The 140450-nt window shown below is 38.1% G+C and overlaps 2 protein-coding genes across 2 annotated transcripts in view; one reads left to right on the plus strand and one right to left on the minus strand.

Moving 5' to 3' along the window:
* Nucleotides 1–45686: 45686 nt before the first annotated feature.
* Nucleotides 45687–113966, minus strand: LOC117435270 (SNF-related serine/threonine-protein kinase-like). Its single transcript, XM_034058313.3, has 6 exons — nt 113671–113966; nt 95700–96412; nt 58703–58844; nt 53209–53421; nt 52345–52479; nt 45687–49993 (listed from the first exon to the last, which is right to left on the minus strand). Exons 2-6 carry the CDS (start codon nt 96286–96288, stop codon nt 48640–48642), a joined length of 2433 nt encoding a protein of 810 aa, XP_033914204.1. The 5' UTR covers nt 96289–96412; nt 113671–113966; the 3' UTR covers nt 45687–48639.
* Nucleotides 113967–132865: 18899 nt separating this feature from the next.
* LOC117394291 (protein O-linked-mannose beta-1,4-N-acetylglucosaminyltransferase 2-like) overlaps nt 132866–140450 on the plus strand; it is a 25999-nt gene continuing 18414 nt past the window's right edge. The window contains exon 1 of the mRNA XM_059012773.1: nt 132866–133201. The gene's annotated coding sequence lies outside the window, so the exon portion shown is untranslated. The remainder of the gene's footprint in view (nt 133202–140450) is intronic.

Below are 140450 nucleotides of genomic sequence, written 5' to 3' on the forward strand. Positions count from 1 at the left end.
GTTAGGGCTCTGGACTCTTGACCGGAGGGTCATGGGTTCAATCCCAGGTGGGGACACTGCTGCTGTACCCTTGAGCAAGGTACTTTACCTAGATTGCGCCAGTAAAAACCCAACTGTATAAATGGGTGATTGTATGTCAAAATAATGTGATAACTTGTAACAATTGTAAGCTTCCCTGGATAAGGGTGTCTGCTAAGAAATAAATAATAAAATGTTTTTAATGGTACAGGAAGGCAAGAGTGGCATGTGCTATTTTCAAAAGCAGCAACTGTGGGTTAATCTAGTTTAAATCCACAGACTTTGCTACCTCTGTCAGCCAGTGTTTTGCACCAGATACAGGACTCCCAGTAGGGCACCTTAATTGTTTGAGAGGAGAATAATTAAACTGGAGACTGCCAAAGTTTATTGTATGTGAATTAGACTAACTTAAATTAATATCTTGAAGAAATGTAATTAGTGCCTATGGGAGGTAAATTGATACTGGCATTTATTTTTTTATTTTTTATATATAGTTATCGGTCATAATCATTAATAAATAAAATAGATCGATAGTCAATATTTATGAGTATGCTTTAAGCAATGCTTCTTTTGTATTTAATTTCGTAACTGGCTGTGCCTTTACTTGCAGTTCCCACTCAGGACTGCCTCTCAGTGCTTATTAATAGTGTTATGGATGACTCAGCACCATGAAAACTGCCTGCTCTCCATTCAGGCATCTACTTCAGTCTGTACATATGGACGAGACAGGAGGCCAAGAGCTTTGGCCAGCACCACTGAAGAGCTTTCATTTTTGTTTTAATTAATGTGGTTAACGTATTTTAGACCATGCTTGACTGAGTTGTTACCTTTTCTCATTGGATTACATGATACATGATGACACGATTAGATTGGAAATTGCATTATGCAGAGCTGCAGAGATTGGTTTCCAAGCAACAAGGCAGTAACTAAGACTGAAGAAAGTTTCTAGGTTATATTGCCACTTGATGGCGTTCAGCCCTGGAACGCTATCCTCATTTTTATGTATTTATTTATTTATCTATTTTTAGATATTACGTGGTCTTTTTTTTTAGATAACATGAACAAATATATGCTGCACCTTCAGGCACACTTTCTGTTGGTGAGTGGCAACAATTAGCCACATATGCACAGGGTTAATGTATAGCAGTCTTGGTCGAGTATTATCTGCCAATGCCAATGCTCCCTTTTACAGAAGACATTCACCATCTTAAATCACTTTATTATTTCTACATATTGTATACAGGCCTCTTTAAAAAGGTACTGTGGTAGTTTATCAAGGGAAAAAAAAAAAAAAACCTTAATTGTCTGTGTCTCTTTACACATTGCCAAGTTACATCCTCTATCTGCTGCCCTGAAACCAATTATTGGACATCATGTTCAGTGTTTTCAGCTGTTGCTCTGTCAGCATAGTGCATCCTCCTTCAACATGGCTTCATAGGGTTGCTTCACCTTGGGACCTCGTTTACTGTGTCTGAGGGCAAAGGATTACATTCTCTTACTGATAAGTGCATTCTGAATGTTGAGTGGTTGCTGTTACTCCAGATGTTTTTATTCATATACTGTACCAGTTTGCCTTTTATTATATTTATTATTTTTTTTCTGATTCCTGGCAACATAAGTGAAGTGTTAAGGATATAAAGTGGGTCATGTATGCATGTCACAATCTAACCTACAGTATACCGTGAGACCCACTAAACCAACTGTATTGTAACTTGGTATGGGAATTCCTTAGCACAAGGATCATTTAATTAAACTTCGCATAGAAATTTGTGACAAGAATGTATGATTCCTGGCACCTGAAATTCTTTGTCTTGCCTTGCATTCAGAATTTTTCCATGACATAGATGTAAGTCATAGTCACTTACTTTATGATACTTGTCATACCATGTTACTTATGTCCTTGGCAGGGGGTATGTTCATAGGTTTACTATATATGAATCAAACCATATGAAGAGATACTGGTTGGCTTGTGAGATCTTTAGTGCCAGAGGGTAGTTTGGAGTTTAGCTAGATAAATAAGACAGACAACTACTATTATGGGGATTTCTGATTATTGTGTATGCTGTTTATTTATAAGGACTGAGTTCAAATCTGTGACATTTAGATAACTTGCAACCTTGTTCTGTTTGGAAAAATACATATTACAAGTATGAATTTAGTAATGAATAATAAATAATGATTATGACTATATTCAGTAAGGAATGTCTTACATTACATTACCTGGCTGTTACCACAAGAGGGCATAAGAAGTAATGAATAGGTTCCATTCTTCAGTTGACATCTATTTAAGTTTTCTCTTAAATGTCAAGTTTCATTACCATTATTATTTAATAATAGTTTCTCTAGTTTGTAATGCACTCCAATTAAAGTTGCATTGCATTTGGACTATGAGCCTGTTCTAAAGACTTAATTTAATCAGTGTTTTAACAATGAATAAAGATGTATTGCTGTAAAAGAAGGGGCAGAACTTTTATTAACAATAATGAAGTTGGTTGTTTTTTGTTTCTAGACTCTTAAACTTGTAATAACCGTGACTTTCAAGTTTTTACATTTGTTTCTGTCACAAAACCATAAAATTACTTTCTGAGTGTTACATTTAGCTAGATACTAGCTGAGCTTTTACACTCACATTCTGGTCATTTTACCTGTAACACAGGAAATGAATGGCAAAAGGAAACAAATAACTTTATAGAATCTTACAGTGTAATAAAAATATGTTTGAATTTTAATAATTGGTACAGTAACCTACTTGTGTATTTGAGTCCAATGTTAAATGGCTGCTGAGTCCTCCTGTCTTGGGGATTCAAGACATCTCTCTTTTGTAGCTTGTCTCAGGCAGTCATGTAAATGTTCTGTGAAATTGAGGTCAGGCAACAAGGACTGTATTGTTGATTTAAAATGTCCTCCTGGGAGTCCAGGTTTGATCATTGAACATTTTAACAATTACTCTTCATGTTGCCCAGGTTGCCTCTTTAGGGATACCGTTGCAGTCACATGGCACAAAAATGAAAACAGATTGCTGGATTTAAATTTTTCTCCCATAATACTGTCAATGGGACCACAATGAGCCACCAGAATGCATTGTGAGCAGTTCTTATTCCAATACTGGGTTTATTTTTATTTCAGGTGCTCATCTTGTGCTCAGCTGTGCATTGCCTTCAAAACAATAGAAATCCCAAATATCTGATCGCTACATGGTGATGGCTGTTACTTATATAGAGACAATTCAGCTGATTTAGCATATTGTGGCAGTCAAATGGACCCGAAGAAAATGCAATAGGAACCACTTAGAATGATTGCTAACATAAAAAGGTATGGAGGACATGAAAAAAAAAAGAATTGAAGCTACTTACTGTTTAAAATTGGATCCAACAGTCTGAAAGCAGTCTCCCCTTTCACATTGCCATGGCATTGGGTGAGAACTTACTTGACTGTGTGCAAGAGGTAGGAGGCTGTGTGGTCCAGTGGTTAAAGAAAAGGGCTTGTAACCAGGAGGTCCCCGGTTCAAATCCCACCTCAGCCAATAACTCATTGTGTGACCCTGAGCAAGTCACTTAACCTCCTTGTGCTCCGTCTTTCGGGTGAGACGTAATTGTAAGTCACTCTGCAGCTGATGCATAGTTCACACACCCTAGTCTCTGTAAGTCGCCTTGGATAAAGGCGTCTGCTAAATAAACAAATAATAATAATAATAATAATGCCGAAGCTGAATGTTGCGCGTGCCTTGTAGTGTATTGTACCGCTCAGCCAATATATCTGAAAAATATATTAGAACCATTCGCCCAAGAAGGAAGAAAAATCCCTGTGCTAGAGAATATCAATGGTGAAAAGTGATGTTAAGGAATCCAACTGACAGCTTTTCAAAAATGGTTTGTCCCATAGTGACAGCAGCAGAATTAGACAGGAGACAACTGAAAGGAGAAAATTAGGAAAAATGAAGCCTGTAATGGGAACGATAATTAGGAGCCCCACTGCGAAAGCCGTTGTCATGTGTGTGAGATCTGCTGTTGGGTGATTCATTTGTTATTGTAGCTGCAGAATATTTGTTTTTTAACCATCATCAGATACTCCTATGTACATTATTTTGTTTTACGTTACATGCTTTGACTTTAACACATGTTCGATTAATGTTCAAAGTGTCCACCACAAATGGCATATGGAAGTAAATATACATCACCTCTGCAGTATTGAGCAGGTTCTTTGTAAATGCATTATGCTGTAGTTTACTGATAAGGTAGGAAGCTAGGGGATGATGTTTATGGCACTGTGTAGCTACTCTAATACCATAGATATTAGATGTTTGCTTTATGAATCAATCCATATGAAGAGATACTGATTGACATGTTTGGCTTATCTCCTGAATTAGCCCTGAAGGCGATAGTCAGGTGCTCGTGTTTTCAATGCCTCCTGAGCTCCAGACTGGTTAAAAATTGTGAGAGTCTGGCTGCTTAAGTTGATAATTCCAGTATAGTGCACTAGCCTTGTAGTAGAAGATATGTGGGCAAATTTGGTAACGTTTTATTCCACATTGAATCAATAACAAAGTTATACATCTTCTGTATGTCAAATGTAATTGAAAGTAAACATTAATCACTAATCCAAAATTCACAAAGTGAGGAAATGTATAACTCATTTTAAAACAGATCCTTTCTGTGTAAATGTGGGGGGTACACCTAAGACACTTGATTGTAATGTTTTTATTTGCTATGCCATCATATCATCGATTTAATGTAGAAAATGCATTTGCTTTGGAGAATGCACTAGTATAGGATAAATGTACATATGGTGGTGATTTTCTGTTTCAAAAGATTTCAATACTTCTGTTTCTTTTGCTGGGATTGGTCGTTCACTCTACCTTTAAAAAACACTATGCGGGGCACTCTTGGTGCAATAGTGTAGTCTTACAGTGCGACTCTGATAAATAGGATTTGAATGTACTAATGTTTAAAAAACTCCCAAAGCTTTGCACTAGCACACAGAGAACGACATACTGTAAATATTCCTGAGGCTAAACAAAGCTCTTTCTGATCAAAAAGTGCAGGTTCTTGCTAAATGTGTTCTTGACTTTGACCTCAAACCTAATATGGCTTCTTTTTTGAGGTCATTTGACTTTAAGTTTCTCGAGTATAAATACAGTACACTGAGTTATTTTAATTTACAGTTTGAACAGATCTGGATTCTGTGATTCTCTCAATACAGTTTCATATCAGCATTTTCACATATCCATTTTACTTCATGTTTACAAACCATTTGCTCAGAGGCGCCATTGGCCTTAATGTACCTACTACCCAAGAGCATGTTTTGCTTTTGTTTGCAAACACGCATGTTATGTAAACATCAAGGTTGCCTTGGGTTAAATACATATTGGTATTAAGCACCCTCCTAATCTCATTTAACATCTATCACCCCTGTGAATTAGCTTGGTCACTGTTACTCAGGATCCATTTAAAATGTGAGTTAGTGAATTCCAGGGCTGTATGGTTTATTAGCCGCAGCTCCCATCTGTTCTTGTAGATGTCCAGTAATTTGCCATAGTGGATAAATCTGATTCTGCATTAGAATCCATTCAATAATTGTGTGCAACCTACAAGTCTTCACCTCAAAATGCCTCGGACTCCATTGCTTTTTTTATATCCATAATGAATGCAAAGACAATTCTTTGTGAGTTATTTTCCTGACTCACATGCTCTGACTTGCAACATGTCGGTATACTAATATTGTTCAAAGTGCCCACCAAAAGTGACACAAAGAGAAGCAGACAAGCAACCCCTGTAATGTATTAAAATGGAGAGGATGGGGCGATTTTGAAATGTATCTTTCTTAGCCTTAAAAAAAACTTTTTATGAGGCACAGAAGAGCAGTGTTTATAGCACATTGTAGCCACTCTAATTCAGCTTAACCCTGCAACATCTGTTGTAAAATTCAAACAGGATCAAGTTGTTTGATTTAACACTGGATTTCAGGTCTCATGGACCTCACTAGTTCTATGCAGTACTGTCAAGATGTCAAGATGATCACGTCTGCTGTTGGTACATTTCACAGTGTTATTCTGAACAGTGACCGGAAAAAGGATACATTTTACAGACCTAGTAAAAACACCCCTAGAAGCGTTCATAAAGGCAGTATCTTCATAATTCAGATGGGGAGTTAGGAGCTGACATGCCACTTTCTGTCTGATTTATACCAGACACATGCACACCAGTGTGGCGGTAAGCAGTGGAAATGTAATGCCAGAGGTCCCGTTGTTCAGGGTGAGAAATACAATTCAACATTTCTTGGCAGTTATTGAATAAAGGTAGAGAGGAGTATCGACCCTGTTTCCTTGGTCCAGTAACTTTCAGTAAACTGCATGTCTTCACCAGGGCTGACGTGAGTACAGAGCGTGTCTTGTGCCTGGGAATGAGCCTGCCTGTTACAAGGTTGGACAAACAATCAGGAGCACCTGCCAGAACACTGTCAATAGGGTGTGTAGGACAGTGGTCTTCAAAGTTTTTGTCATAAGGTCGAGGGCATGATAATGTTTCTCTCTTTCAATATTTAACTAACTGCTTATTGCAAAATGTGAAATCAATTAAAATACAGATGGCACAAAAGCACAGGTTTACAGCATAATAGTAGTAGATTGTAATGACTCCAGTTCCCGTACCAGTAAATCAGTATTGCAGTAGGCCACATTATGAAATAAAACAAAATGAAGAAAAACCTGTTATTTTTAATTAGTGAACCTGTTTGTCAGAGCAAAGAAAACACAATTAATATGGTTCATTAAGTTTTCCATAAAAGAAGGTCAGGTTTCAGAAGTAAATGTGGCCCCTGCGTCACTTTGTTCCAGTGTGTGTTTACATAATCATGTTATGTTCTCAGGGCAGAATTTTGACTGTCTTTCTGATTTCATAGTCATTGAATTTCTCATCTGTCCTGACAGTGTAACCTTTAAAAAAATCATGTTTTATTATCCAGTGAAGTGGAAAGCACATAAACTAGCCTGGGAGCCCTCATTAGGTAACAGCATCACAGGTGTCATTGTTTGTGGGCTTATTTTTGTGCTTTGAGGAGGAGCAGAAAGTCTGTAACGATTCTCTGCAGTAAATGGCAACATTATGAAGAGAAGTCTGTGCAGAGTAGGTCCCCAGAGTGGGTGATCAGGATACTGTCCTCAGCAGAGGTCACCCCTCAAGGTTCCATGGTCAACCAGCACTACTGTGCCAGTGTGTCATCAGCATGATTCTACAGCTGAAGAATTAACCCAGGAATGGCCACCTGTACACTACATACTCTGTAGCATATTGAGTCTGATATATTAATATGTTTGTGTCCTTTTGAGGTGTTTTTAAAAGCTTCTGTGCTTATTTACCTTTATATACATAGCAACAACTACCTGAGATCATTGTAGGCAGATGCAGTTTGTCTGCAAGATCAAGTCTTTGAGTGCATTGTGTGGGGGGGGGGGGTTTGCATGTATAATACCATAGTAGACAAATCTATTAATCTGTTTACAGATGTGAGTAACATAAAGCATAAACCAAATCTTTTCTGGGCATAAAAAAGCCAGCAACAGCCTTTTCTATTAATAAAAACAGACTTTTTTTTTTACTTTTGACTGCTACCAAAGTAGAACTCTTGTGTTTCAGCTGTGCCACAGAAAAAAAAAAAAAAAAAACTTTTACACCGTTGTAATAAAATGTTTGTTAAAACATTAAACTATTAATGTCATCTAAGAGAAAGCACGGTGTTCTGTTCCAAAATCTCAATCGCTTACAAATATGTACATAGCAAATGAAATTGTAAAACATTATTTCAAATGTGTTTTGTACATTTGTATGAGTTTGTGGCGGAGTGTCCCGCCCCTATTTATTATTATTCGTATTTTTGTTTGCGCCGCAGTTAAAAGCGCCGAGTCTTTTGTTATTATTTATAATTTAAAACCCTGTGAGGATGCGTGGCTGATCAGCTACTGATTATTTAACTAGCTGACAGTCGCGCATCCTTACCAAATGCGTGCAGACTGTGGCCGAGGGGTAATAAGATAATTAACAGCTAGTTAACCCCTCGGCCAGTTAACCCCTCGGAGTATAAGAACCTGCAGCTGTCCGTGCTGCAGGGTTGAGTGTACAGAGAGGAGGTACGGGGAGATAGAGAGGAGACAGAAAATAACAATTGCTAAAACGTGCTGGATTAGCCAGCACGACACTTTCTTGTTTGTCTGTTTATTCGTTTGGCCCTCGTGCCCTTTGGTTTCTGTTTTGTTGTTTTGTTTAAATCTTTTGTTTTGTTTATTAATAAACAAAACAAAAGCCGTTGCTTTCAGTTTCACCCGCCCATCCATTGTTGTGGTTCTGTTACTTCCTGGTCCGTGACGTCACCACACCTCAACACTGCAAGCCATCCTGCCACAGAGTTACAATTCATGTTTTAATGTGATTTGCTACAAGATTCGTAACACAATCAAAAGAGGAATAGGTCAGTGTAATAGGAATAACCTTTGTGCGGTGTGGAAAGCAACATAACAATGGACACTGATATGCAATGAAATGCTTATAGCACACTTATTTCCCTGTGCACTGTCCTTTTAATGAGGGAGGGGCTCCACTTATAATCAACACAGGTTTCAATCCTTTATAGTTGTAGCACTCTTATTTCAGCAGGGATTTACAGTCCAACCTTACTGGATAATGATGCAGAACAAGAAAATAAAACACAATTCAATAAAATGACAAACAAAAGTCAGCCAAACTCTGACCTTATGCATTATCTGCTACCATGCAAAGTACTGCTTTATGATACCTTCCTTTTACAGTGTTCAAGTAACTACACCCTGATTAGTCGTACCTAGTCTTGAAATGGCACTCCTCCTGATCAGGATACCTCCAAACCCCCAGCATTTGCTGCTTAAATAGGGAACCTCTGTGTTTACTATCAATTAGCCGTTAACAAGAGTTTACTGGGACTTGATACCTTGGTTAATTGATACAGGATTATCTAAAACCTTTACACCTGCGCTACCTCTAAACTAATGAGCCAGCATGTTGCCAATGTACGCCCATGACAGAATCACAGAGGCAGTGTGTTTTTTAAAGACATAAAACATATTCTTTGTAGGTTGCATACTGTTATAACCTTTACGTTTAATAATATCTTGATGTCGAGACTTCTCATCATTGGCACATTAGAAGAGACAGTAATATCACCAATAAGGTTAAATAACTAATTGCGTTAAATATTTGTGGAAAGGTCCCACAATTCAAACCCATCACTGTAACAACTCAAAAACTAAAAGCGAGTTCAAATCTATTGGTACATATATTTCATTAATTATATGTATATTAATCTAATACAAAGTGCCTTTTACTTTTAAAATGACCGCATTAACCCATTTTCCATGTAGTCAGTTTTACATTTGGCATTCTCTGTTTTCAGTTTAGTTTAATATATTTTTATAAAATTCCTCCGGTGGTTTCAGTAATTTGCAGTCATGGTTGTCATGGCAATGGTAATCTACTGATTGGCAGGCATGTCTTTTCAACTATGTATGCATAATTAATCCTGCAAGACAGGATTAGAGTGACAAGCTATTTAAAAAAAGGATAATTTTGAACTTCAGCATACAGTTATTTGCTATTTTTTTTTTAAAAGGAGCATAATATATATTTCCACTTGTTATTTATTGTGATATTTGGATTATCTTCAATGTATATTAACCTCCCTGTTTTTTTTTTTTGTTTTTTTTTTACATAGTATCTTTGTGATAAATACATTTAATAATGCATCCGGCAAACATTACGGAAATACTTCTAAATTTGAAAAATGAATGACAGTATTCAGTTTAAATTGTTGTACTTTCCAGTTAATTTAGAATTAAACAATATTCAAATATCCATTTAAAAGTTGATAGAATGTTCAAACATGAAATACACACGTCAGTTCCAACACTACTTTTTAAACAGGAATGGATTGCTACTAAATGGTGCAAGGCTTTCTTTTTTACAATGGTATTGATGCACATTTTTAGATCCATCACTCCTCTGATATCTTTAATCAGGATATAGTACTACTAAAGACTTCTCTAAGGCGAACCGTAGACTTGACTATTGTGGTTTTCAGTCAAGTTCATTTGTTTTCAGATGAGTACCAATTTTTTCCTGGAGCCCCCAATAAATAAGAGCTATTCTGTGTGTGGCTATGTACTGCTAAGAGCTATTCTGTGTGTGGCTATGTACTGGTAAGAGCTATCCTGCATGTGGATATGTACTGGTAAGAGCTATCCTGCATGTGGATATGTACTGGTAAGAGCTATCTTGCATGTGGATATGTGCTGGTAAGAGCTATTCTGTGTGTGGCTATGTACTGGTAAGAAATGACATACAGGATATTGATTCGCTTGTGACCTTATGCAGCATTCATGTTGCATTTGGTTATTCCTGTTTACAGTATTATCTGTGAACCAGTTGTCTTTAATTTCTTACCGGTACTGTCTTATTATTTTTTTTGTTTTTCAGGAATGTTTCTTCCTGCACTGAATGTAGTTGAATGTCAACGATCGACCCTGTGACGGTTACCATGGCGATCACCCATTCTGTCATCTTAAATCATGTGAATGTGACCTGAGTGACTGCAAGTTTGCTTGCTTAAACAGTAACAATTAATAACCGGACAACCAAGAAGGAGCTGGGAGGTGGGAAAGGACCTTGACAAAATGTTTTGTTGATACGTTGTACCGGCAGCAAATGTTTTACCAGTATGCAGTACCGGGCCAAACCGGCTTACTTTCACCTCTGCCAGATAGACATCCTTCAGTTGTGGTGTTCAGTGTTTCAGTGTAAGGCAGAGGTTATCCCTTCATATCACAGACCCTGGATTGTAATAACAAAAGATTTCACTAAACTTTTTAATTTTTCTTTTATTTTACCTGCAACTAAACACACTGCAGTTATTTTAATAGTCTAAACATTTTAAAACCCTATAATTCATTCTGTGTTGGTGTTTTTTTTACCCCCGGAGCTAATCTATTGATCCTAAATACAGTTAAAAGAGGTCTGTTTCAATAATAGTGTAGGTTTAATAATTTTAGGGCTGCGGTATCTGCTACTGTTAAAATAGTAAATGATTGAAGAGCACCCCTGTGATCGTCTTTGAGGCATGGAGCTCAGAACGTGTCTGAGCAGCTGAAAGTGCTCAGTAGTGCCCGATAGACCCCAGCTCCAAACATTTTGACAAAATGAAGCCATTAAACATTTTGAATAATGTCAAGACATCTCCTGTGGACTTTAAATGGCTGTCCAGCTGTAACTACAATATGGTAGTTCTTTGTTTTGCTAGGAAAACCAAAAGACACAGGGCTTCTAAAGTATAACAAATTGTTTGGTCTTCCCTGGTGCAAATACCATTGTTCAAATTGCATTCTTACAAACTTGCCTTTTGTTTGTTGAACGTGAGAACATTTTGCGTACAGCAACATCAGTGCTGTAGTATTTTCAAGCCACTTTTTTGTGTTTTGTCCTACACAGAATCCAGATTGTGGTGATTTTTGGGCTGATGAAACAAACAGCTGTTACTACGCACCTGCAGATCATAGCACAGAAATAAAGAATGGGGGGGGGGGCTCATTGTAATTTAATGTGGTATTTATTTATCACTAGAAGGGCATATGTAAACTATCATCCAACAGGTATTTACTGATGATTACATTTACAGTGGCTTGGTTTTGGGGCATTTGTTGGCCTACTCTCCGATTACTGATATACGGCCTGGGCCTGATTATTTGTGATATATTTAAAAATAACAATAGTACATGAAAACAGAGCTCATGGATATCAGACAGGCCAAGCTTCTGGTTTTAAGCATTCCTCTGTAATGAATAAAGATGAAAGTGATCATTTTTCTTCCTGAGTTAATGATGATAATGAAACCTGAGTGAAAAATGAAACTATTGTGATCCTTTGTCCTTTTCTACTTTAATCATTACTTAAAAGAGAAAGCCACAAGCGTTGGGGCTAATATTGAACACGAACTGCTCGTCGTGGTTACAACCAGATAAAATATAGTGTGATGTTCTGCTCACATCAATGAGATATTAATTTCCAGAACTTAAAGGTCTAGTGCCCCAAAATATTTTTCAGATATTTAAGTATCCTTGAAAAAAATTCATAGTTTACCTTTGCTGCATCCCGTGTAGTCCGTATAGCAGCAATTAAATACAATCTAAATATCAAGATGCCGTTGAATGTTGGTATTTTTGGGGGATGATATTGGAGCTATAGAATGCAATTTTGTGAATGGATGCGTTATCCACCGAAGAACATTTTACATGTTACTCTTGCAACAAGCTTTTAAGACCCAAATTATTTTCCTGAAAAAATTCATGCAACCTGTTTATTGTGGACTCCATTGTCTGCACTATGAACCATAATAAGCACGGAACAGGTGACAAGCAGGGCTGGATATTGGTTAATCTGGCCCTGCGTGTGAGTGGAGCGGAGCAAGCCAATTGTATATGGAGTGGGGGAGCGGAGCACGGAGCATGGAGCGTGGAGCGGACATTCCCAGCCCGCTCTTTCACAGCATTGAGAAGAACTGAGCACAGTTTTATTTTTCTTAAATACATGTTCGGCCATGAAGTTTGCACAGAAAATACAGATGCAGTCACTGTACAGTATTTTCCATCGTGCTTGTGCATGGTAACCATTAATTTTCCAGTTTCAAACCAAAGTTAGGCACTTTTATGTTTTGCAGACTTGAGAATTGCATTAAAAAAAGCGTTTATATTCAATGTGATAGGCGTTGCACTTTATATTTCATTATGGAGGGAAAAATATATATTTTCCCGATTGTGGAGCTGCCATATAAAAATGTGAGAAACATCATCCGTGTGTCCATCTGTCTGCGGTTATTACATAGCCTATATTGTTCTTATACAGTTCTATGGTTATGCCCCAGTACAGTGCTGTGAACACAGTTTATGATTTCTGCACTGTTAAGGATAGTTCATTCACTGCAGGGTGGTCCGTCAGCCCTGTTGAGACTCACTCATATGTGTTCGTGGGTTGCTTTGAGCTCCCTATGAGATATTCAGATACAAACAAGCCCAGTATAAAGCTAATTTGATACGAATCATATGCAAGGTTTGAAATATGTGAGTTTCACTGTACACGACATCATAGGAACCTGTTAAAAACCTGTTTATTGCAAGATTAGATTTCCTAACTTTTACTTTATGCATTTTTTCAGTACCAAACAATAATAATGAGAAAGCGTCTTCAAATTGAATTAGATAACTTATCTGAGCACGTTATATAGGCTTTTTTCATAGCTTGGCATGAGGCTTGTTAAACTGTGTGTGCCTTTATTATTATTTGTTTCTTAGCAGACCAGACGCCCTTATCCAGGGCAACTTACAATTGTTACAAGATATCACATTATTTTTACATACAATTACATTATTTTTTTACATACAATTACCCATTTATACAGTTGGGTTTTTACTGGAGTAATCTAGATAAAGTACCTTGCTCAAAGGTACAGCAGCAGTGTCCCCCACCTGGGACTGAACCCACGACCCTCCAGTCAAGAATCCAGAGCCCTAACCACTACTCCACACTGCTGCCCAGTGTGACAGAAATCACATGTGATAATAATTAAATCTCACTGTTGTTAATGATCATTTTAATTAACATTCAAACACCCGTGGAAACATAGAACACAAAATGATGCAATATGGATCACAGACATAAAAAAAGCTTCAGTCCCAGGGAGTAAAGTACAAAAGCATTAGCAAGTGCATAGCATCCACTGAGGTTAATGGGTAAGTGGTTTTGTTAGTTTACCAGAAAGTCCAGCAGCTAATATATACAATTGTAGCACTCAAAACAAAAAAAAAATGGTTTTTTTTCCAAACCTGTTCGTAGATTCTGTCTACGGTCGGAGCGGACAGGTAGCGTTGCATTCAAATTGAACAAATCAATGTAGTTTTAACAAAAAAAGGGGAATAACTTTTGTGTCCTTTACTTTTTTTTTAGTAGTGAGAGAAACAAACAATATGGACATAAACCGTCCTTGCCGGCTGCAGACATCCACGTTTGAATTTCCTTCAGCCTCCCGCATTGTACACGTTTACCTTTACACGCTTTTTTTTTTTTTTTTTTCTAAAATTCCAACCCCCAAATGAAAAAGAAAAGTTTCTAAAATTTAAAGAGGCATATACTGTGCACATTTGAGACAAGACACGTTTTTAAATTGGCCCCAAAACTGAAATAAATGAAATAATAATTTTAAAAAAGCTGTGAAGTGCATACATATTTACTGTTAACGCTTTGGTAATAATGAATTGATTTTTTTTTCCATTCCCAGAAGAGGAAATTGGTTAAAGAGAAGGCTCTGACCCTGTTCCATATTAAGGCATGTTTGTACACCATCTGCAGTTAGAAGAGTCAAGATAATGAAGCGGAACTCAGCTGTTTCATTTCTATTTATTACATACAGGGGCTGACATGGGATTGTGTGTTTGAGGGACCACTTAAACTCAAGTTCTTGAGTTTGTGTAGAGGCTGAATAATTGCTGTTCTAATCTACTGTATTGAGCTAAGATCCTTGCCATGCAACATTGCATCTTTGATAATAAAAAGTGATACACATCAATGCTGTTTACAATAATGTAACTGTATTTCTAGTCATCTATTTTGGTTTAGAAATTGAACTAGTGGTTCTTAACAGAAAAGCAGATAGAAAATATGGGATACAAATTGTAAACATTCCACGGACAACCACTTGCTACAGATTAAACATTTTATATACGGCACCAGTGTGGAGTAGTGGTTAGGGCTCTGGACGCTTGGCCGGAGGGTTGTGGGTTCAATCCCTAGTGGGGGACACTGCTGTTGTACCCTTGAGCAAAGTACTTTACCTAGATTACTCCAGTAAAAACCCAACTGTATAAATGGGTAATTGTATGTAAAAATAATATGATATAATATGAAGCAAGATAGGTATTTGATCCTGCTCCTAGTAATTTTTCCATTAACTATATAGTATTACCTTGTGTTTCTAATTGGGGAGGAGTGTGTGATTTTATCCCAGGCAGTGTGCTTATTTTGAGTACTTAATTTGTAATTTGTAAATTTGAATCAGGGTGGGTTAACTTGATTAGAGCAGTTTGCATTTGAATTGGTCTCCACACAGCTCCTGCAGTTGTGTGATCCCATCAAAGTGTGTGAAACTATTGTCTCCAGAGCAGTTAGCAGCTAGTTCCCTTGCTAAGTGAAGGGAGTTATTTAAGAGTGGGCATCTGGTAATTAGTTCAGTCTTCAGGGAACCAGGGAGAGAGGCAGATAGATAAGTTCCTGCTTTTGTAATTGTAACTACTACATTTGGTGACATTGTAAGGTGGTGTTTGAATTGGCTGAGTTTGTGTGTGATTAGTACCAGGTGAGTGGCTAAATTGATTAGCAGTTGATTTTGCTATTTGATTGGTTTCCACACAGTTTAGTTGGTTCTTTTGCCAAGCAGGGGTAACAACATTTATTCAAGCAGCTTATTTTAGCGCCAGCACGAAGCGCCAGCCAACCAAAGAGCCTCAACAAAAGAGCCGGGAGTCTAGCTGTGGGAGTCCAGCGAGGGGAGGCCTGCGCTGAGACGCTGTTCGACTAGATCCGAACCTACCAGCGCTCTGGAAGAAGCCATCTACTAGTCAGGTCTGTATCCTCCACCCCACTGCTCCTACTGTGCCTTTTGTCTTGCTTGTCCTGCTATGACTGTCTCTCACATCCCTGTTCTGTCCTCCCGTCCTCGTCCTCTGCCCTCCCTCCGCTGTTGCTCCTCCAACCCCTCTAACCTCATTTCTCTGCCTCTCCCCCCCTCCCGCACACTCTCTGGTGCACTCTGGAACTGTCACTCTTCTGCTAACAAAGCTGATTTCATCTCTGCCTTTGCCTCCCACCTCTCGCTCGATTTCCTTGCTCTCACTGAAACCTGGCTGTCCCCTGATAACACTGTTACTCCTGCTGCCCTGTCCTCTCTCTACGTCCTGTCCCATACCCCGCGTCTCACCGGACGGGGAGGTGGGACGGGTCTTCTCCTCTCTCCCTCCTTACTCTTTTCTGTCCCCTCTGATCTCACCTCCCTCTCTGTCACTACCTTTGAATTTCATGCAGTCCAACTAACCTCTCCCTGTCAACTCCTGCTCATTGTTTTGTACCGCCCCCCTGGGCCTCTCACTCACTTTCTGGATGAACTCGACTATCTACTCTCCTCCCTCCCCTCTCTGTCTACCCCGACTGTCCTGTTGGGTGACTTCAACATCCATCTCTCCAACCCCAGCCACTCTGCTGGATTCCTCCCTCTCCTTCACTCCTTCGACTTCTGTCTCTCTCCGTCCCCTCCTACCCACAAAGCTGGCCGTCAACTGGACCTCACCTTCTCCAGGGCCTGCTGCCCCTCCAACCTCTCTGTCACCCCCCTGGACCTCTCTGATCACTATTTCATCTCTTTTTCTCTGTCTCTCCCCCCTCTCCCTGCTCCTCCTACCCCCACTGTCACCTCTCGCCGTAACCTCCGCTCTCTCTCCCCCTCTGTCCTTGCCTCCACTGCTCTCTCTCACCTCCCTCCTATCGACTCCTTTTCACAACTCTCCGTAGACTCTGCTACCTCCACCCTCTTCTCCTCACTCACCTCCTCCCTCGACTCCCTCTGTCCCCTCACCTCCCGACCTGCTCGCCCCTCCCCTCCCCATCCCTGGCTCTCCTCTGTGCTCCGCTCGGCAAGAATCACACTGCGATCTGCTGAAAAGAAATGGAAGAGAACCAAACTCCCTGCTGCCCTAGACCTTTACCGCACTCTTCTCTCCTCCTTCTCCTCTACTCTCTCCTCTGCTAAATGTGCTTATTTCCAATCTGTAATCCAAGCCTCCACTAACAACCCACGTAAACTATTCTCTACCTTCTCCTCCCTCCTAAACCCTCCCCCATCTCCCCTGACGACTTTGCCTCCTTCTTCTCTTCTAAAATCTCAGATATCCGCAAACTCTTTAACACCTCTCCCTCCCCCGCACCCCCTCCTGCTCCAACCCCTACACCCACTACATCCCCTACTAACTCGCCCTCCCTCTCCACCTTCTTGCCCCTCTCAGACTCTGACCTCTCCTCCCTGCTCCAGGGTCACAAACCCACCACGTGTGCCTTGGACCCCCTCCCCACTCACCTCTTTCAAGCTGCTGCTCCTGCTCTACTCCCCTTCATCTCCTCCCTCCTCAACACCTCTCTACTTTCTGGCATCTTCCCCTCTGCCTTCAAAAAAGCCTCTATCACTCCCCTCCTCAAAAAACCTACCCTCGACCCCACCTCCCTCCAGAGCTACCGTCCTGTCTCCCTCCTACCCTTCCTCTCCAAAACCCTCGAGCGGACTGTACACCGCCAGCTCTCTGCTTTCCTGTCCAACCACTCTCTGCTTGACCCTCTCCAATCTGGCTTCCGCTCTGCTCACTCCACTGAAACCGCCCTTCTCTCTGTCACCAACTCACTTAAGTGTGCCCGAGCTGCCTCTCTCTCCTCTGTCCTAATTCTCCTCGACCTCTCTGCTGCCTTTGACACTGTTGATCACTCTATTCTACTATCATCTCTTGCTGACCTGGGGATCTCTGGCACTGCTCTGGCCTGGTTCTCCTCCTACCTCTCCAACCGCACTTACCAGGTAACCTGGCGTGGAGCAACCTCCACACCTCACCCTCTCTTGACTGGAGTCCCCCAAGGGTCAGTCTTGGGTCCTCTCCTGTTCTCTCTCTACACCCGCTCCCTGGGCCCCCTCATCGCATCCTATGGTTTCTCATACCATTTCTATGCTGATGATGCTCAGATTTTCCTCTCCTTCCCCACCTCTGACTCCACCATCTCCTCCCGTATCTCTACCTGTCTGTCTGCTATTTCCTCCTGGATGCACTCGCATCACCTCAAACTCAACCTCTCTAAATCTGACCTCCTTTTCTTTCCCTCCTCCTCCCCCTCCTCTGATCTCTCTATCTCTGTTCCTCTGGAATCTACCACACTCTCTCCCTCTTCCTCAGCTAAAAACCTTGGAGTCACCCTGGACCCCTGCCTCTCTTATTCCCAGCACATCTCCACTCTGACACGCACTTGCAGATTCTTCCTGAGCAACATCCGAAGAATCCGACCCTTCCTCACCAACTATGCTACCCAGCTCCTGGTCCAGGCCCTGGTACTCTCCCGCCTAGACTACTGCAACTCCCTCCTGGCTGGCCTCCCTGCGTCCGCCACCCGTCCGCTCCAGCTCATCCAGAACTCTGCTGCTCGCCTGGTGTTCTCTCTACCTCGCTTCGCCCACGCTACTCCACTACTCCGCTCGCTCCACTGGCTCCCGATCACCGCTCGCATCCAGTTCAAGACTCTTGTACTAGCCTACAGATGCCTTGATCAGACTGCACCCAGCTACCTCCAGACCCTCATCTCTCCCTACACCCCCACTCGACCTCTCCGCTCCGCCTGCACTAGAAGACTGGCTCTACCTCCGCTACGCTCCCCTGCCTCCCGAGCCCGCTCCTTCTCCACCCTTGCTCCGCAGTGGTGGAACGACCTTCCTACAGATGTCAGGACTGCCCAGTCCCTGACCACATTCCGGCGCCTCCTTAAGACTCACCTCTTCAAACAGCACCTGTAGAACTCCTCTGTTGTATCCTGGGACACTATCACCCTTCATTTAAATATGCTTTATTTTGCTCTTATCTGCCCCCTATTTTACTGCATTTAATCCTGTACCTCAGAATATTGTAATCTGCCAAGTGTTTAATCTGTAGTATTTTGTACTTAATCATATCCTGATGTAACTATCACTACTTAATCATATCCTGATGTAACTTTCACTATTATCTGCTGTATTATTGAATTGTGGTTTGTCACACTTGAGAATTATTGTATTTCTTGTTCTTATTGTATGACTTATATTGTAACACTTGAATGTATTTGTATTTGCTTGCGATTGTAAGTCGCCCTGGATAAGGGCGTCTGCTAAGAAATAAATAATAATAATAATAAATAATAATAATGTGAAATAATGTGATATCTTGTAACAATTGTAAGTCGCCCTGGATAAGGGCGTCTGCTAAGAAATAAATAATATATCATACATTGTTATATATTGAAATTGTACAGATATTTAAAAGTATCTTTTTACCATTTAAGAAATATAGCCAAACTTAGACCAATTATTTCCGTATCTGATGCTGAGAGACTAATGCATGCCTTTGTTTCATCTCGAATTGATTATTGTAATGCACTTTTTTTCTGGTGTTCCAAAACGTGTGGTATCCCGCTTGCAGCTTGTTCAGAATACCGCCGCTAGAATTCTGACTAAAACCAGGAAAAGTGAACATATTACCCGTTTTGGACTCTTTACACTGGCTCCCTGTGCAGGCCCTGAATAGATTAGCACCTCGTTATTTGTAAGAGTTACTGACCCCATATCTTCCAAACCGCACTCCGAGATCACAGGATGCGGGGCTGCTGGTTATTCCTCGGGTCAAAAAAAGCAACACGGGAGGTAGAGCATCCAGGATCAGGGGTGCCCAATCCTGATCCTGGAGGGCCGGTGTCCCTCCTGGCTTTTGTTCCAACTGTACACTAAATTGCTTAATTGGACCAATTAAGCTTCTAATAAGTGCTTGATTGGTCCAATTAAGTAATTTAGGGGGCAGTTGGAACAAAAGCCAGGAGGATACCGGCCCTCCAGGACCAGGATTGGGCACCCCTGTTGTAGCGCTTCTAAATTACATAATGCTCTGCCTTCGTTTGTCAGGGAAGCTGAGACTGTTACAGTTTTCAAGTCATGACAAAAAACACACTTTTATAAAATGTCTTTCTTATCTTAGTGGGTTTTAATGTAACTTTAAAATTGATGCTTTTGTATTGTGTGTATACTGTTATTTAAATGGTCTGATTGTGGCAGTTGTATGTGTGACATGCTATACAAATGTATTATGGTTTGTTATTTTCTTCTGCTATGTATTGTACAGTGCTTTGCAATACTTTTGTATAAAAAGTGCTATATAAATGCAATAAATAAAGGAAATATTAAAATGCTCGTTCTTTACAATACAAAACAGGGGCAATAGGGGGGAAGCATGTTCAGGCCTGTACCGTTGAAACATTGAGAACTGATGTACTTGTGGCAGGGACTGGGTTAAATCTACCTCCCCCCCCCCCCCACCATCACAAGTGTGGTCATTGTCTAATTAGGTAATTGGGTGCTAATTGTGGAATGGCCACCTGTATAAAAATGGAGAGGAAGCCCTTTATTTGGTTTTGGTGATTAGGGGCAGTGGCTCAGTCTGGCAGTAGTAAGTGTTGGTAACTCTTTATTGTGGCCCTTGTGCCCTGTTTGTTTGTTTGTTTTGTTCTGTTTATTTAATAAATGTGCGCTCCAGCCTCCAAGTCTCCTTCCTGCCGGTAACAGCTTGGGCGTTGACACTATCCTGTCACTATACTGTATTGGACAACTGGAAAGGAAAATGCACCTCATAATTCAATTATGTTAATAACAATTATTAATTGTTAATAATGAGAGACAAAAGAAGCAAAAAAAAAATCACATTGTACAGCAGAACAGTAGCTGGTAATGTATTACAAAAGGTTTAGTTCTAATTGTTTCTTAATTTTACAATACAGACCTCATCCCCATTCCTATCCTTTCAAGATTTTACCTACAGCTATGGCCAAAAGTTTAGCATCACCCTATAGAACTAACTCATTTTGCTTAATGAAGTTGAATGAAACCTGCTGAATAATGTTACGTTAACACATTGAACTACATACTGCTTTGTAGTTTTCCATGTACTTAACAAAGAACTGAAAAATGTGACATTTTGAAATCTAACATGAAATACTGTACTACTATTATGGCTTAATGTCTCAATCTTAAAATTCTAGGCAATGCAAAACTTTTGGCCATAGATGTATGTGTTTGGATACTGAATCCTGTTAGTAATCAGCTAAAAGGCACTTTGTAATGCCTGATATTAATCACAACGTCAAGCTCAACTCCATGGCCAGCGTTCCCCCCTCCAACCTTTAATTCAGAGTCTGTTTCTCAGCACAGCGGCAGCTTGACTCTTCATTAGCCACAGCATTAGTTAATTCTGAACCTGGCATGCCTTCAAAGACTCTGGTTAAATGGCTTTATCTCATCATGAGCAAGCCAGTGATTTATGGCTGGAGTAACCTGGGTTACATTCCTCAGTTGCTGCTTTTATAGTTTTTTGTTGTATTATAAATAGGGATGCAGCTGTTTTACTGACATACTGTATACAAAACACTGTCACTGACCCTGATGTGGAACAAATAAAAGGAACTCATTTTGCAAATGCCGTCATAAAGATGGGAAGAATATATAAACCACAGCAGTACCTTAGTCATCTTAGTATGGGAGTTTTCTTTTTTCAAATATCTGCAAATTGCTTACTCTTTAAATTGGCGTGAAAACATGAAATGGCAAGTGTCGATAAGACAGCTGGCAGCAGAACATGTTAAGGAACAAGAGATAGACGGGAGATCTAGTATTCAGAAGATAGTTAGCAGAGAAGAGAAGCATGTGTACACACTTGGTAATGTTTGTTACTGATGCAATCGCAAATGAATCCTGCAGTAAAATTAAAGATCTCTTTTATTTGTCAGTTAAGAAGTAATCAATCACACTTTAACCCTTTGTAACACACACTAACATAAGTCAGATGTTAATAAACTGGCCCTAGTCAGTTAGAAGCAAACCTTTAACAATAACATCTATATAAGTTATACCTGAAGATGTATTCAACATGTGTTGTTTTCTTAACTTCCCAGTTCACCTTTCGGTACAATTTCAGAATTATTGTGGGTAACTGCAATGTCCTCTGAAGCTTGGTGCCCATGTCTGCTGATATCGACTGCAACAACGAGAACAACTTGCACCAGTGTACATCAACACAGATTTTAATTTTTTTGATCTTGTATTTGCATCAACATTATCACTTGTCGCCTTTTTATTGAGTTGAAGATCTTTTAGTTATTTTATTGTTGTTTTTTTTATATATATACTTTTAATTTGAGAATAGAATATGTAGATAAAAAAAATCCTGTTATCACTGCCTGTGAGGTAGATCACATGGCTTGATTACAGGGGAACATTGATTTTAAGATCTAGGTTTATGATTAATTTACCTTCTATGCAATGCCGATTTATTTTGGTTATGATGTTGTAGTCTGGAGGCAAGCAGGTTTTTCTGAAACCGCCAGCCTTGTCTAATTTACTTTATTCCTTATTGTCTTTTATGCTAAGATGACACAGCCTTTTGGGTAGCATACTGTTGTACCTGAAATTAAATTATAAAATCTGTTTGCTTTGTGGATATCCCAGGATGAAAAAAAAACAAAACATTTTATTTTGAATCTAAAGCCTAACAGCTGGAACCTTACCGGTTACAGGTTACTTCTGGTAATAGAAGTATATTGAATAGATCACTGTGAAATTACACTAAATACATTCAGGCAGACTGTGGTTCCTATATTCTTTTTTGAAATTGCTTGATTTCTAATAAAAGACATTTCTTCCATTCCACTGTAATCGTATTGACTTGGCGTTACAGGTACACTTCTTCTGTTTAGCTGATAATGAATGCAGAAGGATATGCACAGAAGCATAGAGGTTGGTGTTTCATTTGCATGTCCTAATATGAAGAAGATAGGTTTAGACAAGTCCCTTGCAAATGCATGTGCTGTAGACACACTGTGTGCTTTATGGAGAATGTGATGTTTCCTCTAGCTGCGTGGAAGACTGGCAAACCACTGGAAGGACTCAAAGAGGTATGCAATTAGCCAGGATGAGGAGAGCTACTGGCATATCTCTCCTTACTACTTGTCAGATCACAGTGGAAAGAGCATACTCATAACATATGAAGTTTAAAAAAGGTTTACTGTATTAGGATCTAAAGCAAAATGCCCCCAACACCTGTAGTTGATAAGTCTTACAATATGGTCTTGCATCTTTACCAAACTCCCCCAATAGGGGAGACCAATGACTTGCCTAGATTATTTTAGAGGTTAAGTGCAACTGTATATACTAGATCAGGGTAGGCAACCTTGGCACATTGCAAGATATTTTCCAACCAGGTCCTTTGTTGTTTTAATTGATTTCCAAACAGAGTCAATTAAATAACCATGGAACTGATTGGAACAGTCCTGAAATGGAATTGATTGAGAAAGAGCCAAGTGTGTCTAGTCCTGAACTAGATTTTATAAAGATTTGCTTCACATTTAATATATACACAAACAATTGACCTTTACTTTTGCTTTGATTAATATACTTGGCTTGGAAGATATCCAGTTTGTTGTTGCCTGACATGCTGCCAAATGCCTCTAGACCCAATTGTCTTGACTTTTGTTAAATACTATTTTGATGACTATGTACTTTTAAACCCAGGACATTTTAAACTACTTACCCTTTAAAGCTGTATTTGCTACAATAATTAAATGTTTCTATGAGCTGAATTTGTGTTTTATAGAAATATATGCTGCAATAATGCTTATGAAACAGATTTCTAAGAGTTTTTCAAAGTAGGCATGTCAGTTTATTTTTTTTCTCTCTCTTGGTAAAAGTGCAGTCAAAACTCCCCTTGGGATGCAATTTCCCCCGCATCCACTGGACTTTGTTTATGTGTGTGTTAACAGAATTGTAATAGGCGCTTATAATTAAGGTCAGTGCATGCTTGTTTGTGCGAATCACAAATTCCATCAACCAACAAAAAAGTGAAGTTGCCTTCAAAAAATGATAACAATGGTCCAGTCCTTGATGAGTTTGCCTTGGCTTGGAGTCAGATCTGAATTCTACTGGACAGGGAAGAATGGCCACAAATTAGGGTAGGCAACCTAATTTGTGGCAACCTTATTTGTGGCTTCACTCATGAAACCCATGAGGAACAGCTTTTTTATTACTGGAAAGTTGGGCAAGTTAATAATGAGTTGAAATGAAAACTTCAGCTGCAGTGGCGAAGAAATAAATAATAATACTATGAGTGAATAAGAGCACAGTGAACATCTCCTGGATTTCCCAGTTTCCTTTGAGTTTGGTTGAAAATGCCCCTTGATTTAAGTCACATATCCCAGTCCAAAGGTCATGCAATGTGCAAATGAATGCAATTGAGGAGTAAAAGGAAAACATGGAATGGGTGGAAGTACATAGTTTTGTGACTTTAATTACATAAATCAAACTTTGTGTAAATGCACAGTGCATAACGGCCCTATGTTTCTAAATCAAACCAATATAAGATCTTCAATCTGAAAAGTGTTATGCGGCAGGTTTTGTACAAATATTGAATGTATGTGCTTACATAGTAACCCGCGTGCAGTATCAGAGACGCGTAAATTTATGCAGACTTGATTATATTATGCTTTTTTTTTTTTAGCTGACCAGTACTGTTGTCCTTTGTGTTACTGTAATATTTCCTCATCAATACAAAGCAGAAAGCTGAATTTTGATTTGCATTTCTGCTTCTTGTCTTTGGCAGCATATTCTAGCTTTCAAATTCATCTTGGTGTTTGTTATTCCCAATGTGCCGAAGGATATCCACACTCAACTGGAGATTGAATCCTTGGAGGCTCTTGAACAACAGGTAGGGGAACTTATGTCCATTGACTGATTGCACCTTATAACAGGCAGTGGCTTACTCTACTGTAGCATCTGCCAAACCTACACTTTCAACCATGGTGCCATGAATAATGTCTAGATTGCAAATACAGAAATACTGGAAGGCAAAATAATTGTATTATTTTTATTATTATTAAAAACTGTTTTTATTTTCCTTTGTGACCAACGTACAACAGTGTCTTATTTAGGTTGTTTTAGCTTTTTGGAAGATTAAAATGTAAATCTCTAAAGAAATCCCATCAGTAAACATTACATATTCACACCTTTTACAGTCTTCTTTCAAGTTCACTGTGTGAGATCTCAGAGCTGTAGGATGAAGCCTGCAATTTCAATCAGGCAATTCTATGCGTCTTGAATTCAGTCTCTCTTTAGGTATAAAGCAGAAGTAGCTCAGATTGGCAGTTATTGTAACTACCAAAGACGGGTGCCATTATTGATTCTACGAAACCAAAAGCGAGTTCATGGACAGAATGGCTGGCTGGCAAAGTATCACTGTTAGCCCTCAAAAATGGAATAAGAAAATGTCTTTGTGTAAAAGCTGGTACATGCATTTCAATCCAAAGGGTTATGCAGACAGCAGGAACGGACTTTACTTCACTGCTTTGCAGAATGAATGTTGACAGGTTTTCCCTGTGCTGCTATTAAAGCTTGCAAAGATGCATTTCAAAGTAGCTATAAATTCAAACACTAAGGGGCCTAATCAATTACTCTAAACCAGTGGTCTTTGTTTCAATCCTGTTCCAAATTATTTAATTAATTTAATGAATCCTCTGTCAGACCCTGTAGTAGCACATTATTTCAATTTACCTGTTAAAACCGGAATGGAATGGCCAGTGAGTGTACACCCCTAAACAGATGTAGATCTAAATAACGCTGTCATTTAACTCATTAAAATATTAAACTTTCTGAGTTTTTCATATTTCTACAGACCAAATAAACTAAAAAGGTGAATTATTTGGATTTCTTGACAAAATAATTCCATATATTTTACTCATTTTGCACTGCCATTCGCTACTTAGGTCTCAAATGTGCAGTTGTGAAAGAAACGCATGTTATAGCAAGCATGTATTTTCTCTTTAAAACAAGCATCTGCTACTACATGAAGTGGTTTACTTCCTTGGTCTGTTACTGGCTGAAAGTATGTCAGTCAATAGGGGAAGCAGTTAAATTGGTCTGTGAAGGGGTGGGGACAATTTTATCCTCCAGTTTAAAGCATGGCCCCTATGCACTTTCCCAGCATGCTCATTTGAAAATAAAATGTTAGCCATATATAAATTTATTTCGGGACATTTCGGACAAAAGCCCTTCTTCAGCTGTGTAGAAAGAAAAGTAAACACAGTGCAGTATACCTCCTGTCAAACACACACACACACACATACTGTATATGAGGAGAGAGAGAGAGAGAGAGAGAGAGAGAGAGAGGAGAGAGAGAGAGAGAGAGAGAGAGAGAGAGAGAGAGGAGAGAGAGAGAGAGAGAGATGAGAGAGAGAGAAGAGAGAGAGAGAGAGAGAGAGAGAGAGGGGGGGGGGGGGGGGTGTTGCCAGGTTTCATTTTTTGTAAATTGTAAACCACCTGAACTAAACTGAATGGCAATGTTTAAAAAATGATCAGAGCTTTCTCGAGCTACCGGTATACAAAATTCTCCTTTTAGAAATAGAGAGGAAAAGTATAACGTTAATAGAGACTAATCTTTGCGCAAACAAGGATAGGTTGTTTAATAATGGACCGGAGTGTTATTCAGTCAGTATGCAAATGAAATAAACATTACATTGTTAATTAACTTGCTTGTCTATGCTTTGCCTTGATTTCAAAAGGCTTTATTATACTGTACTGTACTTTCCTATGCTTTTACTACATTATACCACAGTAATGAGTTACCTTTTGATTTTCACGTTTTAAATCTTGTTTTAATATAATACTGTCCAATGCGGTGTAGTTTTGGAAAAAAAATGAATGTGTTGCATCACGCCAATTGAAATATTAGCACAGTGCTCTTCATGACTTGTGGCCACTTTGCCATTCAGCAGCATCAGCATCTGACCCTGTCAATCACCAGGACTGGCAAGCTCAAGAATGTATTTTTTCCCCCATGTGTTCAGCAGTCACCAAAACAAAAAAGAAAAGTTCCCCTGAGTAAAAATATCTAGCTACAGTAGGTTTGCTGAAAACCTATGCACAGTGATGGAAACCCCCTGTCATCACCTCTGATATTTAAGTGATGAGGTTCGAGACTAATGGCAAGCTGTTAAATGCTACAGAGTATTTGCATACAAGACTTTTAATGTGGGTCAGCAGGGAAAAGCTGCCCTGTGACTGTGCAATGTTAAGTGGCAGGTTCACGCTGACCTGCCATATGGTAAATAATGTCTCCCTGTCGCTACAATTGGAAGTTCCTGTTGAGGGCACAGTAGGGAGTTGGTTCAATGAAGAACACGGAATGCAAGACCATCTCTATAATTCACCATTACATGTATTAGCAAGCAATGGTCTTATATGTGCTCCCCAATAATTAGTAAGAATTGTAAGTACTGTATAGTGACATTATTGTGAATCAGGGTGCCTTTGTTGGAGAGAAATGTCTGGAAATATAAAGCTTTTTTTTTAAATCTCATTATTATTTAAATGGAGAGGGATGTGTAAGATCCCTGACCAATACAGTATAGGATATAGGTGTAGACAGCAACTGTTTTTGCAGTGATCCTACACACAAACATGTGCAAAATGATCCACAAACAGACAGCAATTTCTGGAAAAGGACTTTTGAAAACATACATGCAAGCAAATTCATCAGCGTCATTATTGAAGTTTGCCTATAGTGAAATTGTACTGTAGTTGTTTATCCCATGATACGTTCAGTTGCTCTGGACACATTTTACTGTAAAGAGTGACTAATAAAAAGTTTTGCAGTCTTCAAAAAAATGTATAATGTTTGTGACTTGTTAGGCAAATGTTAACCAGAGAGAATAGCTGCATATAAGGCATGTAGCTGTGCTTATTTTGACAAAATTCCAAATATGTTTTAATTAGCAACACCTCCAGAGCGTTTTTGCTTTTTAGCACAGAAAACGGGTGCATTTGCATCTCACAAGACATTTAGGCACTAAATATTACACAAATACTTATTAAACAAGCCTATGCATGATAGCTTTTAATAAATTAAACACACTGGAAAAAACTCAGGTAATGCACCATGACTGTTGAACGGTTCCATATAGAATTCTCACGGAAAACTCTGTCTTAATAAACATAATGTGCATTCTGTTTTACTTACTTCACAATGGAAGCAATTTATGAAAGACAATAATGGGTCTCATGAGCATTCTGTCTGTGGAACTGTGTACCAAATGGGACTCAATGGAAATTCTAATTCACAAGCTGGGAGGAAGTAGTGATGGCTGGTTACTATGGCAGATATTACAGTGGCTGTTCCCATAATCTTCGCGAGAGCGACAAAAAGCCTCCTGGTTCATCATTTCGCAAGCTAAGGTAAGCTTGCTATCTTGTCAATCACATCTGCAACTGGCAGGCTAATCTCACTGCATTTGCTATATTGATGAGCTGTTGAACCCTCTCGCTCATCCTAAAGGCTGCTTAAATTAAACAGCTCTCTCGCACTCCAGGCCTGTATTGCAGATTTCTATGTTGGCAGAGGATGCTTTCCTTTATTTTTAAACCGAGATCTTCCTCAAGACATGACACAATACCTTTTATGTATCACCTGTTCAGTTAAGAAAGTAGTTGGAAATTGTGTGTTCTAGATCTCATTACTTAAGTGTCTGTGTTTGTTGTACATGACTACAGTGACGCTGTGGGTGCTGAATTGCTTCACTGGGACCATATGCTGTAACCCTGTGTAGCAGGTGCAGCTGCACATCTGATTTTTATGCCAATGGCACAGCGGGATGTTAATCACATATTTAAAGGGAGTCCACAACTATATCCTCTCACACAAGTGTAAATTGAGTGATTGTTGTGGAGAAAGGTCATTTTCCCTGTTAGAAGGATGTAAGCATGAATTCTGTTGCCTTGAACCAGAAAATAAATTCTGACTTTATGTTACAAAAAGTCAAGTTCTTTGCGATATATATGACATGCACTTTTGATTTGTTTATTTTGTGATGCTACTGTATTCAGTTCACTATGAAATGTTTAACAACTAATATTAGTTCTGGGACAAATATCCGAACAAATATTTTTTGACATGTATTCGGATACAAAAATCAATGTCATATTCGCTAGAAATGACAAAAATACCTTGCACTTATTTACCACCTCACCAGAAGTTGCACGACAGTTTAAAAAATGGCAAATGAAAAAGAGCTCCATGTGATATGTGAGATTAATAGATATAAAACAAACACAACAGCTCTTGAGCCTCTATTTAAAAGTTTTAAACAGCAAAAAGTAAACAAACCAGATTATGCACGTGCAAGCATAGTGATCTCTATGAAAGGCCATCTGGGTTGAGTCAGAATCTCATGAGACAGAAAAAAGGCAAGCAATTCATTCTGAAATGCCTAGCTTAAACAGTGCCCAACTTGCTGGAAATGTTGTGTGGTGATTTTTGTATAGATTTTATATATTATATATTTTTTGTTGCGACTTTGTTATGTGTTATATAATAAACGAGAACCAAAACGGTGAGTTTCCCCCCCTTCATTTTACAATGCTATTTCCACGTTTGTTTTATTTGAAGTGTTTAAAGTTAAATTTCAGTTTTCGTTTGCTTGTTCAGCTGCAAAAAGGCACAAGTAAACCTCATGTTATTACTTTATGAAAACATGTCTATGGCCACTGTTTACTGTGGAGAAACGGCAATGGCAAGGAATAATAATAAAAAAAGTTATAAATAAATAAAATGCAGTGTCAACTTTATGTACCATTTATTTTGGGAATAAACAAAACAACGTTTGACTTGAACTGCTATTTCTCATCCTTTGTTTTGTAGTTAATTCACTGGGGTAAAAGGCCTACACAACTTATTCTTTACTCCTGGAATACTTTTCTACTTTAACGTGCTACATATTGTAACCATGGTTGCTAGAATTGTGACAGAAAAATAGTGACCTCTTCTTCAAAACAAGCCCAAACAAGCACGACCCACGTTAGAGTATGGGTGTTTATGCAAATTCCAACCGCGACTCTCAAAAACAAGCCCAATTCCGCTTATTATAAGCAGACTTGGCAACTCTGATTGTAACGTCTTGTTGTAAAATAAAGGCACACACACAGGGGCCACGCCTCACTGTCCCTGTTGCTATGCTGTCTCTGCTATGCTGTTATCTGGCTTTTTATCCGTAATCAATAAATATACTGTAGCGTTTTCGGTAGGATGCAGAAAACGGAGATGGTTCTTGGTTCCAGTAATCGTTTATTTTGGACACTCTCTCGCACCCGCCAGAGACCATCACTCTGCCAGCTTTACAGCGACACACACAGGACACAGCAATACAGGAACACAAGAACCATGGCAACCAGAACAGCAACAATTATTATTATTATTTATTTCTTAGCAGACGCCCTTATCCAGGACGACAACAACAACATTGAATGGCGTGCAGCGCAGGTGTGGCAGGGCGGAAGCACTACACATGGGAAATATGTAGTTTTATTGTATATTTTTGCGTTATTTGTTGTAAATTGATTTCATTAATTGTTTAACTGCTGTGGCGCTCCGCCGGGGATGATTGCCTGTCTGTGTGGAGCTTCAGCTGAAAGCAATCGGCTGTTCCAGCAGGCAGGTGGGCGTGTCTCAGCGGAGCGTCAGTATAAAAACATAGCGATCATTATGATCGGGGCTGCTGCAAGGCCTTCTGTTTTCACGGCACCTTTGATTTATAGTTTGTTGTATTGTGTTTTATTTTTAGTGTCTTTTACAGTCTTGTGTCGTACTCTGTGCGCTACCATCGCTGGTAGCGTCACATGACTTTATTGTTTGGTTTTTCTTTGTTTTATGTGTTAATAAACACTGAGCACCGTGCTGGCGTGTTTCACTGCACCTGTGTCTCCGTGCCTCCATTCCGGCTCTCACCTGCCTGTCTGCCTGCTTCAGTGCGGGAACAACACGCAAGAACGCCACAACGGGAAACACCGTATAGTAATTACAGTACAACACATGCACAGATTGCTACAATACTATTAAAACAACAGCACTCTCTTGTAAAGGAAGAGAGAACAAATGGAGAAATGAAAGGTCCTCACCGTAGATGACAATTTAAAGTTATTGAACTTGGAAAGACAGAAAGTGCCAGAAAAAATGCTGAACAATTCGCCGTTTGAAAGACGCAGCCACAGAACATTTTGAAACGGATAGGAGAACCGATAAGAGAGTATGAAAACAATGTGCACGGCGATCGAAAAAGACTTAAATGAACAACGGCAATGAAGAAATCAATGCCTCATGCTGGCATTGGTTTCAGGATGCAACGAAACAACACGTACCTGTATCAGGGCCTCTGATTCAGTCACAGGCGTCGACATTTGCAAAGGATTTAAGTATAGGGTACAGGTATAAAAGATAGCCCTCTTATAAGAGACCACCTGTGTTAAGAGGCCACTATTTGACTGTCCCTTGAGTGGTCTCTTAATACAGTGTAGCGTGCACAGGGGAAGGCAGCAGCAAGGCTGGTAGGTGACATAATCACACACGAAGACATAAACCTGATATACACTCCTTGCAAAAGAACTGTCTCTTTTGTACAACAGTATCGGCACTATGCTTTAGTGCGAGAGGTCCCGGGTTCGCGCCCGCCCTCCGCCTGTGTGTGGATTGCCTCGCCCTGTGTGATGCGCCTGCCTACGTTAACCGAGATCGCTACTATATATACTGTGTGTATATACAGTACTGTGCAAAAGTTTTAGGCAGGTGTGAAAAAATGCTGTAAAGTAAGAATGCTTTCAAAAATAGACATGTTAATAGTTTATATTTATCAATTAACAAAATGCAAAGTGAGTGAACAGAAGAAAAATCTACATCAAATCAATATTTGGTGTGACCACCCTTTGCCTTCAAAACAGCATCAATTCTTCTAGGTACACTTGCACACAGTTTTTGAAGGAACTCGGCAGGTAGGTTGGCCCAAACATCTTGGAGAACTAACCACAGTTCTTCTGTGGATTTAGGCAGCCTCAGTTGCTTCTCTCTCTTCATGTAATCCCAGACAGATTCGATAATGTTGAGATCAGGGCTCTGTGGGGGCCATACCATCACTTCCAGGACTCCTTGTTCCTCTTTACGCTGAAGATAGTTCTTAATGACTTTCGCTGTATATTTGGGGTCGTTGTCATGCTGCAGAATAAATTTGGGGCCAATCAGATGCCTCCCTGATGGTATTGCATGATGGATAAGTATCTGCCTGTACTTCTCAGCATTGAGGAGACCATTAATTCTGACCAAATCCCCAACTCCATTTGCAGAAATGCAGCCCCAAACTTGCAAAGAACCTCCACCATGCTTCACTGTTGCCTGCAGACATTCATTCGTGTACCGCTCTCCAGCCCTTCGGCGAACAAACTGCCTTCTGCTACAGCCAAATATTTCAAATTTTGACTCATCAGTCCAGAGCACCCCAGTTACTGTGTTTTCGTGCATAGTTGAGTCGCTTGGCCTTGTTTCCACTTCGGAGGTATGGCTTTTTGGCCGCAAGTCTTCCATGAAGGCCACTTCTGACCAGACTTCTCCGGACAGTAGATGGGTGTACCAGGGTCCCACTGTTTTCTGCCAATTCTGAGCTGATGGCACTGCTGGACATCTTCCGATTGTGAAGGGAAGCAATCATGATGTGTCTTTCATCTGCTGCAGTAAGTTTCCTTGGCCGACCACTGCGTCTACGGTCCTCAACGTTGCCCGTTTCTTTGTGCTTCTTCAAAAGAGCTTGGACAGCACATCTGGAAACCCCTGTCTGCCTTGAAATTTCTGCCTGGGAGAGACCTTGCTGATGCAGTATAACTACCTTGTGTCTTGTTGCTGTGCTCAGTCTTGCCATGGTATATGGCTTTTGACAGTAAACTGTCTTCAGCAACCTCACCTTGTTAGCTGAGTTTGGCTGTTCCTCACCCAGTTTTATTCCTCCTACACAGCTGTTTCTGTTTCAGTTAATGATTGTGTTTCAACCTACATATTGAATTGATGATCATTAGCACCTGTTTGGTATAATCATACACCTGACTATATGCCTACAAAATCCCTGACTTTGTGCAAGTGTACCTAGAAGAATTGATGCTGTTTTGAAGGCAAAGGGTGGCCACACCAAATATGGATTTGATTTAGATTTTTCTTCTGTTCACTCACTTTGTATTTAGTTAATTGATAAATATAATCTATTAACATGTCTATTTTTGAAAGCATTCTTACTTTACAGCATTTTTTCACACCTGCCTAAAACTTTTGCACAGTACTGTATATATTAATATATATATATATATATATTAATGGCACCTTCAGTCCAGGGCAGAAGCGCTTTAGATCACTCTCGAGGACAGGTACACTGCACATGTCTACTTCATACTTGCGTTACTTATGGTTCAACTGATGAATTAGGGTGATCAGTTTTTCAAGATCTATACTAAGTCTACTGGACTAAGACAATTAGAACTGTACCCACTCAGACTTTCCATAGCCTAACGTGTGACTATTCCTTCCATATACCCTCCACCATGAGTTAAGAGTTAAGTTAACCCAGGATTCAGATATGACGTTCAAGAGCCTAATGTAAATAATAGTAAATGACAAACGTTTTACTAAGGACTGAACAAACATGGTCTTAAATTAAAAATGATTTGTAAGAGTGCCAGTGGCGGCTGAATATTATATTTTTACCATCATTCCAAATGTTCAATCTTTCAATGGAATGTAAAAACAATTTATGAAAGCCTTTCAATGTTAAGCCTAAAAATGCAGCAGTTCTTTGTAAATTGTAGGGGAATTGCATATACTAAGGGGGAATTAAGAACAATTGTTAGTGTTTGGTTAGGCATGAAATCTCTCTCTAGTGCTAATACTAGAGGAGAATGCCTGATGTTTTGGAAACAAAATAATATACAAAAAGAGGTTAACCTGGCTTAACTGAAATGTTACATGTGGGTTTATGTCATCTAGGTATCATGTCACTCCTATGGATGGATTTAGAGCTTCCCCTTAAACCTACTTTAAATTTACCTATGAGAACACTCAACCTATCACTGTTAAGGACTTGTCAAAATGTCAGTATATCTTAGTCCTGGGTATGGATGTCAACCTGGGCATATAATATACTGTGTAGTTCTAAAGTTAACACAACAACACTTTGTTTAGGGAGTCTTTTTCTACAACAGAAATCATTTTGTACAGCTTCACTGTCCTCTTGTCTAAACTGACATCTCTTATAACAATAAGAGACACACAACAATTGAACGTATAAAACAAGGAGCCACACACCAGATAGACTAAGAATTAAGTTACTGCTTTGTTAATTAAATAAACTCTAACAAATGTATACAAAATCTTACTTATCCTAAGTTACGAATCATGATAAAGACAACTTGAATAAAACAATGTCTTGCATGGTTGCCTACTATTAGGTTGCATAGCCATTATCATAGTCTTGGTTGCTTTTATCTGCCCTAAAGGATTCCCAAAAATATGGTCATGCTGTCTCTCTCTATAATCATACAGTCACAGAGCCTGACTGTAGGTTCACAACAGCTAAGCTTAGCCTCAAACTGTATAACCATCCTGTGAGAATGAAAATTGTTTGAACGGTGGTGACAGGGATTTGGGGGGGGGGGGGGGGGGATGGAAAAATAATTGTCTAAATGTATGTTTTTTTAATGCTAAATTATGTTAACAATAATTTAGTTTTCCCTCTTTTTTTCTTTATCATTCCTGCACAGTTACACATGCTGTGGGAGAAAAAAAGCATTGAACTCCAAATTGAAGGACACCACCTGTCAACAGTGTTCCTGTGGAAAAGCTGAGGTCTGCTTTTTTTTTATCCCAAGGATGAAAGCACCACAAGTCTAATGCTTTTAATTTTGAGTAGTTAAGGCAATAGCACTTACTGTACAGGCTACAGTGACCCCTGTTTAAGGAACATTTTAACTTCTCCTACCTAGTTGTTTCTTGCTAGTATTACAATATATATTGTTAGTATTTTTTAACCCCTTGCCTTAATGGGTGTTTTTTTTTTGCAAGAGTTTTTTTTTTACTTTTTCAACAATACTGTACATTTAGATATTATTATCCTAATATACTGTTCTCATTCACCATTATAAAGTAAATTAACAGGAGATGGATCAGGACATATTGCGGTTTGGCCTGTCAAGGTGCCAGGCCTGTTCAAGCCTGATCACAGGAAGCCTCATTTGCAATTAAAATGTAACCAGCTAAAAGTATCCGTAAACACTACTGACCTTGTTTTCTCAATGGGTTAACGGTGTTGTGCTTTGGAGTCACCTGTTCACAGGTTAAATTTTAGGCCCATGAGCATCAGTATTGATTTCGTGCCAGTTCAGTGATTGTAAAGAGACATTGTAGCTATTGCCTGCAACTGGGAATGTTTTTGGTTTCAGAATAACTGCGTGCTCTGACAACATGTTTTTAAAAGCTTTTTCCATGATTTCATAAAATGTTATTGAGAGCCTCAGGTGCAGAATGTGTTTACTTGATCATTTCAAAAAAGCTATTTCTGAAGTCTAATATTCGCTAAAGGAATACAGTATATTTCCATTCCCAGTGTTTCTTTGAGTTATTCCCCACATCTTTTATTAAATTTTTTTAAAATTTTTTTTTTTAACATAACTGTAACTGACTGCTCAGATCATATAGCAAAAAACCTTTGAAAAATCACTTGCTGGTTTGTTAGACTGCATATTGAATCTCACACAATCCATGAAATACTGTACCTAGTGACATAAATACGTACGTAAATAAAGACAACCGACAGGCACCTTCCCAGATATTGATACTCACATAACTTGTGATAATGTCCTCAACAAGTTCCATCACAATTAAATAAGTGGTTCTGAAGATACATGTTTCGAAGTCTGCCATTTGTGACACGCTGTACCGTACAAGAGTGTCTCCTGTTAAGAACAGAGTCAGGGTAAGTCCTACAACACCACCAAGACATGTCACCAAACCTCCATAAGTCAAAGGGGATTCTGGAGTTGAATGTATATATGCTGAACCTTATTAAAAACCTCAGAACTTTCATTCACCAATCAGGAAGCTCCAATGCAGGACACTACCGCACGTTGACTGCGAAGGATTCAACTAGAAACAGAAGAAAATCCAAACAACGTAAAAGGTACTAAAACATGTAAATTCGAAATCTTAAATGTTTAAAATAATAATAAAAGACTTACCTTGGTAGTTGACCTGCGGCAGCGCTTGTGCTTGCCTATGGCTCGGGATCTTGCCTAACTTCTAATTAGGGTTATATTGCTTAAATAAGGGGCAATTGGATAACATTTTGAAAAAAGTGGCATATAGTTCAACCCATCTGTTATTCATGATACTGGATACCCCTATGCAATCTTACTGTGTTAATAATAACTCGCTATTAACCTGTTTGACTTTCCTTGAAGCCTGTGAAAGCAGTAAGTTAAATGCTCATAAAATATCGATGGTTCAGTCTGTATGTTCAAGGGCCATATACACAAATAATTTACACCAATTTTAAAGTTTAGTTTAAAAAGAAAATGCTGCATTCATGTTAAGAAGCTTCAAATAAATAAAGAGCTTGTACTGTACATGCACCTTTCTGTAACATTAGCAATTTATTTGGTTAGCAATGGTGCAAACTTAACCCTGGGGTAAATGCTTTCTAAATGAAATTGTTCAACAATATCTAGAATGGAATGAATCAAGTCCTAGCACAAGCAGCAGAAAATAGTAGTTAATTATGCACCAAAAATAAAATCATGCTTGCCATTTACCTGACAAAACCTGACAAAAATGGCCCTGTAACAAATGTGCTTGTGGTTGTTTGAGAAGCCATTCTGCTAATGGTGGGAATGGCTGTTAGGTCTTTGTACCCTTTTAATGCAGGGCAGCCTCCTCTGTGCATGATGGATGAGTGTCCTGTATTTTTATTAAGGCAATTAGTTAAACTAGCCTGTCATGGCCAAGGAAACTGCCTCGTTTTTGTGCCAATTAGCCTTTGACAACAGTGGTTTATGTTTGTATAGCTTTGTTAGAGCAGTGCCCTAGATCATTTGTTTTACTTCAGCAAAATTTCAATTGCACTTTACACAATGACTTTCATTAGCACACCAGAAAACTCCTCGGGTGGGGACAGGACACAGGAGTGATGGTATCTCTGCAGTTTCTCTACTCTGGTCTTTGTTAAAGGTGTAACAATGCACCAAAGGAACGATAATTATTAACATGGTCTTTATGGAATCCCATTGTGCTCTTGCTGGGCTGATGGCCCTATCAGCTGTTTACTACATTCTACCAAGAACTGATATTGTAAGGAAATGAAAATCATAATGAACAGTGTATGAATTAAAAACAGTGCACTGTATGGAATTGCAGCTGGAACAATGTGCAGATCATGTGGCATGTGTTTCAGTGCTTTGTGACTGATACTTTTTTTTCACCATGACTTGTTTAGTCCCCATGTCACTTTAAAGAATTCTGTCAAGGATGTGTAAATTGATACACTCTTTTTCATAATGTAATGTATTATGATGCATTAATAATGAGAAATGTGATCATTGTTAACAATTGCAGGTCTTTTAAATGTAGCAGGCCTGTTCTCTGCAGTTTGTAATGGCTTATTATATTGTGGTTTTGGAGAACACATTTAAAAAGTCCAGAATGTATAACAGTAGTGTTGATTAAAATATAGTATTTCTTCTTTACATCTGTTATTAAATATTGTTCTTCTTGACTTTTACAAAAACTGTACCTGTGTGACCAGCAGCCGGACAAAGTGGCAGTCTGGAAGCCAGTGAAATAGTACCTTACCCTCACACTTGTTTGTCATTTTAAATTTCCCACTGCCCAACGCACTGTTGAACAACGTGTCTGTAACTCAGACACATATCCTTAGATAGCGGCGACAGTCAGGCGGAATGACACTTTGTTTACAGTGGGAGGCCTGCATAATTCGAAATCCTTTAGTGCCCTGTAACTTCTTTCCTTCAAGGGTCCTTGTACTTGCTGTAGATGTTATTGGGTTTCTAGGATTTATAGGTGACTCTCTTTCTTATGCAAACCAAACCAACTTAACTATATCCATAAACTATTTTCCTGTTTGTTGCAATAAGTTTTTTTTTTTTTTTTTTAGGCCATTGACCTTGACTCCTGCAGCAGTATATTTAAAAAGGCCCCCCTGCCTGAAACCTGTCATTATCAATTGCATTTGTTACCGTTCACTAAGCCTGCTGTAACACAGGCTAAGGCACTTCCCCTGTTTATTATATAAACTACTAAGCTGTACTGTGGTTAATCTTATCTACTGGAGGTAGTGAATGTTTTAATGCAGCATTGCTGCAATGAATTCCCAGGTGCAAGCTTTTAAAACCTTTCGTTGCTACTTGACCACACTGTATATTGGTTTCTTGTTGCAATTGTTTATGTGCAAGACAGCTTCACTACTGTTTTGAACATCTAGAAAGGAAATCACAAAAACCAGGATGTGCATGGTCATAAGGGGATCTTTTATTTGGATACATGTCCTAGTAGTTGATTAATGACTAAAATAAAAATATCAGAAGGATTATTCTGTTGGAAAAGATATTGCAGAAATATGCAAAGCACAGGAGACTATGTCTTTAAAAATGTTTTTTTTTTTTTTATATATAAAAGATCCAGATTTTGTTTAATTTCAGCAAATGCAACGAGCTGCTGCATCCCTGACGGAAGACGGGGAGGAGTTAAAACTGAAAAGGAACAGATCCTTCGACACCAATGATCCGGAAGCTGTTTCCATGAGCGCAAAACAGGACATAAAAATTTGTGCAGGTTTATTTTAAAACAAAACAAAAATAATGTTTACACTGCAAGAATTTTAAAATATTTTTTTAGGTTATCATGAATTGATTTATTTAAACAGTATTATATATCATCGCTAAACCACTGCTAAATATTTAATTTTTGTTTAGCAGCTCAAAGGTTAGTATAGTATATTTTCAAAATTAACATCCACCTGAGTGATTTCAATTGAGTGGATTTCCACTCAGATGTTAGGGTGGGTGAAGCAGGTGTCTGGCGAATCTGCCTATGGAGAGCGCTCTGTTGCTTGTGAACTTTGCAGCTTTCAGCTCGTCGTATAATTGAACATTAATCTGTGAAGCACAATCTTTCTGCATGTTTAGTAATCGCACCACTTTGAAGTTTTTGTTTTATTTAGGCGCGGCTGCATTTTAGTAACAGCAATAGCAACTGGTTGAATTTGTTTACAATGTTTGATAAGAGTACATCCAGATGACCTGTATATCAGTCAAAAATTGATACATTTCTTACTTGCAAAAGAAAAACAAAAGGACGAAAACACAGAAAGTTATACTGAGTACCTTTGATCATTTTTATGCTGACTTTAATAAAAAGTTAATCATGTTAGTTATTATAATCTTGATATTAATGTTCCCTTTCAAGTACGAAATGTAACCATTACCGAATGGGTATTTACCTCCTAAAGACCCAAATCCTGAATATTATATACCAAAGCTGCTCTTTGAGCCTGTTTTTGCAGGACCTGTTGACAAGATCAATCTCTACATTAAAAGGTCTATCTGGCAGCTATTTCAGCTTGCTATGTTAAGTTTTTGAAAGGGGCTCGACAGCTTTGACCGCTGTGGCAAAGTGGTAATGACGTGCAGGTGAGTGCAGTGCAGAATAATTACACAGACAGACGTTGGTACAGGTGCAAGGGTGTTTATTTAATTTAGTAAATGTCCAGAGCCTCAAGGCAAAACCTGTAAATAATAATAGTGCTGGAAGTGATACAGCGGCGTGTATCACTTCTAATTTATAATCCCACGGGTTTGACCCGCAACCCCAAAGTCCCGTTCCGACACCCACACTAAACACGAACACAAAGACAGTGCGTGATTCAAGTGCTAAAAGGTGCAAACACAAAGACAGTTGGTAGTGAAAGGTGAGTGGTGAAGTCCGGGTTTTTCGCTGGCCTGCGGCTGCAGCTCCGGATCGTGCTCAGTAATCTTCTGTGACAAATAACACACAAGACACACAGTGTTAATACACAGACACAAAACACTCACGGTTTACTCACAGTACGGGCTCCTTCTCGGTTAGTTAACTTAACCATATGCAAAGGAACAGATCACTCAAGCCATGCCCCCTATTTATACCCTCGCCCAAGACCCCGAGGTTAACGAGCGCATCCGCTCCTCCAGTCCTCGGATGCCACGCCGCTTAACGTCTGGGTCACTGAGCTCGGGTGCCATGGCTCCGCCCCCTTCCGAACTGACCGACTTCCATCTACCCTACGGAATAAATTGTCGTGCCATTTCATTAAGGGTACTCTGTTCCTCGTATACCGTGCTCTCACAGGTCGAGAGGGAGATCTAACACTAAGACTCATTCGATCTCTGTCACACCGCCTATGAAGGACTTTGTTCCTCGCTGGAGGCTAAATGTTTCACACTAGTGGCGACATGCGTGCGTGATGTGATAGGTGACTCTACGGATTGGTCATTGGTCAGTTCCCAAGGTGCCATGCAACAGTCTCAAAAATAGAAACCAATCCTATTTCTTCTGCATATAGTAACAATATTATTCCTACGGATATATGACAATGCACGGGTGTATGCCCTGCCAAATACCAACCAAGCAGTGCTAAAATAACTAACCTAGTAGGTTACATTAATTTCAATGTAGCTGACAAAAAAAAAATACTATGTTCAGTAGTATGTGCCCAGTAACTCAAAGAATTATAGCGTTAACTCACTAGGCCCATAACTCAAGCGGGAAAACAGATTTGTACTATAGCAGTGTATTATTGTATCTGTAATAATGTAACAATATGCTGGGTAGGGGGTAGGGAGACATTGCACACTGAATATATGTAACTAAAGAGACCATATGTCTGGTAACGATTTTAAGTATATCAAGGATTTACTACAGGTTCAATCTGTACTGAGACCTAGAAGGAACCTCTTGAAGTCTCTCTATACAACTAGAGTCTTTATTAAAATTGCGGGAAAGCATCCTGATACCATTTAGTGCATGAAGGTTGGATTTAAAGAGCACATAGTATTTATCTTCAAAGACCTGTATAAATTGGATGCAGGACTAGTTCTCCCAGAGCTCCATCACTTATATATAGCCCCCAGCTCCACTTCTTCAGATTCACATACTTGAGGTTGCTGAATAGATGCCGAGATCCCTCCGAGAGGCTGAAACACTGAGTGGCGAGGCAGAACCGAGGCAAAATTTAGAGCTTATTGTCACCAATCCATTGTAGCTAAGCTGATTTGCTTGCTACTAAACATGTTATTTAAATGGATACATATATGGATGTTCTACAGTCTATCCTCAAAGAGTAGGTATTATCCATAGGTCACATTAGCCCTTATCTTCATTAATCTTATAGCATACAGATATAAAGAATAACCTGCACTTGATCTGTGTGATAACATGGTTTAAAGGTGTTATGAAAGCAGGTCAATTATGCAATTACCTAACAGAGTGTGTCCATTTATTCTGCTACAAACCTAACTCTTGGTTTATTTAAAAAAAAAAAAAAAAAAAGTAAAAAAAATTACCCAAAAAAGATCAGATGATCCTTCAGCACCTTTGGACACCAAAGATAGCTTCCCCATTAGTCTCACTTTCAACTGAATGTCACAGCAAACTCACCCACTTCCGTTAGCTAATGACGCCAGACAAAGCGGATTTTAAAACACTTAAAACAATCTCTGATTAGTTGACCCATCTGTGACAGCTGCTGCTTCTGCAACTGTGCGGTAAACAATACATTCTCATAGTGGGTTGCTCCTCCAACAAATTCACTGGAACCAGCCATTTAGTTCTTTCTTCCCCTGTCAGAGAATCCTTATTAAACTTGAACTAGATTAGTGGGTTTCCATGCAGCTGGAGCCATCAATTCATACCCTGGCTACAGAAAGAGACAGCTGGATGGAACATGCTCACATGGATTGCTCTTAATTTTCATCGACTGTGTAGCATGCAATGTTTTCTACCGATAAGCAGAATGACGTTTCCCCTCTGTAAAAAAAAGATGAAAAAAAAAGAGCTGTGTTCCCTGTGCAGGTCAAACGGGACTGAAAATGAAGTGTGAAGAAATGCATTTAAGGATTATAAATCAATTTAAAAAAACTAAAACTATAAAACTGTCATATGTAGAAATATCCAACAAAAGCTCTTTGTGTTTTTGTCAGTTCAAATCTCTTTGTAGGTCTTCCCTCGTCCTTTTTAACTCCACAAACTTCACAATATAACTGCTGCATTCAAAGATCTGCATTGGTAGTCAAATTGATTTCCAGTTGATTTTCAGATTTTGCTCTTGACGCACAAGGCTTTACATTGACATGGACAGGGCTTTTAGCTGTCATGCCCCAGGGTACTGCAAGAAGCAGGAATGCTTCTTGTGGAAAAATCTGTTCAGATTCTAAAATCTATAAATGACAGAGAAAGACAGACTGCATAAAGTATGTAGGTAAAAACTACTTGGACAAAGACATTTGTTTCTGTAAATGCAGTTATATATTAAAAACTTTAAAAGTGTTGGATCTTTTTGTATGAAGTGTACTTTGCTGAATGTAATTAAGATTTTTAAAAATATATTCCTTTTTATTTTCAATTAACCCGCAAAATGGATTTGTCTGCACATACAGACACAGTATAGAGAGAGAAATAATTTACTTGATAGGGCACACAAAATCTATTAGTTTTCCTTATTGTAGACGACTGGTAATTTAAAGTAGAGTGTTTCAAGACTAAGGAAGCTTTTCTTTCATATGCAGCACCATAAGCACATCTCAAACCTGCCCTGGAGGGACGACCCTGTATGGGGGTGCAAGACCAGTGTCACCGTGCTCATCTGGTGTTTGGAAAGAACACATCTTAAATTCAAAGCTAAAATTAGGATGATAAGTAGTGTAAAATGGACGTAGTTCCATTTTTGTCAACATTCCTGCAAAGCTCTAAAGCAATCAACCCAAGAAAAAAAATTCTTTACAGCACAGATATCTACCAGATATCCCACAGTATGAACTGACTGTTACTGCAAAAGCTCTGATGTGTTTAATCACTACAAGAGCAGCTCAAACCAAAGGAACCTCACTAAGGGGAAACATGGTGTTTGGACTGGACAACATGTTTGACATTTACAGCATTTTATTACATTGACATTATTTATTGTTAACATTTATATGCTGTGAGACCAATAGCGTAACCTTTTGACATTTTGTATTTTGAGACCACAGACTTCTGCATTTAATACCATCTCTACTTGCATAGTAAAGTTGTTGTCCAGGTGGAGATGATGTTTTATCAGCTATGTCTGGCAGCTATGCAAACCCCACCCTCCTGGACTAGAATGCTATATCTTTCCATGTCTGATGGTACCTTGGGCCACAGCTACACTCCATAACTCAACAGTCCTGTCACTCTGTATGCATACAGTATTTGTGTGCAACCAGGCAATGTTGTGCATTAAGAAGTATCATTATTTGAAGATATCCACACTGTGGAGGGTGAACGATGCTCCCAGCACTTTATGTGGGGAGCAGAGCAGATGAGCATGTCTATAGTAAAGTGACAGCCAGAAGATTTTCATGATAATGTATAAATGATGTCAGGCAAGCAAGTGCAATTACTGTTATTTCCTGAACAATGATAAAGGAAAACCTAAAAAGCCTGATGGAAGCAAAAAAATAAAATAACACACACTCTCTGCCGTATTTCCTTATTTTGGATTTTTGGATAGAATTTGGATAGAACACATTCTTAACCATTTGAACGTCATTATTACTTAATTAAAATCAATGGCGTGCCATGACAAAATGGACTGGGGTAGCAGAGTCGTAGCAACCCCCCCAACCAACCCCCCTGCTGACCCCCCTCCCTTTTTTAAGTGGCAGCTACCTATAAGCCACAGATACCTTTCAAAATTTGAATTCTGAAAGTGCAGTGTGTATCATTTCCCTTCCCGTGTCAGCTCGAGGATCTGTGGTGTATATCTCCCTTTTTCAGAGAAAGTTCTCCCTGAAAAAAAGATTTGTAACCAAATCGACTATGATGTCTCAGTTTTCTCACATTTTTTTATTTTTTATTTTAGTGTAAAATAAAATTTGAAATAATTAGGTGTTGTAAAAGGTATTTGTATTTATCAATGTATATTTATGAGCAATATCGTGTGAAATCCAGCTATCCTCCTAACTGCAGTGCTAATATTCATGTTTTGGGGTTGCTCACTAATGATTGGTCAGCTGTCAGAGCTTTGACTTTCCCATTGGTTGCTAAAGCAGGCCCTTCAAGTGAGGCAGAGAATACCCTGGGAGATGTATGGCCCGTGTCTGCTTACTCCTGATTGGTCGTCTGTCTAAAAAAAAAAAAAAAAGGACATTCTTTGACTCGCCTATTGGTTAAACTCACTCAAGACATTCAACTGAAACGGAAAATACCATCAACTGTTTTTTTTTCTAGCATCTGGTCATTGTTTTAGACTTGTGCGGGGGAAATGCAGATATCTTATTGGCTGCTCACATCCACTTCGGAAACCCCTAGACTCTTAAAAAAACCTCTAGTAAACCTGGTAAGTCATCTTGGATAAAGGCGTCAGACAAATGAACAAATAATAATTAGAATAGTATGTTTCATAGTATAAGCAAGCACACTGTACGCAAGTGAGTGAGGCAACGTAATGTCATTTGACTGGCGGTTTATTTGGCACTGTATAGTCAGCAGAGAATACCTTGAAGGTCCTGACGGCACACCACTGGTTAAAATGCCACATTGAAAACATAGGGTATGTGAAAAGAACTGTAAAAAAAAAATGTATGCTGATCAAGATTGTGTGATCAGGGAGTCATCATGCAAACTTTTAAAATATAAACACCTCATCAGAGGTTGGTTATTTGGCCATCCTCATTTCGTGAAATAAATACAGTATGGAGCATCCTCTATTTATACAACATGCATGATTTATTTTTTACTGTTAAGATATATGCCGATTCCTACTGTGGCTCATTGATGCCAATTGTTACGGAATGACTTAACTTGTGATCACGAGAGAATGAAAAATGAAATGTTTTTTTTTCCTTTATGGCCTCAACGAGCCGCCATAGATTCCATTCCATTTCAATGTCCTACACATTTTCTCATACTGTTGAAAATAAATGTGTCACCTGCGGTAAGTACAATGGTCTCTCAGTTAATATGGAATGCAGCAGGCAAAAGCCAACTTACATCCTTAAAATGTAACTTGACATTGACTTGACTTCTGAGCAATCCACAACAGCAAAGCTGTAAATAAGGTGACAGTCACTCTGATGGCAACAAAATATGGACACAATAAGTGCAGTTTTAAGAACGTTTTTCCACAACATTTAATTTAGACCATAACTATATGTAACTTTGAAGACAGATTTTAGGTACAGAATAATACATTGGCATTGTATTTTTAAGCCAGTACATTGTTTGGTCCAATTATATATATATATATATATATATATATATATATATATATATATATATATATATATATATATATATATATATATATATATATATATATATACACACACACACACACTCATTTAATATAGTGGTTATCCTCTCCCTTTCTTGTACCTATAATAATAAATGTACAACATAAAACACATGCACATCCATTCACAACTGGGTAAGACAATAGTGAGACAGACCAACATTGTTTTGTACACTCATTTAACTAATAAGGCTATATTACAGCTATGCACCATATGGTCAACACTGCTGTTCTAAATGTAATGCACCAATGCACCATATATACATCTGTATTTACAGACCTTTGTTTTTTTTAATAAAAGGATGACTCTTCCCCCCCCCCCCCCCCCCAAGGTGCCATTCCAAGGCTGTACATGTTAAATATAAACCAACAAAAATATATATTTACAGATAGCTGCAACATATAGATTATTGCAAATGCCCTTTTAATATAACAATATCCCTATTTTTCTTAAGTAGTTAAATTAAATAACGCTCAAGAATTGCGAGCAGCCCATTATTTTAATTATCTTTTATATGGCTATTGAACACTGCCAAATAGGCACCATTAGCCATCACTGAATGGTCTGCCCCTTCCACACCAAGCTCTTCAAGTTAACTCTAAGCTTGCACTTGTGCACTGAACCGAGATCTGGATTAAATCAGTGATAGCACCACTATAGCCATATTGTTGCCTTGAGAAACATGCTACTTTTTTTGGCTCTTAAACAAACAAACAAACAAACAAACAAACAAAAAAACAAACAAACAAACTCCATCCACGATAAAACCATTATTTCAACAGACCTCTGAAAACAAATTAATTAACTTTGTTATTAAAATAAAAAGGCTATAATCTACATATTAACACTCTTATTTTAAAACGAGTCTAAGAAATATTGTGTTAAAAAAATAACTGAGGTGCAATTTACATTAGATATCGATACTTTTGAATTGCTGGAAAAAGGCAAAATTCATTTAGAAAAATGAAAACCCCAAACAAACAAACACACACACACACCGAGTGATGGGTTTAAATCAGAGTGTTTCGTACTAAAGGGGTACTTGAGTCATTTACTATATTGAGTCTCAAGAACTGTATGCCAAGAATATCATTTAAAAATATTTTTGCTGTCTCCTTCCCAATTTGTCTTGGGTTTCTTGAAACCAAACCATTTCTCACATTGCCCCTGGAAGCACTCCAGCTGGGTGAAGCAGGTTTACAGTAGCTGAAGGCTCCCTGAACCCATGTCCACTTCCCATTGGCAAACTTTCAAAGTAACATTCTGGCACAGTATACACTAGTAGACAGTTGCAGAAGGCAATATTCAGCTGTTGCTGAAAATATACCTCATAAACATACACATATGAATCTTTTTCCTACACAAACTGCTGCAAGATACATCTTATGCAATGACACACTGCTAGTGAATATACAGATCCACTTAAAACTAATGTATGCAGGCCTCGACTGACAGAAGGAAGATGGGGTTTTACAGCTGGAGAGTGTGCAAATGGAAAAACAGAACAAGTGGGAACACCCGCCTACTCACAGCTTATCAACCCTTCCTGTACTGTAGGTTACGATGCAAACATTTTATCGGAAGGATGGTTCTGCCATCAGTGTCTTTCTACCAAGTCTGTTCATTGCAGCTTATCAACTCAATACTCCTTTGTCAAAGAGGACTTTGAGACTGTACAGAGCCTATATATTTTACAGCAGTGGCTTGGGCTGATGTGGAAGGAAACCAAAACTTTAGATATACAAACAGGAGAAGTCAGTGATTGGCAGTGGTTGTTGGTAACCTCTGCTCTCTCCCAGAAGACTCTAGGTCAGTGGTGTTGTGTACATTAGCAACAGGGTTACATCTACAATAAATAACCACGAGTATGTATTTTTAAATGCAATGGACCTTTGCTATATTTTTCTCACCTTTACTTTAAATCTGTAACACTGACTCCTGCTACTGTCCTCTCATTCAAAACAGTGCATCCGAGACAATTCTCTAATACTGCAACTGGTTTCCAGCAGAATTACAATTAAATTAAAATAGAATAGAAAAAAATAAAGAGACATGATTAATATATAAGGGGATTGGCTTAGCATGTCTGCACAACCATAGTAGAAGTGCTTCTACAATATTGCATCACCATTAAAATAATTACAGTACAGAGCTATGCTTTTTATGTTTGCATTTTTTGGTGTACAGATTGATCACTGTATGCAATATCTTATTGTGTAACGATTTACATTACAGGTCAAGCTATAGCCACAGTTTGTTTAAATGTTTTTATAATATATTATTATTTCACCAAACATACGGCTATAGTTATATAGCAAAGATCCACTGCAGATTAAAAAAAAAAAAAAGCAATTTTTACACCATTGATATGGACAAAAAATGCGCTAACTGAAACTGTCAAGTATGTGCGAGTCGGGTTATAGGGGAATTCAGTGCGAGAACAAGGACTACTGGTAAGAAAAATGTAATTAGTATATACTTATTTCATCAGCAGCTAAAAATCAAAGTTAAATTTAGATCATGTTTTAAACAAAGATTGTCTGTGTGCAATTTCAAGTAACAGCACGATTAGTCTCGTCTGTCATGGTAAAATGCAGTATTTCAGCTCTTACCACGTAGGCATTCTTTTTTTCCTTTAATTCTATTGGTCAGTTGCACAAAATGGCAATTTAAGACTCACCAGTGTGGAGATCAAATCAATATTAAGATTACTGTATTAACTTTCATTGCATCTGTTTGACTTGTAAAAGCCTTGGAATATCAGAAGCCCTCTCAAGGGTTTGTTAAGGTCTCGCTTTATTGCTTTGGTTCTCCATCCTAACAGCTCTTACCACAAAACAGGGGCTTATCAGTTCCCAATTAACATGTTCTAAGCTTGCTCATAAAGCTATCAAGTGCCATTTTTTCTTTTTTACCCTTTTTATTTCAACTGCAAAACTTTAATTTTTAATAAAATTGTTTAATTCTATCCCTTTGTTTGGGGAACCCTACAAACTAAACTATAAGCTTTAAAAGAAAATGGGGAGGGGTGGGGGGGTCCTTACTTAGAGGCGAGAAATCAAAAACCACTAGCAGCATGCACCTCTTCATGCATTGTCGATCTACTCGATACACAATAAATAACTCTTAAAGCCTGTATAAAAGCTTAAGACAAAAAATAAAAAGGGATGTTTACAGAGAGGTTATTCACAGTTCTGAACTGAAAGAGTGGTACTGTCAAGTAAAAGTATGCTACAGAGATGGTTGTAGGTGGTAAGACAGCCACCATCATATCACTTGACAGCAGCTGGTTTGACTTGAGGTACAAAGCAGGCCGTCCTTAGGGTTCCGCTGAATGTTCACAGAGATGGTCTTTTCACAGAGAGGTAGCTGCAGGACATTGTTCTTCAAGTTCATGTTGTTCTCCTTAGCCAGTTCCAGCTCATTGACGGTAGCAGTCATTTGGCCGGGATAAGACTTAGGGCCACCCAGGCCGACACTAAGGGCTGTGGTAGTAGGAGACAAGGTCTTGTCCAGGCTGCCGTTGGAGCCGATGCACATCTTCCAGGTGGATTTCTCCTGCACCTTGACGCTGGGGAAGGTCAGGTTGTTCTGAGGGTCTATGATGTACTTGCTGCCCACAAGGCCACTATTACCACCAACATGAAACTGGGAGCTCAGACAGAGACTCATGAGCTTCAGGCTCTCCACCAGCTCACCAGCGGTCTTGTGTGAAGGGGAGGAATGCGAGCAGCTGCGGGTGGAGCCCGAAGTGTTGTTTGTACTGCCGCCGCTAGAGCTGCTAGAAGGGCTGCCCTCCCCACCTTTGCCGCCCCCGCCTCCACCACCTCCTCCAGGTGGGCTGCCCCTATCTGGCCCTGGGTTGCCCTCCCCAGGGGGTTTGCTCTGTCCACTTCCTCCTCCTCCGCCACCACTGTTCCCTCCCGGGTTTCCAGGTGGGCCCTCGCTGCTATCCCGCCGGTTCCAAGAATAAGCAAAGCCGGTTTCCTTGTCCAGTCGGCGGAGGTGGTTCTCGGAGTCATCATCGCTGGTCTCGGAGCTGCTGCAGCTTGAACCACGGCCCTGGCTTTTCCGGCGGTGGTAGCGCTTGTGGACGGTGCCTGGCGAGGCAATGTTCATCTTGAGGCGGCTCAGCTTGGGCGGCAGGCTTTCGTCCATATCGAAGTCGTCATCAGATTCGCCCTCCTCCTCGAAGATCTGGTTGAGGACTGGAGCGCTCTTGCGGGATGTCAGCCGGTTGGTGATGGAGGGCTTGCGCCGTAGGACCACCTGGGTGGGGAGCTGGGCCAGATGCTGCTCTTCCTCCTCCTCTTCCTCATCCTCCTCCACCCGGAAGAGACATGTGCGGCCCTTGCTGGTAGCTGCAGTGGGTTTCAGGGAGGTGGTGGTGGTTAGGGAGGAGAGCACAGAGGAGGTGCCTGCGGAGACCAAGGACAACACAGAGGATTGTGCCACCTCTTCCCGTCTCCCCAGTTCCAGCAGTGTTTTGCTACGGTGTCCGTTGAGCAGATTCTCAGCACTGCGGGCTGGTGACTGTGGGATGCTTGAGTGAGAGATGGAAGAAGCTGCTAGGCTGTCCTCAAGATCTTGGTGGATGTCGATCTTTGTTGGCCAGGATTGCCTATGTGCGAGAATTAAAAAAAAAAAAAAAAAGAAAAAAAGAAAGACAATAGAAAATGATCAACCCAATCCATTTTTTTTTTTTTACATATTTGTTTTTAGAGAACAGCAGCTACAATAGTAAAATGTTGCTGTTTTGTACAGATTAATGACATCTTGGATTCGTTTATATAGTTAGTTACTGCAGGTAGGCCCAATTGAAAGCTGCTTCAAAAAACAGAAAAGTGCTGTAACCACTAGAGAAACGGATCATTCCACAGTGAAAGACTAAAATATAGGGGTGCGATGCCAGGTTCAAAACCAGAAAACATGCAAGCAAAATAAATGATCAGCTGTCTAAGTTTGTATTACAGCTTTACCAAGTCATCAGATAATTAAAAACCTTGAACATGTATCGGTTGTATGATCAGCAGCTGCACAATTCATCTTTACATAGCACTGTATGCGCAGCACTTGCATGTTGTCCCAGACCTGATTAATAGTCAAACATAAAAGCAGCATCTGTCAGTTCACCAATAGAAAAATGGATTCTCTTTTGTTTGTTTAAATTGAGGCCATAATGCTATCCTTCTAAATAATTTCAGAATGGGCGTCTTTGTTGCGAAGTCAACAGCTGAGTCCCATTCCATCAGCTCTGTACAAATAGACAATCATAATGACACTTCTGATTGAATTCATTTTCAGCTTCCATTAGAGCGGACTATTTTCTGGTACAATAGCCGTCTCCTTTGTCTGTTTTGTGCTGCTCTTATCCAAATCAATTCAATCAGACTCCACAGCTTAGTTGGTTGTGTATTTGAACCAAAAAACAAATGAAAGCTTGACAGAATACCTTTTATTTACACATCCTTTTGAATCCCAACATGATCTAATTTCTAGAACCTATAAATATTTGAATTAAATGTTGAATTAAGTTGAAAAAGGAAAACAAAAACTGCAACAGTAAGAACACCATTTACGGGTTTGGGGTTACACAAGGAAGTCTCCCACAAAAGTACTATACCAAGTTCTGCTTAAGATTGTCAACTAGCGCACAGCATTCAAAATTCTGAGAACATTACGAATGCACAGAACATTATCAAAATGATGGAAGGGTATTGCTATTTACAACAAACAAGACCATCCATGTTAGAAATCTTGCTGAAGTAGAGAAAAATAATAATTATGTTCTACCAATTACGTAAAGCAGAAAATGAGAAAAGGGGAGGATAAAAACTGTTTTTAATAAAAGGATGGGCTGAAACGCTATGCCCCATTTATACATTCACTATGGGGTGCAAAACCAATTACAAAGCTCCTAGCAAGTATTCTCCATCTTAAATAAATGTTTAAATATGAGGAATCTACATTTATTTAGTTGTAAGGACAGTACTAAAACTACCAGCCTGATGATGTCCTGGTACACTATTAAATAATTTTTAACAGCAATTAAACCACGACAAATTCAAATAAAGCTGCTACAGTTGCCATCGTACAATCCTTTTCTTACAGGTACAAAGGAATTCCTCTATTAAAATGGGCAGAGGGACAGAGTACAATGGTCTTAATTGAGAATGGGTCCTAATAGAGTAAGAATTAAAACCAACGCAATGCTGAATGGGGGTGGATTTACATTTTTGAAAATTGAAGAGTCTGCATCTGTTACAATTTGAGCAGGGAAGGTTTAAACAGATCTGTACAAGGTGCAATACTGCACATCACTTACTATCAAAATCATATCATGTTCAAGAACAACAAAACATTTCAGCAGGACTGCATGCCTATGAAGTTCAGAAACAAGAGACAGACAAGACTAGAAATCAGCAACTTAACCTCCAGGCTCTTCTGTACAAGACCTGCCCTGAACTTGTATTCTTTAAAAACACTTTCCACCTTTCCTAGAACTCAGATTTCTATCCTGCCGAGGCAGCTATGAAACCACTACAGTGTGGAATGGAATGCTGAAAAACTACAGTTCTCTCTGCTGTTCACACCAAGTTTCCGTTTTGAATTTTCATTTTTTAAAAAGACTATGGGGAATTTATCTATGGAACACTGCGTCTCTTAGCTTGACACTTTTCCCTTTTTAAACAGCTCCCTTGTGGTGATTGTTCCCCTACCTTTATTTTGACAGAAGTTTGTGTTACATTAGGCCCTCCGACGCTTTGTCATTTTTCGAGTCGACTGCCCACAACAGAATGTGGAATTTACTCTGCCAAGTAAACACGTTTTTTTTTTTTTTTTTTTCTAATAAAATAAATAAGTTACCCCAGTGATGCTTTAATATTTACCCATATTTTATTCCAACCACAGAAAATCAGGATGTTCCTGCATTTCAGATGCAGAATGTTCAAAGAAAATACTGACTTTTACCTGAACTGCGCTTTGATATTACTGGGGCTGGAAGAGCGGGTCTGGATTTCTTTCTCTTGCTTCTCTCTCAGAATCCTCTCGGCAAGTAGAAAGTAAGTGGCGGTGATGTGATTGTACTTGTTCGTTTCCAAAGCCCTAAGGAAGAGAACAAGCGAGACCTATAAGACTTTTCTAGGCAAAAAGGACGTTGGACCAACAAGGTTTTTGCATGTTCTCCACCCCTCCGCATCAAGTTAACATGTCTGAAAAGTGCTCCTGACACTGACAAATGGCTTGTGGCTGTAAGAAAAGAAGGGCAACGTATTTTCCAAGAAGACTACAAAATACAAATTTCAAATAAGTTATTGTGGAAGTAAAAAAAAAATTACCAAATAACACAAACGTCAGATGTATTATGACGGTTGAAGTAAATCCAATAACAGAGCTAAAGTGGTCTTTCAACGATACCTCTCAGGTGATGACAGGGGATACAAGATTTATCACAACCCTATTACATAGGCTCTGTACTTGTAACTGCCAATATGGGAAGTTTTAACAGTGGCAGCATATGCCAAACAGGAATCAGCTGTAAATGGGGGTTATGCATTTGCCTTTAACAAAAAGAATGTAAATCTTTTGTATGTATACAACTATGCAACAGGGCCTGGCTGTTTATTTTCTATTATCTCAAGGGAGGGGGTATGCAAAGGGCTGTTATGAATCAATTTCCTTTGTTTAATTTTACAGTTTTACATTACCAACATTGCGAATACTAAGTGTGTATTATGTATTTCCAACATTGCCATACTAAGTGTGACTGACGGATTAATATAGTGAATAAGCACGTTTTCAGAATAAATATTTTTCTCCCGAAGCATGACTTACTCAACAATGGTGTCACGGTCGGCGATGTCCCCCAGCACCATGCGCTGTATAATCCCATTGTGCTCCTCCTCAGAGAGGTTCTTGTAGGAGACCAGGGGGATGTTGTATTTGGTTGCTGGAGAGGGGTCCACTCCCTGGAGCCAAGCATGGTTCTCTATCTCTTCTAAGGAGGCTCTCCTTTTCGGGTCTCTCTGCAACATCCGGTTAATTAAACTGCCAAGAGATTAAAAGACCGCTATTAAAATTAGCTAAGATCCCCCACCCCACAGTCATATTGGGTTCAAACACTGCTGGGTAAAGTTAATGAACCAACACGTTTCCCTGCTGGGACTAGCAGTTACTGTACACTGAGTGTGCTGGGAGATAGCTCCTTTACATATCTAGCTGAATAGTTTCATCAATCCAAGTGACAGCGTGCATCGTTGAAAAAAAGCCTCACATTAACAGGATGTGTCTTGCTTTGCTTAATGATGCAGGTGCTCATTTATCAAGTGAATTATTACAAACAAAGCTGAATATTGTCCTGCTTACTTACTGGCCATTGTCAGCAATACAAAGACTAAAATTAACAAAACCCTTAGCTTCTGTGAACAAGCTGTAGATGTACTGTAAGGAACACTGCTTATAAATTATTTAAAAATGGTACAGCCAAACTTGTTGCATTTAAAATGTATACAATACAGTAGTAACACAGGTTTTAAGAGTCCTTCCCACTCCTGTCGCCTCTCATCTGTTTTATCCTCTGAAACATGTAGGTAACCAACAAAATCTATTGCTGATAAAGTCTGATGGTATCAATACAAGTTTGAGTACCTGCACTTTGACTGAAAAGGATAAAGCTAACCACGTTCCTTGTATCAGCCAGGCCAGTGTATGTTCCTGCAGCATTGAAGCACGCACTGCTTTGGAGTAGCTTTTATGACTACATTGTACCTCATTAAAATCAGCGCCAGGAGAATAAGGTGTTAATACAGTATGAAAGTAACATTTTGAACTGCTAATATAGCAACAGTGCCAGAAACTGCATTAGTACAGAGAACACACTTTCAATATCCTCTGTTCTTGACCACTTCCCCAGTAATTTACTAAAACCCAAGTCCTTCACTGCCCACTCTAACATTTAAACTTCAGCATTCCCGCATAAACCCTGTGACAGATTATTATGCTGTTTAAACTAATTTAAAGATTAAATTACTTCCAAGATTTCTGTTTTGGAAGGAGAACAATACCTCCCCCAACCAAACTCTCTTGGGGACCACTGTTTGTTTTTATTACATCAGATTTTCTGCCTACCATAATATTATGAGCTTCTTAGGAGCACCTTAAAAAGGCAAGTTGGCCTTAGCTGAATCCAAGAACTAATGTGCAAGATTAAACCCATCTGTTTATTTATATGAAGCACAGCGATGACAATAAATTTTAAACCTCCTGCGAGCGCTCCACAGCTGGAAACTGCATTACCGTAACGGAATTGCATAGCAGAGTCAGACGAGAATTCGATGCATTTGTACAACAAACGCATGCCGTTTCCAATAGATACAGGTATTCATCCAATGTTTATATCCAATTTATACTGTCAACACTTCTTTGTTTGACAAAACTCAATACAACTGGGGTCCCGAGTGGCTCATCCAGAATGGTGCCAGTTCGCATCCAGGCTGTGCAAATAGGCCGACTTTGCTGGGGACCCTGAGTGTGGTGTCACGTTGGCTCAGACGCTCCCAGGGTGGGGTATGGGAAACCGGCAGGGATTCCTTCTCTTCATCGTGCAACAGCGAATCCTACTGGCCAGACACCGAGTACATTCAGAGTGGATAAAAAGCAGGGCTGGTCTCTGTTCTCCGGAATCAGTAGCCTGCCCACCTATGCTCTGGATTGCTCGGCATAAAAGCGATTCTGGCTTTAGGCTTGTAAGAGTGGAGGACACTCGCATGCCCTCAGAACGTCTGTGTTGTGTGGGGACTCGCTGCGGTGATGAGAAAAAAACATAACAGGACATTCCAAATTTGGGGGAAAATAAGAAATTATAAATTGGTCATTGTAAATTACAAAAAAAAAAAAGAAGACACACACACACACACACACAGACACAGGAAAATGGTCCACAATGTAACTATTTTGGTTACTGGGTATATTTGTTGGCTCAGACCTCTCTCCTGACCCCAGCTGTTTCATTTACCATATTCCTTCGAATTTAAGGTGCACTTTAAATAGCCTGCGTCTTAAATTCAAGTACAGTATAGTGATGCATATATTAAAATCCCCAACAAAAGACGTGACTATCCGAGTACACAACGTGACGGACTGCTGAGAAAAGACAACAAAGATGTCTGCCCGAATACACAAGCAGCAACGTGACTTACTGCCGAAACAGACCAAACGTTACTGCACGAATGCGAATCATCCATGTTATACAGGCAGCCATTTTCAAAGCAGCGTCATTAGCTTCCTGAGGAATACCAAGAGAAGCTTTTACAAATTTCATCATTTCTAACAAACAGCAGCAGCTTGGACAGATCAGAAATGCTGATCAGACCCCCTTATTTTTCAACATGTCAAGGTTCTGACTGTTGTGTATGCAATGCCGTCAATGCTGTTGTGGTTGCTGGTTTACATGTTGCGTGATGTCGTGCTTGCTGTTGCCGGGATGCATGATGCTGTAAGTGAGTGAGTGGTATGCATACGACAGAGACACCATCTGAAGTATTATGCAGTACGCAACACAATAAACTAACTCAGAGGTAATCTACAACACTGTTTCGTGTAAGTTTTGTATGATATAAAACACATAATTTAGGTTGTATCTTTGCAAATGCATACTTATTTGATGTTTTATTTTTTTCTCAAATTGAGGGTGGTAAATTTGGGCTGCATCTTAAATTCAAATGAATATGGCAGCTTTGCTCCTGGCAAGAACAGTTCTAGTCACATTTGAGATTCTGAATTTCTCTAAACACTGCATTCTCAAGCTTGTGACAACTACTGCATATTGTACATGTTAGCCTCAAAACGTTTTTGTATCAATACCTCACTACAATCAGGACAGCAAGCAAGGCAACCATCCACATAGTTTTAAGACCATGTTTTAATCAAAGTGATCAGGAAGTGGTCTCTGGTCGCATGGGAATACAAACTGAGTTTGTTCCTTTGCCATATGAAAAGGCTGTAAGACGCCACCCTCAGGTCACACAGTTTTAACTAAGGGTGCAATCATAATGTGTACAGTAGGTTGCAGGACTTGGTTGTGACCTTTGATCTGTGGGATATTTACGGTAGCATTCAGTAAAAAAGAAACACAGATCTGTAAAATAAAATTCCTTTTAGTAACAGTTCATCTCACTGGAAAGGCTTTACATTCAAAGCCCTCTCAAACATGTACATGCATAATGAATATGTGCCAGTCAGCATCTGATTCTGCCAAATCCCTCTACGTAATCTGCATCTTGAGGTCAGTTTAATTTGCATGTACAGTAATTACACACTAAATGGAAAAAAAGTCTGTTTTTATCTACCAAAATGCCAAATCATTTCAAAAGCTCTACTGTTTCTTCTAGCACCATTCATAAAATATGCAAAATTGGTAAGCCGGAATGCTAATTTAGTAATAACCGTAATATAATGGGAGAACTATAGGATCTGATAAGGCCCTAAACTTCCACAGCATGAAATTAAAATATTCACTTCATTCTCATAAAAAGAATGCCACTGTGCACAAAAGCAGCCATTTAATAGAACCCAAAATCTCTGGTGGCAATGTACCGATGCTACACGGCATTCCCATTGTCACACACTGCACACCACACACCTCTGTTTGGATGTAGATTTAAAAATATGGGCAATTCAATATTGCAAGCCCTGTAATATGACATTTAACTGAACCACGTTGATATTTATGAGTCTTTCTTTGTGAAACAAAATGTTTACCACAACAGGGGGCTAAAATGTGTTAATCTTGCTGTCAACATGTACTACTCATGTTGCGTCCTGCAAGAGCTCACATTGTGCAGAGAACGTTTGTCAAGAAAGGGCCTTGTCTGCATTAGCAACTCAATCCAGAACATTCAAAACGTTGGGTTGATGTCATTCAGCTTCCCATTGAGGGCTTCCCATTGAGGGCCCCCCCCCCCCCCCCAAAAAAAAAACCACATCAACTCTTACTTTCTATTTTGTTGGTAGGAAGGGGGACATTCACAAAAAAACCTGGCTAGTCAACGGCCGTTTAATAAAACCTGAAAAAGTCATTCTGGACAATTTAAAGAACACAGAATTTTGGCAGGGCCTATGGTGTTTATTTAAGAGATCTTGCATAATGAGGATACTAAGCCCCGTACCAGCATAGTGACAGCCTGTAAAAGCATACCATCAGATGCTAAAAGCGCAAATTCTTCTTTTTATGCTGAATCAATACAAATAGCTCAAGTGTATGCTTGCTGTGTAGCTGTCACTCATTCATGTGTTAAAAGTTTGGTGTATTGATTTATTCTATTTGTATTTTGTTAAGTGTACTATTCTAAAAAAATAACAAAATGTAAATGTAACCCTACACCCAAGCTTTTCCAATTTCAAAGGGTAACACAGATTAACCGAATACAAATATTTATATTTTTGACTGATGAGTTCCAGCTCTTCTCTATTGATGATCTAAAAATAGGACTTCTACACAGTGAAAGAATGTTTCCTTTCCTCCTCTTTGACCTCTTCTTATCTCCAAGTCTCTAATGTTCTGTTATTTAACCCATCTGGGTGACTCCTAGGGCTGAGAGGCAGTTCCTATCATACCGAAGGAGATCCTTTGTGGTGAATATTTGGGATGCTCTTCTTGGTTGACTATTAGCGTTGGCTCCTTTTTAAAAGAAGTGTCTGCTCAGTATAAAATATGAGAATCTTTGATTAGCCTCAACTGCAAATAAATATCCAGATGACTAATGATTTACAGCCGTGGCAGCTATAGATTGTATGACTTAATTTCCTCAGTATTGATTGTTGGATGCACAATTTTCCATCTGGAAGCAAACAGAGGCAGTTGTAGAAGGTGCTATAAAATTGCACAATATTAAAACTGTAGGCTGATAAATTACAAAAATTCAGCATTTCTAGGATTGCAAATGTGGCTATTACACCATACATGTTTACATTAACTGTATTATAATATCTTCCTGTGTGTATAGTATTTTTGTTGAGCTTCACTGAAGTTCACACTCATGAAACAAGTTTAAAGAAAAAGCTGCTTCATTGCACCATATAAACTCTGATTTGGATAAAGTGAGATGGGGAAGCATATTAGTGTTGTATGCTTATATGCTTCCCATACCACTTCACAAAAGTAGTCTGCGCTAAAATGTTGTTTTGGTTGCTTTAATATGAATTATACTATGCATCTTGTCTTGTTTTATATTTACTTCTTGAGCAGCTGAAATGGGAATGAAAAAGAAATGTGTTATTTTTTCTCTAATTTTAATCAGTATCTGTCCAAAGAGAGCTCCATGGCACTTACTCTTTGCAGTCTTGCGAGACGTGTGTCGGCACTGTGTATTTGCAGTCCATGATCATGGTGAGAGTCTCGCTGTCATTGGCTTCCTGAAAAGGTGGCTGTCCGCAAACCAACATGAAAAGAATTACTCCCAAGCTCCAAATATCTGCAGGAGAAAAAGTACAAAACATAAGCATCTGTACTGTACCACCTTTGTTGTAGAACCAACCAACCTAACCATTCCCATTTAATTAACTACAAAATATAGAAGAAACTTTCTACAATAGTATCTTTGTAGTTTACCTATACAAGACCTTCTCATAATGGCTGCCTCAAACAGTGCAAGAGCAAGCATGCAATACGGTTCACAAGACCTTCTTTAAAAGGGCTGCATACTAAATCTAAATAAAACTCTGAACAAGTCGTTTACATGCATTTGTCAAAAAAAGTGAACACAAAGATACTCTACAGCATGTTTGAAAGAGTGATCAGATCAGGCTTACTGTAGACAGAACTATGGTAAGATTAATTACTGTAATACCGTACACTACTCTGAAAACTAATTTTGCACTTAAAATTACAATTATATCCAGACACATACGCCTACAGAAACTGGATAAAAATTGTCAAGCCACAGGCAAATAGCTTGGAGAGGACGCACTAAAGAAGCTATCTCATCCTTATGCCAAAAGGAGATGTCAGCCTTGTTTGTCTAGTCTGGAACAGTTCAGGAAATTGTATAGATCAGTCTTGACACCAAGCAATAAATTCTGCTTCCATTTCTGTACAAAAATGTTAAAATGTCTACTAAAAGGTGATCTGCTGAAGCAAAACAGCTTCTGGGAAGAATTACTTTGTATTATGTAGCTACACTTCCCCCAGAGAATTTCCAGTCAGTTTATTTAAGTTACCACGCTTCTTGCGCCGGATACCTACCATCCACCCACCCACCCATCCATCCATCCATCCATCCACCCATCCATCCATCCACCCATCCACCCATCCATCCATATTTGCAAATACACATGAACATTAACTGTAGTAAAAAGTTTGTATTTAAAGAGCACACAAACACACACACACACACAATCAAGAGCCCAAATTCTGCAATGAAAAAATACAACTAACATTCTGAAATTGCACTGCAATACATAATGTACAAAAACAAACTAACAACGCTTGACCAGTAAATTCACACCGTAATTTTCCTATTCTTTTGCCATTATATATATATTATATATATATAATTTTATATTATAAAATTATATATATATAATTTTATTTTTTTTGGGGGGTGGGGGGGGGGGCACTTTACAATGCTCACCTACAGTACAATATGCTTTATTAAACTTTGCTATACTTTTACTATGGTAAACTAAGGAAATGTACAGCTTTCCAAATTAATTTAGCTTCTGTTAGAGAGCTCAGTTTAAACATTAAAAAAAAAAAAACACACTGCAAAGGGTCTGGCTTTTGGGCTAATGTAATTGTTTTAGAGACAACAGGAGGAGCAATGTTATACTACTGTATCAGCCCGACATGTCCCGATCGTAGGTCTTTACACAAAAAACACAGTGGTGTCTTCACAAAGCTTATGAACACTTCTGTAAACTCTGTTTGACATCAAGGTTCATATCATCGACTGTTGTCATGTCATTGCCCCTCCTGCTGATGTTAAACAGTTGCTGTCTTCATGTTAACAGCAGGTTTACAAGCTGCCCCCATATCAGCCTGTGTACAGAAGTTTAAAGCAAGCAGCTACTTGAGCACATAAAATAGCTCATGCTGGGTTACAGTCTTAGAGCAAAAATAAACCTACCAATTACTTCCGACTGCTGTTTTCTTCAGACATTTCACGGCTACTGCGGCAAAGTCTATTCCATTCTACATTACGTTAACTCCTGCTGTACACCTCAGCTCTTCACCAGTTTCCAAGGATTGATGCAGTATATATATATATATATATATATATATATATATATATATATATATATATATATGACATATACAGTAATGGACTCTATAGTGCTCTACACTACCAGGGCAAGTTTTTAAATGCATTTTACCACCATTGATCTTTAGCCTCAGTAGCCTTTGAAATGTCTTTTGCAAAAAAAAGGGAGGACTCCACTAGGTTGTGATTTGAGCTTTTGTAATGTATTATAGTGACTATAAATACCAGCCCAGTGTTTGTCATCTTTCCAAGCAGCCATATGCACAGTACTTTGTACTGTGCCAGATGCACTATTGATTCAATTACTTCAGTAAGACCTAATTTTCATTTGTCACTCCGTGATTTATTACAATAGTTAGTCTGTAATATTCACATAAACTATACTATGCATGCAACTAGGGATGTTGCGATATCACGATAAAAAGATCAAATCGCAATATAAATTAATTATTGTATCGTCTATTTTTTAAATATCGCGGTAGTTAATTATTGAGATTTATGAACACAGGATGCAGAACAAACTAGACTAGCAACATCCAGTAGTTGGTGATAACTGACCTTATGCTATAGCTTCAAGCCTAGTATCAAGCACAGTATCATTTTCTAATGCTGCGATTGGTCGGGTGACGTAGCTCGGCACTAGGTCAATTAACCTTCACTGTTTTATCAAAGATGTTCTTTGGTTTTATATGCAAAGTTCTACAAGAGAAGCACACAACAGGGTAAAATGGCACAAAGTGAGGAGGGGACAAACTATTTCCTTCTAAAAAATGTATAAAAGCAATCGTATGGGATTATTTTGGTTTTAAAAAAAAATGATGATGGCCAGATTATTGAAGAGCGAGGGCCAATTTGTAAATTATGCTGAGGAGTTGTTCCTTCGAAGAGCAGCAACACAACAAATATGTTTACACATTTACAAGATCACCACCAAGAGCTTTATGAAGAAGCAACATCGGAAAGGAGCAAAGTGTTTATTTGAAACAGTGCTAAGTAAAATGAATTATGTGCATAAGCCAAATGTGTTTAAGTATTTTATGATTTTATTTATTTTTTTAAGCTACATAGCTTGAAGAAGGTCACAGAAGAACAACTATTTAAACATGAATATTAATATAAACTCTTTGAATATGAATGATCTGTGTGTATTCTGTGCAGTGTACTTGAACAGCAAGACGTTATATTTAAATGCATAGGTTACCTAAACACTCAGCGCACACCACCCTCGCTGTGTATCCTGTAATTTATTTTCAACGCGTTTTCATACATTTTAGTTTAACATTTTATTATTATTATTATTATTATTTATTTCTTAGCAGACGCCCTTATCCAGGGCGACTTACAATTGTTACAAGATATCACATTATACATTATTTCACATTATACAGATATCACATTATTTTACATACAATTCCCCATTTATACAGTTGGGTTTTTACTGGAGCAATCTAGGTAAAGTACCTTGCTCAAGGGTACAACAGCAGTGTCCCCCACTGGGGATTGAACCCACAACCCTCCGGTCAAGAGTCCAGAGCCCTAACCACTACTCCACACTGCTGCCCTTTATTTAACATGTATTTGATGACGCACAAGTAAAGCCAGCTCCATTTAGATATTGTTGTTATTATCATTTTTAGTGATGGTGTATGAAACAGGCCCAAGCAGCTGTAGCTAACTTGTTAGCGAGGGAAATGTTGCCTTTTCAGTTGGTTGACAAGGAAGCGCTCATACAGCTTGTTGCTAAATTAAACCCCCAATAAAAAAAAGGGGGTAAAATTGAAGTTCCAATTGCTGAGTCAGAGTGGTTTGTAGGAACCACGGTGGTTCTGGAGAGCCTTAACTGCCCATTATTTAACAAATGATTGGACATTGCATGCACATTGTCTAGAGAAATTGTTCTTGTCAGAGGACCACATTGCAGAAAACACTGTGGAAGCGTTCAAGGACATACTGGAAAAGTAGAGACTGGATCCAAAAAAGGTGTCAGATGTAACAACAGACAATGGCCCAAATGCAAAGAAAGCCTTTAAATGACCTTATGAACGTGTCATGGCTAAATTGTTTTGGACATAATCTCAATCTAGCTATAACTAAAGCCCTGAATTTGACCCAAGTTGAAGCAGATTTGAGATCCTGCAGGCATCTTGTTAAGGGGTTGGAAAGAAAAGAGAGAGTTAACTAAAAATCAAGCTGAACTGTATGTTCCTCAGCATTCCCTGCTCCTTGACATGGTCACCAGATGGGGGTCAACATACTTGATGGTTTCCAGGTTCACTGAGCAACAACAAGAAGTTTGTGCAGTACTTGCTTCTGAATGCAGTCCATGGCATTTAATGCCAAAGGATAGTAAACGTCCAGGTTCTTGAAAATGTCTGTCAAGTCCTGAGCCCATTACGCACATTTACAGAAGCGCTACCTGCAGAATCCCATGTTACCATATCTGCCTTGCAATCAGTTCTACACCACCTCCACAGTGACCTGCTGACTTAGCAGGATGGACAGTGCTCTCACTAAACAAATGAAGCAAGCCATTTCTACTGATCTAAAATCAAGATACTCAGCAGCAGCAATTTTCAGATTGCTTTAACTAAACCGTTATTTAGACCCCAGATTTAGAAACCGCTTTTCTAAGTCAGATAGTACTAGTATGATAGAAGGTGTATATGAAGAACTAGCCTTCAATAAGCAGTTTGCGGAACGTGTTGGCACTACAGCTGCACAAAGCATTCCAACCACTCTGCCACAGGAAGCCCAAAGTACTTCTGACACTGATGGACCTTCCACAGCTACAGCTCTTCCAAATCCAGTGGCAAAAGAAAAAGCTCAGCTAACAAAGGCTTCTGGTCTAGCTGGGATCTTAAAATGTACAGCTGACAAAACACAAGAGAAGAAAGTTCCCGAAGACAGGCCCCTTGATTTGAAGGCAAAGTTAAAAGAAGAAAATGCCCACCTTGCTATGCCACTTGCTCCGGATGAAATTGATCCTCTTTCTTGGTGGAAGGGATTATGCCACTGATCTGTCCCTGCTTTCCAGCTTAGTGAAAAAGTTGTTTTGCATACCAGCCACTAGTGTGCAACCAGAGTGTGTTTTTAGTTCTGGTAGAAATATTCTAACACCCTTTCGATCTCGTCTTTCACCAGAACATCCAAACATGTTAGTGTTTTTACACCAAAACCTGAAAACTTAACCTGAAACTTAAGTTTGTTCTCATCATGCCAATTTAACAGATTTAGTTTTTACTTTTATACTTCAGACTGGGAGTGTATTGCCCAAAGCCTTTTTTTTTTTTTTTTAAATAATCTTGATTAAAATTTTACTTACTTCATAGAGTTCTGTATTTACAATATTGTGTAAATATCTGCTGTATTATAAATAAGCACCCTTTTTTCTAATTTGAATGTTTAAAACTATAGTATTTTCAAACACATTTTAGCTCAATAAATAGTGAATATTCCAAATGTCTCTTTTGCAGTTTTTGTAAAATATCGTGTGTATCGCAATTATCGTGATAATAACCCATACAATAATCATCTGAGAGAATTTTTATATCGTGACATCCCTATATGCAGGAGGAGTGAAATGGGATCCAATTCCTAAATATAGAAATACAATAGAATTGCAGCTACAAAGATACTAACAGACAATGAAGCCATGCTAAACATGCAAGCAAGCATTAAATACAAAGCAATGTGTTCTGATAACGGCAGTGAATTTGTTTTTCTTAAATTATTACTTACTAGACAATTCTATTTTAAACAGTGTTTTCTATTGCAGATCAACAGGGATGGGAGCGGTACAGTCCCCCCCCCCACACACAGCAGATTGCTGAATGCTCATGCAGGCTTCAGTTAATTCCTTGCTGTTATCTCACACCGCCAGGACGTGGAACCTGTCAGAAGGACAGTTTCAATCTCAGCTCTGCAGCAGCAGTATGTCAGACAGCCCGCTGGGAAGAGCTGGAGCCTCTATTGAGAGGAGATGGTGGGGTTCTGTGAACTCTGAGAAATCAAAGCTGGACAGCAGGAGAGACAGCGGCAGACAGTCTGCTCTCTTCAACCACGGCACCTGCAAAAGCAATATCTTGCTGGAGGCAACTTTGTCTTTGTTTCCCCTGGACTACACCCTGCTACACTCCATAACTATTCATCAGCATACTAATTACTTTAATAAATCAAACCCAGAAGGCATTTATCTCCCTTTTAAAACCTGAAAAAAAAGATAGCGTGCAGACAGCTTTGGAACTTCCTAGTACCAATTTACTGTAGAACTGCAATAGACAAGTGGTGCAAATGGGACAAATTAAACTTGAGTGAAAAGTACCATCAGTTTGCTTGCACAAATCGGTAGAAGAGCATACAGCAGGAACCTGAAGCTTGTCATGCATTTACTTTACTTTTTCCCTTTTATTTATTTACTTTTTTTTTAAAAAAAAGAACACCTGTGATAGTACATGAAAGCCAAATGATCTACTTAAAAAAAGGTTGGTGTGCAGTGTAGCACATTACATGTAGGACAAACTGTACAAAGTAACAAGTCCAAAGAAAATGTGCATCTTCATCTAAATGATACAACACCTAGGTTACAAGTCACAATTTACAGCATCCCAGGGTGCACGATTTCTCACAAATCAGCCTGTGTTGTGTTGTTGCCCTAAAAATGACTGGGCTGCCATAACTGAAAATGCCACCCTGCTCCCCTCTCCACCTACAGAGATACTGCAGCGGAGTGTCCTGTAGCACCTCCAAGGATTGCAGAAGATGAACCTGCAGCTTCTTCCCAATTATTCCTAGCATAACAAACAACAACATTTCCATGTTATGATGGGCTTGGTGCCAAATAGATACTCCCACTGTGCTGTTTGAGTCCTGTAACCAATGTACTGTTAGAAACTTGATTAGTACCATCCCTGTGGTTTTGTTATTCTTTTGGCATTCTCAGTGCAACAGGTCAGACAGAACAATTCTGATGTGTTGTTTTAAAAAAAAAAATACTGTATGTATAGTTGCAGACAAAAGTATTTGGGCAATTAAAAAAAAAAAGTGAGAAAACCACAAAGAAAGTGATTTCTATAATTTCTAATTGTTCTATTGAAAGATATAAATTAGAGCTTCAGCTTTATAATAAAACAAATTATTATTACAAAAGTATTTGGGCAATCAACTTATTTCATATGAAACCCATTCATCGCGAATTATTGACAATTATTATGATTGAAAACCAGCACCTGATGGTAATTATAGAATAAGTAAATACATAATCATCAAGTGCTGAAAAATAAATTGGAAATTTGTGATTTAAAAAAAAAGCAAAAACAAAAATAGTTAAAACTAAAGAGTACAGCAAAGATCTCAGAAAAACAGCAGAAAGACTTGGTTTACCGAAAACACTGTGTGGGCTATTATTGACAAACACAGGAGAACAGGAACTACTGCAACTAGCTCCAGGTGTGGAAGAGCAAGAACGATTTCTGCAAAATCAGGAAGAAATCATTCAAGCAGCCCAGCAAAATCCTTGATTAATGCAAAAGATTTGACACAAGAATTGACATAAGATGGTCAAGAAATTCACGAGCAAACAATTCAATGATACCTTAACAAGATGAATGTCCATGAGCGAAAACCAAGATGCAAACCATTGTTAAAAACAATACATCAAAGAAAGCGACTGGAGTTTCCCATTGAATACTTGAAGTCTGATGATTTCTTCAACCAAATTTTATGGTCAGAGGAATCCAAACTCTTTTTCAACAAGAAAGCAACAACATGTTTGGAAGAAGAGAGAAAAGTTCATCATGCCCAGTGTTAAACATGGTGTGTGATGGTATGGGCTTGTTTTTCTTCCACAGGCACTGGCGACCTTTGTATTGTAGAAGGATCAATGAATGCTGCAAAATATCAAGAAAATGTGCACTCTCATTTGTTACCCAGTGCTTGAAGGCTCATTGGATGGAAGTTTGTATTCTAGCAGGATAATGACCCTAAGCATTCTGCGAAGTCTACAAAGGAATTTCTGAAAAAAAGGAAGATTACAGTTATGGATTGGCCATCTCAGTCCCCAAACGTGAATCTCATAGAGATGTTGTGGATTGAGTTGAAGGCTGCTGTTGCAAAAAGGAAATAAGTCGATTTCAGAACTCAAAGCTGTATGTGTTGAAGAACGGGCAAAAATATCTCTGGAAAAATACCAGGAACTGGTTTCAAAATACAAAAAAAAAAAAAAAGAAGACTGCAAGCTGTAAAGGAAGCAAAGGGTTGGCACACAAAATGCGCAAGGGTGCAAAAATACTTTTGTCAAAGTATGAAATTAGTTTTTGCATGTTATGTTTCATGTTATGCATGTTATGTAATATTTTTCTCTTATAAAGCCAAATCTCTAATTTATATCAATAGAACAATTAATTATAGAAATCACTTTTTGTGGTTTCTCTTTTTTTAACTGCCTAAATACTTTTGTCTGCAACTGTATGTATGTACACACACACACACACACGTATTTGCAGTCCACCCACCATTCCATGAATCCTACACCAAAATGTTAAACAACGCACCCAATAGCAGTGTTATACTGTACTGCCAAACCCTGCTCAACTGGACAATTCACCAATTTTAAGATACTAATTTCATACCAGTTTTACCAGGATATTGTCCAAGGTTGGAATTGTGTAAATGAACTTTAATCCAGAAAAAAAAAAAACAGTTAACTAGCCTTAAAACTTGAGGAAATTATCTTAAAAGGATTTTCATTTTATTGTATAAATCTTATCTTTAAATAAAATGGTCTCAACAGGATTGCCAGCACATGTAAACAGCACACAGACAGCCTACCATTACCCTCCATTTGCTCCACACCATTCCGAATGGGCAAGCACCAATCATTTTTGTCTGTTTAAATGACTTTCCTCTCTTGCTGTATCTTCATATCAACGGAATGCTCATTTTAAACTAGTTTGTAGCTTTCTAAATTCTTAGGGAAGTTGTAGAAACCAGTCATTCTTGCAGAGTCATTCAGCTCAAGTGGACTCAATTCTAGGGACGTGCTTCCTCAGTTTGTGGCTGATGACACCACAGTGTCCTGTCCTGTACATGCAAAAGGAGTGTGCAACCCTGGCGTCCCACATGGTGAGGAAGGATGCACATTTTAATTTTTTCTTCATGTGGGTTAAAACCTAGCCAATATTATTACTGTACATTTATTAACAGCCAACAAAAAATGAACACGCTGTAAAATCAGAGTCAAAAGGGAACTTTTTTTTAAAAAATATTTGTCCCATTATAACCAATCCATATACAATAAAAAGTGCATTACATTTTTAGTGTAAAAAATGGAATGGTAATCTAAAATATTTGTTTCTTCCTACACAAACAGGGAAGAGATTTAATTGTTCATAAGGCACAGTACAAGAGAACCTTCACTGAAACTAATGAGTACAGTAGAACTGTCCACTACACAAATTACCATGTACAATATAACAGTTACTGAACAACCTGTACAACAAAGTCAATTCCAAGCAACAGAATATGGCTTCTTGTCTGCTTTGTGTTTTCATATGCAGACAGTAATGCAGCTGGCCTTCACTCTGGAGATGACTATAGCAGATACTGTATGATCTGTATAATTGTTCAACTACAGTTTAATTGGGACATCACTTCATTTAATTGGAATACAGTATTTTCAAATGAATAACATTGCAAAGAAAGCTGGCGTGTCAGTATCGCAGGTGCCTCGCCTTGTGATAACATGTGATTTCATTCTTATTTATACCATGTATAAATAAAAAAACTGCGATTGATTTTGTTTAGGAATAAAAAAAAACAATTGACTCATTTTAAATCTTTAACATAAACCATAATGATTTCATTCTTTTTCTTTTTGTTTAGTGTGACTAATGCCTCTCATTTAATTGGGCAGCTGCTTATTCAGGATATTTTTACTTTTCCCGATAAAGTGGCACAGACTATTAGCAACAATTAAAATAAATAAACTAATTAAAAATATATATATTTTCTTCTAACACTGTTTTTTATATAAAACATGTTAGTGCATTACACACTCAATCTAGAGTAGGTGACATGGACCTCAACAAGGTTCCCCACAGCTTCTGCATGTGAAATGTATAACGAATCACCACCTGCCCCTTGAAGCTGGGATACGAAATGCATGCAAATCCAAAATAATTCATGCCAGGGGATTTGTAACGACATTCCCATGACCCTTACAAGGAGAGATGTCTGATTAATCATTGAACACCTCTGGTTATATACGGGCAGATTCAAAGCGGATTATAGTATATGAATGACAAGAGAACAAGGAAACTGGTTCCTTGAGGGAATGCTAGCTAACACTACACCCATTTCTGCAGAGAAGTCATTTAAAGTACAGTACAGTAGATGGCTTTGTAGTTTAACACAAGTTTGCTTTTCATGTTCCCATAGCACCGCATTGTTGTTAGCTATGTGAACTACACACAGTAAAAAAGTCATAACATTAAATAAAAAAAACACACAGTACATGTTTTTTTTTTCTGCCCACTCCATCATATGACTATATGTAGTAATTAATCTCAGCATAAAGAAGTTATTTACACATTTTCCTACGATTAAACATTCATCGCGGTACTCCAATTAATGTTGGATATTTATAGCTATAATAATAATAATAATAATAATAATAATAATAATAATAATAATAATAATAACATTGTACACAAGAAAAACTTCAATATGCACATATATGTAAAAGCATAACTGTACAGCAGTTTCATATTTACAATACATTTTTCGGTTCATCACTGAATAAAACCATGACGGCAATAAATAAATAAATAAACTGGTGACGCCATGTTGCTGGTTTGTTTGGGTGGGTTTGTGGTCGCTAAGCCCATTTCAAATGAAATGACACATTGACACATATTACATAGTGCACAAAATTGATGACTGGTCAGTTGCAATGTCTTTGCACACTGGCCGTTTTCTTAAAATGTAGAAAGACAGTAGTGCATGATTGACATCTTTTAAAATGTTACCAAACCCACGTTTAAAACCGATAACTTCAAATCACTACATATAACCAAGTCAAGATTATGCGTAACACTGCATACTGTATGAAGCAGAGCATAATGCACTGATAAAAAACTGTCACTTGGGATGAAGACCGCACCCCATTTTGGTACTAAATTCAAGTAAGAATATAAAATGGATATGGGCTGTGTGACAGGGTGGCTGGGTGGCCAGAGACTCAGAGACAGTAAAACTGCAGTTTAAGCGCTGCTGCACAGGTTTATTAAACAAAAGTAAGAAATACAGCTCACAGAGCCAAATAAAGGTTGTAACAAAAACAATCACGTACCACAAAAATGAACAAACAAAAAGAACCCTCACCCAAGCAGTGCTATCGCAGTGAGGTTTTCAAATAAACATTTCAGAAGCATGTGTCTCTCTCACAGGCGCTCTCCCTAAATGGAGTTCTTTAGCTCCCTTAAATATCATGTGGCCAGGGTTGATAGAGAACTAATCATTCAGTCAACATCTGGCTACATTCTGCACATGTATTTGGCAGGGATAGGAATTAACCCTATCCCTGCCAACCACCACCACAAACACACGCGAGACAACCAGGGCTGGAATCTTAATGTCCAGCCCTGCCATATCTAACACATACTTTCATATTTACATTTTATATTTACACATTATTTACACATTCAGGGCTTCTGCCCTGGCACAGGCTGGTTCAGGTTTAAGATAGTCAACGCTTCTTATTTTGTTTCACGCTTTATTTTGACAGGAAATAAAATGTTAAGATTTTAAAAAAAACATCATATTCATGGATGTGGGTATGCATGTTTATTTGATATAATAACATGCAGCATGCTACAGAATTTCATTTTAGTTAGCAAAGCAGAACACTGAGCAGCTTTTTGGCACTACTAATGCAGTCTAGAACATGATGTTGCTTTTCTCCTTGACAGCTTATTATAACACACGTGAACCAACCTGGGATACCCTTAACAGACTTGCGGTAAATGAGAAGCTGTCATGAAGGTGCTGATTGTGCAGAGCGAGACAGAGAGCTGCCATTTTAGTGGACATTGTTGTTTAGGCAAGTGTGCCTGGGAATATGCTGGGATGTTTGAGAATGCATAAGCCACTTTCCCCATTTCTCCTGGGACCACATATTCTAAAGCAGAAAAAACAACACTATTTGACAAAGAATTACTTATTAGGCTTCCAAGCCGTAGGCTGGGGAAGCCTATTGTTTTTGTTAGGATTATTATTATTATTATTATTATTATTATTATTATTTTTTTCTGCCAAAACATGCTCAAAAACTCACGAAATTCGGTACAATGGTAGATGCCTATGGATGATAGTTGGTGATATTCAGCAAATTTGCAGAAGTCACATGGTTCTTGGGTATACGTTATCTTTGTGCTGTCCTCTAAAAAATGTTAGTCAGGAAAAGTTCCTACATCAACAAACATGACCGCCATGAGCCAATCAATATGGGTGACATGCCACTTTTGCCCAAATTTCACCCTGAAATGACACATTCCCATCACTAGGGGCAGCTGTTTACATGGAAAAAAAAAATTCCTAAAGCAGCCATTTTTCGCTGGTACAGTTTTACTAACACACGTACAGTGGAAAGGATTATATTTAGACGTACACATAGTACAGTATACAGACACATACTGTAAACTAAGAAAACATTAAGAACTGTTGCAACTGCATCCACGCGAAAAAAACTGCACTATGCTTTTTAAACTAACACAATCGAAACAATTAAATGCATAAAACAACATCAGCTTTACAAGTCACATGAATATAGTTTGCTTAAAAATAGTTATATAATTATTTTTACAACTGAACTGTGGTCAAACTGTGGTGAAATATTTATTTTTGGTAACCAAATGTATAGACAGAACGCTTCACAATCGCTTGCTCTATAAAATAGCGTTGTAACTGTAAAGATCGCATAGTTATTCATGGAGAATCCCCCCAAAAAGCGGACATTTTAGTATAATTCGAGGTTACCAGCTTCTCAGCCGTAATGCTGTTTGTTTACTTATAACCTCATGGACATGCAGGCAATACTGATACACACAAAGAATTTGAAAAAAATTACCGTCTTCTCAGGCTGTACAAAAATGTTTTGTAATCATATATATATATATTTTTTCGTAGCTGAACAGAAGCCAAAAAAAAATGCACTACTCGTTTTACTGATATGGCGTCTTTTTTTTTTTCATAACTACAGTGATAGGTATAATTATTAAGACTAAACTGATAAAACAACAATCGCAAATTCTGAATATGTGGCAACGAAGCCAGGCACCCCAGATAGCCAATTGTTAAACTATCATCACTTTCTATTGCTTTACGAATGCACATTAAATGATAGTGGCATTAAAAGAACCAGTACTGTCTCTCTGGGTTCTGTTCCAGCTTCTTCTCTCCTCTGTCCTGTTTATAATTCCTCGACATAGGATTCGAGTGGTGTTACTCATAAATCGTGCACATGTTATGTCCTAGTAGTGGTTTGGTGACAATGAAATATGGTGAATTGTGTATTTGCCAGTCACCCCTGATAGCCAATCGTTACACTATCACTTTTTATTGCTTTAAAAATGCACATTAAATGATAGTGGCATTAAAATATACAAGAACCAATACATGCTGTAGACTATTTTATATTGCAAAATTAAGAATAGGTCACAACATGCACACACGCACACAAACTCAAACAGAGCGATTTTGAATTTAGAACAATGTTAGCCTCTTATATGCATAATTTTCAAAGTATATGACTGCATACTATTTAGAATTTTGTGTGCATCCAAATCAAATTTAAATTGGCTACTAACCAATAATTCCAATATTTGTGCCAAAATTGACAGTTAGCACAGTTGTGATGATAACACTTCATCTATAATAACACTATGTAACACAATTTTTGTTCCTGCGTAGTAAGTGTTATTTCCTAATTGCTTATGCCTCAAAAGTATAGAAAATGGCTATTATTCCCCATAAACTTTGCTTTTGTGACCAGGACAGTGATATTTTGAAATTTACCTATTTCCAATGAGAAAACGGGCGAATTTGTTCACATAAAGTCAGAAAAAAACAACATATGAATCCAAATTAACATGTATTTATACTAAAGCAATACAAAAATGACTACAAAAGATTTAGAAGTGAGTAGTTTTTCAAGATTTACAATTATACTGTAAATCACTTTCACGAATCAGCCCCCAAATGTAGTCTCCCATCATGTTCTCGTTATACTGTCCTTGGTAGCGGCGTTCAAAGTCCAGTATATCCTGGTGGAAGCACTCGCCTTGCTCCTCCGAGTACGCTTCCATGTTCTCCTTGAATTTATCAAGATGAGCATCAAGGATATGGACTTTGAGGGACATCCTACAGCCCATTGTGCCGTAGTTCTTCACCAGAGTCTCAACCAGCTCCACATAGTTTTCGGCCTTGTGATTGCCCAGGAAGCCCCGAACCACTGCGACAAAGCTGTTCCAAGCCGCTTTCTCCTTAATAGTGAGCTTCTTGGGGAATTCATTGCACTCCAGGATCTTCTTTATCTGTGGTCCGACGAAGACACCGGCTTTGACCTTTGCCTCAGACAGCTTAGGGAAGAAGTCTTGAACGTACTTGAAGGCTGCCGACTCCTTATCTAGAGCTCTGACAAATTGTTTCATAAGGCCCAATTTGATGTGCAGTGGTGGCATCAGCACCTTCCGGGGGTCCACCAGTGGCTCACACTTGACGTTGTTCCTCCCCACAGAGAACTCGGTCCGCTGTGGCCAGTCCCGCCTGTGGTAGTGCGCCCTGGTGTCCCTGCTGTCCCAAAGGCAAAGATAGCAGGGAAACTTGGTAAAACCGCCTTGGAGACCCATCAGGAATGCCACCATTGCAGCCTCTTCATGCCATCTCAGAAAAATGCAGATATGTATCCACTTAGGCAGCTGGAACTAAACTGAACTGGTGGGCTTAAGGCCCCTGTATTTATACTACTATTTATATTACTGGAAAGTTCTAGAAAGTTCGAGAAGTTACTCCAAGTTTACTCAGCACTGAATCTATCTGGAATGTTCTGGAAAATAGGTAAATTTCAAAATATCACTGTCCTGGTCACAAAAGCAAAGTTTGTGGGGAATAATAGCCATTTTCTATACTTTTGAGGCATAAGCAATTAGGAAATAACACTTACTACCCAGGAACCAAAAAAAAAAAAAAATTGTTACACGGTGTAACCAATGCGCTTAAATTTTACAATAACTGCTTGGAAGCCGTAAAGTTGCTCGCAACTGTAGTTATTCTTGTTTTTGCATTTTGAATCTCCACAAAAGCGCAACGGTAAAATTATGGGGAAAACACAAAACTAAATGTGATGATAATCCTGTCACTACTCCCTATAGTTAATGGGAATTAAGTCAGCTAGCTAAAAGCAGTAATTCTGCCTTCCTGGAAAAAAAAAGGCTCATCTTAGAACTGTAATCATCATGCACTTTTTCTAGAGTCATCCATCTGATGAACAGCCAAAAGGAAGAAGCCTTGCATCTGTCTAAATATTTGAAATAATAAGCTCCAGCATCCAAGACAAATGTACTGTACTGTCACTCTAATTCTTACCATTTCAGATTTCATGCAAAAAATGGGCCAATGTTGAAGAATCATATTCTAATCCATAAATCAGCTTAATTTCTGGAGATAAGTAAGCTTACATACTTCCATTACCAGACCCTGGATTTAGTTGCCTGGAAAAACAGTGATAAGCAAATACAAAGGTAACTTAAATAACCTTGCTAAATAGCCAAGCACTTTCAGGGATTCCATTTTACAATGTAGGAAACACACAAAAAGGTGTAGTACATTGGTCTCAGATGAACATATGGTTTTACAATGATAGTATTCTATTCCTACATGGAAGGTATTAAAAGCAACCGTAATTCTAAAAAAAGTTGCTGCTTCCAGAAACTTAAATATCAGATGTTTTGAAAGTAAAGGCACATACATGGCAAGCTATCTGTGCTGTGTTACATCACATCATTCTTGTGTAAAAGTTATCGTTCCATGACTACAATACAAACCAACCCAACCCACATTACTGCCACAGTAAGAGGATAATCCATTCACTTTTAAAGGGGTATTGTAGTTATTCCATGAATGAGGATGGCTGAATAAAGCCCCCCAGCCCACCTTCCAAGTTAGTGAGATCAAACTCACGTGTAAGAAACCCAACACTCCATGAACAACAAAGTATGTTTAAAAGCAAATTAGAACAGCTGAATTCAGATAATTACTTTAAAACATTTCTGTGATGTCACCCTTTTATCTTGATTGATTAATTCTACGAATCTTCTAAACTAAAAGTGGCTGTATAGCTTTGAAGAGAAGGGGCGTGCGGGCAGATATATTGTTGATTAAGGAATTCACAGTTTGTGCTACAAATCCACACAAAACTGTTTATTCGTCAACAAAACCAGGTCAGAACAATTCCACAGAAAAGCAAATGCCATTTAATTACGCAACTATCATTTCAACAAGTAGTTCATTATATTATTACACATTTAAAACGTAACGCTCAGAAAAGGGCCGCTTTATCAGGACGCCTTGGGAGACAAATATCCAGAAAAAGCGGCTGTCAATTAAACGAGAGGCATTTGAAAGGACCTTAGGTCACACTTATAATATTGATAATGTAGAGTTGTATTGGGGGGGGGGGGGAGGTAATAGAGAACCGGACGAGGCTGTTTGTTCCTTGAAACACTTTACTGGTTTATTTAAAATCAGATCTGTACACATAACTGAAAAGTCACCATTTTCTTTACTCCTGCTTTTTCTCCAGTTAGCTAAACAATCCCAGAGTCAATCACACAGACATGGCAAGTGAAACATCGTTGAATCAACTCCCCAAACATTTCTCATAACAATTCTTACAATAATTTACAATATGTGCCCAATTTTTATTTCAGGAACAGCACTTTCGCCATACATATCCATCAAAAGGATGTTAGATGTAAACACTTTTGCATTTCTTTTGTCTAACCATTGTTCAAACAAGCTTACAGCCCACTTATATTTTGCCGAAGTACTTCTTGAAAACCGATAGCTGGCAATGATATTTAGGTCTTTAATATCTAGATCATTAGCAAAATGACCAATAACTTTCCTCTCTGTTCCCGGTTGACATGCCTTTGTTTTTTTACATTTTTATTTTTTTAATGCCACTTTCATGTTCTACAGCTAAAACATAGTATTCGCTACTATCTTCACTTACAACAGACAGTTTTGTCTGTGTTAGTGGAATTTCAAAGTCAAACTCAAACTCCAAGGAACACACAACATTCCCACCATGTGAGAGACAAACATTTTTTTATTTTAATAAATTTAGTCGTTGCCAATTATTTTTATTATTTTCTCCCCAATTTGGAAATGGCCAATTCTTTTTAGGCTCAGCTCACCGCTACCACCCATGCGCTGACTTGGGAGGGCGAAGACAAACACACGCTGTCCTCCGAAGCGTGTGCTGTCAGCCGACCTCTTTTTTTCACACTGTGGACTCACCATGCAGCCACCCAAGAGATACAGCGTCGGAGGACAATGCAGCTCCTGGGCAGCTTACAAGCCCGCAGGCGTCCGGCCAGACCACAGGGGTCGCTAGTGCGTGGCGAGCAGAGGACACCTGGCCGACCTAACCCTCCCTCCCCCCGGGTGGCGCTCGGCCAATTGAGCACCGCCCCCTGCAAGCTCCCGTCGTTGGTCAGCAAAGGAATAGCCTGGACTCGAACTTGCGACGTCCAGACTATAGAGCGCATTCTGCACTCCACGTGGAGCGCCTTTACTGGATGCGCCACTCGGGAGCCCCCAGACAAACATTTTAACTGTTTGAACTAAGAGTAACAAAAGAGCAAAAACCAAATGCAGGTTACCAAATTAACAGTCAATTGAATCTGATTAAATCAAACAAACATCAAAATTTGGAAGAAATGTTTGAAGTGGCAAACAACTTAAAGTGTTAAAATCGGTACTCAAAATAGTGACTTGTAGTAGATGTAGTAGAATGTAGATTTTTTTCCCCACTTCGACATTATGGACTATTTTGTGTAGATCAGTGACAAAAAATCCTAATTAAATCAAATTTAATTCCAGGTTGTAACACTACAAAATGTGGAAAAGTCCAAAGGGGGGTGAATTCTTATGCAAGGCACTGTAAATGGTTACAACAATATACTGGCACACAGAAACAAATGCAGAGAAGAGACTAATGAAAAAAAAAGGTGTCTTACAAACCAAAAAACACAAGGGAAGACACCGTAATTTTTGACTTCATTGTGTTATCGAGGGAAAGTAACAAAAAATATTTCAGCCAGACCCAGTTATCTGTGTTGACTCAAATCTAAAAAAAAGATGCTGATGTACAGCACAAAATAAACACCAATGTTGTAATTGGGTAATTTCACAGAATTATCTGTATGTAAACAGCGGGGCAATCCAATTTAAAATGTACTGCAAGTACACGTAAATTTGGGATTAAAAAATAGTCCCACAAGGCAACTCAATGTTTAATCCACAACATTTGATATGATACAACAGTGCACATTACAGCCAGAAAAATGTTGTGGAATGACCCAATCACCATATAGTGACTCAAAGTGGGAGTACAACATGCTGTACTGGATAAGGCATTAAATGGTTTATACTAAAAGTGGTCCTAGACACACAAACCAATTTACATAACTGTCTTTCACTGCCCCTTAAACACAGAACAACACAAAAGTGGAAGTTTTAACCAGGCCTGTTGATAGATGAATTGAATTCACATTCTCTAAAGGTTAGATTAGACTTACTGTTTTTATATTAGCAGTATAATTAGAAGTGTTTTACTGTTGCCTGAATGAGCTGTGTTTAGAGTTGTGTAATGTACGATACATACAGTATCAGTTCTGATGGACGTCCATTTACTGCAATTTAAGTCTGTACGATTATTACTAACCTTTCCTTCAGTAGCATCTAAATAGAGATAATACTATTGGTTTCCTGGCCTTTTCAACATCTTTCTTTTTTGACTATTTGACTCTAACCAGATGCAAGCATTTGGACGGCTATTTATAGTTCTATTGTAGCTTAGCAACAGGAGATACAGCCCTTCCATCATTGCACACAATGCTAGAGCTCCCTTAATATTGGTACAGTACAGCCCATAGGATCTGGAGCAGTTAATTCTATAAAAAAGCCTATAGGTGTACTACTACAACTACTACTACTACTACTACTACTACTATGCTCAAATGTCATAACTCTCCTGAACAAATTAGAATCGGAATCCGTTAAGGAATCATTAAAGCCCACGTCAATATTGGACCGTACTGAGCTGGCGTGTAATTCAAATAGGAGTAATACAGCAAGGGTAAACTTCAACACATTGGTATTGTACAGCAGCAGGACAGCCAGAGACAGATATTTGATATTTGTCTTCATTAAAATTACAATTCCTGTTTAGGAGAAGGATATAAAAAACTGGAAGAACAAAAAAAAAAGGGGATGGTGCACTGTAGCAGGGCGATTGCCTGCGCGTGTGTATTTAGTGTTGGTATCATTTGTATGGGGAAATGGGTTTATTGTGTATCGTTTTGGAGTCGATTTATGTGATTACATTATTGTTTACAGACAGGCGCTCGATTGAGACTTGCTGCCTGCTAGGTTTGGTTGAGGGAAAGGGCAGCAAGTGATTTGGCTGTGCTGGACCTCAAATCAGCAGGTGGGCGGGTCTTGACCGAGTGTCCGTCAGTTCAAAAGCATCCGTGGGAGATGGCTCGGGGCAACTGCAACGCCATGCCAGAGGGGAGCGGCGTATACTTGGGAGGAGAGGGTCCGCTCTGCAGGAACAACAGCTACGCAACCCTGAGACTGAAAGCGGTGCTTGTGAAGGCAATGCCCAGCCAAGGCCGTATGAAGCATCACAAGTAGTTGTATGAATACCAGCTCATGAGTAGGTTAGTTTACGGGATAGTGATCCCATGTGATGTATAGCAAGGGTTACGTAGTGTAGCCGGTTCCTGGAGTGGGACGCCTCGTTTTATAAGGCTAGCGCTCGCCCTCTGGGGCACCTTTTATTTGTAGTTTTTGTACTGTGTTTTATTTTGTATTTTTGTACAGCTTACTGTATGCGTCCTCTGTGCATTACCATGGCTGGTAACGTCACATGACCACCTTTATTTACTTTACTTTCTGTTTTGTATTAATAAATCCTGCGCGCCTGTGCCGGCGTTTCAACTCCACCCCCCAATGTCTCTCTGTGTTGCTTAAGCAGCGGTGACCCACGCACGTGACATGAGACCCTGTCACATGCACTTTTAAATGTCTAACGTTTGTACTGTATTACAGTGGATTTAAAATGTTAATATAATCAAGTGCTGGAGAGGGCATCATGTCATGGCTTACACAGAGCACAGTCAGATTATGCCTCCAACCTACTAGTGTGAAAAAAATAGGACATAACAGTAACTCAGCATCAGGAATACTGTGGATCACTGCAACTGTTGCTAAATTCACAATAAACTACTTAAAAAAAACTTACACTAAAAACATAATCTACAAGCCAATAATCAGTTCAAGGTTACCACACTTTGTGTGTTTTCTTTTATACATGTGATAAAGATCATCCAAAATCACTCCAATGTCAGAAACGGATTCCAACGATCTGGGTCTCAGACATGTGGTTGTACTGTTCAAAGATAGCTCAATTCTGACGTGGCAGAAAATACTTCTTTGCCTCGTGCTTTACAACCTACCTGGGCAGGGGGTTGCTTACTTCTATGTTACTGTTCACTTGCAACTATTATAGCTCGGTTCAAATGCTTCGTCTTTGTGGTTGAGCAGCTACCATGGTTACTGTATGTAGTGCAACTCATATCCGTTATCTGGTAATGATCAGCCTGTCTTGGTTTATTTATACATTTGCAAAGCGTCGTTCTAAAAACAACAACTAGCCCAGAAATGCAAGCAGCAATAACTATAGGAGGCTGTGTGGTCCAGTGGTTAAAGAAAAGGGCTTGTAACCAGGAGATCCCCGGTTCAAATCCCACCTCAGCCACTGACTCATTGTGTGACCCTGAGCAAGTCACTTAACCTCCTTGTGCTCCGTCTTTCGGGTGAGACGTAATTGTAAGTGACTCTGCAGCTGATGCATAGTTCACACACCCTAGTCTCTGTAAGTCACCTTGGATAAAGGCGTCTGCTAAATAAACAAATAATAATAATAATATACAAGAATAATGAATCATTGCAAATAACATAGATGCCACGTTCCACCTATAACTGCTGTACTGTGTGTACAGCAGCAATCCATTCTGCAGTGTGGCAGCATACACATCACACTGGAGGCTTAATTTGTCGTGTTGGAGATTTGTAGCTTGGCAACTAAAGCACCCCACTACTCTTGGTAAACGCACAGTAATGCAACTTACAATACTGTCGATGTGCTGTAGGGGGATTTACAATGCCCCACAACCACGTTTGTTTATTTTTTTTAACCCTAAAATCTACAGTAATACATTGGTGTTGGTTTACTATCTTCTCCCTTAGTTTAATTATTTCTGCACTAAGACATTATTGACAGTTCTGTTTGATTGCGTGTCATGCCCAAAGGTAGTTTTAGCTTTAGAAGCACGGAGGGTGGGGGGGGGGGGGGGGGGGGGACGACGACGACGACGACACACCACACACACACACAAAATTGATCTACAGTGACTAAATGCATGTCAAACACTGTGGTGTGATGTACACTATTTGCCCATTCCATCTGGCATTGTTTAAGAAATCCATATTTTCCATTCCAGACAAGTGTACCATGCAAGATAAAAATCCAATACATAGCAAATCCCTCACTCTACCAAAGACCGGTCAACCAGTGCGTACAACTTCCTTACATATAGTTTTAGTTGCTGTAGCAACTAAACTATGTCACTCGCCATGCCTGCCTCAAAAAACTGTACTGTATAAATAAAACTGTAGCAGCCCACTTGGATGAAATTATGGAATATTTATAGCACTCAGTATTTGCAAGACTGATTCATTTTGCAGTGAATGGAACATTGCTCTTGCAGTTTTTAGAGGAAATAGCACAGCTGTTATTTTGTCACTCATAAAACCGGATTCCATAAATAAAGAGGCTGGCAAGCAAGCCCAAGAAACAAGATACTCCAGTATACAGCTCAATTCATTTGAATTGCTTAAACATAACCATAATACTTAGTGCTGAGACGAACACGGGATTTTCATGTTCAGATATTCGCTCAATTTAAATATTCGTTCGGATATTCGTTCGTTTTTCAAAAAGTAATAAAAGCCATTATATTGCGCTGAACGCAGGAAGAGACAGCATAGCAGCAGAGGCAGGAGGTGTGGCCGTGGTGTGTGTGTGTGTGTGTGTGTGTGTGTGTGTGTGTGTGTGTGTGTGTGTGTGTGTGTGTGTGTGTGTGTGTTGCCTTTACTTTACAGCAAGACCTTCCAACATGTAACATTTTAAAATAGAAAAATATCCCAGGAGTAAAGTTGCGTAGGACTTACTTTACCACAGTGAATTAACTACAAAACAAAGGATGCCAAATAGCAGTTCAAGTTAAACGCTGTTTTGTTTATTCCCGAAATAAATGGTACATAAAGTTGACATCACGTTTTAATTTATTTTTTTCATTCCTTGCCATTGCCGTTTCTTCACAAGTAAACAGTGGCCATAGACACGTTTTCATAAAGTAATAACACAAGGTTTACTTGTGCCTTCTTGTAGCTGAACAAGAGAACAAAAACTGAAATTTAACTTCAAAACACTTCAAATAAAACAAAATATGGAAATGGCGTTGTAAAGTGAAGGGGAACAAAAACTCACTGTTTGGGTCTTGTTTATGACATTCCACATAACAGAAAGTCACTATATATATATATATATATATATATATATATATATATATATATATATATATATATATATATATATATATATATATATATATATATAAAATTGTTGTGACTTTGTTATGTGGAATGTAATTAACAAGAACCAAAACAGTCTACATAAAAATCACTCAACATTTTCAGGAAGTTGGGTATTGTTTAAGCAATAAAGCAGCACAACACAAATTTATCCCAGATTATTATTATTATTATTATTATTATTATTATTATTATTATTTATTTCTTAGCTGACGCTCTTATCCAGGGCGACTTACAATTGTTACTAGATATCACATTATTTTTACATACAATTACCCATTTATACAGTTGGGTTTTTAATGGAGCAATCTGCTGTTGTAACCTTGCTCAAGGGTACAACAGCAGTATCCCCACTGGGGAGTGAACCCACGACCCTCCGGTCAAGAGTCCAGAGTCCTAACCACTACTCCACACTACTGCCACTATGGCAGATGGCACTGCCAGATGGCTTTCCATAGAAATCACTAAGGGTGTGCACGCATAATCTGGTTTGTTTACTTTTTGCTGTCTAAAACTTTTTAAAAGAGGCTCAAGCTGCTGTGTTGATTGTGTTTTTTATATATATTAAATCTCACATATCACATGGAGCTCCGTTTCATTTGCCATTTTTTGAAACTTTTGCATAAATTCTGGCGATACGGTAAATAAGTGCAAGGCATTTTTGTCATTTATAGCGAATACGAACACGGCATTTTTATATCCGAATACGTGTCAAAAAATATTTGTTTGAATATTCTGATATATGTCCCAGCACTAAATACTACACCAAAACAATCATTCTGTAAAAAGGGCCTTGTACTGTAGTTAGGTTTTAGCATCATTCTGTGAGATCCATAATATTGTATCTTACAGAAAGCAACCAGTCACACTGTCTTGGAGGCTTAGGGGTATTGTTACAGTATTTTGATTTCATACTGTACCATTCAACCAATGTATCCCATGATCCTTGTATTACTGGTTTATTAATACAAAGTCCTTTTGAACTTTACATTGGGCAACTCTGCAGCCTGGCCTGGTGCAACACTGGATTATGGGGACATGATACACATGACCGCAAGTAAAGGGATATTACAAAAACAGATATAATGTTTAACAGGATTTGTAAACGTATACTTCAGTGTGCTCAATTAGAACATCATTGTGCTTTGTACACCAAAGAATAGAGAGTTTTCACTGGAGCCAGATCCTTTTTAAAAGGGGTGAATAATAAACTGCCTGTCTATTTAAATAGTCTGTTGCAGGAGTTTAAATGTGTTTATTCCTGAAGAAATGTTGGCATGACTAAATATTTCAAAATGCCAAAAGGGAGAAGTACGATGGGAAGAAATGCTGCTCACTCAGACTGGAATAAAATTACCTATAGAACTCAGATCCACAGTGCCACTTTCTCATTTGAAACCAGCCTTGTGATGCTATGTGAAGTGAATACATGGATTGTGAAGCTGTGTGTTTGCTGTACGCTTGTATGTAACCAACTCGTAATGAAGAAGATACAGTACATACTGTACAATAGTAATATACGACAGAGCTTACAGTTTTGACATTTTCTTGCAGTCCGGCATGCCAAGGTAACTCAATTTGCTGCATTATACTGTATGCAGGGATGTCATGGTATACCGGTTTTATGGTAAACAGCAGTATAAACTGCCACAGTTTTGAAACCGCAACCATTTTTCTATACCATGATTACCGAGTTCACGGTATCGGCGCGTTTTTGTATTCACTGTTTAGCCAGCGGGGAGCCGCACCATCATTTTGGAGTTTTGTTTGTTTCCTGATGTCGGATAGCAAACCTTAAAAATAAAATTTCTAACTTATAGAACACCACATTTAAAACAAATCGAGAAATAAAAATATATTTTACTATGTTGACGTAGCCAAGACTCAGGGCCTCCGGCAGCACGTGCATAAACTCTAGGATTACAGTACAACAAACTCAGGGTGAGATTTTGTGCAAACAGCAGATCCCTCCAAGAAAATAGTTTGAACACTAATTTGAAGAGTAATGCGTGTTTTTATTTATTCCACGCCTCATTAATGCAGTGGTTTCATTTGCATGGTAGTTTCTATATTTTCATTTATAAATTCTGTGACGTGTATAGAATACATTTCAATTCAAGCTGCGTAATTTGTCCCAGTGCTAAACAAAACAAATTGTGTTGCATGTTCGGTTTTGCCAAGATCGTACCGTATTGCTACTGCATCACAAAGAAAATACAGCTGCATAAGGATTATACCTTTCCACCACAGAATAGATTCTTAAAAAAATCCCACGAGACAAGTGGCTCATGAACAGTAAGTACACAACTTTATTATTACGTATATTATTTAAGTAAGCTGCCAGATGTCCTAGGAAAATATAAATCAAATTATGTTTTTATGTAGCATGTGTAAACTGTACTGTTTTACTGTAGATACCCTACCCCCCTTTGCAACCTAGTTTTTATTTTGCCTCTTGAAAATCAGGCTGTTCACACACAGAAAGCGCATTTTCACCACCATTTTTTATTGTTTAGTGGAATCACTGTAATCTTTATTATTACTATTTGTTTATTTAGCAGACGCCTTTATCCAAGGCGACTTACAGAGACTAGGGTGTGTGAACGATGCATCAGCTGCAGAGTCACTTACAATTACGTCTCACCCGAAAGACGAAGCACAAGGAGGTTAAGTGACTTGCTCAGGGTCACACAGTGAGTCAGTGGCTGAGGTAGGATTTGAACCGGGGAGCGCCTGGTTACAAGCCCTTTTCTTTAATCACTGGACCACACAGCCTCCTTACTTTACGAAGTAATACCTCCACAAGAGGAAATTTGAATTGTGAATTTTCTTTTATGCAGATCTAGACAATGTCTTAAATCAGCAATATACATTGCTGATTTAAAATGTAAATCTTCAATCTGCAACATCTGTCCACCTTGCTGTTCCGTTTAACTCAGATACTGTAATAAAATAAGTATGCAGTCGTGTTGCTGTTAACAGCAAGCACACTGACTAGCAAACTTCCTTCTTGTTAAAATAACTTGCTGTACATTAACATTTATTTATTTACACGTTCAATATTCCAATATGTATGCAGGTGTGTGCAAATTTATTAAAACAACCTCCTGCCTCTGTAATTTGATTTGTTGTACAATGTATAGCACCTTTTTCATTTGCAAATGGAGATTTCAACGCCAGACCAGTTCATTAGTGTGGTATAATTAAATAGACATTCTGCTGTAATATTTTGTTTTTCAATTTCATGGAAACTTTTTATTTTCTCAACAAGTTTTGTAGCAGAAATTTAACTACAGCAATTTAACATTAAGATTTGTTTTAAAACTTTAAAGTAAAAGTTTTTTTTTTTTTTGTTAAAAAATGACTTTACCACAGTGTATTTCTTTAAATAGCCATTTAAAAACGGATTACAAAAGAATGACACTATACCGCGAAACAACGATAACCATGGTATATTTGACGGTTACCATACCATCAATTTGATACCGTGACATCCCTAACTGTATGTCTCTTTTTCTACCCGATTCTTTTCTCCAGGCTCTGCTTCCCCTTCATTCCAAAACACTTTTCATTTCTCCTTAACCTCACATCATCTCCAGTCGGAGTACTGTAAACAGCTAATGGGCAATAGAATGCATCGTATCAACACAGGCCACAAGGAGGCACTTAGGGTAACAAAAGCAAATTGGTCAGAATGAAACCCTCTTAAAGCCACTATGTAAGCCAACACAGAGATGAGAAGCTTACAAAAAAAATAAATTGAGGATCTACAGTAGACAAAACAGCTAAGTTTATACTTCAGGTGTTGCACGGGTATTTGGGGAAATGAGAACATACCTGTAAATAAGACTGACTGACTGAATGAATGAATACAAAAATAAATAAATAAATAAATAAATAAATGAAATATACTGAATTAGTTTCAATCTAGATAAAAAATGGGTTTGTAAATGTAAATGACTAGTCTTCACAACAACATTTGAATACTGCTGTTGAATCCCTTCAAAGTCATATGACTACAATGTTATAAAATCTGTAGGTATTATATCACAATCGTATTCTATATTGGTATCGCTGTTGTAACCACAGTACACTTGAAAAAAACATTATTTGAGAAACTTAAATTTAATAAAACACATTGTACAATTCGGAAAGGAAAAACATTTTCAAAAGAAACATGCAATGAAACATCAAAACCTTAGATAGCAACAAATTCCTTTAATAAAAGTTGAACATATACAATAGGCATTTCCTGTGCAATACACCAGCAGAATATTGTTTTTCCAATTAAAAAAAAAAAAAAAAAAAGTATCAAGAAATATCTTTACAATTACATTTACAGCCATATTATTAGATAGGCAATCAATCAAAAACAAAATACAAATTGTCTCCAAGGCAAATTTAAAATTTTCCCAGGGGGAGGGGGTGCAGTGCTGCTGAATGTCCCATAATCCTTTAATCTACCTAGAAAACCCATAATTAGTACTTCAATGGAAGGCAACTTCCAGGACAAGAAGGCAACAACCCACACACTCGCATTCCACAAAGCATGTTTGTGGCAAGCCCTTCCATCAGATCCCACCCACTGAATCAGGAACATACACGCAAAGTGTTGAAGCCAACACACCTTTATGAATTGAAAGGAATGTCCTTTAGCAGATAATGTAGTAGTTTACAAATAGACAAACCTTTTGCACACTGACAGCTTAGCTGAGCAACAGCCATTCCTGCAATTACTGTGGTAATGCAGGTGTTATTTACAACATGACTTGCTGTACAAGAATGTGGCTTGCTGTATACATACTATGGGGTGGGGATCTAAAGTACACTAAACCAGCCATCACAAGTTAGTTATGAACGTGTTTGACTCTGAATAACATCCAAAACCAATTGTGTATAGAAACGTAATTTGTAGACCAGAAGTTATTTTCTGTTTCAACATTACTCTTTTCCAATATGATTTCCATATTTTTTTCATTTCATATACCTATAACTTGATACTTATGTAATGGACTTTTACTTCCAAGCTACGTTGTTCAAGTAAATGTGCCAAAACATTATTTATTATTTATTTTAATCAAGCAACAGCTAACAACTGAAATATTAAAATGAAAAAAAATACAACTTACTGTAGAAATCGCATTAATGTGTACATTAATGTGTACAGAAAACAAAACAAACTTCTGAAACAAACTTTTGTCAACAGTATTCGAAATTCCCATTCTCGGGCTCGGCAGTTAATGCGAAACAGCGCCATTGGAAAGTATGTATACTTAGTCTTGGAAGACTAAAAATAAATGTAAGGACTGTTGTTTCCATGAATATTTAGAAAATTAAATGTGTTTTTGTTTTGTGTTTTTTTTTTGTATAAAATGCAAAAGAAAAAATGAAATACATGGAAAAATAGAAAACAAAAAACAGCTTATGGCTTAGCATTTCTCTATTCAAATTTACTAAGAATTAATACTGCTTCTTATGTGAAATTTAGAAATTGCTTCACAATCTTCTCTTCTGGCTCACTTGGTATTATGGGAGATAAAACTAAACCAGATAACTGTGACACTGTTTGTTTTTGTGCCTGAAATATCATTTCTGTTTCATTAGTGTCTGGTTCTGTCTTTCATGACTTTTTTCTGTGTGTAATAAATTATTGCAAAACCAAACAGTTTGCTTAAATATGTGAATTTTACTTTAAAATTTACTGTCTGCAAAAGACAAGTTTGTGGTTTTAAAATACTAGTATAAAAAAAAATTGTAATTACTTTTTATAGACACATAAGTAACTTTTACTTGCTCTTTAAATCTCTATGCCTAAAAATCATAAAAAATGAACAATGTTATACACTTATTTAGGCCCAGGATACGCAGCATTAGACCCCTGCAAAACCCTGAAATTAGCATATTATATATATTAACACTATATTATATATATATTATATATATTAACACTATATTACACACAGTTGTAGTCAAAAGTTTACATACCCCAATGGAAATTTATAATTTCTAGAAATGTATCGAAAACAAAGAATTTTAGGAAAAAAATTTTGTAGCAAAAGGTTTGCTTTTGTGGATGAAGAAAAAAAGTTACAAGAAATATTCAATTAACAATTATTTATTTCAGCAATTTTTTTGCAATCCAACGATCCAAAGCACACATCAAAATCTACTTCAGAATCGTTCAAATTAAGGTTCTGGAATGGCCTAATCAAAGTCCCGATCTAAATCAGATTGAGAATCTTTGGTACGAGTTGCGAGTTGAAGAAGGCAGTGTACAAGAGAAGTCCTTGGAATTTGAATGAACTGGAACAATTTTGCATTGAAGAATGGTCAAAAAAATCACCAAAAGCTCACTGACAAATATCGTAATCTTTTAAAAGAGGTTATTATTGCTAAAGGTGCCTCAACTAGCTATTCATTTCATTTTCCTTGTCAGGGTATGAATACTTTTGAATTAGAATTTTTGGAGTTTTGCAAAAAAAAAAAGCTTAAGTAATTGTAGACAGCTATTTCTTCTTTTTTTTTTTTCTTCATCCACAAAAGAAAAACTTTTGCTACAAACGATTTTTCCTAAAATTCTTTGTTTTCGATACATTTCTAGAAATCTAAATTTCCATTGGGGTAACTTTTGACTACAACTGTGTGTGTGCGTATATATAATTATATATATATATATATATATATATATATATATATATATATATATATATATATATATATATATATATATATAATAAATAAATAAATAAATAAATAAATAAATAAATAAATAATCACACACACACACACAGTGCCTATAGAAAGTCTACATCCCTTTGATTGAACTTTTTTCACATTTTATTTTGTCAGTGCCTCGGAGTTTCATGCATTTAAATGAGGATTTTTTTCCCCCCCACTTATCTACACACCATTCTTCTTTACAAAACTATTCAAGCTCTGTCAAGTTCCTTGGGGAGCGTTGATGGACAGCAATCTTCAAGTCATGACACAAATTTTCAATTGGATTTAGGTCGGGGCTCTGACTGGGCCACTCAAGGACATTTACCTTTTTGTTCTTTAGCCACTCCAATGTAGCTTTGGCTGTGTGTTTTGGGTCCTTGTCATGCTGTATGACTTATGCTGTCATGACTTCTCTGTACTTTGCTCCATTCATTTTCCCTTCTATCCTGACAAGTGCCCCAGTCCCTGCCGATGAGAAACATCCCCATAACATGATGCTGCCACCACCATGCTTCACAGTAGGGATGGTGTTCTTTGGGTGATGCGCTGTGTAGGGTTTGCGCAAAAACATAACGCTTTGCATTTAGGCCAAAAAGTTCCATTTTAGTTTCGTCAGACCACAAAACTTTTTGCCACATGGCTACAGAATCTCCCGAGTGTTTTTCTGCATACTTCAAAGAGGATTCAAGGTGGGCTTTCTTGAGTAATGGCTTTCTACTTGCCACCCTACCACAGGCCAGATTTGTGGAGTGCTTGGGATATTTGTGTCACATGCACACTTTGACCAGTCTTGGCCGTAAAAGCCTGTAACTATTGCAAAGTTGCCATTTTTATTTTTAATTAATTTTCTCTACAAATTTCTAGAATATTTTTTTTCACTTGGAAGTTGTGGGGTAGGATGTGTAGATAAATGAAAAAAATATGATTTTAATGCATTTTAATTCCAGGCTATAAGGCAACAAAAGGTGAACATTTTGAAAGGGGGTGCAGGCACTGTAATTTATATATATATATATATATATATATATATATATATATATATATATATATATATATATATATAATTACACACACACACACACACACACACACACACACACACACGTACTAAGCTCAAGCTCCAAGCTCACATAATTGATTGTTCAAATACAGTAAGACTTGGAGCACAAGTAATTTTGTTGAACAGATTAAATGTAATTTTAGTAGGTGTTTAAAACCCAATACTGAATGAATGAATCAGCAGCAGCCAAGTCGACTGTAAGTGGCAGCTTGGTTAAGAGAACAGATCCACATTAGACTAGAGATGCCCTTGCAGAACCCAGCTCTGAGTAATTGAAAAAGGCAGCTGTTTAGCAGACCTAAAGCACAGTGATAGCAGTAATAAGTTTGTAATTACTATCAAGTTGCACGAATAGATTTTTCCATTGTGCAAGATGTACTGTACAAAGGTTGATGCAGTGGATGGTGCAGTAAATTGTAGAGATATGGTTTTAAAAACAACACCTTTTTAAACAGTGTTCTATAATACAGTAAGTTCTGTATTTGGGGTAGCCTCTATGAATTGCAATTGCACCAGTTTTGGTAGTAAAAATATAAAATGAAAACACCAAAACGAATAGCCTAAATTACGCATTGTGCAGGTTATATGCTGCAAGAATGGGGTGCAGCAGGTGAAATACAACCTATGTCAGCAATTTTTTCTTTCAAATTTACCATGTCACTTTTTGTGCAATATATTTCCTGTATTTTAACATCTACCTGCCTTCATTTCCTATTGCTCAACTCACCTCTCCCAGTCTACTGCAAGCTCTATAAGTGCATGGGGAATTTTAGTGACATTTTACTAAAAAAAAAAAAATGTAATTAAATAAAAAAGGTGGCCAAACATGCACACATATTGCCAACTGCAACAGTACTGATACAGTGCTCCCCTTTATAAAGGCAGCCCTTTATACTGTGGAACAGGTTAGAAGGCGGTACGGCCATGGCTCCCATTTGCCCCATAATGCCATTACACTAACACTAGTAGTCTCGTTAAGGCAGAACACAAATAGCACAATCTCTTAACCATGGCTCCCGACTATAGCATTACAAAGGGGGAGCACTTTATTAGCTTTATGAATGTACAAAAGTTTGCAGATAGCCCAAAAAACTCTAAGCAACAGGGCCTTTCAGTAGTGCAGACACACTCACATGTGCATGTATTTATTGTATTTGTATGTATTAAACTAGGCTACTTTACAATTATTTTTTCAGACAACACTACTAAAAACACATAAAAATAAATCACCCCGATACAGGGCTCCTGACAAACGTTTTGTTTTAGGAGCCAAATCCAATTGCTGGGTGCCACTTTAGGAGCAAATTGGTTGTACCACATTTAAACTGCTTAAAAATGCAACAACTTGCTAAAACACTAAAGTGATACGAAAACAGAAGCTTAATGTTTGCGCTCACCTGTTTGATGCTTCATTCTGCTGAATAGTTCATCTATGCAGCTGATGAATTCAATTAACTCAGCAGGTTAATCTAATTTTGGTGTCTAGGCCTATACCTTTAACTGTGTACAGTTGCAATATGGGAAATAGCATGCTGCAGTTCCTATGCTAGTGAAGTCCTGATCTGACCGCATGTACTGTAACAGAGACAGGGCTTGCTGTTCGTTTACATGTTACCGTTTATTTTTTTATTTAAAAACAAGTTTAAAAGTTCAGCGAGTTCATTCTGTTATTTACAATATTAAATACACCACAGCAAGCCTGCTGTCATATTTTAGATATTTCCAAACCATTCTTGTACATTAGCACAATCAGAGCTAGGCCTACGTTTAGAGAATGGCAATTTTTCTGCTACAATCAAGGTACAGTACATTTCATTTTTAATTCCCTAAATGTGTGGTGTTTTTTTTCAGCATTACACTTCCAAATGACAATCAAGTATTTTATGTGTTCTGCTTTCACTCAGAAATGCAAAAATAAAAATGAAAGTAAAATGCTCCGATAATAATAAATTATGGTTTTATCTTGAGGTTCTGTGTTTTAGAGGTTATAAACATTTTATATGGCACACAATTATGCCGAGATGGTAAATGGTAATGCGATAAACATTTACAATGCAGACTACATTGGATTATGTATAACTTTGCCAAATAGAAGAGACAATTTGTGTGTTTCCAAAGTGATGACCAAGCATCCAAAGACGTGTAATTAAAAGTTTTAAGAATTAAGACTACTGCTTGGTGTTCAGTCCTAAACCAACAGTTTCAAAGAATTATTTAATCAGATTATTATGCCTTCTATTGCAATAGTGCTGCCATTCAGTAGAACGAAAATTTAAAAAAGGAATACTCCAGACAGAAGGGGTGCAGTTTTAAAAAGAAATATCAGCTCATGATCTTGTATTTGGGGAATTTTCAATTAACTATGTAACTTGGTGTCCTGCTGTCATATTTTTTCAAAACAAATGAATTTCTTATTGAAACATTTTCTTTTTAGAAAGGTAACATTTTAATCTACTCTGCACAATAACTTAATACGTTTTAGCCTTGTTTTGTACTTTCATATTTTAAACCAACTTGTCCCAGAGTTTGATTTTTATCTTTCAGAGTTACATTTTATACATTGGATTATAATTTTATGTTTTTATACAAAAATCTGAAAGGATTTAAGTTGTCTCTAAAACAAACGTTAAATATGAGAAAAGCTATTTCATTTTGTATTTATACGCCATTTTATGTACGTCCCAGAGATTTCCACACAAAATCTCAAAACCGTCACCCACTGACTGACTGTGTAGAAATAATAAACATATATCAGTAAAGTTTTTCAAACAAGGTGAAAAGGCCAAGAGTTTCCAGAGGGAAGGACTGTAGGCAGAGGTAAATTAGCTCTTCATTATTTTTAAAATATTACTGTTTAACTCACTAGTGCTACAGTTGTGTAGCTCATAACCAACACCTCTAGAAATATAAGGAAATAAATATTTATGAAATGTACATGTATTGAATGTAAATGTACTTTTTCCTCATTGTTGTTATTACATTGTCATTAGAAAACAATGGATGCCCTGGTTTGTTTAAAATGACAAAAGTGAAATTTCTCATAACCGACACTTCTCAAAAACAAGAAAATATGTCGGTTGTGAGAAGTTAGTGTTGGTTATGACTTGTATTTATTTACTTGTATACTTCGAATAATTAATAACACTAACAGACCATTATATAGATACACATATGGTTACAATCAGTTTTACATTCTCTCTGAATCCAGATTCTCTCAGAGCTGGTAGTTAAGATATCACTGAGATGTCTTTGTGTAAGGCTGAGCTGTGTATTTGTGTGTATAAAAGCTGTCGTAATAATTTTTACAGACATGATGCAAGGTAAAAGAAAGCCAAGATGAGCAATGCAGAGAAGTTAGAAGATACAGGGACAGGAGAAAAAATGATCTGGAAACAAAATAAGTACCTAGCAATGGAAAGGGAAAGAAGTAAATATATACCAATAAGTGAAATGTCAGATAAAGTACAGAGGCATATAAGAATTGGAAAAGGGCTTTTCATAAAAAACAGAACAGACAACTAAAAGACCTGACCACTGTCACTCCACCATCAACACAACCACATCCTGTAAATCATGGTAATAAGTGCAGGAACGCCCGCTGTATCTGGAGCAGGCCAGGTCCAAATGCATGAATCATCACCTCTCGAAAAAGTCTTTGGAAGACAGATAGAAGAGAATACTTCCAAAGAAGAAAGACCATAAAGGCCACAGAAAAAGCAAAGTTCCTTGAGGAAAAAAAGATAAGAATGCTGGAAAGACCAACGGAAAAATACAGAAAGATGTTATACAGAATAAATAAAATAACCATAGATTCTCTAGGGAGGGTTACTGAGAAAATGCTGAAAGAATGCCAAGGGAGTAAAAATGTGACGGTGACACTTCTTTCATAATGCGATGAAAGTTAAGGTTAAGAACATGCCCATGATTACAACCAACTGAGTGCCAGATGGATGACAAAGGTCAGGGTGAAATCATTACGCCAAGACAAGAATTAGCAGATGACCTTATTAATCAGTGGTGTATTGTGCATTATGACGAAGATATTTAACCATCATAGGCATGGCAACCACTGAAAGAGGTGACTGTGTTGCAGTTAAATGTATGAATAAAATAGGTCAAGACCGATATTACTGGCCAAACACTGGAGAACAGAATAAGAGTTATATCCTTGAAGATGTGCTTGGATTCATCAAACCGCATTGCGTGGTACCTGCGCAAAACAAAAAAAAAAAAAAAAAAAAAAAAAGAAAACTGGATCAAGCAAAATGTTGGGAAAATTAGACTTTCGCTTCAACAGTTGTTAAACTGTTTGTCACTTTAACAATCAAGCTTCTCAGACAGAGGGCATTTAACGTTAGGATATTAGCTTGCAAAACAATGTTCCCTTCCATCTCCAATTTGTTTTGTCTCTTTTACAGTTTATTCAGATAATTTAGAAGGTCATAAACCAAGTATTAATAGGCGTTTTGTTCCCCCCATGTTTGGAAAATTAGTATAAATGGCAAAACTGCATTTTCACTGTGGTTAGCCGACTTTCTATAGTCGGTTTTGCTTTTTTATAAATGTAGAAATGTTCCAATTTTGAAGTCAGGATGTATACAAAACCTATTCTACAATTCCAATTTATATTGTTTGAATGTGTAAATAGATAACATTGTTCTACATCCATTACATGGTCACTAGTTAAGCTCAGCGTGTAAAGTTTATGTATATAAAACCTATTGCCTGGCTCAGAATTAATGTACAGTAGATGATGTTTGGGATCTAACAACTTTCAAGGCCAGAATTTCAGAGAGGGAGGGGATTGTTTGAATGAGCTATTTTATTTCTGCAGTGAGCGAGTATGAATTTTTAAAATGTATTTTAATAAAGGGCTCAAACGTTATCATGTCAAGTGGAATATGATATAGGACGGTCTGCAGTCTGTAACCCTATTTTGTGATGTTTTAATGAATTGCACCCAAGGATTTAGTTACAAGATGAAGTGCTGTGAAAGAAAACTCATAACCATCACACAGCTTTCATATCCACGTCATAGTGCATTCATAAATACACATTTTTTTTAAAAAAGGGAGCGGTGGCATTTTTTGTCTCCAAAAAAAACAGCTGCCAAAATGTTTAGTCACATCGAAAATCCTTTTAGTCACAGTCTGGAGTCCTGCAGATATTTTCCATACTTTCCAAGACAATTCCACACTAAAGAAACCTTGATGATGCCATCGATGGTTACCATGACTACTGAGTATAGGAAGGCAAATTTTCCATCTGCGCAAAACAAACCCCAGTCTACAATACACAATCACACATATTGTATATATGTGGTTGTGATACTGTACTGCAACCCTTTCAATTTTCACTATTTTAACTTTTTTTGTCCTTTAGTGACTTTTGTCATAAGTCAGCCCTTTTAACAATGAACCAACCTTCTGCAGACCAGCTGGCAAAGACAGTTCATTATAATGTAACACTCAGCAGTTTTAAAAGTGAAAGGGTTGAAATTTAACCACATATTAATCCTTAAGAGAAACTGGAGTGTCACGGTATTGACCAAATGCAAGAAGGCACATATTAACATTTCAGGGCTGGACAATTGTATTATTGGTCACAGTACATTGAAATCAGGAGGCTCACCTTGCACAGTAGTCCTTCATATTCATTCTAGAAGAATAATTATATAACCATGCAATCTTTCAAGGGATGTTTTATGTATAAAAATGCAAAAAATAAAAGATCAAATACTTTTTTTTTCAACTACAATATTGTGATTTAGATATTGTGACTGACCTTTATACACGCTGTTGAAAAAACGTCTTATTGTCTTAATAGCTTATTGTGATCAAAGTTTCTCATCCTCACATCTCACAGGTTGTGACAATGCACATGGCAATACTTTTATAACCCCAAGAGGTTGTCCTACAGCTCTTGTAAACGGCTCATATTTTTTGCTTATTACTGCCAACACCAGTATTCTGCTGCAATCAATTATTTGAGAAATTATATTTGCAATTTACATCGTTCAGCCAACCAAAGAATGTGTTTTACAAGCTGGGGCTATACGGCACTTGGTAACTAATTGCTCACTTCAGGGTTTACAGCAGCTGATTTCAAGCTTTGTGGTTTTATATCCAAGTAGGCCCATTTAATCTGTAGATATATAAATAGTGTAATAAATGGGAACAACTGTTAAAATCAACAGTTGTCAAGGAATAAATGACAATGAAGGTTGGTTCAAATTATAAAGCGGCTATCCAGTTCTCTTTAAAATAAACCTCATGGGTGACACTTACCAACTGCAGGAGCATCATACTCGTCCCCCAGCAGGATTTCAGGTGCTGAATAAGCCAGCGAGCCGCAGCTTGTGGTCAGCTTCTTGCCAGGCTGGAACTTGTTACTGAAGCCAAAGTCTGTGAGCTTGACCAGCCCCTGTTTCTCAAAGAAGACCACGTTCTCAGGCTTGAGATCCCTGTGTACCACATGGAGCCGGTGACAGTAGGAGATGGCGTGGACGATCTGGGCAAAGTATTTCTTGGCCAGTTGCTCGCTGAGCCCCTCCTCATGCTTCATGATATAGTCAAACATGTCTCCACCGTCACCCAGCTCCAGGATTAGGTAGAGCTTGGTCTGTGTGTCGATGACCTCGTAGAGCCTCACGATATTGGGATGCTGCACCAGCTTCATGCAGCGCACCTCCTGGAACAGGTGACCGGTCGCCACAGAGTCCAGTTTGGTCTTATCGATGACCTTCACTGCCACCTTCTCCCCTGTGAACACATGCCGGGCCAGCTTGACAACTGCAAAATGGCCCCGGCCCAAGGTCTTATCCAGGTCATACAGTCCAGCGATCTTCCCATCGTACCCCCGTTTGAATCCTGCCATGCCGGTTCCCTGCGATGAAGTGTCAGACGAAGGGTCCGAGGAAACTTTTATAGTGTTGGGAGTCACCAGCTTACTTCAGCACATATGCAAGTGAGGAGACCATGTTGCTAGGTTTCAAACAGACCTGCAACAGGAAATAAGAAAAAAAAGGTTAATTGATAACAATAAGCCTGTAGTTCTATCAGCATGCCATAGGCAATTTCAAACCATCCCCACTCCAACACACACATCAGCTGTTTCAAAGCTAGTGCCAATTCTCATCACATCACTCAAAAGATGCTTAGAAATGCACCTTCAGTCAGGGGGGAAAAAATTACACAAAGAATCTGTCTGTTCCAAGATGACGCGACTTCTGCAAATTCCATGGCATGTATGTACTTTACAGTGTTTTCTTCATCATCATCATCATCATCATCATCATCATCATCATCATCATCATCATCATCATCATCAGGATTTTATATTAACCTATATAATAGTAATCTAAATGATAGTTTGATGATGAATGTAAATTCAAACTCCTAGTCTTATCTTTTACCACCTTCTGTACTTTTCTGATTGGCTACTTAATTAATCATGTAACTTTATTGTATGAAAAAATAATCCATTATTAAGACAACACAGAACTTGAGCGCTTGCTAATAACCACTACAGGCTACAGTGAAGCAAGCTTGCATACTGTATCTCAATCAATGAATAACTAACAATGTTAATGTTACACACTAGCATGTAGAAGAAATGTGCAGGAGTTTAATATTTCTTTACCCTCAATTTGCACTTCTAGCAAAACATTGGCAATACAAGATTATTAGGAAACTAATAACAAGAAACCTCTAATTGTAATGGGTGACAATAGTAATAAAGAATTGTAATTGTACTGCATCACTTATTCCAGCTGTATTTTGTGCATATCTGTACAAGAACAGAAATTGACGATATCCTATAACAATTGTAAACCAAAAAAATAACTGGTTAACATTTATGACTGGAGATGCAGCACTCAAAGACTAATCCAAACCAGAGGGTCAGATTCCTTCTGCTGTGCACACATCAGACTTTATGGTACTACAGTATGCAAGTTCATATTTATATATATATATATATATATATATATATATATATATATATAAAACACAACACACTCTTAAGCATGATTTGCATGGGACTAAAAAACATGTGTCCTCAGAGCTGGTCAAAAGCAACGGACGTCTAGTAACCTCGCAGACGTGGTTTAGTTTATCAACGAGTCAGTAAATTAAAAACGAAATGTGATGTGGCCAGAGAAAGCACTTTCACGGTTCGAAATTAACACCCGCCAAACGCGGGTTAATTTGGTCTGTGGCAGGTAAATTTCATATACTTCTACGCCACAGTAGCAGGTACATTTTTGTACACTTAACATCGCTCGACTGGCGATCATCACTGTACTACAGTCTGTAGTGTCGCTGTGCAGTTTATACTTTCTACCAGCAATCGCCCTGCTCAAATCATCGCTGACCTTGTTGCTATGGTTATTACAAACGCCAAAATGGATGACCGGTTGTTTGTCGAGAAGCTGCTCAGTGTTTATCCGATTGAGCCGATTATAAGATCAGATGAAAAAGGAGAACGCATGGGTATCAACTGCTGAGCAGATGTAATCAATTTGAGTATATTAACCTCACTGAAAGTGTAACCGGTGAAGTTTTAATTTATGTACAGCGATTGCTGTTTTAAAACACATTGTATATTATGAAGTGCCCCAGGTCCAACACGTTGTTGTTGTTGTTGTTGTTGTTGTGCTACAAGATAGTACGTACAATATTTTCTGTTTTGCGTGGTACAAGCTCTGAAAAAAGGATTCAAATGATTGCTAGTAAACTATAATGCAACCACGTTAAATAAAGTAAACTCTCACGATGAATAAGGATACGATTGTCACAGAAATCGTGAAATTCTTTGAAATTTGAACAAAAGTCGATGAAATCTTGGAAATTGATGTAAAAACACATTTGACTAGGCACTGCCTTTATTTCCTTTACAATGCACTATGCCATGCACTGAAAATATAAATGTGAGTCTGTACTGTTTGGTTGTGTATGCACACAGCATTTACGTGTAGCTATGTATGTCAGCGAATGAGATTTGTATCAGCTGAGCGAACATGTAAATGAACAGGTCATATGTTACTATAAACTCTCGGTTGTGATCTTCACATACAGCGCTTGTTAATTTATTTTTTGAAACAAAGTGGGCTTGCATCTTCAAAAAAATATTAATTACATTTCTTGAAACTTATTTTTATACAATGTAGCTAGTGTACCCAAGTAGTCTGTTGAAAATAAATACTCGCTTTCTCTAAAACAAAACATTGCTAAACAAAATACTTTAGATTGCTGTTGAACATCTTTTTTATTTACTGCAAACTGTAGATAAAACGAGGTTTATCTGTTTCTGGTCTTTTTTCTGATCTCTGTGATGCCCCGTTTCTTTGACACGTTGCTGCCTGTGTGATTTTTACCGTGGTTTTTGTGTACTATTTAAAAGCTCTTGTGTATGTTGATGTAGCTAAACCTACATTATTTAGTGACCTTTCCATGACATTTTTGTGAATACTTTTTTTCCCGCAACTCGTGAAATATACTAAAAATCACTGTGACAAAATCGTATCCTTAACGATGAATTTTGGTTAATTTACTATTTACTGGAATCAATTTTATCTTGAACTGACTTGTTTAAAGCTTGAAAAAACATAGTAAGTTAATGCTTAGCAGATCCTCAGTCAGAAAGTGTGACAATAGAAAATAGCTTTTTAGGAGTACTGACAGGAATGACAAACAAGCAAGAGTATTTAGGCACTACATTGCTGAGGTAGAAAGGCGGCACCTGTAAGAGAAAATAAAAGGTGCAAAGTTCCTGTCAGTGATGTCAGATGGTTCAAATGATAGCGCTGTTATAGAAGAGCAGCTTTATGACTCTGCCAGAAAGGGCTGGTGACTGTGCAGTTTGTGCGCATGCAGTCTGTGGAGAGGGCAGGTGCCCAACACATCTCAGAAGCTATATCTTCATTAATGAAGCTGATTGTTTCAGACCCTGTTGAGACTGCTCATAATGCAAATGTAATACCAATCCACAAAAAGAGAGACAAAACCAAACCAGGTAACTACAGACCAATAAGCCTGACTTCTATTATATGTAAACTTATGGAAACTATAATAAGATCCAAAATGGAAAATTACCTATATGGTAACAGGACCTTGGGAGACAGTCAGCATGGTTTTAGGAAAGGGAGATCGTGTCTAACTAACCTGCTTGATTTTTTTTGAGGATGCAACAGCAACAATGGATAATTGCAAAGCATGAGACATGGTTTATTTAGATTTCCAGGAAGCTTTTGACAAATCCCCACATAAAAGATTAATTCTCAAACTGAACACAGTAGGGATTCAAGGAAATGCATGCACATGGATTAGGGAGTGGTTAACATGTAGAAAACAGAAAGTACTGATTAGAGGAGAAAATTGAGCGAGGGAACCAGTGGTGTACCACAGGGATCAATATTAGGTCCTCTGCTATTCCTAATCTACATTAATGATTTAGATTCTGGTATGGTTAGCAAACTTGTTGAATTTGCAGACGACACAAAAATAGGAGGAGTGGCAAACACTGTTGCAGCAGCAAAGGTCATTCAAAATGATCTAGACAGCATTCAGAACTGGACACACATGGCAAATGACATTTAAGAGAGAAAAGTGTAAGGTACTGCACACAGGCAATATAAATGTGCATTATAAATATCATATGGGAGATACTGAAATTGAAGAAGGAATCTATGAAAAAGACCTTGGAGTTTATGTTGACTGAGAAATGTATTCATCTAGACAATGTGGGGAAGCTATAAAAAAGGCCAACAAGATGCTCGGATATACTGTGAAAAGTGTTGAATTTAAACCAAGGGAAGCAATGTTAAAACTTTACAATGCATTAGTAAGACCTCATCTAGACTATTGTGTACAGTTCTGGTCACCTCGTTACAAAAAGGATATTGCTGCTGTAGAAAGAGTGCAAAGAAGAGCTACACGGTGATCTGACTCAAGCATTCAAAATTCTAAAAGGTATAGACAATGTCGACCCACAGGACTTTTTCGACTTGAAGAAAGAAACAAGGACCAGGGGTCACAAATGGAGATTAGATAAAGGGGCATTCAGAACAGAAAATAGGAGGCTTTTTTTTTTTTTACACAGAGACTTGTTAGGGTCTGGAACCAACTCCCCAGTAATGTTGTTGAAGCTGACACCCTGGGATCCTTCAAGAAGCTGCTTGATGAGATTCTGGAATCAATAAGCTACTAACAACCAAACGAACAAGAAGGGCCAAATGGCCTCCTCTCGTTTGTAAACTTTCTTATGTTCTTATAAACGTTGCTTTTTTTTGCATCTTTTGTTGTCATCACCCCCCGGAATGATGTTGGCTGGTAAAATATCTGTGTGGCTGGTGGATTTTTCCAGCCACTAGCCATGGTGACTGCATGGAAAAGATAGTTTCAAGCCCTGCACTTTTGTGCATGACTTGTAAACAATGAACCAGTTGTAAATAACTCATTTCGTTGTACCTTCTTTTCCAAAGGCTAGAATAACCATTTCGTTCTTTGAGCGATATGTATTTCCATGCATATCTTCACATGCACCGTTCAAAGCATACATGTTTTTAAGAGTCTGCAATTATGTTTTGTATTTTTCGCCCACCCCCAACTTGGTTATGCACAATCATAGCGTTTTACTGAACTGGAGAATCTCAGCACAGATTGTACCAATTGTAATATTATATTAAGGTTTATTGTGAAGGCTGGTATTGGTTTGAGGCGAATACCCCGGAAATGCTGTATCAATTCGAACACAACACTGACATGATCGATTCACACAGGAGTAAAAAGACACAGGACGCTTGAGTTTGAAATTTTACAGAAGGTCCCGATGTCCTGTAAAAAAAAAAAATTAGGAGGACCTCTGAGAAAATTATCTGGGATAAAAACAAATGGACGGTTTGCACAGGATTACATTTCACTCATGTCGGTAAAAATTCCAAAACCACCTGTTTACGTGGTGATTTATAGTCCTGTGCAAATCAGGCTTTAGATCAATAGGAGTCAAAATTCTATGCCAGGGGAAAAATGTTTCTCCATCTCAGACACTCTTCACACACAAAGAATCATACAAGTGCAGGCTTGTTTATTTTGTACATAGGAAACCCACAGCACTTGAGGTGTCCTTGTCAATTTACTAGGGAATAAATTACTTTGACAGAATTCTCTGTCTTGTACACTGAACCCAATTACATGGCCCTGTGATAAAGTACAGGAATCTTGGCTACAAGGTTATTTGAAACACACCTTGCATCCTTACACAACCCAATGATTGCCCTGAACTGGAAAAGGTGTGGTTGTACGGTACAGTATGTTAAATTGCATTAGTTGTTTAAACCAACATGAATCCCTACGCTGTGGCAGTAAATCAAGACTAGATTTGCTGTTTTAATATTATAAAGTTTCTCAGTGAAAGGAAAGTGCCACATAACCAGGTATTATTTTTGAAATATCATCATGACACAGCAATGTGCTCTTGTTATCTGCCCATCACATTACTGCTGGCCTCAGCTTCTGACCTGCCACATCAAATTGTATTTATTTGTTTTAAAAACACTTCATGCATTTTTACTGTTTCTGAAATATGTTCAGTTGGACCTTGGGTACATACAGTAGTATTGCAGATGAATCAGAAACAATGTGTACCATAGTTTAAATTCATGAAAACTAAGACCAACCAGCCTGTCTCCAATTCTAACTGCTTCACAATTACTGTTAGGCTACTCTCTCATGGCAGGAAGCTACAAAGTGAACTGAGAATAGGCTGCTTACAGTAGGAACAGTTCACAGGACAGATTTGTGAACTTACTGTTCTGGCATGTGAAAACAGTTAGAGGTTTCTTGTTATTAGTTTCCTAATACTCTTGCATTGTCAATGGCTTGCTATAACTGCAAATTGAGAGTACAGAAATATTGAAATACTGCACATTTCTTTTAAATGCTGGTGTATAACATTAACAATGTTCTTTTCTATTTGCTTTTCATAAATTGTTAGTTACTCCCTGAGGTACAGTATGCAAGCTTGTTTTACTGTAACCTGTAGTACTTTTACTTGTACAAATGTAATTCTTACATTAAAGTGTTCTGTATGTGTTACTGGGATCAAAGTGTACAGATTTAAGTGACATTTACCTTAAGTCACTAAACATTTTTTTTTCTCTTGTTATCCCTTTTTAAATATCATATTCCTTCACATTTAATCATTTTTTGCTTCTCAAATAGCCTGCATCTTTAATTAGAGTACAGTATAGTGATGTGTGTATTAAAATCAGCAAACGTGACCACCCAAGTACACAAACAGCAACGTGACTGACTGCTGAGAAAAGACAAAGACATCTGCCCAAATACACAAGCAGCAACGCGACTTAGTGCCGAAAAAAGACAAACCAAAACGTTATTGCCCGATCAAATCATCCACGACAGACAGGCAGCCATTTTCAAAAAAGTGTCATTAGCTTCCTGAGGAATTCATAGAGCAGCTTTTACAATTTCAACATTTCTAACAAACAGTACCAGCTTGGACAGGTGATCAGACCACAGTATTTCTCGACATGCCAAGCAATACCACAGTTCATAAATTAGTAGAAAAAAACAAGTGTGAGTAACCACAACTGGAAATGAGAAGCAGCTCATAACTGTAATGATCTGTGTGATAGCAGACGGCCGCAAACTGCCTCCATACGTGTAATTGAGGTTATATCTTTGTAAATGCATATTTCTTTTATTATTTATTTATTTCCTCAAATTGAGGGTGGGAAATTTGGGCTGCGTCTTAAATTCAAGGGCATCTTAAATTCAAAGGAACACGGTAGGCTAAATATGTGACGTTACTTTTTTTTTTTTTTTTTTTTTTTAAAGAACACCATTTCTGCAAAATACTGCAGGAAAAAGATTGCTTTAGTTTGTCAAATAAAGTGGTGTGGCGGTAAAGACACAGAAACTGTTACTTGATGGTGGAACAATAATATCTAATACTATTGTACGCCCTGTGGCTGTCTTGAGAACCACTTCCTGTTCACAAGACATGCTGCACTGCAAGAACATAGAAGTACTGCATATAAATGTTTTACATAATGTGATTTTTCTATGCAAGCTTGAGAATTCCGAGGATACACCATGAATGTTCATAAGAGTACTGTAGTTATTGGATGAATGAAGATAGCTGAATAACCCACAAGACCCCAAAGAGGTTGAGCTGGTTGTTTACGGCTATACTCGTGAGTGAAATACCCACAGGACTCTATGAATGTTTGTGGAATATTATTATTTATTTATTTAAACAATTACAATGTTTGGAAAGAAAGTATGTTTAAACCTACAGTATATTTGGTAGCTACAGGGGTGTGCAAGGGAAAAATGCGACAAAAATGCTTAAAAATCTACTTGCCCCCTCCCTGTCACACAAAACACACACAAAAAAGTAGAATATGACTTGTAGGATTTTGGTTTTATTTAACAGTGAACACAATCAATCAATTAGTGATTAACAGGGGCGGATCTATGGGGCTCCCGAGTGGCGCATCCAGTAAAGGCGCTCCTCGCAGGATGTGCCCTATAGCCTGGAGATCGCTGGTTCGAATCCAGGCTATGTCACAGCTGACCGTGACCGAGAGTTCCTAGGGGGCGGCGCACAATTGGCTGAGCGCTGCCCGGGTAGGGAGGGCTTAGGTCGGCAGGGGAATCCACGGCTCACCGCGCATCAGCGACCCCTGTGGCCGATAGGGCGCCTGTGGCTCTGCAGCGGAGCCGCCAGATCTGTGTTGTCCTCCGGCACTATAGGTCTGGTAGCATTGCTGTGGATCTGCAGTGCGAAAAATGACGGCTTGGAAGGAGCACGTTTCGGAGGACGCGTGTTTCGGAGGACGCGTGTTTCGGAGGACGCGTGTTTCAGCCTCCGTTTCCTGAGTCGGCGGGGGGGTTGCGAGCGGTGAGCCGGGGATACAGATAATAATTGGGCATGCTAAATTGGGGTGAAAACCGGGGTAAAAATAATTGGCGACGACTAAATTTATAAAAAAAAAAAAAGAAAAAAAAAAAAAAAAACAGGGGCGGATCTAGCCCTGTAGCTTGACAGGTTCACTAAATTCTTCAAGATTCCCTGTGACCCCACCTCACCTCAACAAATGTACAACATACTTTAAGGAAATGTTCCTTTCAGTGCAGTTTCGAACACATTTGCTGGTAACTTTAAGTAACATACTAAGAGTACAACTATAATAAGCAATACTTGGGAGTTATTCAAATATAAAAATAGCTTCTGTCTGTTAAGCTTCAGTCTCTTTCTCTATAAGCTGAATTCAACTCCTGATTTACAGGGTTTGTTACATCACAGATACGAAATAATTGCCAACTATTACTGCTGGTTTGTAACATTCTGATTCTTCTTGACGTTCTTTCAGTTTTGTAACTGCTGAACCCCACATTTTAAAGGATGTGTAGAACCTGTCAGGCTTCTCTGCATTTTGTATTGTTTTTCTACCAAAATGCAGAGTAGGCTCCATCACATTCTGCAAATACAAAATATTATATATAATTTTTTTTTTTTTTTAAGTGTACAAAATTTTTACAGCTATTTTTCCTCATCTAACCTCTTGTCCCATGATGGTTAACTAGAACACTGGCAGGGTGATCCTGGTTTCATACCCTGAGGGCAACATTCTTTCCCTGCACTACTCGCACTGAAAAATAAATACATAAATGAATGAAAACACATTGCTATGAGATTTACAGTCTATTTTACTTTAAAATAAATACTTTGCAAATACGGTAAATGGCAAACTATGGTAGCAATACTAAAATCAAAAGAAAAAAGAAAAAAACATATTTCTTGCCAGGGAAAGTTTGTCTTGAAAAGTTTCTAACCAGTAAAACTTACCTTTTTTTAAAAAAACATCCCAACGATGAAGTACACGCTTGACCACGAAGTGTTAGAAATTACACAACTATTTTTTTCTAATCTGCTAATACCTTGGCAACTTTGGTGTTTTTTTTTGTTTGTTTGTTTGTTTGTTTGTTTTTTTGTAACTAGATTGCTGCATTTTAATGTCAGGTTCATGTATTAAGAAAGCAGCATCACTTATTTGCTAATTTACAAAAAACCGCAAATTCCAGCAATACCTTAAATTTAAAAGATTACTCTCAGGCAGTCTTTTCTGGGTTTCTTTGTAACCAATAGAAGATTAGCTTCTTCCACAGCTAGCCAATCAGAAGTGATAGGAGTGGGACGTAAACACTTCAGCAGTTCAGTTTTCAGAAACTTGAGTGGCTCTCTATAAATATACCCAGAGTGTTTTTCTAGCAACAGAACGAACATAGCAAAAATAAATAAATAAAAACTACTTGTCTGACAGGCAAAGTACAACAGAAAAAATTGTTGTTCCTCATGCAAATCTTGTTGTCCTGGGCGTTGGTTGATGCAAATTGCACACCCCTGTAGCTGAGATCAAAGAATTAGTTTCCTTACATCAGCTTAATTTAATCAAACAGGGCAAAATCATCCAGTCATTTTGTCACTGGATTTGAACAAATGCAAGAGGACCACCAAATATGAAAAAAAAAAAAAAGTTATTTGATGCTAAATATCTTAACACTTGCTGTATAAATGTATGTATTTGCCGTCATATTTGTGGGGGATGAATTATTCTAATTTAAAGCTGATGCGCCCCTCAACTACGGTTCAATCTTATCCTAAAAGACAATTAAGATGATTAAAGCCCCTTTCACACTGGCACTTCTACCCGGATCCGGACCCGGGTTCTGGCTACCCAGGTCACAATCCTGCGTAGTGTGAAACCACCTACCTGGGTCGTACCCGGGTTAACCCAGGTCCAAGCGACCCACCTCAGGATGTGCATGACGGCTGACGAAATAACAAACAGCCACGCCTGCATGAAGGTTTCACATCCGCAAGGAAAGTTTTTGTTTATTCGGTTTAGCCATATTTGTTGCTTGAGACACACCATGAGCCAGATTGCAGCAGGGATGAAGAAACATTTGCTCTAATCAACATTTGGGCCTTCAGTTCAATCCAGTGAAGCTTGGATGGAAGAGTCAGTAACAAGCTGCTTCCGGGGGATTGATACGCGTATTGTTTACTTGCGTCTGTTACCCAGGTCAACCCTGCTTTAGTAAAAGCAGTGTGAAATCGTGCAGCCAACCTGCAGGACACTGGGACTTGACCTGGGTAGCTTCCGACCCGGGTACAGCATGCCGGTGTGAATGGGGCTTAATTGTTTACTACATTCTAGTCTTTCAATTTACATTCATTTCAGCTGTAAATACCTACAGTAGCTGTGGGATCAATTATAGGTTTGTACAATAGAAAATGCATTTGTATTTATTGTCACACAGACAGGCATGCAGTGATAGACATTCTTTGCTGTAATTACGCAGTAATATATCCATTTCCTGGTAGCCATTTGAAGCTTTTCAGCTCAGTGAAAATGACTGTCAGTACCTGATAGCTGACCTACTTTTGAGTGTTTATTCAGTAGCATCACAGAAATGTCCCATGAAAGGTGCAAAACTGTTATGCAAAGATGACAGCTAACAAAAGCAATGATAGCAAACAAGCTTTGAAATGAAAAGGAAATGGCTGCTGTGCTAAATAGAGGTGAAGCCAGATTTCATCATAGCATCCAGAACTGCAATGTTTAGTACAAAATGTCTTCTAATATCGTAGCCCAGTAAATCCTCTTTAAATGTCCTATATACTTCTTAAATTCAACTGAAGTACAGTATCACTATAACACAAAACCAGCTCACGTCAAATCCTGAAGTTTACAATCCAGTATTCCTGCTATGCAATTGTGTCACTACTGATGACACAGAGTTAGTAAATGTAGTCCAGGATTATCACAAAATAAACAAATGCAAAAAAAAACAATAATGAATCAAGTTTATTTGTTTTAACTTGGAAGATCCAACAAGCAGCCCCAAATTTGATCAATATGAAGTAGGTCTGTAATGAAGGGCACATTTTGAGGTTCGGAACACATTACCGAAGTAAGGTTCGAACCTGGTGCTAATTTGCATCATTTACTGGTGATGTCACCATAGCTACTAGTTTATATTAAGTTACAGGTAATCCATATAAATGGAATAAAACATTATGGGCAGCAGTGTGGAGTAGTGGTTAGGGCTCTGGACTCTTGACCGGAGGGTTGTGGGTTCAATCCCCAGTGGGGGACACTGCTGCTGTACCCTTGAGCAAGGTACTTTACCTAGATTGCTCCAGTAAAAACCCAACTGTATAAATGGGTAATTGTATGTGAAATAATGTATAATGTGATATCTTGTAACAATTGTAAGTCGCCCTGGATAAGGGCGTCTGCTAAGAAATAAATAATAATAATAATAATAATTAACATGTAGTTTAACAAAAAGTTATATAAAACAGTAAATCATTTTTTTATAATTTAAATAAAAACACACATTGTTTATGTACATGTAATTGATGCTGCTTGCGATATATACAGTAAGCTTGCATTGCAGCAGCACCTTATTGCGTCCAATTAAAAGAACTGCAGCGGACTTGGGCAAAACAAAGCTTTATTTAACAGTCACCGTTCCGAGCAGGTTATCAGTCACAGTCACATTTTACTGCTACTAAAACGAATAATATGAACTTACACTTGTTAAGTGATCCTGGAGATTGTTTGTGCCTCCATGATACAGTTTGCATTCAACTTTTTTTTGGTCGTCTGGGCATTTAACAAAAAAAAAATCCCAAACAGCAGAGGGGTTTCGAGACATTTCTTTAAATGCAGTTTACGCTATACAATGCTTTGCTGTCGAGATGACAAATGAAGAAACTAAAAGGTGGAGGGGCGGACGGTGCTCAGTTTTCGAAATTAAAATTATTAGTGTTAGCGTATACTTTGTATTTTTCAAAGAGAAAAAAAAAAAAAAAACACAACACAGTGCGTGAATGCTGCAGGACAAACCTTCAAAAGGTTTAGAACTACCTTCAAATTCCTGGCTAGCGTACGAACCTTCAAACCATTAAACACAGCCCTAATATGAAGAGACATGTATATTCCCTTTCCATTCAATCAAGTTTTTAAATGTTATCATGATACATAGATAATGCATGACATGAATGGTTTACATTGTTGGATCATTATTAAGGACACGATTTTGTCATAGTAAAAATATGTAAAAATCACGGCTAAAAACAGACAATTTCACAGAATGATGACGGCTACAAAGATTTGAACTTAAAGATATTTATTAATGTAATATATTTTAATTTTTAAAATATTTGTACTAAACAAACATCTACTCAATGTAATTAATGTGTTGTCTTTTAACACACGATTTGAGATATTGCTCTGCTAGTTGCTTAGAACTTCAGAACTTAGAAGAAACCGCCAACTGTGTTGGCTGGGGTCATAAACTAGGACATCATTCTGAGATGGATATCAGTTGTTCATGTTAGATTAATTAAATTACTATAATTAAAGCGAAGCGGCATGTTTATAGTGTAAAAAAAACAAACAAAAAAAAACAACACACCTTGTGCAGCACAAATGTATTCAATACCATATACTGAGAGAGTGTTTCAAAATGTCTTCGTCCAAAAGATGTCCTGTCAAATTAATTACAATTGGGCTTTCTAATTACAGTTCCTCATTCAAGATACCATTTCAGGATTGACAATGATTGAATGAAAATAAACAAACCACATAAAACATGAAGGTAAAGAAACAGCCCCACTAGAGACATACAATACAACCAGTAAGCCTGGTCATATCCTAACTCCCCTCCGAATGCTGCAAGTATTCCTTATGCCCGACTGCTAATGCATTTTGAAGACCCAGACATGGGCTGGTGGCCAGGGTATTGTTGGAGTTCATCTAGCCTGTGGCATTAATTCTCTTGACCAGCTGCTGAAGTTCAATACCACACTGCTCTATTGACAACCCTACTACAGTTAATACAACTGCATTGTTTCTGCCGCTGAATCGGCCTGATTATTGGGATTTAGCCAAATTTTGGCTTTGATATTTCACTGCGAGAATCAATTTAAAAAAACACAAGCCCATAAAAAATATTCAATAAACAGCTCTTTTTTGATGCTCACAATTTAATTGCAGAGTGCAAAGCCTTCAGATTCTCCTTCCCCCCCCCCCCCCCCCCCAAAAAAAAATTAAAAAATGTTGTGGCAACAAATAGATCAGGTTTTATTTATAACTGTATTTCTCTTGTTCATCATTTGTTGTGTATTGTATATTAAAGGAATAATGCACGACAGGGCGTGTGTTGTGCTTGGATAACATCACGCCTCAGGTGGTTGGGCATGAGGCTGCAGGCCGAGTGGGTCCATCACCCGAGAATGATGTTATCCCAGCACAACACACAATGTAGAGCATTATTCCTATTAAACAATAGCTCACACTGTAAAAAATAGCAAATAAGACTAATTTCATGTTTAAAAGTCATTTGGAAACAACATTCTGCCTCATAAAATAGTTACAACTGTAGTAAAGTATTAACTATGATGTTCTAATAGATACTAAAGTGTTATTTCTGTTTAAAGTGAGTTAAAAATATGACTGTTTTTTTATGTATGCTGTGAACACATTGTTGGCAGAGTTAAACTCTACATTTGACAGTATATTAATGTTACTGCTCAGGGGCGGTTCATTTAAGTGTCTGTTTAAGCCCGCTCTGAGCCCCACGTAACTGCTTATGCCATACGGCTCTCCGGAGCTATTTCTGACAGCGCCATAAAATTGTCGTAGAACTGTACTAAGGTGTTCTATCGTGGCAGTTTTCCAGTCTATATTTGTGTTACTCTCACTCACCCAGTCATAAAAAACTGACTGTCAATTGGTTTGTGGATGCTTCATTTCTGTCAGATTCTACCTCATCTAGTCCCTCAGTTCACCTCCAGGTGTCTCTACTTTAATGTTTTTTTTTGCTATCTGGTCTCCTGGCAGCTCTGTGTTTGAAGGCTCTTTGCCAAACAAGGTTTCCACAGTTGTCATGTTGTTTAAGGTAAAATTCACTTCAGGAATTGTGTCATTTATTCTGTTATTGACAGTTGTGGCAGACTGATATGTCCATCTAGGTTTTCAGTGAGGAGGTTGCCGGCACTATAACTGGGATAACATCACGGGTCTAGTGCAAGGCTGACCATTCAGAGCTCAGGAATTTTTCTTGCCACTGTATAATATATTGTATATATTTATTATTCCTGAAATTAACATTTAAAACCTAAAAATTTAATGCAAGTGACTGGGTGTCAGACTATGCCTGCATTCTCAGAAATGGAAACACAGTACAGAGTACAGAGATAAAAATAACTACTTTGCATCAATTTGTATACACCTATTTATAAACCGATACAAATATAAACCATGTTTTAACACAACATGCATGCGTGGGTGGGTGCATACTTATTTTTAATACACTGACAGCTTTCATTTGTTTCCATGAAAACAGGGCAAATCAAATTATATGTAATGTACACACCTACAATAAATGATCTTTATGCAGTAAGAAGAAACCATGTTTATATTAAACCAACAAAAAAAATCATATTGGGAAGAAGGTAAAAAGAAAGAAATCTAATTTTTTCTTTAAGCAAATAAAGTGTAACAAAAAAAAACAGCAAACATACCTGGCTTACTAAAGAACATTCAGTGGTAGATTATTGAGGTACTGTATGGCAACTCAAATGCAATAACGTACTACTTGAAATGATGCAAAAGTAATATCAGCAAATAAATCATCACTGCATTCAGTTTATCCCTGATCAATCATGTTCCCCTTCAATCCAATAGCAAGGGCTAAAATCTTCAGCCATCTTGTAATAAAAAAAATACCTCTGCTCCAAGTCCATTTCTTTCAATAAGACATCCACTGACCTAGCCACTCAAATGGCATTCATGACACTGATGGCCTGCCTGCATACAGATTACTGAATGTGAATGTGTAGCTACAGTTGATTTATGCAGCAGTGTGGAGTAGTGGTTAGGGCTCTGGACTCTTGACCGGAGGGTCGTGGGTTCAATCCCAGGTGGGGACACTGCTGCTGTACCCTTGAGCAAGGTACTTTACCTAAATTGCTCCAGTAAAAACCCAACTGTATAAATGTGTAATTGTATGTAAATAATGTGATATCTTGTAACAATTTTAAGTCGCCCTGGATAAGGGCGTCAGCTAAGAAATAAATAATAATATAATAAGAAATAATAATACAGTGTAAGCACCAGTTGCTGCTAGCCAGTAGCATTTGATGGTATTTCCGTCTATCTTTCAATAAGAAGAAAGGAATGTTCTTAAACAATTGCACAAACAGGACAACACACAGGTGAATGACTTGAAATGCAAGTTGTCATTCAATTACATTCTTCCATAGCCTTTACAGCACTCTATTGCAGACTTTGGACCTTGCCCAGTTTTATCAAATTTACTTTGGAAGTTCTTTTGGAGTAGACTTTTTTTTTATTTTTTTTATAACTTCACATATTGCTAATGGATAAAGCGATTAACATACAGTATGATGCCTTCTTTAGGTTTAGGCAATTCTTCATGCTATACTTTCAGGAAGTACAGAAAAATACAGAAATCTTGGCAATTTCAGCCTTAAAAGAAGTCGGCTAATCAACTCTACAGTGCCCAACAGCAATATCGAATTGTACCTACATATTTTGCATTATCGGTGTTTTAACTGCTTGATTTACCAAAAAGGCAATTCCCAGTTTGCTTACATTGCCAATCATAGTTTCTGCTGGAGGGGCAGAAGCCCACCAACTCCACTGAAACCTGTTTTCCCCTATATCACTAAAGACAATATGGATTTTACTGAAAAATGGGGGTGACAGTAATTTTCACAGCTGCATAAAAAATGTGCACCTTTGTTACATAAAAACCACACACAGCATAATAGCCTGTATTACATAAAACATTGCGTTATTTTCATGAGGAAAAAAGGAAACTATCCTTGACCAATATATATGGGACACTACATCTTTTTTTACATCAAAGGTTTAAATAAAATGATCAGATATAATTAAGTTGTGCTTAATTCACTTGGAATCATGATGTCAGTGATCAGCCTTAGTACAGTGTGCTAAAAATAAATCTAATGTCTTGTCAAAAAAGCTTATCATTTTATAGATGTGAAGGTGGGTTGTACAAATCAGTTAACTAGAGACATGACAGCGAGCAATAACGCTGGTGATAATTCATTGATGTAATTCAAGTGGCGCGTTAATAAATCGACAGTGTTACGTTTACAGATATTTAAATGTCACCCTCTATCTTGTCCTATCGATTAATGTAGGCTTCCGTTAAGTGCGCTACCTTTTGACAAACAGTTGACAAATGTTTGCCCTGTCTTTATTATTACTTACCAGCTGTCAATGCATGCCCACGACAGCATACCAGATAATCTACCCTATCGATAACCATCAAAACTAACTTTAAACAATAAAAATATATCCACTGTATATCGGATCCTTTACTGTGCATACTGCTGCTGGTGATCTGCTGGACACATGTAATTACAGGTTAGTTAGGGCTATCTCTCACAGAACATACATCAAAGAGAACATGCTTCATTAAAGGGAACGTATTCAAACCTCTGCTCTGGTATTCCAAAAGTCTTAACTAAAAAAATAAATATAAACCAATTGTAATTTGTAACTAATGGTTGATACACCGGCAGGGACAGTCCTATATTTCCTGGCAATTTAAACAATCCAACGTTATATACCGGTATATCATCATACTACTCAGTACCATTACATTTTCTGAAATATTTATAATCTCGATCTAATCTTACCATATTGAAAACATTGGTTGAAAATATATAGCAGTTTATAATGTACTATTCCAAACAAACCTGGGTTTCTGTACCAGAGTCCAATCCCTCCGTTATTATTGGCCTTGAGAACTTTGTGGCTGAGACTAAGATCCGACAATACCTCTCAAGTCAAATACAACATGTTGTTTTTTTTCTTATTATTTACTTTATCTCACCAGTATCCCGTCAGTTTTGGGGTAAAGAGCGAGGTTTTTAGTGTGCGATCAGGTCCAGTCTGGGGAATGACAATCCGAGGCCCAGGTTTGACGATCACGGCTTAGCCTCTTTGACTTTACCGTCTCAGCAGTGAGCAGATAGGTTGAACTGGTCTCGGTTAGCAACACACCAAGCAGTCTGACAAAAGGCTGAAGACTAGCCGTGCAATTTAAATGTAAATGCAACTGCATAGTAGATAAATAAAAAACAGCGGCCAGATAAACTTACCCCTGATCCCAGAAACTCGAACATTGAACTCCCTATAACAACGTGAAACCAGTTCCTTGAAAGCCAGCAGAGCTACGTTTGTTGTAACGTGCTGTGTATATTTAAATTCAACGGAGAGTAGTACAGTAGTCGATGCCTTCCGTGTGAATGTGTGTATATTTCCAGAACGCTCTGTACCGTTGAAGCGTTACTGGAACAGCAACTCAGCGAAATCACTATCCTTTCTCCAACTACTGCGGCTGCGCCTTAAAACTGTCCTCCGTCATTGGTGTCGTCACAAATACCTCTGACCATCAGACAAAGAGTAGCTGGTAAATGCGATTAAAGTAGTTCTTTTTTTAGAGAGAGATACAAGTTCTCTATGCGCTTGCAACTGTGTTCAGACATTTCACTACCCTACATAGATTTCCTGTTTATTATCTCAAAGATAATTTTCGCGACTATGGCTTATATTTCTCAGAACATATCAACCATAATAATAATAATAATAATAATAATAATAATAATAATAATAATAATAATAATAATAATAATACATGTTTCATTATTGTTATACATTGGAATCATTTAAACTATATAATAATGCATATTTTGCACATAATAACAATATAATACAGTACATGCCATTGCACAGCATATATCACACTTGCCAACATTTGAAAACTGTTCAGCGGGACGCTCTTCCCGTGGGGGCGGGGTCATACGCATCATACACATGGGAGGGGTCATACGCAAAGCACTCATTATCATATAATAATTATCAACACCACACAGTAAAAATAGTCGCGTTCTTCCCTTTGTATTAGTGATGAACAGATGTGTCAGCCGCACGAAGAGCACAACGTGTTGTTTTCACTAATTCTACTGTGCAGAATATATATATATATATATATATATATATATATATATATATATATATATATATATATATATATATATATTGCATGGGTAAATATCGGGACGCAGGACATTTGCTAGGAAGTCGTGACTGTCCCGACCATATAGGGACTGTGTGTGTGTGTGTGTGTGTATATATATATATATATATATATATATATATATATATAACGTATTTTAAACTACTATAGTATACTGCAAAGTAACTGGATCTGAATATTGAGACATTTCCAAAGCACATCATAAACGTATGCATCTATTGTAGAAGACCACCAGTCTTGAAAGGCAAGTTACCCTGACCTGTGTTACTAAGATGTTCGAAGACCACCTATTATAGAAGAGTTGAGTCCATGAAACAGAAGGCAAGTTCCATAAACAATTAACTATCAACTTTTCAAGCAACTTGTTGAAACAGGCATATGTTTTCAGCAATGTAAAACAACCGTATCAGAGTATTGTTTTTTTGTTTCTTTTTAGGAACACGCAGTATGATTTCTTAACAGACAGCAATTGGAAGGGAGTTCAATAAGAGATAGCTTTTTGCATGGGAAGAACATGTTTAGTTCTGGTGAGATTGATCGGTACAGAAGTATAAAGACCATTGTACCAAAAAGTAAACAAGCCAACGTGCAGAAATATGCAAGCGTTTTACGATCTTCTAACTTCGAGGTGTGCCTTTGGCGATGTGCGTGCTGAGGCTCAAATCAAACAAGTCATATCCCACATTACAGTCATACCTGACATGCTTGGAAAGACGTAGGAATGCTAGATAACTGCATTTCAGGTGAGAGGAATGTAACGTTACATTAGCTGTACACATCCTTATTGACAGTTTATACTCATAACAGAATTCACAACCTTCATAAGTGAATTGAAACAACTGATTCCATTCCTATCAGACCTCAAAACAGATCTACTAAATAATGTGTTCTTGCCATGCCCCGCAAAAACAGATAGTCATTTTAACTATAAATACATATAATATAATGAAAATCAATTGCGGTACTGGATTTGTATCGTTTGGACAATGCTTACAAATATGACCTTAAAATGAACTTTGACGTTAAATCTAAATTCCTCCAATTCTAAAAAAAAACAAAACAAAACACTTAAGCAAGATAGTCCTGAAGCTTCAGTAACATGTCTCTTTGTAACAGGTGTTCGCTTACAATGTGCTGACACAGGGAAAAACGTAGTAAGGTTACTTCAAGCAGCTAAACTATAAGACACTCAATTGTGGTAAATTTAGAAATACTGAAATAACAAACATGGAAGACATGAGAAAGACTTATAGTAAAGTTTATTTTAGTATTTCTATACCTTAGGCCTAAGCAGGCCCTGCTTCACAACACAACGTAAAGGTATTGGGGACAAACATAGGCACATGACATTTAAATCAAGTGAAAGCTGCGCTTCACCTAAAAATGACAGTTACTGCGTGCACCATTATCTAGCCATGAATAAAACAATGACATACACCTGAATGTCAGCAAACTACAAATCATTTGTAATTATTACCCAGGTATTACAATGTAATACTCAACTATTAAAGTGCTACTGAAAAAAATCTCAATCTGAAAAAAAAACACTTCATATACATGTTAGTCTAGATTTGTTGATCCAAATACTGTATATTATTACAATACTAATATTAGTGCAGTATTGTTTGCTAAATATACCAGATCCTTAGGACAAACACGCATCAATGTAGACTCATTAGAGCTCTTTTAAGGATCTTTAAATGCTTAATTAAATTACACATACTTAATGAAGTGGATGGTCATCTTTTAATTAAAATGGCATGGCCTTGGCATAACAGTTACTGCAAGGAAGAACACACTTAGATTAGGGGAGACCAGGCACAGCTGTAACATTTTTTACCTTTCTCTCCATTACACACAGATGATTTGAGCTAGTTTGACCAGACTTTGATAGAAATAACTTACATCTGTCCTCTACCAATCCCCATAGTTATCCTGTTTTAAGAGCTGATATACATTATTATTATTATTATTATTATTATTATTATTATTATTATTATTATTATTATTATTATTATTATTTATTTCTTAGCAGACGCCCTTATCCAGGGCGACTTACAATCTTACATACAGCAAGAGCGCTTGAAATGTAAGGTGTCTGATGTTATAACTGACACCATGGCCAGGGTCAGTTGTAATGGGGGGTGGGGTCAGATGTAACATTCTGTGAAGAATAATTAAATAAATAACAACGCATTTCATTTAGCTCAAGAGCTGAATGTTTTATTGAATAAGAACAATTTTCACATGAAGCAAATATGTTTGTTTTTATTCAACTCAAAAAATGAATATTTTTATTGAAAAATAAAAATGTTCACATAAAGCATTTTTTGTTGTTGTTGTCCTACTTTTAAAACTTTTTAATATCTCTAAAATTATAGGCCTTATCAAGCAAGAATATGTCACTCTGAGTCACAATTGTGGTATATGAACATTTTTTCCTTCAGTGCAATATTCACAAAACTAAGAGCAATCAATTGTGTCAATTATAAGTGCAGATCATGGATGCGAATGCTAAAAGCCTGGATCCATAAACTGTATAACACAGGTATATATGACAAAAAGAAAATTGGGGAAAAGATTTACTCTACTAGTTCAAAAATTGATTTTTGTAAATAACATCTCAGGGCTTTGGCACAGAGCGCTCCTCTTCCACAGGCAGCCAGAGACTTGGACTGAGCATGTGCTGAATGAGTGATGGCACTCTAACTTGCTTCTGATTGGAGAAATTCAAGGTGTTACAACCGTCCCCGTTCTACCCTATATCAGTGTGGAATAGTGGTTAGGGCTCCGGACTCTTGACCAGAGGGTTGTGGGTTCAATCCCAGGTGGGGGACACTGCTGCTGAACCCTTGAGCAAGGTACTTTACCTAGATTGTTCCAGTAAAAACCCAACTGTATAAATGGGTAATTGTATGTAAAAAATAATGTGATATCCGTATAATGTATAATGTGATATCTTGTAACAATTGTAAGTCGCCCTGGATAAGGGCTTCTGCTAAGAAATAAATAATAATAATAAATATCTTATGTCAAGGTGGTTTGTTAAGAAACATGTACAAAAGCCATGCGCTTTATACAAAGTTCATTAGACTGGCCAAGGTAATTGCTTCTGATAGTGAGCTAAATGATGCGTAAGCTTACTGGAAAATTAAACGACAAGTACTGTTTGACTAAAATGAACTGGAGCCATATGAAATACAATACACAATAACTTTGATTTTTAAAGCATCCATCATGTGGACATTACAGGGCACTTTATAAAATATATATAACTGAAGTCCAGTCTTTTGTTTTGAAGAGCAGTATTATAGTAGGGCTCATTGATGGAAAAAAATGGCACAGTTCTACATATACTAAAAGTACAGGGTTAACCATTCCTGGTAATTTAATTTGAAGTGGAACAGTAATTAAACACTAATGTCTACGCTACATACAGTATGTGATTATATTGAATTACATTTATGCAAAGTTCAAAGTTCAGTTTTTCTTTATGAAAATGCTTCATTGCTCATAGGTAATACACAATTTTACATCGCTTATGTTGGAAAAGATCCATTTCTAACGGCTCACGGCATAGACAGGAACACTGCATGTGTGTTTATTTAGCAGACGCCTTTATCCAAGGCGACTTACATAGACTTTGTTAAAACAAAAACAAAAAAAACAGGTGGGGATTATATTGCCCATTTTTCCTTACTAAATATATTGATATCCTTGAATTTATAATGCTAAATATTTTAAAGGGCAATACATCTCACAAGTAAAATGTTCACATTTTTCTAGGAAAGCAGTACAACTGTGATGGAGTTTATTGCTGTATAACCTAACTCAGTATCTTGGTATCACTGAATAGATTGTCTCCTCATTAAAAATGTGCTAAGGATTTTGACCCAGAAGACGATTTTCTTAAATGCCAAGATTGGTGCAATATTTAAATGTAGTGTTGTCCATGGCAGTTCTTAAACAGAAACCTATTCTAACTATGCACAGTCATATGCATTGGTAGTAAGTGGGTCATGTTTGGGGTACCACTGCTCATTAAAAATGTTTGCGTATTTTTAAAGAGGAGACAATTATCTATTCAGCGATACCAAGATATTTAGTGAGCAAGTAGTCTGAATGAGGTTGTCGAGCAACAAACTCCCCATTGCCAGTTTTACTGCTTTTCTAGAAAAATAAGAACATTTGGGAATACCGTTATCCTTGTGAGATGTCTTGCTCATTAAAATATTTTGCATATTTTTTAAAAAGGAGACGATTCTCTATTTAGAGATACCAATATATTTATTAAGTCTGAGTAAAAAAACAAATGGGCAATAAAATTCACATCTCTAGTGTTGTTGTAAATCTTTTTTTTTTTTTTTCATAATTTGTGTTGGCACTGTGCATTTTAAAACAAATGGACCACAATCTATTGACAACAAATGTATTTGTGAAATGTAAAAATAAACACACCTTCTGGGTAACTAAGAACCTTTCATTTGTTTTTTTAAATGAGCTCTGGGCTGCAGAATGTGGGCCTTTGTTATATACAAACAGAACTGGAAGCTGATTGTGGCTGTACAGCAAAATATGTAGCTGTCACTAAAGAAAGAGAACATATGCTAACATTCAAAATCCCCAAGCTGCCATCCACTTAAAGTGTTACTGAAGAGGCTGTAGGGTTTTAAACACAACGCATTACCTCCCCAAGCTTTCTGCTTTGTGTACATGTTCTTGCAATATCTATTTCAACATAGTTCTGATTGTTTTTATATTTGTATTAACATATCCCTGGTTTTGTCTACTTATTTTTGTTTCACAGTGTTATGCTTCAGGTTTTCCTGTCAAAATGTCTTCTGAATCAACAACATTGGCAGTGTCAATCCAACCTGTTCAATCAGAAACATTTTATTCGTTCCCGACTCCTCTCACAAAGTTCAGCATTTTGATTGGTTCAACTGTCCGTAATCGATGCCAGGATCGTACCTGCTTGCACAGGTTCAGAAGGGAGGAACAGATTTATGAATATGCATGACAGTTTAGGTATTCTGTCAACAGGTAGGGTTTACTGTGAGTATAAGAAAACAGGCTTGTAAAAGGGTTGAGGGATTGTAAGGGCTTAAAAACTTGGACCGCTTGGTGGGCACGGAATTAGGAAATGTAATGTTAATAACCATTGCATTTTTGCTTTTTATTAACGCAGTAACGTAAAATAAGTGACCATACCAGTGAAACAGATGATAAAGATCATGAGATCCTAACAAGCATTGTAAAACAAAATACACACAGTTTATCACTCCAATACAGTTGCTAATTTAACATTGCTTTTTGGTTATGCAGTAGAGTGGATCAAGTTAGCTGGTTATTGTGAGTCATTTAGCACTGGAACATTTGATTCAATTGTAACATATGTATAGTTGAAGAAGCAGTCTAAAGATAGGCACTTTGGTCGATCTTATCTTTTTTTAGTGTTTGATGGCAAATATTTTATCTCTTTCATTAACTGTTTTTGTCAAGGGATTTCTGCCAGCTTTCTCTTCATCTTATTCCTCTTACCAGTCTAAAGATTTCTTGCATGCAAAAAATCACAAAGGAATTGATGGAATGGAATGTGCTTTCATACGTGGGTATTTGTTTTGGTCGTGACTGCCCCAGGGGACTAGCAAGGGTGGGGTTTCAATATTTCTATCTCAATGTCACAGATAAGCAGCACAATACATTTTGATAAGCTGGTGGAACCGTGGTAATGCGACCAGCACTACGCACTTAAAGCATGCAAGGGCAGAAATCTGTTGATTGAAAGTTTTCTAGTTGTGTACAATAATTGTATCTATTTTAATGTAAGTTTAAGCTTTTTGATGATCGTTCAATTAACTTTATCTTTGCTTGGCAATGATGGAGCTGCACAAGGCTCTCATACTAACTTTGCAGTCTTCTTCTGCTTTAATATTTGCAATTCATTGATTTTAATAATTGTAACTACTAATGCAGACTAATTTGGATTAGTTCTTCATTTTTACCCCAAAAATGGTTTCTGCAATGGTGTCTGCCAAGACTGGTAAAACATTAAATGTGATACCTGTTCTATAGAACAAATTAGAATCTCAGTGCTGTAAAGTGTGAGTGGGAGCTTGCATTCGTTGCTGAGTGACAGGCAGGCGATCAAGACAGAGGTTGAAGTTGATATGCCCCACAGGCAAACAGGATTTATTTACATATCAACACACTGAACACCTCACATGACACTACCAGCAATGGCAGCGCACGGAGCACATACAACACAGTGTATGAAAACTTTGGTAGGATCTACAATCTCTGAACTAATCTTCTCTGTTCAATAATAAACTAACGTTGCTGAAGAGGTTGATCATGGCGGATATGTGACTCATGGATACGTGACGGATTACTGTATGTCGAAATATAATCTATCCCATTTACAGTGTATTTCATATTTATTTTTCTTATTGGATTAGCCTTTATTATTTTTCATCACTACAGCTCAAATATACAGAAACACTACCGTCTGTCAAATATTTTGTCTCCCTAATGGGACTCCTGTATAGGTTCATAATGTCCTGGCCTGGTTTTTTAAATCTGCCCCCCAGAGAGATCTGAAATTGAATGGACTACAAAAGGTGAAAGATCAAAAAATGTTTCCAGGCAGCGTTCAGCAACAAACCAAAATGTGTTTTTCTTAGAAATTACAATTTAAATCAGCCAAGCATTAGTCAGTTAAAGTGGAAGCAAGATTTTTTTTCAAAACAAATAACCCCTCCCCCATAAACAAATGACCATACCATAGCATTTTAAATAAAATTTATCATTCTCAACGTCAAAAGTACTGTAGCATTCCTGCTCGCATAGGTTCAATAGATCAGACAGCCATAGGATTTAAACCAAAAGCTCCTCTATTGGCATTTCCACACCATCTTAACAAATTAACAACTCCCCAGGTGCCGTCACCACCGTATGCAGTCTCCGCGCTACCCAGGACCAACAGCAAGCTCGCGGGGCTTGCCTGCTTGGAACGCTTGGAATGCTTCACCCTTCTCGCTCGTGGCGATGGGGAGCGACTGCAGGTGGTCTGGGCATCGGGGATGTCTAGCCGGGGTCTTGGTACAGGTCATAGAGAAGGGGCTCTGGGGCTCCAAGAGTCGCCGACAGTCCGGCCATAGAGGACGCGGAGCTCGCCCTCGTGGTCCTCCCCAAACGAGCTTCTTTCACCTGGGGCTGGAAGGCCTCACAGATGTTACAGGCCACTTCGGGCCAATGTGGTATGTTAAACACCCAAGCATCGCACACAGAGGGTATGCTTGTCCTCTTGCGGGATATTGGCGTTGCAGGCGTGCAAGGGTGGAACCCGGACTTGCCTGACATGGGCCTGGTGTTTTGCATGGGCTGTGCAGAAAACACGACTTGCACTGCGCTCGAGCACTGGTTAAGTGTAAATGCTGTGCGCTCACCCACTAGCGCTCTAGCAGAGGGTACCTAACACCGTGCACCGTGCACTGAGTACTGTGGACACCTTGTGCACTGCGTACCGTGTGTGCTGAGCCTGTGCGCACCAAGTACCGTGCAGCACCGTTAGCTGTTGTGCTAGGTCTAGGCAGTGGCCAAGCACCATGAGTACCGCGTGCACCATGCGACCCGAGGGCCGTGCGCACCGAGTACCGTGCACTATGTGTACCACATACCGTGCAGCACTGTGCGTTGTGGCAGTGGGTACCAAGCACCGTGTGCACCGTGCATACCAAGTAAAGCATGCACCGAGTACAAAGAGCACTATGTGCACCGCTGTGACTGTGCACTGATGCTGAGGCGCTGGGCACGGTGTGCTGTATGGACTGAGCACTTGTGCACCGAGATACCTGTGTATCAAGGGCTATGCGTGTGCCGCTGTACCGAAGCACTGGGGAGGCCGCTACGCAATGTGCCTACCCTAACTGCGTGGTCAACACACCTGGTCAGCGCGTAGCTTGTACCAGGGGGACACAAGGCCAAAGCCGTGGTGGGCAAGTTGAAGCAGACAGCAAAACATGCAGAAAGATAGTACAGGGGAGAGCACACTATTTGTTAACAAGGCCCGACTCACAAGAGGTGGGCGGGCCTACACAGCCGGCAGGGTCTACTTGACAGCGGGGATGCGGCAAGGCCTAGCCCCGTGGAGGAGAGCATGGCTGGAAGAGTCAATCAACAGTGGGGATACGGCAAGGCCTAGCCCTGTGGAGGAACTGTGTACTCTCCGGAAGAATAGACAACCATTCGCGGATGACTGCACAGGCAGTCGCTCACACACGACAGACAGATACAAAGAGCGGCCTACCACGCAAGCAAAGAGGCCGCTGAAAGACAGAAAGGCAAAAAAGTCTTCGTCTTTTTCAAGTCATTGATTCCGGGAAAGCGGTAAGCTAGCTTTCAGCACGAATACAAGGGAAATACAATCGACTTGATTCGACTCGAGAAGCTCTTTTCTATCAATACACTCAGCTCAACACAGAGGTCTTACTGTACTGTCTTGAGAAGGAAAAAGAGAAATGGCTTCCTTTGGATGGCAGTTTTATCTCCTCCGTGGGCAGGACCGAGTGCATCATCCCAGGAAGGGGCCTATCGGCAGCTCTGGTATAGAGAGTCAGCGATACCTACCCAATGGGCAGGCATATCCCATAAGTAATATCTTTGGTGGTCGTCCTTGAAATGAAAGGGAACAGCCAAATTGTCTTCATAGAAGTATGAGCCTGCATCCTCTGGTGCACATTTGTGTTTTGCCAGAAAGACAAAAAGAAAGTCCTTCATATGTTCACTAGATGGCGCTGGATCTTACTTCTATAAAGACATTTGTTAACATAGCCAGGACTACATGTATATGGGCATATCAAAAAACAGGAAAGATAAATACATCACAAAAAGATTCTTCATAATCTTTTAAATAAATAGTAGCCCAGGATACTTATTTGTTTATTTGTTGAGATGACAGTATAGTTGTCTAGTGTTACAGAATGGGCAATCTAGTTTTGGTCTTTTTTCAGGCAGCACTACATCACTACCTTTACTCATAGCCCATATGCTGAGGACCAGCTCTGCCATAGAAGATAAATCACATAATTGTCATGTAGAAATACTGAAGGCCTCTGTATCCCTGGCAACACTGAGCTCTGTCCCATTACCACTGTCCAGTTGTAAGCTGTAAACTCTGACAAACAGCACTGTATAAAATAATTATAATTCCTGTCTCATTGAGAGGATGGAGGCCGAGGAAAATTAGGGGTTTTAACAATGTGTATTAATGTCCTTTGTAGAAGGACGAGAGGGGAAAATAAAACAGTTAACATTACTACTGCCTGCAGCGGTCCAGAGTAGCTTCCACTAAGAACTACATCTCCCAGAATACAATGTCTTCAGTTACTAGGAAACAGTACACAAAAAACCCAACCCAACAAGCATTATCCAATCTCTGGCTAGCCCTGTTGTCTTTGCAGCCAAACACAGTAAGAATAGGAAAAATTTGAAGCTACACAGGTTGAAGCGTAAACACCCCAGTCCAGCTATAAATCCAACTGGAACCATTGCCAGAGGCAACCGCTAAAAATATTACCTTGACTTCAAGGTAATATTGCATTTTACCCCCTGACAATACATTTTACTCTCCACTCTGCCACCATGGATATTGTGATCTTCAAACTCTGTTGATTCCATCTACTTCATGGTAAGCATTAGGGAGCATTTGCGTTGATGTTTTCTACAAGAACCAATCAAAAAAAAGAGGACTAATGCAATGTTTGTCTGATTTATTTTTAATACCATGCTGCTGGATGTAAATGTTAATAAAGTCTGAACAAATCAGATCATGATCACTTTCCCTGCTTCTGTCTTAATAAGCAGCAGATTGTCTTAATAATTAACTTCAATGAAAAAGTACAAGATCAGATTTACAGGACTTCAATGCAAATGCTTAGACTAGAGACCGCTAGTGACAGTGGTATAACCTATACTGCAGTCATAACACCTGCACCAATCTAATTTGGAATGCTGTATGTTTACTGTGACAAGTTTCCCCTTCCAGCAGCTTCTCATCAGATACCCAGCAGTAAATGTCCAAAAACTAACATGACTTTAGAATCCTGAATCATTCTTTTATTTAAGCAACAAGGCACGAGATGGCATGGGTTGTACTGGATATTGTGACAAAACAGATTTATAAACGTTTTATAAAAATAAAAAAAGGAGAAATCTATAGTATCTAAAGATGTATTAACATTTTGAAGTATAACCTTCCAGAACAGAAAATAGTCCTTATGAACTAAAAAATAATATTGATTATTTTAAATAAAGACTTTAAATAACTATAAAAAAAACCTTGCTAGATGTGTTTCATTTCATTTTTTTCTGACTTTAAATAACTATAAAAAAAACCAAAACAACTGCTTGTGTATCTGTGAGATGCCTGCCTTCCTGCATAGCTACCTAACATTGTTGCTAGGTGATTCACTCCCATTGGCTCAAGCATATACCAAACAGCGCAAGAGTTTACGTTTCTTTGTTGGGATGAAGATTATTAATTATTAAGTAATTAATTTAAAGTCAATTATTATTATTATTATTATTATAATTATTATTATTATTATTATTATTATTATTAGTATTAGTATTATTATTATTATTATTATTATTATTATAGAAAGCCAGTCATTTCAGCATTTAACAGCCCAATTTGTTTGTTTTGTGGTATTAATTTCATTTCGGGTTTTTTCTTTCTTTTTTTGTCCCTGTAAAGAGTGAGGACGGTAGTAAAGGAGAAGCGAGTGAAGAAAGACGAGAGTAGGATGGTTAAGACATCGCGTGTAGTAATGTAAATACTGTCGAAAAATATTAAAATATCCACAGTTAAAAACTGATTAAGAATCAGTTTCACAAAACGACGGCTGATACCAACAAAAAGGAGGAAAATAAAATTGAATATCTGACAACTGGATCTGACCGAAGTTACAGAAACTATCTGGTATGTACTACAAATAAAATACCAAAACAGCGTCTTGTTTAAAATAGCAAACTGGTTTGCAGTGCAAATTAATATAGTGGAAGATGTGACACCTTGATGTCTTCAGTATCTTCCATGACAGCAGGTATTTTGACAGGTGTTTTCTTTGATTTTGGTGGCGCAGTGATATTTACAGGTGCAGTGATTTGCCTTTGTTCCTAAGTAAGTTCCTAATCGTGACATTGTGCTGGATATTGTAACGGCTTGGAACACTGATGGACCAGCATTCTAAGAAACTGTTTTATGAAATAGCAATAATAATACACTCTGTAGTGGACATTGCCTGCTAGATACAATAGAAGGCAATGACTTCTAGGTCATTCTCAAGGTAAAATTTGTAGCATGTAATGGCTGACCCAATGGATATTAATGCTGAAGTATTAAAGGAAATGTTTCCAAAGAACTGGTGGCAGGTACTGTAATAGGCTTCACTTTTATCAGTTTTCCTCCATATTCCCTCAAGGTAAACAGTTAAAGATAAAAGGGCTATGCTTGGATAATGGAAGAGAAGCAAGGGCCACATAATGAATTTTCTAGAATTTGAAAAATAAAAAAAATGCAAAAGTAACAAGGTGGAGGCAGGGGTTAGAATCTTTAACAGCAGTGCATCACACAGCACTGTCCATTACACAAGTGGTGTGTAAGACAGCATCACACAACACTGTCCATTACACAAGTGCGGTGTAAGACAAGAATCACACAACACTGTCCATTACACAAGTGGTGTGTAAGACAAGCATCACACAACACTGTCCATTACACAAGTGGTGTGTAAGACAGCATCACACAACACTGTCCATTACACAAGTGGTGTGTAAGACAAGCATCACACAACACTGTCCATTACACAAGTGGTGTGTAAGACAAGCATCACACAGCACTGTCCAATACACAAGTGGTGTGTAAGACAAGCATCACACAGCACTGTCCAATACACAAGTGGTGTGTAAGACAAGAATCATACAACACTGTCCATTACACAAGTGGTGTGTAAGACAGCATCACACAACACTGTCCATTACACAAGTGGTGTGTAAGACAGCATCACACAACATTGTCCATTACACAAGTGCGGTGTAAGACAAGAATCACACAACACTGTCCATTACACAAGTGGTGTGTAAGACAGCATCACACAACACTGTCCATTACACAAGTGGTGTGTAAGACAGCATCACACAACATTGTCCATTACACAAGTGCGGTGTAAGACAAGAATCACACAACACTGTCCATTACACAAGTGGTGTGTAAGACAGCATCACACAACACTGTCCATTACACAAGTGGTGTGTAAGACAGCATCACACAACACTGTCCATTACACAAGTGCGGTGTAAGACAAGCATCACACAACAGTGTCCATTACACAAGTGGTGTGTAAGACTAGCTTGAAATCTTCCCTTTTCCTGTGCCTTCCTAGCAACAAGAGACATGCAAGTGGAAATAGAAAGGTATAGGGATAGAGTAACTTGAACAAGCCTTGTGTTCATTTTTTAAAAGGTAATTCCTCCTTATTTAGCCCTTGCAATCAACCCTACCATTTATTTACTCCCCCTAGTGACATGCAACTGCTATTACAATCAATTGGCTCCTGCTTGATACAATTACGTCTAGGTATACTGTATGTTGTAATATAAATAATACATATGTTCAGTTTTTTTTTTTCATTAGTTAGGGACACATACATTTTTTCATATCAAGTTTTTTGATAGCGCTGTTACATCATTGTGTGATACCATGACAAAGAACCCAGTTCCCAAATGTACCCGTATACCTGTAGGTATAATGCACTTAAGAAAAAAACAGAATAATTCCTCTTGAAACACAAATATACTAAATGACAGTTATAAAGCGTTATCAAGGGTTATCAATTTAGCTGAGTAACCCCCAGTAGGATGGCTGTGTAAAATCAGAACACTATTAACTTTTACTTTTACTTTTATTATTTAGTATTAGTATTTTTTACAGCATTTTACAGAAGCAGGGAATCAACCTGGATCGCTTCAACATTTTATTTAAGGACGGATCATTGGTTAACGACATAAAAGTCCTTGATGCAATCCAGGGTGAGTCCTCAGTGCTGTTAACTACTCTATTCAAAAGGTTGATCAACTTAACCCCTCAGACTCATGTTAATATGTATTAATGGTGACCCAATAATCTATTCTATGACAATATCTCTGACTGTGACTACCCATCTAATTTTGCCCCCTGGTGGTAAACTGAGGAAGCGACACTAATCTGTATTACATTAGATTTAATTAGTCATGAAAAGGCTAATTAATCTGTGAATAATTTTTAAGTAAAATGTTTAAAATAAATAACATAAATAAATAAGATGCTTATTAAACAATTGTAACATGATCATATGCCTGAAGTTGGTGCAGGGTTGTGAAATTAGAAAAATGCATTTCAGAGTTTTAGTACATTTGTTCTATGAAATAGAGGTCAGAATTCATAACAGCACCACCGTGTGTGTAACTGTAATATCAATAATAAATATGGACAATACCTACAACCCCTTGTAGCTATTGTGTTTTGTGTCTACACCACATAACTTTTGAGTGCTGTCATCAAGTCTTCACTGTGTTGTCATCCTCATTATGTTCAGTATGTTGTTCTGAATTATGACATGTGACAAATACTTTTTCAGGATGGCACTCACCTTAAAAATGGACACAAAGTAGGAAAAATGACCTTAAAATGAGAAAAATTGCAAAAGTAGTACTTTCATTAAGGTGAAACTTCTACAGTAAAACTGCCACTTGGAGACATAATTGTTTAGACCCTAGCCTTACAGTCAAATATGATATTTTGTAAATGTTGCTGGAAACTTTTTTTTTTTTTCTGACGCCAAAGCCTTTTAAAAAAACTGTCTTCACTGGTTACAAAAACTAAAGCATGCATATGGATGTACAAAATACTGTAAGTCTGTGACTCAATAATTAGGTCAATGTCAAATCAAAGACTTGCTATATTTATTTCCACTGACATCCTGCTCTGATGCTTTACTCTCAGGCTAATCTGTACTGTAAGTATCCATAGCAACATAACTCCAGGGGCACACAAAAGTTCATTGTGAAATGTGATTGTGAGGTTTTTTAGCTGCTGGCTATCTTGAATTTCTTTAAGGTTCACCACCTAAATGGAGATTAGTCAATGGCTTTAAATAATATATGGAAATTATTAGCAGTTTAAAGTTAATTTGTTAATAATTTATAAAACATCTATAATTGTGTTACCAAAAAGAATAATATGTAAGTATTATGATATATAGCAAGGCAGTGTTATAAAACATACAGACGATTTTAAAAACATATTTTCACTACTATGCCTAAAGAAAGTAATATTGGAATAAACTGGTAGCAAACCTGACTGACAAAGCTACCATCTATGTTCACATCGAACACTTTGGTAAGAGGTGACCAATTTAAATAATAGATAATAATTTGCCATGATGCGTCTTTCAAACTAGTTCATGCATTAGGTAGTTTACTTGTCAAAAAAATGTCATAATGTTTAGAAGGCAGTCCTGAACAACATCATCAACACAGCAATACCGCCTGGGTCTATCTTAGCCTACCAGGATAATTAAAACATGTATAGTTCTTAAAGAAAAAAGGAAAGTTTATTTTCTATTTTTGTGGAAACTGCTTCAGTACGTGTCTTATTTGCCCAAGATCCCACATATTTGTAAGTATGAACTTACTCCAGTACTGCACCTGACAAGACCATTGAGTGCATTGTAGAAGTTCACTTTGAAAATGTTAAAATGTTGTAATGTTTGCTGAACTACCTCTAAACAACTACCTCTACAATAGATAATGTTAGGCATATCTCCTGATGTTTTTACCTTTTAATGCCACCTCAAATTATTAAACTTGTCTAATCAGGAAGGTGCACAACAAATCGCAGAACATCAAGGTTAATCCCGGTTTTAAATGTTAGAAAATGAAGTGTCTAATAATGACGAGTAGACATTTGGCTCAGGATGCACAATAACTTCTATCGAGGGCATCTAACAGATGGTAGAGCCTTCACTGGCGTGTGCTGCCGTTTAATGAGAATTTTCCTATGTTCAATGTCTGCCGTTTCATGACACGCCTGTCAACATATCCCATTTTCTTCCCTCTGAATAACACAAACCTCAGTAAATTGGAATCGCGGTGTATTTAATCAAGGTACCCTCCACTTCATAATCTGATCTCAATTTATTTCATAGCTGTCGCTGCCAAGAATGAAGTGAACAGCTGCATCCCAAGGATGGGTATATGTTACCAGGGTGACATGTTACCAGGGTGACATCTTTGATGACAAAGAACCCTGGGGAGCAGAGTGTGCTCAGTGTGCTCATTCTAACCCTGAAACAGCCAAGTCTCTGTCATGCTTCACACAATATTAACACACAATTCTGGCATGGTCGGTGAATGCATTATCAGGGTATAATTGCAGTATTGTTGGGTGGATTTGATCCACATCGATTAAGTATGGTACTGGAAATTACGGAATGCTTTCAGCCCACTAGAGTAATCAAAGTACACAGGTTATACCAAGGGAACATGCTCCACACCATGACACTGCCACCAAGAAGCCTGGACAGTTTCAACCTTACAGAGGGGGCAAGTGATATTTCCCATTAGTGCAGAAGGGTAAATCACTTGTCCTGGAAGTTGGGGGGTGAAAATTTGCTGCAAAGTGTGAATGATTTAGAGTCTGCATACATGGTCTTGGATATGGTACCTGCCAACAAGCACAGTGACAGTATAAATTACTTCCCTAATTACATTATTTTTACACACAATTACCCATTTATACAGTTGGGTTTTTACTGGAGCAATTTAGGTAAAGTACAGCAGCAGTGTTCCCACCTGGGATTGAACCCACGACCCTCTGGTCAAGAGGCCAGAGCCCTATCCACTACTCCACACTGCTACTTATGATAAGTAAAGTATACTGTTACAATAAAAACTATAGGACGTTTAAAAATTAAAATTAAGTTATAATGGACTGCAAATGAATGCAATCCCCACGTGTGATACATTGTGATAAATTAAATAATTAAATGTAATTACGTTTCATTATATACATCAAACAAATAGAATGTCATGAATTATGCAACTAGAGTTTAAATAGGTGATGTTAAGTTTCCAGAAGGCGTTACTAGTAGCAACGTGACTTCAAACAGAGAGCAGCCAGGAGCAGCAAGTGCAGCCAGCTGTGGGACACAAGAACACGACCAGTATGAGCTAACGACTGCGCAGTCGCAGACTGTCATGCTACTTGAATATAGCGTGACTTGACCTCCACTACGCGCGTGTGGCTGCTACGCCACTCAGACAGCCTGGTACTGTTTTATGTGCCAGAATAGTCAAGCAGAGCTAGCAGCATGACTCGAACATAGCACACAAAGAATGGAGCGGTCTGCGCAATGAACACGCATAAAAAAGATTATATAAAGACAGAAAGACACATTTTATATTATAGTATTATCGCAACATTCTTAGTTTTCCGATTGGTCATGCAGTGCATGACTTGCATGCCCTGACTGCACGCCACTGATTATATACAGAGAGAGAGAGAGAGAGAGAGAGAGAGAGAGAGAGAGAGAGAGAGAGAGAGAGAGAGAGAGAGAGAGAGAGAGAGAGAGAGAGAGAGAGAGAGAGAGAGAGAGAGAGAGAGAACATTTTAATGAAGCTATGTCTTGCATCCTTCTTCACTGGTTTCAGATGAAGCACCATTAAATCTGTGCCTCTGCATCGATTTTCATCTCAACAATACTGTACTAGAATGGGTACTTGCACACAAAAATGTCAGAGGCTTTTTCTTTTTTTTTTACTTACTCTAGATGCCTGAGTTGACAGTGGAAACCAGGTTTTTCTTTTTGCAGTATATTCTGTAAGACCCACAGCAATACGTGGTTAAAATGGATATATATTTTAGTATCTCTATCATATCATATTTTTGTGAGGGAATCTGTTCTTTGTTTGTTGTGATCTTTTTTTATGTTATTAATAAGTACATGGTAGGGTACCTCCTGACAAAAAGAAAAGCTGAATAGATCAAGGATGGATTGTAAATTATGTAATGCTGGTGTGCTCCTGCAGCATCACTGACACCAAGCACTGAGCAATGATTCATGAAATGTCATGCACATTGCTATATGAATTCATCTCATAACATTTAAGCACAAGATTAGGAGCCAATCACCTGGCCTGTCCCTCCCATTAGTACAAGATGTCTCCAATCATTGCATGTGAATATAGCACAAAATGCCAGAGTCAATAATAATCTGTTACTCATCTGACATCTACAAACTGCAATGCGCATGAGATAAGTAAGCATATTCTGTTTTCCCAGACTTAGGGTCTTTTGATCCATCTGTCTATATCTGTAACAACTCATCCTTATTTATTTTTTTGTTTTAATATTCCTGTCCTTTTTATCTTAGTTTCTTATTGTACCTTTACATATAAATGGACGAGCAGACGGAACACTCTAGCAGCAGTGTCTTGAGTACGCTAGCGACAAAAACACTTTCAAACCGACAACGGCAACTTTTAGAGAAAAAAGTTGCCATATTGTACCATCAACATCAGTTACAAGCAGCGCAATATACACCACGCTTCTCCCGTCCTGAACTAGTACAGTGGTGGCGTTCTTGTAGCGCAGATTTCTGCAGTTCTGCACAGATCTGCAGTTCTAGACAGAATCACGGAGATGCGCGTTCTTCGAGGGCTGCTGCGTAACGTCACTCAACTCCACCTGCAGAAATCTGTGCAGATTCTGCACAGCCCAGCGCAGCGTTGAAAAGTTGCTGCGGAGACTGGTTGCGGTTGTGAACCAAAGACATCACGAGAGACCTGCTAATCGTAATGTAAATAACAACTGCTGCCCCCTTGTTAACGGAAGTGAACGACATCAATTATTTAAACAAACATAATGTACTAAATCCATGATACGTGATGCGTAATGTTACAATAAAGTTCATGTTAATCAATTACATTAAACAGAATCTGTATAGGTAGATAATCCAAACAAATGTAAAACGTTTAGTCATTAATACATTTATTGCTTATATAGGTGCTCACTCTTAATGGTTAAGCGATTCCGAGAGGAGTGGTCAATTGTCAAGCGACATTTTTGGCGACTTTAGAATGTCTAAATAGCGACATCTAGCGACTTTGTGAGGTTTCTCTGGCGACTTCGTGATTGGGCGGGGACGCCAACGATGACTCTTGCTTGAATTCTACAGGATTGAAGAGAGGTAAAGATTACAGTGGGGCAGCAGGCACGTAACACAACAAACATAACTGACAAAATAACAAAACAAAAAAGCAGCAATCGATGTTTGCTTTAGTCTGTTTTTAAAACCATTACAATGAATACTCATCAAATTGTTTCAGGAGCTGTGACAGTGAGGAGGATGCAGCTGGTGCATTAGCCTTGTTACTGCCTCTGCAAGCTGCGATAGTGAACACGAAGAAATAATACCTTTCCGTTGCAACTTAATGTAAAGATTGAGAAACTTAAATATTCGTCTGGAAGGATACAATTTCCGTTTGACAACTAGGTAAGAACACTTCTGCATGCATGCTGTGGCATTATAGCTATTTCGTATTGCTAGCGTGTCGCTTGTGTTCAAACTATCTGTCCACTTTGTAAAGTTGTTATTCTGCTGCAATCAAAATGATATTCCAGTTTTGTGAGCAAGATTTAGCATTAGTCATTTAACACCCACTTAAACATGACTAGAAAAGGATGCGACCTGATTATTTAACTGCATGCATTGGGCAGCAGTGTGGAGTAGTGGTTAGTTAGCGGTCTGGACTCCTGACCAGAGGGTTGTGGGTTCAATCCCAGGTGTGGAACACTACTGCTGTACCCTTGAGCAAGGTACTTTACCTAGATTGCTCCAGTAAAAACCCAACTGTATAAATGGGTAATTGTATGTAAAAATAATGTGATATCTTGTAAAAAAGTGTAAGTCGCCTTGGATAAGGGCGTCTGTTAAGAAATAAATAATAATAATAATGCATTCCTATTTATTGTGCATTTAAACATGCGTAACAAGTTGACATTCCTGTAAATAATTGCCAGTTGGTTTTACACGTGTTACGAACATACGTATTTTTTTTGCTACTGTGAGCCTCTGCTTGTAATAACAACTTAACTGTGTCGTTAACAAATATTTTCTAAACAAATACAGTAGCCTACGCTGTTAGAAACAGTGGTTCTCCTTTGTGTGCTAAGGACCGTTGATTGGCTCTATCGTGTCTGCGGACTGCTAGGTGAGTTTGTTTGGCTGTACCGAATTGAAATCACACGAATCACACGACCTGGCCTCTCAGGTCAGTTGACATTTCTTTGATGCAAAGGTATCTGATGTTGGCCTCTGGCAGTGGAGTCTCCACGTAGTGTCACACGTTTTGAGAATTAATGGTACAAGTGTATTTAAACAATGATGTCCCTGAACAAGAGTGCTAGAGTTGAATGAAAGGGCATCACAATGCATTTACATCATTACAGGGTACTGTGAGTCCACCACAGAGTTGAATGAAAGGGCATCACAATGCAGTTATATCATTACAGGGTTCTGTGAGTCCACCACAGAGTTGAATGAAAGGGCATCACAATGCAGTTACATCATTACAGGGTTCTGTGAGTCCACCACAGAGTTAAATGAAAGGGCATCACAATGCAGTTACATCATTACAGGGTACTGTGAGTCCACCACAGAGTTGCACATCATGCATCACCTCCTACTTATTAAATGTGCACTGGAAGTCACAAGTTATTGAGAGTTAAATATGGATATGAAAGTTACAGGGTACATAAGGACCTTTTTATTTTGTTGTGTTACATGTTCCCATGTGTTGCTACAACTGTTTACGTAAGGTGTGTGTATTGTTTTATTGATTTATTTATTTTTTTTACATTTTGACCACTTTTTAAAACTTTTAAATTGCATTCCCTGCCTCAAGATGGCTTCACATGTATGCTCATGGACCTCTAAGAACTACATTTCCCATCATCCTCATGCTCACTGATAAAGCCATCTGCTACATATGTGAGCAGGAGGATGATGGGAAATGTAGTTCTGCGAGGTCCAATTGAAAAGTGGTCAAAATGTAGAAAATAAATAAAACAATACACACACCTTACGTTACAGTTGTAGCAACACATGGGAACATGTAACACAATAAAATAAAAAGGTCCTTATGTGCCCTTTAATTCATTTTAAGGACAATTTATAGGATATTATTTTATTGAGAGCATTAGACTGGGTCTGAATGGAGGGTTTGTCAAACTGTTTTATGTACAGGAGATGTTGGTTATTATGAGACCAACGTTTTTAACATGATATGGACATCTCTAATTAGGGTCCTCATTCAGAAATTGCTTATTGATTTTATACAAATATGTGTAACCTTTCAGGTACTTTGCGAATACTATTCTGTTATGAGGGCAGTATGTGTGTACACTGGTTTGTAGACTCTATACCACTGACATACAGTACATTTGTTATAGTTTAGTGGTATAGTTTCACACATTATGCTGTGTGCCAAAGTGTCCAGGGACAAAGCAGTTTTTTCATTGCTCCTTAAGAGGTCAAACAATATCTGTCAGCCTCTCAATTTTTCAGGTGTTTTTAACTGGAATGCCTGTACCCCAGCTCACAAGCCTAACATTTGGCAGATGTTAGATTCTTTTGGCACACAGCTGCATTATGATACATTTTTATATTGAAAGGAATAAGGGGACTGAGGAAGACAATAGGGAGCATGTGTGGTGGGTGTGGCGAGAGCGTTGCACTTGTCCTTTGATTAGATAACATCTGCCGATGAGCTACAGAAAACCCTGATGCTCCTCTTGAGAAAATGAAACTGTAATAAAATCCTTCTTGATTGTAGAATCGGTAAAAAAAATTCCAGACAGAAGTATGATTTTTATTAATGCTAGCAGTATACAGTATGATCTTCTATCTAATGTGGGAGATCTTTAGATCATTAAAATAGACCCCTAGAACTGCTGATCGTACTAAATGCTGTACGAATTGATTTGATCATTTATCCAATCTGTTATATTGTGTCATTGAATATGTTGGTTTATTTTTTACTACAAAATTTTGTTAATAGCCATTACTAAAGATTTTGTACTACTATTTTGCAGAGTGCTCCTTTTCTGCTGGGCTTTAGCATTTAGACCCCTGTATTACTGGGCTCAGGCACTGCAACAAAGAGTTGACGATTCCAGCAGCCTTAGACTCATTTATATCTTAAGTGACATCTATTTACTTTCTGTACCAAACTGACATCAGTGCTTTGGTATATATGCAGTTATTTATTAGGTTGAAATACTTATCCTCATCATTCTATGGTTAGCCATTCTGCAGTCTGCATTAAAATTCAACTAATTGGCTGTATCGTCAGTTTCATCAGTTGGCATAATTTGACATTATGTATGCTATTCATCATTCTAACAAACTCTTACTAATAACAAAAGACCTTTGAAAATTAAAATAATGTTTTGATTTAAAAAAGTGTATTTAAAACATTTTGGCTGAAAGGGGACTTGTTTGTACTTCCATAAAAAGGCTTCACTGACTGAATGCCTGTTCTGTCCTTGTTTTGCACAATGTTCAACAGTCATTCAAAGCGAACCTGTTAAGAGGGCTTCTGTTGGCTATTGCCATGTGTGTCCTGTGAGATGCATCAGCCAGAAAGAGGGATCATTTAACAAAATTACAACAATTACTTAACACAGCTCACTTTATTGGAGACACAAAAAAACAACCCTAAGTGTTTTTGTTTTTTTTTAATTTAGTGGCCAATTATTTTCTCCCAGTTTAGAATGTCCAATTATGTTTTTTTTTTTCTCCTCACCGCAGCTGATTCCCACACAGCACAGACGTTCTGAGGGCGTAGCGAGCATCCTCCGATCTCACAAGCCTAGTGCCAGAATCGCTTTTATGCCAAGCAATCCAGAGCAGAAGTGGGCGAGCTACCGATCCTGGAGAACAGAGATCAGCCTTGCTTGTTTCTATTTTGCTTGGTGTCTGGCCAGTAGGGTTTGCTGTTGCGCGATGAGCAGGTGCAAGTGTCCCGTCCCCCACCCCTGGGAGCGTCAGAGCCAATGTGACGCCCCCTTCGGAGTCCCCAGCCAAGTTCAGCCTCTTTGCACAGCCTGGATGCAAACTGGCACCGTCCTAAGCTGTATGACTCATCCTGTGCTCCCAGCAGCAGCACTTTTATTGGTTGAGCCACTCGGGGACCCTGTTTTTTCCTGTTTTAAAAATACTGTGCTATTGTTGTTGAAAACATAAGCTATTGCTGTTTCATTTAAAACACTTGGCTAGCTGAATGAATGAATTCAGAGGTGGGCTCATAATTCAATAAAACAATACAATTGAAGTGAACGTGATTGTGGGACAATGCAGATTTAAGCAGTTAAAGACATTCCCAGAAAGAATTTTGGAAAAACAACGCTGTTGAAGCAGGGTGCAAGGGGAATGAGATCTGTGTTCTACTTGATTTAAATATTAGCATGAATCAATGCCTATCTACACAGTTGAACACATAGGATGCATATACAAGGTTCTCCCCAGGCCGTCCAGCTAAGTGACTGTCACCGCCCTGCTGAAAAACCCAGAGCCGTCCGTCTTGCAGATGCTACATCTCCTTTACGATAAGGATTGATTGCGATGCTAACGTGGGAAAAAAAAAATCTTCGAACCACATGACAGCTGTGTAACATCTTGACACTATATTTAACCAATCAAAGAGAGCTGAAGGGGTGGGTTTTCTGTTTCAATCACTTCAAGAGGCTGAAACGCTAAGATGAGTGCTAAAAAAATAACAGATTATTAACAAATAATAACAATGAATATGGAATGTACCAGACCTGAAATGTATGACAAATAAAGAAAATGTCGAAAATTAAAAAGAGCAACCAGATATAGTCAACGAAGAGCAACTTGTAGAAAGCAAATTGGAAGAAATTTTACAGCAAGGAATTGGGTGGTATGATGTGCAAGCTCTGCCAGAAACACAAAACATATCAGGGGGTAAATGGAACAGTGTAGCCTGTCTACGAATTAGGCTGGATTATTATTCATTATTCAATTTCTTCTTATTATTCAAATTATTTGTCTTATTATATATTTAAGGTAAGGCAATTTTATTTTTCTGTTAAAAGTGCTCCTGGTTACAATGCTCTGCGGCCCGGCTATACAGAATTCCTGGGGAGAACCCTGATACAGCAGGCCAGGTCAGAGAGTGTCCTTTCTAGTTTGGGTCGTGGTGACTGTATTCCTTGCCAGTGCTGAATTGTCATGTTTCAGCCAGAAATATCATTACTGAGGTCTGGTATTTCCTGGGCAAATTGACTTGAGAGAAAGTCTATTATACAGACATTGAGTATACACTTGAGCTTGGTGCCTAATAGAAACATTATACTGTAATCACGGTATGTAATATTTAATTGGTTCCATGAGATTAACAGGCTCATTAATAGGAACAACATGATACAGTGCAGTAGAACACATCAAAAAGATTTTTAGTTCTCGGTCCTTCTCCCTATCTCTGCAGATTATGTGTTTCTTACTTTCCCTCTTGCTACTGCAAAATTCTTTCAGTATAACTGATATGGCACTGCAGTCATTTAAAGAGCAGGGCTGTATACAGGGTACAAAACCTAATACTGTCAAAACTTTGTCTTTCGCAGTCACTGGTCATTCATTCTAATCTTTTACCGTTATTTCTGCACATACTGTATAATAATAAGTATGCATAAGATTTATCCCAGGGTTCGTGATTTTTTTATTTTATTTTTTTTTTAATAAAAAAAATCAGATGTATTAGATTTTTATTTAAATTGATTGATTGATTTATTTTATTTTATTTTATTTTATTTTATTTTATTTTATTTTATTTTATTTTTTTAATTTAAATTTGTAGTACCGTAGTTGTTGCTCTACAGTACCTCCAAACTGTAAATTTAAGGATGTTGGAAATGGTGTTACATACCAAACTAAATTACTCAATCTTAATGAATACATAAATAAAGCAAATTATTTATCACTGTGGCATCCTCTAGTGAACTACAATATGTGAACTACAAGAATTTAACGATGGAGTACGCCAGAGAAAAATACCCCTCACTCATCCCAGTCATTCTTTTCTTTCTTTTCTTTCTTTCACACACAGTTGTTAATTAGGACTTGTGACAGGGTGGTCGTGCGATGACGTCAGGCCAGAAGTAGGAACCAAAACACCGACACCAGGTAGTACTGCAGTTTCAAAAAGAGACGCGGGGCGCCGTTTATTTAAATACAAAAACTAAATAAAAGGTTTAAACAAAAAAAAAACACTTGCTCACAGAGTGAAAATAAATAATTAAACAAAACTAGGAGGCTGTGTGGTCCAGTGGTTAAAGAAAAGGGTTTGTAACCAGGAGGTCCCCTGTTCAAATCCCACCTCAGCCACTGACTCACTGTGTGACCCTGAGCAAGTCACTTAACCTTCTTGTGCTCCGTCTTTCGGGTGAGACATAGTTGTAAGTGACTCTGCAGCTGATGCATCGTTCACACACCCTAGTCTCTGTAAGTCGCCTTGGATAAAGGCGTCTGTTAAATAAACAAATAATAAAAAACAAATCACAAAAACTCAACCCTGAGGTCTGGCTGGGCAGCAGCCTTCACGGAACCTATAGGTTTTAGTTTCGTTTTTAAATTAATCTCTCGCTCCTCGCTCGCTCTCGTTCCTCCTCTTGAACACCCACCCTGAGGGTGGAGAGCTGCAGGTTTATATACAGGTGACCATCTCCCGATTAGCAACAAATCATCTAATTAATTCCGGAGATGGCCACCTTCTGCACGAGTTTATTAATTACTGTGGATGGGGCTTCCCATCCACACTATTAAACAATACAAAAATAAAACAATGCAGCTACGCCATCATATATAAATACATAAATACAAATAAACAATAACAAAGCATATGGCGCTTCGCTGTCATATTTATAAAACCATAAACAAACAATAACACTGTCAAATAAAATAACTAAATCATAATATACAAATACAAAATAACACGGGCGGAGGAGGAGACCCCATTCTAAAAATAAATAAAACAGATAACACATACAGGGCTCCTCGCCCTGTCACAGGACTACTTTGCTTTTTATAGTGTGTTCAATTATTAAAGTTCCTGATTGCACCACTAAATAAACCTGGTTTCAGCAGGTCTTAACACAGTGCTCAGTTGTCTATTTGGGACCCCATTGTCATCAGAATCGCTTTGGCGAATATCTTAATGTTGAGACAGGCGCTCTATAACGGGGCAAGACATGTCTTCAGAATACCATTTCAGTGCAGTTTTTTTTTTTACGTCTGCGCTCCATTTATGCGTCACAGAATCGGGGGCAAGCTCCATTTGTGCTGTGATCAGAACACAGCCCTAAGAGTTTTAGTTTATAGACAGTAACATTTTAAGATGTTTGTGTTAATAAAATGTTTTTAAAACTTACTTTTCATGTATTTTCCTTGAGAAACTATATAAAATAGGCAGTAAATGAACAAATTATTTAAATCAATGAATTTCTTTTAAACCAACCCTGATTTATCCCCACGGCTGTACAGTCAAAATTAAAAATTATTATTAATACGCTGTAAAGGGGAAGTAGTAATATGATACACCACTGTTTACATATGTAATATAAGTAATAGCAATAATTAATATGGCCTCAATATGGCCAAGTGGTTAGAGGGCTGGGAGTCACTTTAATCAATGCTTATCTACTAAATACCATGTAGTCCTGGC

The sequence above is a fragment of the Acipenser ruthenus genome, chromosome 3 (genome assembly GCF_902713425.1).
Source record: "Acipenser ruthenus chromosome 3, fAciRut3.2 maternal haplotype, whole genome shotgun sequence".
NCBI lineage: Eukaryota > Metazoa > Chordata > Actinopteri > Acipenseriformes > Acipenseridae > Acipenser > Acipenser ruthenus.

What these genes read in the sequence shown, in the direction of transcription:
- LOC117435270 (XM_034058313.3), bottom strand. Translation starts at nt 96,288, where the DNA reads ATGGCAGGATTCAAACGGGGGTACGATGGGAAGATCGCTGGACTGTAT. An exon ending in GTATGATGCTCCTGCAGTTG is followed by an intron (nt 58,845 to 95,699) that starts GTAAGTGTCACC and finishes TTTCTCCTGCAG; the next exon opens with ATATTTGGAGCTTGGGAGTA. An exon ending in GTCTCGCAAGACTGCAAAGA is followed by an intron (nt 53,422 to 58,702) that starts GTAAGTGCCATG and finishes ATCTCTTGGCAG; the next exon opens with TTTAATTAACCGGATGTTGC.